This window comes from Vanellus vanellus, assembly GCF_965231255.1.
Source record: "Vanellus vanellus genome assembly, chromosome: Z".
Taxonomy (NCBI): domain Eukaryota; kingdom Metazoa; phylum Chordata; class Aves; order Charadriiformes; family Charadriidae; genus Vanellus; species Vanellus vanellus.
Genome location: NC_138908.1, coordinates 63245940 through 63346950, shown reverse-complemented (window position 1 = coordinate 63346950; position 101011 = coordinate 63245940). Strand labels below are relative to the sequence as shown.

Sequence of the window (101011 nt, the reverse complement as noted above, 5' to 3'; positions counted from 1 at the left end):
ACATAATCAGCGCCCTGACATTTTACTTTGTGTTTTCAATTTTGTAAACAGTAGTTTGAACTGAGTGTTTAACATGACTGTACAAGGGAACACCAGGGGTCAAGCACTTAGAAAGCTTTGGCTTTCTGTACTAGTAACAGGATACGTAGCTTGGGAACTGGTATGTCTCTGCATTGTCAACATCCTGACAGCAGAATGCCTGAGTGCCCCAGGATGGGGATGCAGACACACAGCCCAGGGTTTGAAGTAGAAACTTTGGGAGACTGTCATGACGGCTGCTTTTCAACCTTTTTAATGCCCAAAGAAACTCAGTAGGTTTCAAGTGGGTCTTAAATCCAGTTTTGTTTCAGTTTGTTTTGGTTTTTTTTTTTCTCAAACCTGGTTTTGACTCATTCCACACCTGTTCAATAATGATATTTTTTTTTAAAGTTGGAATTTGTTTCAGATATAAGCCACGTTGGCTTCCCCCTGATTACCAGTGTCTGGTAGAGCTCCCAGGGCCGTAGTGTACAGCCGTTTGCACAAACTTCTTCAGAGCCACAGTCATCAGCTTTGAAACTGCTCCAGCAGCTTAAAGCTTCCAGGGCTTTTGCTCGCCAGAGCTGCGGGGTGCAGCACTGCAGCCGTGCTTTTGCCAAAGAAGCCTCAGTGTGAAGCCAAGAAGAATTTTGGAAATCTATGGGGATATAATGTCTTGTTACTCATACTGTAGCTCTTTTTTTCCTCTTACTGATAGATGTCCAGGTGCTTAGGTGTCGTTGGGCATCCATGCAAACTTAAAGAGGGGAGAATTAACTTTCAGAGAAAATTGTTCAACTTGTCATATACAAGCTGAGAAAATAAATACAGGTTCACTGTCAGCTTTTTGTTTACCACCCATGAGTGGTGTTCAGTCTTGTATATGCCATGTTTGAAAACTGGATGCGAAGTAGTTAATATGTAAACACTTTTTCTTAATGGTGAGGGGTTTTTAATTAGTCTTTTCCAAGGTTCTTAATATCTCAAGGGAACTTTTCGGTGTGTATGTGTGGTTTTATTTTATTAAGCTGTAGCCCGGTGAAGTGGGGGTTTGCTAGTTTATTTAACTTTTTTTTTTGCGAGTGTTGTGATCTGTAGTAACTGTAACACTTTGACTTTTAAGGATTGGTAAAGATTTCAGAATTGTAAATCTTAATTATAAAATAGGTAACAGCTTTGCCTTTTTTAAAGCATGTTAATGGTTTTTATGGACACTTCCTTTTGTATACTGAGTGAATGTATTGTTATAGATTTAATGTTTAATGGACCAATAAAGTTTTTCTTACCTTTAAAATGAATTGTTGTGATATGTAAAAGTTGAAAGTCAGCTCATTCTAGAAGAAAGTTTAAAAATGTATGAGCTAAGCTGTTACTGAGCCAGTAAATTGGTTGATCTTTTTTGTTCACTACATTTGGATGTTGTTTCACAAAAAAAAATGTTGGCCTATGGAAGATTACATGGCTTTGCTGTCCGTATTATTTTTGTACTCCTCCAGAACATGATCTCATAAGATGGCAGGTTCCACAGATTTGTTCATGGCGTCTGCTCTGTACAGTCCAGCTCCCTGAGATGTGTCAGATGCCTCTGACAGTGCAAACAAAGTATTTTCCAGGCCAAGTATAGCACTGCAGCCAGTGCAGTTGTTTGAGACAAGGATCTCCAACTTTATTTACTTTCCATCATTTTCCCAGATGATGGAGTAGGCAGCTGCTGAACTTGACACCTCGATCAGCACCAGGGAAAGTGCTGTGTCTCCTTGGGTCCTGGTCCCTTGCTTCTCACCATCCACGTTTGGGCTGTTGTGGAGTCCTGTTTCAGCCTCTGCCTGCTGCAGCCTGCCTGCCGGTGCTGGTTGCACCCGTGCCATAGCACTGACCAGACCCACAGCAGGACACGGGTTCCTTGTGGTTACAAGAAACTGCTGACTGAGTTTCAAAGGGTTGGATGGTGGCTGCTATTCTCCATTGCAGCTCTGGTTGCACATAGCTGGGAGGCTTTGCCTTTTGACTGAAGTGCCAGGCAGAGAGCAGTTCCCGAGTGGTGCTGAGGGTCTGCAAGAGCTGACTGCCTTCGCTCAGCAGCCTCCCACCAGTCTGCCTGCCCCTGCCTTCACCCCACCCTGCAGCATCCTGGTGGGATGTTCTCTTCTGGTGTGTCAAACCAGGAGATGAGTGGGTTCACAATGAGCTGCGTGAAGAACCAGCTGGATGGCAGTGCTCAAAGTGTTGTAGTGAAGAGGGCTGCATCTTGCTCTTGACCGATCACCATCAGTGCTGAGGAGCTGAGGAAGGCTCAATTTTAGGGCCAGTTCTGTTCAATACATTTATCAACCATCTGGATGCAGTTGAATGCACCGTTAGCAAGTTTGCTGATGATATCAAACTGGGAGGTGCTGTTGACTCCCTCGAGGGACGAAAGGCCTTGCAGAGGGATCTAGGTAGATTGGAGCACTGGGCAGTGATTAATGGGATGAAATTTAACAAGTCCAGTGTGTCCAGAGGAGGTCAAGAAAGCTGGTGAAAGGGCTGGAAGGCATGTCCTATGAGGAGTGGCTGAGGACTTTGAGCTTGTCTAGTTTGGAGAAAAGGAAGCTGAGGGATGACCTTGTTGCTCTCTACAGCTTCCTGAGGAGGGGAAGCGGAGAAGGAGGTGCTGAGTTCTTCACCTGGGATGCAGTGATAGGATGCATGGGAATGGTTCAAAGCTGCGTGAGGGGAGGTTTAGGCTGGACATGAGGAAGCATTTCTTTACCGAGAGGGCAGTCAAACACTGGAAGAGGCTTCCTAGAGAGGTGGTCAATGCCTCAAACCTGTTGCTGTTTCAGAGGCATTTGGGCAATGCCCTTAACAACATGCTTTAACTTTTGGTCAGCGCTGAAGGGGTCAGGCAGTTGGACTAGATGATCGTTGTAGGTCCCTTCCAACTGAAACACTCTGTTCTGTTCTACTTTAGGGAACGGAAGCATTTGAAGTGTGTTTGTTGTGGTGTTTTTAGCACACAGGAAAGAGTTAACCTTTGGTGAGACTTTAGACCACGGTGTGCAGGAGCCTTAGGACTCTAAATGCCAAAATAGTTGCAGCTGCTGCTCCAGCTGAGTGCAGCGCAGCTGCGCAGGAGGTGGGGGCAAGAGAGAACTACAGGCTCAGTTTTAAAGATGTGGGATTGCAGCGTCGTCATGTGCCAGAGGCCACACATGGAGCTACGTCTGCGTTGCACAATAGTCCAGAAAGAGGTGGTAGTGCAAGAGGAGCTTGCTTAAACACATATACAGGGACTGCACAAGCTCTGATGGAAACGTGAAGGGCAGGAGGTTTCCCAAGCCTGGACTATGCCCTTGCAGCTTGTCTTTGTCTGCAACAGCTGGACCCAAACTTGCAGGCCACCCGGCAGTTGGTGTGTCAGCACAACAGGCATAGTGAGCTCCAGCATCCCACTGTAAGGTCACAACAGCACACTCTGAAACAAAAGAAAAGTTCTGGCTGTCTGGGCTGTGACTGATTTCTGTGGCTACCAGTTGAGCAAGCTGGTGTGTTTTCTGTTGGGGGAGGTTAGAAGCCCAAAGCTTCATGCAGTTACCTTTGGCAGCACAAGAGCCAGAGCCTATCTCATCTTTCAGCCTCCAGTGACTAATGGCCTTGGTGTAGGCTGGAAGAGAGCCTGGAAATGGGCAAGCTCAAAGGTGGCAAACTGGTATGGCAAATGGCCAGGGTGCTCCCTCCCAGTTGCTGTAGCAGGAGGAGAGCCTCCAGCCACAGGCTGGGTGGGGGTTTGGAGGCTGGCAGGGGTTCAGAGGCTGTCTGTGGTCATGTTTTCTGATGGAGCTGAGGTGTGCTATCCTGCTCTGACCAGCACAGGACCTGCAGGCAGGTCAGGGTGGGCCAGGCTTGCTGCATCCACTGTGAGGGACACCTTGTGCAAAACGCATGTGTGGCAGGCCAGGTGTACCCTGGCTGTGGTGGACACTGGGAGCGTAGTACAAGGAACTGTCTTCTGCCCAGATTGCGCCCAAACCGTTCAGAGAGGATTTCTGCCTGGAGAAGGGGCTCCGTCCAGCAAAATGTAAGTCCACGGTAAGGAAGATGTAAATTTGCTTTATTGTCTGTGTTCTCATTCATAAATGAATGATACTGCATTTACAGCCTATATGTTCAGTTAGAAGGATGTTTTTTCCTCAGCTTTCAAGCATAATTTGACAATACCATCTGTGTTGCTCCAAAGTAACTAGCCTTTCAATCTTCTGTTGAAAACCTGGTGAGTGAGGTTGGGCTTGGTGAGGCCAAAGGAGGACCATTCATGATGAAGTGCAGTGCCAGAGGACCACTCCTGCGCCGTGGTCTTTGCTGTGGGACTCTGGGATCCCTTGTGGGACAGGTCCCAGGGCTGCACTACTCCCAGAACCGTTGGTAATGCTGGACAAGCCCAAGGTGAAACCTCTTTCTGTAGCCCAAGCCTCTGATATAGCACCGTAAAGTTTAAGGGTATTTTTATTGCACTGAGAACAGGAAACTTGGGGTTTTTTGTTCTGATGCTCTCACCTGAAAGTTTAACTCAGCATTTCTCCTGTATTCTTGTGCTGGGAAAGAGCCATGGCTGTTCATTTTCTCAGGGCTACTTCTGATTTTTAAAAACCTCACTGTATTCCCCCTCTGTGTATTTCCTCCCTCCTCCTTCCCCCAGGCTGAAGTACTGTTTCCCATTGTCCTTTTCAAAGTAATTATCTTACAGGCTGCAGTATCCTTATCTTCAGCTGTCCTTGGAGCTTGTCCTCCCTTCCTTTCCTGGCTCCACTTTCAAAAAGAATGCAGCAGAAATGTATATCGTATCCAACACCTTCCTATACTTTGAATTATAAAGTGCATTGTGATACAATATTTTTTGGCTTTTTGTTTTCCAGTTCTTTCCTAACGGTTACTAACGCTTAACTCAGTGTTTTGGGTTTTTAACTTGGTGACTGACTTTCATAAAATTGCAGAACCTGCTGAGAGAGCTCAGCTCTGAGTGAGGACAGCAGGTCAAAGCTTGGCTTTGTGTATGTGAAAGTTAGGATTATTTTCTTTTTGTAGGTGATTCTGCATTTATCTACATATGTCTTTTTTTGGTTTTGTCACATGCAAGTCATAAGATGTGGCTACAACGCCCCGCAGTCAGCCTTTTTGCTTTTACAGGATGTGATACTGTTACTCATAGTTTATTGGGAGTGGGAGGGCAGGGAGGTCTAACAGAGTTCTTAGAGGAGGTCTGCCAAAGGTAATGAAGTCTCCAAAGGAATTAGCTGCTCTGAAGGAGATGAAACCTTTTCCTTGCAGGACTGGGAAGGTATTAAGAAGGCCCTGGCAACTGCTTCACGCCCAGAGGCAACCTGTTGTTTCTGACACATTCCAGACGACAGACAAAATTGTGCTTTCTTCCCCACTCTGTTTAATACTGAATCCAGAATGGCAATGGATTCAAACTTTTCCTGAGAATGTGTTAAGCAAGTGCCACTCCATTACATGCTGCTCCCTAGATTTTAGGACAGATTTGAAAACCAGTGAAGCCCCAGTCTATTTTGTCTCCTTTTTATTTTCACTTTTATACAAAAAAAAAAAATCACATCAATGAGAACAAGCTGCGGTGTGCACTCTTAAAACAACAATCATATAAGGATTTAAAATATATTGTTTGCAATAGCAATGTTAGTTTGCATTTCCTTCTTAAATATCCCCAATATCTCCAACGCCAAATTGCTGAGCTTGAAATTCTTGGAAGTCCTCTGGGATGGTATCTGAAAACAGGAAAATATGCAAAAGTTTAGTCTCTTCTGACAAAATCAAGGAGCACTTAAATTAATGAATTACCCACCTACCTTTTTTTTTTTTTTTCAGCTAACATGCCTTGTCTTTTATTTACACTTTAAGAATGAACTGGGAATGTTTTCAGTTTTAGCTACACAGAACCAAAAAGCATAGAGAGGCTAACAAGACAGACCTACAACGCCAGCCCATGATGGGGTACTACCAATCTTCAAATTACGTTTCCAACCAAAAGCTTTGTGGCTTCCACTCTTATATTTTTATTTATAAATACTGACCAGAAAGGCAGAAAAAGTGGTTGTCTTCCTCTGCAGCCCAGACACGTTTGTAGCGTCAGTGTCTCTATTTCTCACATATCCTAATTCAACTTCCCTGTGATGGTTTCGTATGCCACAAGAAGGGACAGAAACATTAACCAACCGCAACTGGTAGAAAAACTTCAGAATTAGCAAAGGGAGCTGGAGATGGGTCAATGTCATAAGAGTAACTACAGTTCTGTTTGTCTGAAGCATTGAGTTTGCAGTGTGCCTTTGCCAGATCCCAGAACGTTTTATCTGGAGAGCCACAGAGCCAACCGCAGAGCTAAAGCTGCAGCCAGAGATGAAGCCACAGCAACAAAGCTCAACTGTGTGACCTCAACTTTGCTCTGATTATGTCCACCCTGATGCAGGACAGGTAACTCTAAACTCAAAAAAAGGAAGTAACTATATAAATACACACAGTATAGAGAAAAAAAAGGGTAAGTCCTTTGCTTTTTGTCAATCACTTCTTTTCTTGAGGCTTGAAAATTCTTTTTAAGCTTTTTCTGCAAATGTAGAAACTTGTCTGAAATTAAAACAGGGATAACTGGGGACTCCAGAGACTTCTTTGAGTGGGTTTCATTGACTTACTGCAGCACCTGCAGCAAAGCTACTGCCTGCTCACTGACAGAAAGTATCTGTGACTTCAGTGGCAGCTTTGAAACATGCTTTCTGGGAAACCACAAACTGTTTGAGACTCTTATAAAGTCATTTTTAATTGTGAGCACCACTGTCCAGAAGTTCCCCTGTTCAACCATGACCTGCAAGCATCAGCCTAGGTGTACCGTGTGCCCAAGAACCAGGGTCCGTCACCAGAGCAAGCCATAGAGCCAGGGTCTGGCTGTGCGGCAGCTGTGTCCACTGCGGACCTGGGCTGGGCTTCTTGGATCCACAGAAAGCAAACTAGGAAACTATTCCAACTCGGCTGCTAACTTAGTTTTCTAAGACTGCCTTGGTCAGGTAGGGGTTGATGCTGAGAGGAGGGGGAGCAGCCCCTACAACCGCACTTCAAGCTAGCTGACCTGTTGCCAGGGCAGAAATACCCCAACATGATGCTTCTGTGTGAGTGACCAAGGTTTGAGCTATTCTGTATAGTGAAAGATCAGGGCTAAGCTGCAAGGCTCTGGCCCCAAGAGGAGCGAGCCAGCATGCTCCCATAGAGTCTGAAGATTCCTCCGTGGGAGGAGTGGCATCTTACGATCTTGTCCTACCACAGACAGGAACAACCAGCAAGTATACAAGTGACGCTGACACCTGGTGACTGATCCCATTGGCTCTCCAGATTTATTTCACCTTGTATTCAGAGCTCGAGGCATCCTACATACATGATGGCCTCTGTATATTGTGCGTGTACAATTCTCACGGTCGGTTGGTTTTAAATAACGTTTCTAATTCTCTGATGACAGCTATACTACTTAGTTGGCACAGTCTCTGCAGCAGAGTGACTGCTCTGGGAGGAGCGGCTGTGAGGTGTTAGCTCCCGTCTGGCTGGGCTGCAGTGTGCTGCTGGTGTCAGGGGAGGCGTTTCACAGCTGTGAATAACTTGTAAATGAAAAGCAAAGGAAAGGATGCAAAATGGCTTAATCCAACAGCCGCACTACTGTTTCCTCGTGGTCACTTGCCAGTTGTTAGCTAAAATGACATTAGAGCAACATTACCATTGCAGCGATATTTCAGGTTGGACCAAATAATGTTTTCCTGAGAGAAGCAGAAAACTCCAAGCCGTCCTCCACGCATCGTGGTGTCTATAGTCACACCAGAGTCTGCCACTAGGTCAGAGCCTTCATAAAATCTTGCCCTTAATGAAAACAAACAGAAGCTCTGTTAGGTCTTTTCTGGGACTGCAACATTCATAAAATTTCATTATCCGTGGTGACTCTAGCTTTGGACATACCACGCTCCCATCTAGCCCAGGGGACAGAAAGATGTCTCCTCTGTGGGCTGGGAACTGGAGCAATGCTGCACACTGGACAGAGCTGGGCAGGGAGGCTGTTTTGGTGGTGGTTGGTTGTTTTCTTATGCATACTACAAAAGCCTTGGAATTTTATTCCCTGTAGTCAGTCAGGCTGAGAGCTTTAACCCTTGAAAAATTCCATAGTCGATAGTTACAGGAGAAAGGGAGAACCAGATTGGATCGGTTGAAGAAGGCCAGATGGATATTGTCTCACACAGTTTGAAGCTAAACTTTTTTTTTTTTTTTTTAAATAGGCAAAGTTTCAAATAAACCATTTGGAATCTTAAACTTGACTGTGAGATTTCTTTAAAAATGTGGATATGATTAATTCCAGGAACAGTTTTGATGACTTGGCATCTTCTTATTGTTAGAAAACCTATCAGCAAATTCCCAAATAGCTCTGGGAACAGCTGCACCCTGCCAGCTCCCCAGCATGTGCCTAGTACCGAGGGCTTGAGCAGGACCACACTGGAGCCAGCTGAGCTGTTGCAGCACTGTCTACATCAAGTCCTCAGCCTCTGGGGTACTGGGTAAACAACATAGAGGATGATGAGCCTGGAGGGCTCTGTTTTGGAAGAGGACGCTGCTGGTCTGACATGCAAAAAAATAGCGAGCTGTGAAGGGAAGGACAGTTCCCGTGTCTTTTCATAAAATAAGAAAAAAAAAAACAACAATTCCTGTTATGTTCCTGAGTTTATTTCCTGACTCACTGAGGTAGTTCAAAAGCATCTGTGCAATGAATAGAACTTGTTGTCTTTCAAATTTCCGTGGGAGAAGCTGGCTCAAGTGACTTTTTCCTAGGCTTCCCTGAAGCCTCAGAAAACCTCTGCTAGACACATTATGGTCGGTGGCATCTGGCTTAAACAGACCACAGCACGATGTGGACAGAGAGCTGGCAGAGGTTCCTTTTAGGCCTGGCTGCCTTTAGTTTTCGCAGGATTTTGTGCCACTGACTTTGCTACCTTTCCCAGTTGCAGGGGGCATTAATTAGGCTGGCTAGAGAGACTGCAACCACAGGCAGATGTTTGCTCACGAAGCAGCTTCAAGAACAGCTTGGTCTAAAGAAAAGTTGCCACCCAAGATCTCTTCACTACTGCCATGTGGCTGGGACACAATAATCGACAGTATAAATGTTCTTAATCCATTTTAGCATGAAGACAAACATGCTCGCTCCAATTACCGCTGAAGATGATACTCTGCAGCAGAAAAGTGGAATAATTATACCATCAAGTTATTGCACCTTAACTTCAGGGTGGTGATTTTTTGAAGAACAATTCACTTACCTGTATTTTCTGTTCTATTGTAAAGTTGCAAAACCTGAGCTGATGATGCCAGAGCAGTTTATTTTTTACATTTGAACATCAACCTTGATTTGCAAGTATAATTCCTGCTGATCTGGATGTTGCAGAGTGAAATGTTTCCTCCTGAATTGTGAATTTTGTTTTTTTTTTTTTTCCAAATAACAAACTAAGAATATATAACATGCATTACATAGCTTTGACAAACTTTCTGAATATATGCTATGTAATCTCATATCTGTCACATCAGGATAAGTACTGATCGAAGTTAGCATCACAACCTTTAAGTAGGCAAGTTCTATTAATTCTGTTATCCCAGAGTATATAAATGAACTGTCACAATTCCAACAAAAATATTCCAAAAGATCAAAATTAAGAAATTTTGAAATGCATTGGTTTTCAGATCAGTAGCCAGTAGTAGCTTGGAAAACAAGGTATTAAAAGCCAGAAAAGGGCTTATTAGGGTAGGGCACAGTTACAACGGCCAGATAGTAGAAGAGTTCAGTTACAAACAGGCTTAGCTGGAATTGTCTTTCCTAGGAAAAGAATTGCAGGCTGAATTTCAAAAGTCTAACCTGTTACAAGGCTGCATCAGTGCAAAGACCAGACATACAATAAATTCTCAGGTTGTCATCTGAATTAGGTCTTGTGAAACAACAGTTCAGGCAGACATTATCCATCCTTTCCTCTCTTACCTGATATAACCGATCTGGGGTCTGTGCTGCAAGAACCAACGGTAGGAGACTTTGTCTTTCCACCCTACATTTCGGGGGTCCTTCCACAGCAGCCTGACCTGATCATTGGTGTCCCCCGTGTGCCAGAGAGAGTTGCGGAGATGCTCGCCAGGGCCTGTCTTGGATTTCACAGCCTGCAGAAACACCGTTTTCCAATGCTGAGCACAGAGAAATGTCACTTTCAGGAGCTTTAAGTCTTTCTGTAGCAGGCAGCAGGTCTGCGGAAGCACCCCCCCCTCCTGCGCCCAAGCCCCTAACTTCTCTTGTATAACCACAGCCGCTGCTTGCAGGGAAAGAAAAGCAACCTGGACCAAGGAGAAGGAGGTAATTTGACCAATTAGTCAGTGCACAAAGAGAGCAGAGACTAAACACTCCAGCTGGTGAGCAGAGGCAGGACTGGAGATGAAGTTAATTAAAAAATGGTGCTATTAACAGGGCTGTGTGGCAACCACCTGGCTTAGCCATTTTGACACTGGGAGAGAACAGCAGTCGGGCAGCACAGCCGACATGCAGTACGATGGCTTGGCCAAAGCACAGCATGATGGCTTAGCCCACAGCAGTCAGATGGCTGGGCAGCATGGCCAACACGTGGCAGGCTGTGGGGACCACTGTGTCCTCAGCTAGGAGCCACAACCAGTACCTTTAGCTGAATGCCGGGCTCTGCAACAGCTCTGAAGGGAGTCGCTTGCCAGTATGTCTGTTCGGTCTGTTTCCACATTACCACGTAAAAGCTAGAGCTGTCTTGATAACCAAAAATAAAGCCAGCGTAGTCGTCATCTGTCACCGTGTTCACATGAAAAGTGCCCTCGAAGTCAACGCCGTTAAACGCTGTGTAACCTGAGGATACACGCAGGTTAAAAACAAGCCTACAGAAAATGTGTTCGCATGCTGTAAGTTTTGTGCTGTAAAACTTGAATCTCAGAAGAGAGTACATACCAACGGCAAGGCCGGGATCGCTGTTCATAGTCTGCACAATTTCCATGCCCTGTAAGAGTAAATTCAGGGTGGTCAGCGTGCGTGATGAGCTGGGTCAGCTAAGTCTGGCAGCCTCTTGAGCCCTCCCTCTAGCACCCCCTCCGTCCGTCTCCTCCGTGTGCTCACAATGTGTCTGTAACACTTGTAGCTCTGAATTAAAATGAGAACTATAATCAAATACTAATGTTTCATCTGCTTGTGTGCCCTGAGTCAGGAAGGGTCTTTCTTTTCCCATTGCAGAATTGGCCATACTGATACTCTGATAGTTTCTTTCCATACACCAGCCTTCCTGTGGAAATCACTGAACCTGGCCAGGATTGGAGATGGGATTGGCGGCGGGGGACAAGGCAGAAAAGAGGGCCAGGGAGGGAAAAGAGCTTTTCCTAGGCTTAGCTCATACAGTTTGATCATGGAGTTCAGGATTAAACTGACCCAAGACTGGGTTAAGGAAGGTGTATATATCTCAGCTGGCTTGGCAGAGATTTTGGCAGTCAGAATTAACTTCACATTCCTTGTGACTCAGAACACATTAGCCTCCTGAAGGCTAAAATTCATTAGTGTAAATAACAGCTATTTGACTCCATCTAGGTGTAAATGCTCTGCTATACAGCAGGTCAGACTTTCAAATTCTGGAAAGGATTAATGAAACTGTTTGCTACAGAAATATTTCAATAGGGTGACACAAAAGTCTTGTGTTTGCCTTCTTGGCAGCAGTGAAATCCACCCAGAACAAGCTGACCAGCCTGCAGTTATTTTAGATTATTAGGAGCATCAAGCTTCAAGCTATGATACGCTAAAAGAAAGTTCCTTCATTATAACTCCTGTAAAATAGTCAACCAACCAACAGCTTCCACTTTTCACTTGTTTGCCAGAGATCCGGCAATTGCAGAGACACTTTTACTGTGTTTTTTTAAATGGTCTTTCTCAGACAGGTAAGAAAGACCAGATGTATTTTTACCTGGTTCAGAACCACCCAGTTGGGATCGATCTGCGCATCCCCCTCTGGATCCAGCACCACTGTCTGATAGGCCCTGAAGTCTGTCAAGGTGATCTCTGCGTTCTCAGGGCACACATCGATCCGATCAATCACTGTATCCTGGTCAAAATCAGACTCGCAGATATCCCCAACTCCATCACCTGAATGCATCAGAGAAGTGAAAGCAGATTTATGGTGCAACAAATCTGTCCGAGCCACTGGATCAGGGTGTCCAAGAAGCAGGTGGAGTCTCAGCCCCTATGGCCGCAGTGCCAGGGGAGGGGACCTGAGGACCTCTGCCTTGGCCAGGGATCCCTCCTTGGAGGTAGTGTATGTGCCTGTGGTGACTGTCGGATCCTGAGCACATGTATAATGCTTGGGGAAGGATGCAGTGCCTAAGGACTGAAATGGTTCCTGAAGGCTCATCTTACCATTGTCATCTTCCTGCCCTGGGTTGGGGACCAGCCTGCAGTTGTCAGGGCCTGGGGGCAAGAGGTCAGGAATGCCATCGTTATCATCGTCCTCATCACACTCATCACCCAACCCGTCTTTATCCGTGTCCAGCTGGGAGCTGTTAATGACGGTGGGGCAATTGTCTGTGCTGTCCTGGTGCCCATCGCCATCACTGTGAGCACAGAGACAAAAAGAAATGGCACATCAGCATCAGCTCCTGCCCCTGCACAGGGGATGGCACAGGTACCTGAGTGGGAGAGTCACTGGAGGCACCCCTGGAGCTGGAAACAGACTGGAAGGGGCACCTACTGTCACTCAGGTGGATGAAGAGCAAGGAGACAAGGAACGAACAGAGACTGTATGATAACATGGCAGGAAGATGAAGACTAATCCTGGAGCTATAAAAATACTCGGATAAAGAAAAGAGAAGCCTTACATGGAGTGGGAAAAGATGCCAGAGCCCAAGATCCCAAACAACATCCACTCCTAAAGGATGTGTAAGGCACATCCAACAAATGCAGTGTCACAAATCAAAACGCACCCAGCTAGTGTCCCTTGTCACACGTGTTGTCCACAAGTGTCTTGGTGCTCATGAACATGCAGGCGTGAGCATGAATGAAAATTTATGGGAAACTCTGCATGCCCACTTGAAACCAGACGATTAAAAACAAGTGCCACTTTCACCCTCCTGAATAGCAAGTTTTGTTACATTATGGTCCCGCAGGGGAGCTGCACAGTAAGAAAGGGAAGAAAAAGTCTTTAGTTTCCAAACACCGCTCCTGCCCATGGCTGCGTCAGCTAGTTACAGTGAAGAGTCACCAGGAATGGGGACACAGACTATAGAAAAGGGTTTGGGAAGTTATGGTGTGGCTGCATTGTTTCTCCGTGCTAATAGTTAAATGTATTTGTGCAAAAAAAATGTCCTGGAGTCAGGTTTTTTTGTATACATGCTATAAACAAAATGGTTTCTGGTGATAAGCAGGCATGTTTCCCCTCAGTAGCTTTTTGCCTAGCACAGGCAGAGCAGAAGTGACATACAGCCAAATTAAGGCAGTGCTGCAGTTTACAGCTGTACATATTCCCACCTACCTCTCCCTGTTTAAGAAAGGTGCTCTAATTTTCGGTCAGAGCAGCTACTGTCTGCACATTCTTGAGATAAAATGCAATGAGGACCCTGCACACGTATCTATTGCAAGGTTAACCGCAGGCAGAGCTACAGCGTTTCTACCAGGAAATGCTTCATACACATTAGTTAGGTTTGAGGAAAAAAAGAAAACATGCTTTTTAAAAACAGGAAAAACCAAGGCCGTGTGTACTTAAAAGTAAAACAGCCGGGGGCCCAGCTGGGGGCCTTGGCAGCTTCTGGCCTAGACTGGGAATGTTCCCTACGGAGAGGGGGAAGTCGGCTCCCCATGCTTATCATCCCAGACAGCAGCACTCATCAATGGCACTGGGGTGAGACCTTGCAGCCATCTGTGGCTGGTGAAATGCTGTGCCAGCACAGGATTTATCACTTCCTTTTTCTCTTGCTTTAAGTGAGGAGCACAGGGGAGGACTAGACATCTCCAAAGCTGGTTATGCAGAAGCTGCTTCCAGGCAGGCGTTAGCAGTTTGTCATGGGACGTGCTCCCCTGAATGCTCAGGGCATGTAAAAGCCACAGAGGAGCCTTGCCACTCAAGGGGTTTATCTGCAAATGTTTTACACTTGATAATAAACTTCTGTTCCTGAAACATTAGGTTCTTGTGGAAAAACATACAGCCCTTAACTGTGAAATTTCTGCTGAAGAAAAAAAATAAAGAAAAGAGGAATGAAAAATAAAGAAAAGAAAAAAGATGTCACCTTCCTAAGAAGCTCTGAGCAGCGCTCTGGGTTTTACAGCCAGAGAACTGCTCTGAATGTCACTTCCACAGGAGCTCATCGGAAGCCTGAGTGAACATGGGGCTAAAGGTAAAGGGCTCTGTAACTGCACTGCTACAGGGAAGTCAACCAACAAGGCTCATAAATCATAACATTGTTTTTGAAGTAACAGCTCTTTGAGAAGGTACTGGAATTAAATCCAGGCTAGTCTGAGGGATTACAGCTCTCTAGGAATCAGTACCATGCTTCAGCTCAAGACTAGCCTTTCCCACTTCCCTGCTGCTGTTACAAGCCACAACACAGCATACCTGTCCTGATTGGTGTCGCAGGAATCTCCAACCAGGTCATTGTCAATATCCGACTGCAAAAGGAAACAGAGAGAGTTCCAGTATCAGCTGCTGAGAATGTTTATTAAAATGGCAGTATTAAACCAAAACACAACCAAATCAAATACATTTAAAATAAAAGCATGGAAAAACATTTGTTTTACAAAACATATTTTCTTGTTTGAATCATCCATCTAACCAAAAAGTCAGTTTTATTAAAGAAAAGACCAAACAGACAATGAATAAACAGGGTTAAAATTGATTAGAGCAGTTCAAGCAAGATGAGTAGTTCAAAAAAGATTCCTCTACTACTGGAAGTAAGTATCCCTTATTTCTAACCAAGGTGATTTTTAACCAACTTTAAAAATCTACCATGTTTCTCTAAAGATTCCAACATTTCTCTTAGTCACAAGGGGCTTAATCAGAATTCAAAACATATGAAAATACTCGCTGACTTCTCACCTAGGAGCAGTGAACGTTTTGCTAAAAAAAGACACCAAGATTTTGTCCTGATTAAAGAAATATCAAGTGTAACTAAATCACGCCATTGCATGAAGTCTGCTGTTGGATTCCATGAGACTGTAGCACGCCCACATTTCAGAGCATGACAGTAGAACATGCTGGCAGGGCAGAGGTGCTAACAACATCCCAAGTTATAAGAATACACCTGGTCGCTCCCGATTCCCATGTCAGGAGAGTTTGAAGCTTCATAAAACTTTCCTGAATACCTACTGTTAAAAGGTAAACACTGTAGCTGCACAGGCTGCCTCATTCTCTTGCATTTTTTTGGACCTCAGCAGTCCCTCTCCCTAAATGAGGATATCTTTTCCTTCTGCCTGCTAACCTGGTTTGGGTTGCTGATTGTAGGGCAGCTGTCACAGGCATCACCAACACCATCATTATCCTCATCCTCCTGGTCTTGGTTGGGGATCCTCTGACAATTATCCAAAAGGTTCTTAATACCTAGCAAAAAGTGGATTGGATGTTAGTTAAAAAAAAATCCTGTATATTTTATTGGACAACATAAACATCAAGAACAATAAAGACACTATTCCTTTTCAGCAACTACTTAATCTTGCAACGACGTTATAAGCCTGCACAGCCATTCATTTAACAGAAGTTGGAAATACCTTGCTAAAGAACAGCTTTCAACCCCATCACACACACTTAATTTATTACACACAATTTGTTCTATCCTGTTCCTGTATCACGGCTTACAGGATGGGATGTTTCATCTTTGTTGCTACATTTGAAGGGTTGTGATTTTTTCCACTTCTTTCAAGCCTGCTACAGCAATGAAAATAATACATTATGTAGCTCTTGGGGATCTGGGACAGGCAGCAGCTGTGTAGTCTGGGACATGTTTGCACCTTTAAGGAATTACTGAATGACCAACAACCTGAACTTGTACATGAAACATGGCTTGGTTCATCTGTTGCAGTGTTCAGTGCTTCCAATGGAGGCTAAAATATATACATCTTAATCTAAATAAAAAGGATTCCAAACATATGTTTCAGGAAGAAAGACAATGTGTTACATGACACTTAGCAGCTGGCGACAGGAAATCTCGTAACACACGGCATGTTGTGAGCAAGTTTCAAGAACGTCACAGAAGCTGTAAGTGAAGAATTACCAACCATCTCCATCCATGTCATCATCACAAGCATCTCCTTTTCCATCACCATCCGTGTCCCTCTGGTCATTATTAAGAACATTGCGGCAATTGTCACAAGCATCTCCAAAGATATCCTGGTCACCGTTTCTCTGGTTAACATTGGGAGCCAAGACACAGTTATCCTGCAAGAGACACAGATCCAAATCAGACATGAACCAGGCCCCAAATCTTTAATTTTTAGTTTAGTGGATTTATATAACTCTTGTATTTATTTTTTCCTTTCACAAAAAGTGATTACTGTGAGCAGTTTGACATTTTATGTGAATATTAGCTCTGGATCTGATTTCACTGGCTCCCTCAAAGCTCTGCTTTGAACCACGCCATGGGAACCCTAAACATAAACACCCAGTATCATAAAGCTTTATAACGCTGACTTGTGATTCTCATTTTGGATGAGTCCATGGCGAGTAACCTGTTTTGGTGCCCTGGTTTCCTGGCATGGTCCTTCTCAAAAGCTGCAGTCCAGACACCCCGGCAGGGTTTGTGGATGCTCTCCGTGAAAGGCGGTTGCCCCCTTTTGGTAGAGACTCAAACCAAAGCTGAAACACTTGGAAAAACAGGATTTTTTGATGCAAAAAGTACAAGTCGTATTTTTCTTGTCAGTCAAGCTACTATTGACTAAGACCACCAGGAGGCATATGGAGAAGATTTTATTTCAAAGTGTTGTAAACTTTCCTCTCTTGTCTGACACACCCATGACCTCTTGCACGCACAGAGGCAGAACACAGCTTAGCAACAATACAGAAGTTAGTTGGTTGAAAAGGTGCTGAACCTGCATATAGATTTATAGTTGAAGGAGAATTTAACATCTTTCCTTACAGAACATTAATAAAGCCAGTTGCTTCAAGCTACCAGACTTCAGGATTGGCTTCTGTGGCAAAACAGCCTGAGACAGACCTTCTGTGATTGCTAGTTTGCCCTAGGACTAGGGACTCGGTTCCATTCTGTACTCTGGACACAGCATTCTTGTTGTCTTCCTGGGAAGTGCATTAAGCAATACAACAGAAGGATCTTAATGTAGAGCAACAGTGGGCATGTGAGGATATGGAGTCAACGCAAAAGAGCTTTTACGGTCTGACTTTATTCTCTGATATATTCTGCAGTAGAGTACCCACATGGAAACCTCTTTTACTTTAAGAACATGATTCAAAGCTTTTTCAAGTTATTGGCAAAACACCCATTAATTTCTGTGGCTTTTGGATCTCTCATGGAATGTGATGTCAGGTCAACCTGCTCTTTAAAAAAGGAAGATATTAATGCAGGTAATGTTCCTGAAGGCCATACTATGGGGGAGCATGACAGAAGGACACAAGTTCTTTATACAAAAAGCTCTAGAATTAGATGCTAAAATGTAATAGTGGAACATATACTGGAGGCATATAAGGTTGGGTGAGACAGCCTGGGTTTTTTAGGTCTTATAACAGCGACCATTATAAAAAAGAAAAAGACAAGATTTATAGAGCTGCTGACAGTGATGGGTATGCGATAATCTCTGGCAAATAGTAGTGAGCCAGACTGCAAAAATCACTGCCTATCGCAGTAAAGTGAAATCCTTTTGTTTGCACAGACCCCTGCACCCTGATCTATGCACAGCACCTGCTCATTGGGAATGCCATCTCCATCCGCATCATCATCGCAAGCATCTCCAATCCCATCATCATCGGCATCTTCTTGTCCAGAGTTTGGGACAAATCTGCAATTGTCCTAGACAAAAAATGAAACAAGTCTTGTGTTCTATGGGTAAACTGGAAGCCTTCATAATTTTAATGACTTTTTCTGTTATTGTTTTAATTTATCAACTGATCAAATCAAATACAATTTATCCAGAGGAATTCAATAACTTGGAAAAAAGATTAATACATCTAGTCATGTTTTTTTCACTCTTCACCCCCTCATGCTCTGAGTTATTATATGATTAAGAAAGAATTTCTTACCTTTCTGCAGTTTTCAGCAGAGCATAAGAGTTCTTCGTTAGGGTAGCCATCAATGTCTACATCTTTTCCGCAAATATAACCATCACCAGCCCAGCCAATGCCACACTATCAATAAAACACCATGGTAGTACTACCAAAAGGTTACGGAGTAACTGTAGCATTATTCAAGAGGGAAACACCACATCCATCTTGAAAACACCAACATACAGAAGACACGGACAGACACTGAAGTAAAATGAGGTACACTTCATCATCTCTCAATGCCAAAAGAAAATCTTTGCTTCAAGCTGTCTATTTCTAAGCACAGCTAAGACTTGATGTTAAATCAAATGTATGCCTGCAACACCTAATGTTTTCAGTAGGAGCTATAGATTTCTTTTAGACACTGGTCAGGAATCAATTTTTATTCCTCACCTGTAGGTGGAGAAAAAGAAAAGAGGGGAACTAGGCACAATATGCACCTAGCATCTCAGCAAGGGGCCCATGGTTAGATGGGATGACTGTGTTTTGTTCAGTATTTCTAGAATACGTCTGCAACTAGAGCAAGTTTTAAGGGAAAACTGTGCTGACAGTTACTAAGTTTGCATCAGCCAAGCAAGTGCATCTGCCCACAAGTTTCCCCTAGCCAATTAAATCAGTACTGTTTCAAACAAATGCCTAATTTGTATTGTAACTGAAGGTACAGGTATAGAACTGCACACCAAAATCTGGCCCCCACTTAAAAGGAGGACTTGCCTAACACAAGTATCTAGGCATCTTCCCATTACAGCACAGGCTCAAAATACCCTAGATTCTTCTTCTTTGAAATAGATGTACTTAAAAATGAGAGCAAAGCAACTGCCAGCAGAAGCACGCACTGTATCCAAATTTGGGACAGGACACAGGATTAGGCTCTTGCTTTCCCCTCCAAGCTATTAAAACTAAGTAATATACTTCAGTTAGACTCTTACAAAAAATTTCATATGCCACTTGGTGCTCCTCTGCTCCCAGGGGCGGAAAGCACAGTACAGCCTACCTGTGCCTAGAATCTGTGGTCTCACTTGGAAAAATACCATTTCTATCAGCAGGCAAATACAGACACGTCGGGCATGCAGAGAGGATCTCCACTCACAGCTATGTAGCTGTGAGAGGGCCAGGAGAGGAATTTTCCCTTGTGATGTTTTCTGTAGAGTGACACTTGACAGCACTTTCTGAGGAGACTACAGAAAGTCTTTAAAAGCCATTCCCAAAAGATCTAATTACACAGACAGAGTAAATACCGTGCACAAGTACGGCTGCCTTACAGACAAGCCGCAAGAAGAAAACAATTGCAAGACAGACTCAGCCTGGTTATTTTTGTAGCTGGTCTCTGGGCCAGTGTGCCACAATCTGGTTAAGACACCCAACTGTACAAAATAACTGCAAAGACTTCTCAGTTCCAGCCTAAAAAAGGTTATTTTTCACTGTACAAATGGATGAATTTATGAACTCACAATACATGTCACCTCTCCTCGTCTCTCCTCAATACAACGGGCATGGACACTGCATGGATTGAGGGCTCGATTTCTGCAGCTCCTCTCAGCCTGGCACCCCCTGACTTGGTCTCCTGTATATCCTGGTTTGCACTGGCCGCAGTGGTAAGACCCCTGTAAAAACAAAGAGTTACTAGCCAGCCTTTTAACAGGACTAATTTTTCTTTTAAAGCAAGTGTGTGAGCAAGATTCATGTCATGCTGCTTATGCTATGCAAGTGTAGCTTTTCATCCATTGAGGCTTCTGGCACTGTGAACAAACTTCATTTTCTGCATGAAATTCAGGGTTGGCTCCCACAGCACATGCCGGAAAACATGGTCAACTCTCACCTGTTTAGACCAGACTTCTGTTAAGCCAGAGAAAAGTCATGTAGCAGCAAAAGCTTCTTCATGATGCCTTGTCCCTGCCAGCAACACTCTGAGCTGCTTCCAGGTAGCCCAAACTTTGTGTAAAATTCTAAGCAGCACCTGCTTAATCAAATTGGATGTTCTTATTTCAGTGTAAAGCAGACACTTTATCTAAACTCAACTGGACGCAACTTTTAATCAAAGAGAGACAAGAAAGTTCATCGTTTCATTGCCCTATTTTTTTTTTTTTAACTTAGATGTTTTTAAGCCAATTTGAGCTAAATCTTGTTCTTCAGAAAACAATTCAGGAGTTGAAGACACAGTCGTTTACACTGCAATAAGAACATCCATGCAACCTTTTGCAGTGGTTTACCTAGATGCATACACTTGATTTTATATTTGTGCCACTATCTTTTGTAAACAAACCCAGAGGAGCTAAGCCAAGGAATCTCAGTTTGTGCTGGGACAATCACTATATGAGATATAAGTGGGTAAGTGCAGATAAGAAGGGGTCTTCTTTAGGCATCTAATGTGACTTTTGTCTCTGTCTCACATACTTGTAGATTTGTAACTTACGACATAAGTATTAATTGAATTATTTTTTTTCCCCTATATAGAGAATAATTATTTTTGACATGTCAAGGAACAGAAACAAACTTGTGCATCCACCCCTTTGTGAAACTGAGGTGCTTCACATAACTTCACTCTTCCCATACAAAGCCCGTTGGAGGAACTGTCAGGATTGTTCCAGTCCACCATGATAGAGAGATACATTTACTGCCCAGATGGGCATTATTTTTGTCCTCCATTCCTAGCTTCATTCTAAACTCTATGCTGCCTGCATACTTTCATGCTTAAGACGAAGATATATACAGATGACTGAAAAGTAAAATAATCACCGAGCCATGCAAATGGTATGGCCTATATAAAACATACTGGCCTGTGCACTTTCTCCTAATGGATGACAGGGTAATATCTTCTGGAGTCTGCTGAATTTGCTCAGTATATTCTGTCCTATATCAAGCCCTGGCATGCATTAAAATAGCCTTTAAGGCAGCACTTCCAGACCAAAATGTTTCTAAAGGGAGACAGGAGTAAAAAAACCCACATTGCTCTGGTTTTGACAGATGGCAGGCCACTTGTTGCCCTCTGCAAACAGGGCCTGATGGCCTCCTGAAGAGGACTAGTCATGTCTAGTCATGCAGTAAGATACAACATGTGACAGAAATGTTCTAGATATAAAAAATAAATTAAAAAAGAGAGAAACGTATTGAACAGTGAAAGCAGTCCTAGAAAACAAGGTTATTCATAAGGAAAGCACACCACTTGTTACACTACTGGTAGTGCCAACAATAACCTAGCTGCAAAAAGGACCACCTTTACACCTGCGGGATACTTTTAACCCTTCTCTTGTTACGGAGAAAGCCTGCTCTGTGCTGGTAGTTATAGCAGAGCAGTATTTGACATGGGCATAAGTGGCACATACCATCACCATCAGGTGATGAAAGGCAGGTCCTGCTTGACCAACCTGATCTCCTTCTATGACAAGGTAACCTGCTTAATGGATGAGGGAAAGGCTGTGGATGTTGTTTAGATGGACTTCAGTAACTTTGACACTGTTTCCCACAGCATTCTCCTGGAGGAACCGGCTGCTCATGGCTTGGATGGGCATACACTTTGGGGGGTAAAAATCTGGCTGGATGGCTGGGCCCAAAGAGTTGTGGTGAATGGAGTTAAATCCAGTTGGCAGCTGGTCACAAGTGGTGTTCCCCAGGGCTCAGTATTAGGGCCAGTTCTGTTTAATACTTTTATCAGTGATCTGGACGAGGGGATCGAGTGCAACTTCAGTAAGTTTGCAGATGACACCAAGTTGGGCCCGAGTGTTGATTCCGAGAGGGATCTGGACAGGCTGGATCGATGGGCTGAGGCCAATGGTATGAGGTTCAACAAGGTCAAGTGCCAGGTCCTGCAGCTGGGTCACAACAGTGGCTGGAAAAATGCCCAGAGGGAAAGGACCTGGGGGTATTGGTAAACAGCCAGCTAAATATGAGCCAGCAGTGTGCCCAGGTGGCCAAGGAAGCCAACAACACCCTGGCTTGTATCAGAAATAGTGTGGCCAGCAAGACTAGGGAAATGATCATGCCCCTGTACTCGGCACTGGTGAGGCCATACTTCAAGTACTGTGTTCAGTTTTGGGCCCCTCACTACAAGGAAGACACTAAGATATTGCAGGCTGTCCAAAGAAGGGCAGCACAGCTGGTGAAGGGTCTAGAGAGCAAATCTTATGAGGAGCGGCTGAGGGAACTGGGATTGTTTAGCCTGAAGAAAAGGAGGCTGAGGGGAGACCTTATCACTCTACAACTACCTGAAAGGAGGTTGTAGCAAGGTGGGGGTCGGTCTCTTCTCCCAAGTAGCAAGTGACAGGGCACAAGGAAACAACCTCAAGTTGCGCCAGGTGGGGGTTAGATTGGATATTGGGAAGAATTTCTCCACTGAAAGGGCTGTCAAGCATTGGGACAGGTTGCCCAGGGAAGTGGTTGATTCACCATACCTGGAGGTATTTAAAAGATGTGTAGATGTGGCACTTAGGGACACGATTTAGTGGTGGACTTGGCATTGTTGGGTTTACGGTTAGACTCGATGATGTTAAGGGTCTTTACCAACCTAAATGATTCTATGATTCTGTGATTCCAACTGAAAGGTCCAACTTGCTTCATGGCATTAAAATGGTTGCATGCCGCTTCTAGTGGATCCTAACATCTTTCAAACCATTTCTACTTCAGCTGTGCTTGCTATCCTGGATTTAATATCTACAGGTATCAAAAGCATTTTACTAATTGCAACTCCCCTCTCTGTACTTGTTTAGAGGGATATCTGGTACTGCATAAATACCCTTATGAAGTGAAGACATTGCTCCTATAAAAAGGAGTACCCAGGGGAACAGCTTGCTGCAGCAGTTCTCAGGTGGGAAAAGATGAGGGAAAGCAAAGATTTCATCTTTCAAAGGAGGTTCTTTGCAATAACATACTCATAAACAAACATAATGGGATGGTATGGAGAGAAGAGTTCCTGCCATCCCTCAGGGAAAGTGATAAAGATACAGCTCAGATGAACATGCTAATCACAAATGAAGTATTGATTTTTTTTTATTATTAGTCAGGAAAAGAGGAAAGGATGCTTTGGTTTAGATGAAGCCAAGAAAAAAATTATCTTATTCAGCTCTTCAATCACAGCCACAAATCCAATACTTGCCTCATGGAATTTTAAAACAATCAATTTTTTAAAGTCACAAATGAAACGGTGCTTACCAAAGTGTTTATGCAATGGGAATTTGGAACGCAGAGTCCAAGTCCACCATTCTGGCATTCATCAATATCTAAGCAGACCTAGCAATAAAACAAATCAACATGTAATAAAAACAATGCCAATTAGAGACCCAAGTCTGAAGAAAAACCACCGAAGTTTTAGTCTAGAAGAGTCATAGCCTCTCCCGAAACTGTTCTCAGAATGGTGCAGATATACCCATAGGCTAATTTTCCAATAGACCTCGAGACACATATCAACCCTGAAGAGACACTGTGATACAGAAAATGTTAACCTGAGAATAGGCTTCTGGTTTGCCCACAAGAGTTTAGACAACAACTATCTTCCCCTTGTAGGGTCCTACAGGAACATGCAAAAAATGACAGTAAAATAGGCTTTTCTGTCATACTCTTCCTCGTTCAAAGCCAGTTTACAGAAATCAACAGAGCCCCCTTTAAAATTGATCAGAGATAACTTACGAAGACAATGTCATTTTTTCTTGTCTCCATATTGGTCCCAAGTATTAGACTGTTAATACTCCCATTAAAGCCAAGCAAACACAACTCAGATCTTCTAAGTGAAACACCCTGAGGTCTGCCTAACTGCACAAGGCAATTATGGAATGACTGATGTAGAAATAAAATGCAATACAGATGCACTGACCTAAACCAGCATCTTGCAAGGGCAGTTGCTGCAGGAATGCCGCCACTCACCTGTTTATTGGTCTTGGCGTAGCTGAGTCCTATCCCTTGCACGGTTTGTCCTGTATAGCCTGGGGGACAGGTCTCGCATCGGAAACCTGGAGCAGTGTTCACACATCGCACTCCAGGGAAACAAGGGTTGTAACGACACTGCAAAGAAAAAAATGAACCGAGCGCACGTTCGTGCTTCAGTAACATCCAGACTCTGCCTATGTGGACAGATCTCTCAGTCAAAGGCAGTGCTACGTGTAATGTCTGTATGTCTTCTGTTCAGAGCTGGCTTACAGAGGAAACAGTCTCTGCAGGTATTTCTGACCCAGTAGGTCTTCAGCTATCTCAGTAATTTAAGTAACATTTGCAATATTCCATTATAGCCTGTTGTTGATGCCCTAAGATCTGATCCCCAGTCCTTCCTTTTGCTGGCCAGGTTCAGCTCTCTCAGAGACTGAGAGCCCCCTGGAAGGGTCCAGACCACAATATCAGGAAAGGTGCATAACTCCAACCCACTGCACAGTCCTGCAGTTTTGTTTTGTAACACGGAAGTGGCAGCAGCATTTTCTCTCATTTATATATATTTGGGCAAACCTCATAGCCAGAAGTGACGCAAACACGAGCCAGATGAGCAGGGATGTGTCAGTAGCACTCACACTTTTCTAGACCAGAGGCCCACAGACAACCCTCAGCACTTCTCCCAAAATACCACATGCCCACAGCATCACCCTTGGCCTGAAGGCACCATTCGCTTCATTGCCTCATGTGGTTTTACAGAATGGCTGTAACTCATTTCACTGGCCTTGTGGGTGGCAGTTTGGGAACCACATCCCATATTACTGCCTCTCCAACATCAACACTAGCCATCATACTGTATATGACTCAAAGACAACAATAAATAAGAAACATGAGAAAGAAATATAGAAAAGTTTTAAAAATATGCCTTTTTTCCCCCCGCCATTGCTAACGTAAAAACATCTGCAAGATGGGGGCAAACAAGCCAGAAGATATCCACCTACAACAAACATGCAACTTGTAACCAAACACACACACAAGGGAGCAAGAAAAGGTATGTTTAATATCAAAGCGTTTTTGATGGAGAGATTTGTTAGAAGTAGGTCCACAACTAGCATAAGGAAAATGTAAAACCTAGGACAGACATTTTGTGCTCCTTATTTGCTGTGGATTTTTTATTGTAGGCAGCAGAGGGCACTCAAATTACACTGTACACAGAGCAGAGCTGCAGCTCCCAAGATATTGGGCATCAGCGTATGAAAGTAATGTCTTCAAGCTGGTAATGAATAAGGGAGCATATTGCAGAGATGCTAACAGCCTCAGAAAAGACGATGGCACCTCTTAGTGAGGAAGCTTCTAGATTGTCTTTATCAGAATTTGTATATGAACTTCTTTTTAAATGCCAGTTATTAGGAAGTACCGAAATAGTTTATTCAGTAGAAAGGTGCTCTCCCAGAAGAAATTCCTAAAGAGATTTTGGGAAAAAAAAAAAAAAAAAAATTACTTTTCTTCTTAGTCCCAGCTAGCTCAAGAAAACAAATAACATGACACCCACCCTCTTATTAGACAATGAAAAGCTACTGCCATTTATTATCTCCTTTTCCCCCCCTGTGTAACCATAAGTGAAAATCCAGCTGTTAAACAAGAAATATACTGGTGAACAAAACTGCACCAGACTATGTGGCATTTTAGTAGCAGTGTCCACATAAAGACCTCATACAAGCAAGCCTGTACCTCTACGACACCATTTTGACAAAATTTCCTTGCTGTTTCTAATGTGAGATCAAGTCTGCCATGTGGAGCAGTGACAGGAACATGAAGGCACATCCATCTCCAGTGGCAGAGCCTGACTGCTCACAGAAAACCACATTAATGTCAGGTCACTACAGACCAGTGTCGGTTTGTTTTCCCACCACTGTTGTGATGGGTAGAGTTGCTCTAACCCTGAAAACGGCAGGGAGGAGATTATTGCCATGCTCCGCCTCAGTCTGGGTATGGCTCAGGAGGTAGAACTCATCTGCACTGGTGGGCTCCACCTAGGCTGGCTTGAGTCTCTCACCATGGTTGTCTGTGGCAAGAAACTCGTACCACAGCTGTCTCAGCTTCACCTCTTTCATTCACTGTTTAGAGCTTCACCTCCATTTTTTGTGCCTTCTGTCGCAGCAGACACAGTCCATGTCATGTGAGGCAAAACAAAAGACATTGCCTACAACTCAGAAAACTGCCACACTCAACCTCCTTCCCTCAGTGTTCTTCACCGACAGATAGAAGTTGGGCACATTGCATCCTTTCTGCTGATGGCCTACAGGAAGGAGTAAACCAAAAGTGCAGTCAAAGCACATCTCCTGTTGGCTAGGAAGGAGAAAATAGGAATTGCTTTTGGTGTTTTACATCATTAGGTAGGTACATTGGTAGTACTGTGTTATCCACAGGCACAGTTAGAAACCTAATTCTCCTGGTTCCCTGGTCTACTACATCCAGATGCTTTTCCACAAAAATCACTAGAGAGTAATGGCAAAAGTCATCACACAGAAAAAAATGCAGTGAAGCTGTAAGTGGTTCTGTTGTTTGTGTTCTGAGTAAGTGCCACATTCCAATTAACACAGGTTTTATTTAATCACTTAAGATACTGTAAATTTATTAACTCAGTTCTCAATACAAGCAAGCTCTGAATTTCTAACATATAGCACAAAAAAAAAAATAGATTGAAGCCAACATTACCATCTTTCACCAAAACCATAAAGAAGCAAAGGGAACAATAACAATAAATGTTTATTTTCTTTCATAGACTTTAAAGGTAAGGTCGAAAACATTGCTCCAGTTTGGGTTGAAGAGAAGAGTTTGGTCTCCAAGGCTGGTTCAGGAGCGCTACAATTTAAAGAAACAAAACCCATATTGACAAGAAGTGCTTCCACAGTTCTGCCTGTAACAGAATCTGCTGCATCTTCCTGTGGAATAGAAACAACTACACAAAAAGCTTGTTTTGGCTGATTTGGGGTGTTTGGTTTTTTTTTTTTGTGTGTGTTTGTTTGTTGTTTTTTTTTTTTTTAAAATTACGTTCCTTTAAGTGACTTTTCAACTCACCAGGGTATTGCAAGTTTTCACACATATAATCTCCATAAAGTTGCAGCAACAGCAAAATAGGAAGGTAGAATCAAATCAGCATGAATTAAAATTCACTTTGCAAGCAGTCAGCAAATGCTGAAGACAGCAAGTATCAGCAACCCATTGATATGCATGAAACAGTTGCTTTTCAGCTCTTTTTTTTTTTTTTTCCCCTTTTATTTTTATTATTAATCCAGTGAAAGTCACTATTTTACCTCATCGATATCTGAGCAGGTAACTCCATTTCCCGTGAGCCCTTCAGGGCAGGGGCCGCACTGAAATCCTTCTGCTGTCTCCACACACCTGACTCCCCTGAAGCAGGAATTAACTTCGCATTTGGGTTTACTGCGCCTAGGAAGCTGGGTTGGAAAATTCACAGTTCCCAGACCTTTAATGCAGAAAGAACAACAGTTTCAGCGGGTGAAAGAAACATCCATCACAGCTTTCAGCTGGCAAGCGCTCTGAAGAGATCCCCCAAGACGCTGCGCAGTGGGGGCTTCGTGTTTCTGCACTGCGCCGCTACCAGCTGTGCTGTGGCTGAAGAGACTTCACACTGGGAATGGCCCAGCAGCTTGCTGTGTCCCCAGACAGGGGAAATTAAGGCTATTTTGTCAGGTCCACGTGCTTCTCTTGGCTACACACGGGATCCCTCCTGCTAGGTTAGCCCCAGGACAGGTCTGCTGCTGGTCAGGGGGAGAAGCTCTGAAAGCCAGTGACCTCAGATGGCCCAAGGCATTCAAGTGGGGTGGTACAACGCATTTCTCCGGCTAAAGCAGCAACGCTACCTCTTCATAAGAAAAACAGTGCCACGGTTTCACAAGAACATATCTGACAGTCTGCAAATAAGGGGAATAAAGAAGCAGCAACTGGCAGCCCACAAACATGCAGCTGGACATACGAGCACAATGACTTAGGTGCACAGAGACCTGCCCTGAGGAAAAGTGAGGTTTTCTGAGACTCTGGCAGGTGCTGAACCTTGGTACAGATGCATGCAGGATTTAAAGACTTTTTCTTTGGCGCTTACACAAAAAGATTAACCTGGCTGGAGCTCAACTTGAGTTTTGACCAGGCTGACAGACTGGGAGAAGAAATCAACTAAAAGACCTGATGTATTTAAGGCCTTTTGCCCACCCGCTGAGGGAGTACTTTGGTTTTTATACTGAGTGCACATGTTTCCCGACTGCCAGCTGTGTAGGAGGGCCATGCAGTGACATTTGCGAAAGCATTTATTTCTTCCATTTAGTGAACAGATGGAGACCACCTTTGGGGTCTTCTTGCTGTTAACCAGTGTCTGCCCACTCAGAATCAGACAACTTTCAGATGGACTGCATAGGATCCTCCTTAGACTAACAATACCAGCTAGAGCAGAACACAATTCCTCCCTCATCCTTCTACTAAGATTGTTCATGAGACGTCTGGCAGGCAATGTCTCCCTCCCCAGGAACACGTGGCACAGCGAGAGCTGATAGTACAGGGTGAGTGGTACTGCTTGGTTTAGTGGGATTTTATCCCCCAGTAGGTGATTGTCAGGTCTATGGAAACTGAAAGCTTTTTCCTAATGACAATCTATTTTAAATTTGTGTCCAATACATCTAGAACTTTGGACACAGTATTTTTAAAAAAAGTACTTCTTAGAAACTACATAAAGTTGATGCAATAAATACTAGTTTTAAAACAACCATACATGTCATCTAGTTGCCTTTTACAGGCAATAACAGGAATACTTACCACATGCTTGGCACTCAGCTATGGTATTTCTCAGAAAAGTTGTTTCTTTGACCTTGAGGTTACAGAAAATAAACATTATTCGGATACAGACAGCTCCAGTTTTCACCTGGCTGCCAGAAGAACCATTATCATTTTTCCCTAAGATGCCACTCAAACCATGCAACATAGGTACTCTATCTTGAAATGAGATGCTCTCTGTACTCCATAAAATTAAGGACAGTGATGCTGTTGTACTTCAGTTCAGCTTTCATCAACAGGACCTTTAAGAATGACATGCTTAACTAAAGGCATCTGCCACCAGCAATTCCACCAGCAGGTGGAATACATGCAATTTCAGTTCTGCGCAACAGAACTACCTGTATGACAGTGGGCTAGGATGGCTACTCTAGTTCCTCTCCACTTAAGACACTAGATTTTCTGGATCTGAATAAGCAAGTCCCCCTACACTCTCATGCTCAATGATCCTCCGTAGCGAGCACAGGTTAACAGGACCTATATGGTTATTTCTTCTACATGATGTCATGCCTCTGAGGCAATGAGCTCTACACAGGAATTTACTGCTTATGTGAATTCTGCCCCGACTCTCAAAAGTGGCAAGCTTGGGATACTTCACGTTGAAGTCTTTATCACAGTATCACAGTATGCTAGGGATTGTAAGGGACCTCAAAAGATCATCTAGTCCAATCCCCCTGTCGGAGCAGGAACACCTAGATGAGGTTGCACAGGAAGGCGTCCGGGCGAGTTTTGAATGTCTCCAGAGAAGGAGACTCCACAACCTCCCTGGGCAGCCTGTTCCAGTGCTCTGTCACCCTCACTGAGAAGAAGTTTCTTCTCAAATTTAAGTGGAACCTCTTGTGTTCCAGCTTGAATCCATTACCCCTTGTCCTATCACTGGTCGCTACTGAGAAGAGCCTGGCTCCATCCTCATGACATTCCCCCTTTATATATTTATAAACGCTAATAAGATCACCCCTCAGTTTATACAGTACCTGTTGTCTGAGCAGGTCTTTCACATCCCCGAGTATTTGGTTCATCTGCATCATCTGACCCATCAGCTGCCTATTAAAATCACCTGCAGGGAAACAACAATGAAAAAGACTGCACAATACACATAAGTCTCCTTCGTTTGCTGTGATAATTTTGGAGATACAAGATGGAAACACTGTGAAGAGCCGATGAGGACAGACATTACCGTTACGTAAGCCCTGCAGGAATTGTTAGAGCAAACACAGTATCTAGTTCCAATTTTTATAGACTGATTTGCATGAACTCAAGGCTTTTCTGGACTGAACTCCACTGTATACCACAGAAACAGGCAAAGCAGACACCTCTCCGCAGAGAGATAAGAAAGCAGTCTGTGATTTTTCTATCATTATTTCAGTGTCAAAGCTCTCTAGTAAGACCTAACAACACTGGCAACTAATGCCACCAGGGTTACTGGTTTCCCCCCATACTCATGACCAGCAACCCTAACCGAAACTTTAGGATTTTAAGACTGGATTTTTGTGATAAGCCATTTGGGACAGGAGGGCAAGGCAGGGACATGAAGTATCTGTGCATACAACAGGAAGTCACCATCCATAAATTTATTTCACGTCACCACAACTGATTCCTGCACACTTTTGAGAGTGAAGTTACCCAGCTTTCTGAGCAAGCCCACCATTCAGCTCCAACCATGCACCAAGAGTGCCTGCTCTGAACAAAACAGTGCTTTTAATATGCACAACAGTCATTTGGCTTTTCTTCCAAAAAGCAGCTTATCCCACTGCACAGAAGTTTCATGGCTGCGTTTGCTTCTGGGGGATGCAGAGTTTGGATGGACTCTCTAAACATCTACTCAACATGCTATGAACTCACAACTAAAGCCAGTTCTCAATACCAAGTAACAAATTAAAAGGCCTCTAAGACAAGACCAAAAGTTACGTCTGTGATGAGCCATAGGGAAGGACCAGAACCGACCCAAGATCCTCACATGAGACTCTTATCCATTAAATGAAACATAGTTTTGACCCAGCGACAGAGAAACAGAGACCATGTTTTGCACAGTAGTTTGCAGTAGTTTCTGTTTGTAGCTCACTTCTCAGTTTGCAGCTCTCTCCAGCAGCTATTTGTTTACTTCTTTAAGTCTGTATGTCAAAACAAATTTCACAAATACATGCTCTTTTACCTTCCAAGCAAGCAGGCTATTTTGATACTATGCCCAATGGCTTTAGGGAGGTTTATTCATGTGTTACTTTTGCAAGTATTAAGAGCTTATATGAAAAATGCTTTCCTTAATGTTTACCTCATTGTTTTGTACTTCAAAGCATGTCTAACTGTTTCCAAATATTCTAGTGGGAATCATCCAACTCCTCATATACTATGTTTTCTTCATTTCAGATTTTTCTCATCAAAACACTGAACAAGTTTAAAGATGTGGGAACCACCTGTTCCAGAACCTGCCTCTGTTCTAGTCCCAACCTTGTCTTATTTTAATTTGTGGGAAAGGTGACAGGACTTAGTATCACGGGTATTTCAGAATCCCATAGTGGAACTTGGCACGCAGGCTGTTGGGACAGATGCTGGTGTCTGTTCTTTTTTTGCCTTTTTTTTTTTTTTTTAAACAAAGAATGGTTTAGGCATTATTGATTGAGATCTGCAAAAAATTCTTAAGATTTCAGATGCTGTTTGTTGGCTGGCATCTAAATCAAAACCAGATCTACTCTATACAGTTAAATTTTACAGACTGTGAAACTTTAAGGTGGAATAAACAGTTTAAACTGCCATGAACTACATGTCCTGTTTGCAAATTTAGACAGCAGAGCATAAACAGATGATTTCCCATAGTTGCTTCTCTTTTTTTTTCTCTTCCATTTAAAGCCAAGTCCGACGGTAGGCCTTACCTGCAGCGGAATCACTGGAGACCCCTGGTAAGAACGCAGAGAGGCCTTTCAGGTAGCTGTTGGTCGACAGTATATTGTGGGGTGGCTTTTCCCAGGAGTAAGCAGGGTAAGCAAAAGGTACAGCCTGAAGCTATACAGTTATCTGGTCCTACCACGTAGTCTGTCTCATCTATACACCACCTACTGAGGCAACTCCCCGGTTCAGCTAGTGCCTAGCCCTACACTCTGAATCAGTAACAACCTGAGTAACAGAATGTATTTCACAGCAATAATTAAATTCAGAGACAGATCTGAAGAATTACTGTCCCACAGGGAAGTAAAGTCTCTCGACATGCTTATTCTCTGTAAGCCTGAGGTCATGTCAGGGAGCTACCATGTCTTTCTCTTCCCAGGACCTTGCAGTATAGAATAGCATGATTTGGGTTGGAAGAGACCTTTCAAGATCATCTAGTCCAAGCCCCTTGTCCCGTGGCAGGGATATCTTTCACAAGGACAGGTTGCTCAAAGCCCCATCCAACTTGACTTTTAATACTTCCAATGATGGGGCATCCACAACTTCTCTGGGCAACATGTTCCAGTACAGGGCCTTAGATTTAGAGCAGGCAACCAGCTTTGTGGCACAGCTTATTGGCCCAGGCAGGGCTACGCAAAAACACTAGCTTGTGTAACTGCAGGCCACCATGAAATGCCTCATAGATAATTCTTCTAGCTCTCTTGGGAGCAATACTGGCTTAAGCACCCCACTTGTCCCCATCCAGCAAAGTCAGAGTCCTGAAGTGTCATTCAAAGAGATTGTGGTTACTTGGGCAGAGATCCAACCATGATTAAAGTATGGGTGAGGGTTGACAAGAGAAGAGTTTCCTATCAGCCTATAATCCTCCACCAAGAAAGCTTCATATACAAGTAGCACATGGAATTATGAAGAAGCAGATTCAAAGTAAACAGAAGGAAATATCTCCTCAGATATATGATGGATTCCTTGCCAGGAGACATTCTTGATCACACATTCAAAACAGCCTGGACAGATTCATGGAAGGAAACATATATTGAGTACAAAACATGAAAACTCTGCCTCTGAGTCAAGAGCTCTGTATACCATGAACTGCTCTATAACAGGAAAGCATTCAGGGAAACCCACACCATAACTCCATTCTCTTACACTCTTGCCCTTGGGTCTATATTGGCATACTGTCTATAACAGTAGCTAGGCTAAAAAAACCTTTGATCTGGTGCAACATAGGTTTTTGTTTTTGTTTTTGTTTTTTTTACTCTATGTCAGGTTCAGGTACCCTACATGAACCAGATGACCTCCAAAGATCCCTTCTGACCTGAATGATTATGTGGTGACGATTACATGCAGCAGACTAATCCCATGTACCAAACCCAGTGCATCTTGCACTGTATTTTCCTACCCATACAGGAAGATCGAAATACACATGTTCAACCTGCGTCTGCTCATCATATTCTCATCTACACTGTTTAGGTGTCTCAGCCTCACAGACTGAATACAGAGGCAATGCTGCTGTCACAGCAGTGAACAATGACCAGGCACACAGTCAAAGCCATGTGCAGTTATTTAGGCCCAAAGCTCTCCCAAGGATTTTCCAATCTGTAATATGTAAGCACATGCTTTTACCAAGATATATTGGTCTCACACCCCTACACAGCAAAGCATTTGCATTCCAGCTTTTTCTGGCTAAACACAAAATTGTGGTTATCTGATATATTGCTCCTTTAAAAGGCCATCGTGAAGCATATATAAAGTGCAAGGCAGCTGAGTTAATATTGCTGTTGGAACATTTGCACCTTTTCCTTTGGTGGATTTGACTATGTAGACTTTGGATATGTTCATGTGAGTTGTTTTTAATTATTAATATGATACTAATTCCACCTGAAGGTTATAAGCAACTGAATTTGGGAGGCTTAGCCAGGCAGAGGCAGCCAGGGAGAGAAAATACCTCTCTGTATTACTACCATTTATATTATTGATTAATGAGCAAAATGTTACAAATCAGAAAGATGCAAGTCTGCAATCTGGAAACCTCGCTCACAGAGCTGTTTTTCCAGGAGGAAACACTGAATTACCCCTCTCTTGTATATATAAATGCCTGTGGAATTAGGGAAAAAGAAATACCTTTGACAATACAACTGTGTATTATTTTTGCAGAAAGGCAGACAGAGAGACTAAGAAGGGGTACAGATGGGGCAGTCTAGCCCAGGTTTGCTGTGTCGATAGGTTAGAGAGCACGCTCACCCACCACAGGGGATTGCACCCAGCCCCTGGGGACCTGCAGGAATCCCAGTAGCCCCAGCTCCTTCCTTTCCTCCCTGTTCTCAGCTCAGACTCCACAATGCTCAGCAGAGGCAGGAAAGGAATTGGTTTTGGAGCAGATTTCTAGTCCAGCAGGTGACAAAAGCCTTGGCTAACTTGCAGCAGGACTAGTAGCTGCCTTGCAATGGCTTTTCCCATGCAGACCCACAGCCTTTATAGCCATAGCACCAACACGCTCTGCAGCCTCCTGTGTCCTTCTTTGTGCCTTGTCCCTCCCCACTCTGGGACACTCCAGTGATCAACAAAAGATGAATACCGGCCGTGTGGATAAGTACAATGATAGGTCTTGGTACTGTGCCCGTTTACCTATGTTCATAAAGCTGGTAGCAGTGTATCACATCTTTGAATATTTCCTGTCTGCAATTTGATTACTTAAGATATTATTAAGCTGACACAAACAGATCATGATCATAAAAGCTTGTCTTCCAAATCAGGCTAAAAAGCCTGATCACAGATTCCTCCTTCTCTAGGACAACTCACTGCTTTATCACCAGCAGGAGCAACTGTTTTCCCTCCAAACTGAGCTATTTCTAAAATATTTACAGGAAATTACCATGGCTGTAATTCAGTCAAACAATTGTTATTACTTGTCTACAGAACTTCTCCACATTTTTAATATTCATCACATTAGCTTCTTTGCACTGGTATTCTAAGGAACAATTTTAACTCCTGGCTGCAGGCCTTACCAGTGTACTGAGGAACAGGTTCAATTTGTTGAAGAAAACAATCCTGCAGGTTCCCCACTTGGGCAAGTGTTCCTCCAGTTACCAGCTTCAGCTCATCTAGCGTATCCTGGACTCGCAAGAAAAAAAAAAAAAAAAAAAGCTCTCAGTTCAGGTACAACAATGCTAAAAATGTGAAATATCAGACAAAGTAAATTAATTTTTTAGAGAGGTTGTCCATTTCCTAAGTATGCAGGGCTCCTACACCATGTCCTTCAGGACCACCCATGACCATCTGAACTGTAATAAAATCCCTAATCTTTGCCTTGCAGATTTTCACATAGCTGTGGTTTTATTTTGAACATTTTTTTTACTATTCAAATTCATATGATCTCACAGACCAGGAAGTTCACATATTTTTATATCTGTGGCATACAAGTGATTTTTTTGTTGTTGAAATGAATCCAAAGCAGCCTTTCCCCTCCACCATATAGGTTTAAGTTCATGTCAGGAATGTGGGCACCTTAGTGATTCTCAATATTAACAGGCTCATTTTCCAGCCTGCAATGAAACAAAGCAAGGGAGGCAACCTTGGGGGAAGAAGGCCTTTGTTCCTTCTAATGCATATTTTGTATTAATGATGGTGGAAGATACTTTTTGCCTTGGACTGCTGGTCTGTCAACCCCTAGGTGGCGGAGGAAGAAAAGCTACTGTAGTCAAACAGATGGAGGTTTGACTCTCGCACCACGAGTCCCTCCTTCTTTTGTCTTTTTAGTCCATGTGGCTTATCATGAAGAGGAAAGCCACATACAAAGCCAAGGGTTGCTCATACCAGAGAGCTGTAAGAAGCTGAGGAAGAGCTGCCCTTACTGCATCAGCTAAGTCCTTGCAAAAAGTCCAGTCCCCAAGAAACAACTAGACTGAAGTGAGGCAGTAATTAATTAATATTTTTTTACTAAGATAAAAACTGTGTTTAGAACAAATAGCATAACTATTACTGGGTGCAATGAAGCGAAGATTTCACCTGTTCCATAGGGAACTTATATTTACATTTATTATTATTGAGCCACCAATGTGCAACCACAGCCCAGAAGGCCAACCGTATCCTGGGCTGCATCAAAAGAAATGTGGCCAGCAGGTCAAAGGGGGCGATTCTGTCCCTCTACTCCACTCTTGTGAGACCCCACCTGGAGTACTGCATCCAGCTCTGGAGTCCCCAACATAAGAAGGACATGGACTTGCTGGACCAGGTCCAGAGGAGGGCCACAAGGATGATCTGAGGGCTCGAGCACCTCTCATATGAGGAGAGGCTGAGAGAGTTGGGGCTGTTCAGCCTGGAGAAGAGAAGGCTCCAGGGAGATCTTATTGCGGCCTTCCAGTACCTAAAGGGGGCCTACAGGAGAGCTGGGGAAGGACTTTTTACTGGGGCATGTAGTGATAGGATGAGGGGGAATGGCTTCAAACTGGAAGAGGGCAGGTTTAGATTAAACATTAGGAAGAAGTTTTCACTTTGAGGGTGGCGAGGGACTGGAACAGGCTGCCCAGAGCGGTTGTTGAGGCCCCATCCCTGGAGGTGTTCAAGGCCAGGCTGGACCTTGGGCAACCTGGTCTAGTGGGAGGTGTCCCTGCCTATGGCAGGGGGGTTGGAACTCGATGATCTTCAAGGTCCTTTCCAACTCCAAAGCATTCTATGATTATTTCACAAGTTAATACTCAAGTATTAGCAAAGCACCATTGTACAGAGCTTGTCTGCTGTGAGGGTTGAGGTCTGAATTCAGTCAGAGATCCAGGAGATCCCTGGCGATCCCTCTAAGTGCTCAGCCTGCTCCCAGTTTTCCTGCTTACCTGTGGCTTCTCCTGGAAAGTGCGTAACTCCACAGCCGCCGACCTCTGAGACACTGCTGAAAATACTTTGGGCAGGTCCTGAATGGCCCCTACTTGCAGGCAGTCCATATACAGCTCTATTGTGCTCGACCCCTGCTGCAGCCCACTCAGCCACAAGATGACAGCGTGGGGTTTCCCATCAGCCAGCTGGATGTTGCTAAAGATCACTGAATTCAACCTCCCATCGCTCTTCAGATAGCGCAGCACCACTAGTACAAAGTAGACAGAAGGACTATCAGAGGGTAGCAGATAACCCAAGGCTGATCGAGGAAGATCCTGTGGAAGTCTGCAATTGCTGTGGTATTTTTCCACATGTCAGCTTTTGTAAATGCATCCCATATGCAGAGATATATATGGTAATAATAAATGGGACATTGACTCTCAGAGCAGGATTACCAGGACTCTTGAATGACTCCTGATCTGTAAAGCATTGCTGCCTGCAGAGTGCACTGCTTTGTTCAGGCCTCTTTAACATCACCTTAACAGAGCATAATATGCTAAAATACAAGTGGTGAAGGTAAAGGGTGAGGCTGACAACCTGCAGCCAGCACTTTGGCAAGTAGGTATCTGACAGCCCTAGAAATACTCTGTAGCAGAAACGTACAAATAAGAAAAAAAAAAAAAAAAAATCAGTTTCAGTGATGCATATTGCATTGAGTGAAGCCATCTGACAGCGTATCCAAATGCATTATTAAAGAAACCAAAGGAAGCATGATTCCAAGCCAATAACCTGCATTTCTCTGTAACAAATAGTAAGTAAAACCAAAATATAATGCAGAAAAGACATATTCCACCTCTAAGATGACCAAGCCCCCTCTTAACTCTTTTTTAAGGCATTAGTGAATGACCTACTTGATAAAATGAGAATTTCTTGTGCAAATTATGAAGTAAAATACACCATCAAAAAAAAACAGAACAGCAGACAAACAAAACCCTTACATGCTGCGTAATATTGAAAAAATGTCTCTTTCTTAAGGAAATTGGATCTGTAAGCTAGGATCTGCAAGCTAAATCTCTTAGATCAGCTAGCTAGTTGTCCCCACAAAATCTCTCCCTGGCTCTCTGAATTAATATCTGCAGGAGCAATGAGCTGAGTGCATCTAGACAGCATATAACTACTCTACAACGTTAGATAGATCTTGTTTCAAAGATCCTGCTGATCACCAGCCTGCATGTCCCTTATTTCCTCATGATAACAGTTATGTGCACTGAAGAGTCAAGCTGCACAGATGCTGGGCACCTAAACAGTTAAGTGTTAGCTCCTGTGCACATCTGCTTGAAGTTCACTGAAGAAACACCTACATTAGCATGAGGTCAACTAAAGATCGTGTATATAGTGGAGGGGAGAAATAACACCTAGTGGACTCATCCCATTTCTATTAATTTAACAAATTATCTTCCCGTCTCCCCACTACTAGTGTACCCTCTTTGATGCTGCGATACCTGTTTGTCATTGACCTTCTCAGGTACTGGGTACAAGTTCCCTACTATTTTTCTATTTGCTCGGTCTCATGATTAAAAGAATCCAGACTTGCAGCAGCATGAACAGGGCAGGGTATGTCTCCATCTTTAAAGTCTACACGAGCGCTAAAGTCTCAGCAGCTGTGATCAATATCAGGAATGTTTTCACTGCTGTCTATGTCAAAACACTGCCAGAGCTGAGATTTCCGCAAAGGTGCATGAGGTCACCAGCAACTTGCTAAAAGGTAGCATTTGTTGGCAAACTCAGAGATCTGGCAAGACAGAGTATGTTGCAGACATTTTACTTATGTGAATATTATGCACGCCTGGTTATATGAAAGCAAGCTCCTTGGATCTGGGCCCTGCATTCAGAGTGACCAAATACAGCAGTAAGCTAGAGAAAGAGGAGATGGTGGCAGGGCCCAGAATGGACCCTGCCAGAATAGTTTTAGGACAAGGAGCAGTCTGGCTTGGAAGCAGGATCAAGTATTCCTTCCTCAGCCAAAGCCAAGTATCCATCTGGTAAACTAGAGTAGGCTTTTGAAGGAAGACTTTGCTGGACCACAGCCTTTGCCTCCATAAGATTTAACTCATCCAAGCCCCTGCATTACGTGCTTGCTGCTAGGATATTCTGCACTGACATTCATGAGAGTAAGCTGCTCACCTGTACTGTTGAAGAAACAGATTTTCAATGAAACTACTAATTCTGCCAGTAAACAGGAACTGCTTCACAGAATTATTAAGTTACATCACTTCTATGCACTTACTGCTGTTTGTTCCATAAAGGAATAGTTCAAAAAGGGTAAGAAACCCATGGATGCTATTTGCCTCTGAAAAGTACATTGGTCTAACCAGAACAAGTTAAGCAGGTGCCCAGTAATTCAGATCTGTGCTTTAAAAAATATTCAGGCATTATGAACTTTTTACTACCAGGAATACCACAACAGAACCAGAACATGAGCAAATCATTTGGAACACAGCTCTCAAAGGTGGCACTTTAAAGGATAACTAAGGCCTGCTGTGGGCTACTTCGATCAGATTTGGGTGCACAAGTGGAAATACCATGCAGAGGAAGCACTATGCACATATGCACCCATCCAAAATTTTTGCTAAGGTGCCAATGTTGGCTCACCACTTAAGTGATGATCTCCAGTCTTGAGAGGATCACAGACAGCCCCCACACTCCATACTTTCAGCTCACGTGACGATCTCCTGGATGCAGTTTAACTTACTGTATGAAGTAGCCATATGGGACACTTGACACTTCCAGGGAAATCACACGTGAAAACACTGCCTACTACTCGCACACTGCCATATGCCTTCAACGCACTTGAACAAGGACGCAAAGAGATCTCCCTGGAACAGCCGTGCTGCAAAAAGCCTCCCTCTGTTTGATCAGTCCTTTACAACAGGTAGATTAGAGACATCCCCACCTACTCAACACTGGTCACTGACAGGACAAGTTTCTTCATGCTGCCTATCTATATGCCTCCGTCCTGTCACAGATACTTCTCAAATACAACGCTAACATACCGAGGACAAAACCAAAAGAAGCCATGTAACCTTCCACCAGAAAGCCTCTTAAGCCTGTTAGTTGAAGTGTATCAGGAACTATCAGGCATGCAGGTATTCTTGAAAATCAAGAGGAGAGTTTGATGCGTTCAAAACTATATGTATATAGACATATTTGTGTGTATACATACGCATTCCTATATATATATATATAACATTTACGGACATAACTGTGCGCATGTGAGAGGGAGAGATGGAGTATGTGTGATCTATCTTTCATTTAGCAATTAGGTAAGTCAGTGTTAGGAACTGTACGACGCTTACTGATAAGGCTGTGTGACCACATCTTACCCACCCCCAACACACACACAGCACAAAAATTCTTATTCCCCAACCTCAGAAGGATTTTGGCAGACCTGATAAAACTACCAATGTTTTATCTAACTCATTCCCCTACATTTCCCAAGCAAAAGGTGTGCTTTTATTCAGCATATAGAATAATTTTCCTATGCGTAAACTGATATTTCTCAGTAGAGTTTGTCAGTATATTGGACTCAGCTGCTCAATTACATCATTTGCAGCAGCAAATTATCATAGCAGTGGTGAAGTCAATGGAGTAACAATCATTTACATAATTCAATAATTTTTTGCTGAACCTTAAAACTGCAATACATCCTAGATTTGGTCTAGAGATAGATGAAAGCTCTCAATTTCTAAAAGTCTGCTGAAGTTCCTACTGTGACTCCTAATTAACTAATTTCAATAAACTGAGGACAAACACTTCAATTGACCCAAAAGATCCTGTAAGTGCCAGGAATGTTTGTCTTGCATAGTCACATCTAACCTCCGGGGTCAGCAGAACAAGAACCTGCCTTTCATATGCATGAGGCAGCATGTGCGTGTGTCCCTCACATTCCTGAGTAATAAGAACCAGTGATTGTCCCAAGGGGAAAAGGAAAAAAAAAAGAAAAAAAAAAAAGAGAAAAACAAATTGACTCCTTTCTCCATGCTCTATTTTTTTTTCCCTCCTTTTTCAGCATTGCTCAGAGTGGAGATACCAGCTGATTGTCAGGCCACTTTCTCCTGGCCAGGAGACAACAGCATCCAGTGAGAGGAAGGAAAGAGAAGTGGAATGAGAGGGGATGTTACCAACATTTTTGTCTTGTGAGGGGGGGTCCTAAGTGGTGATTGCAGGCAACAGAAATGACTCAAGCACAAAGGTTAATCACACAGTTTCAAATGTCCATCTGTGACAAACCAATAACTATGAATCCAACACTAGTTTTCCCCTACGTACTCCAAACAACTCACCTTTATTCATCCGTCCCATTACCGTAAATTCAAAATACTTGCTGTTGTCAGCTGACAAATACAGGCCAAATATGGTGGCTGTGCTCTTCGGCTGCAGTTTGAATGTTGAGAGCAAGTACACATCATTCAGCGTAGGATCACCAAGTGCTTGTTGCAAGAAGTTTGTTACCACTCTCTTGTTGGAATAGGGAAGAAGATCAAAAACTGAAAAATAAGTGAGTTTCAACAGCAATTTAAATACAGTAATGAGCAAAGAAGAATGTATTTTGAAGCCACCCACTGGAGATTGTAGAGTCCTTGCTATTTCCATATGGATAGTTTAAAATGAACCTAAGTTGTCCTACCTAAAATAAATAATATGAAAAGAAAAATTAACAATATGAAGATCATCTTTAAAGATCATCTAGTCCAACCCCCCTGGCACTGGCAGGGACATCTTAAGCAACCTTATCTAGTGAAAGGTGTCCCTGCCCATGGCAGGGGAGTTGGACTAGATGATCTTCAAAGGTCCCTTCCAACCAAAACTATTCTATGATTCTAACAAAATATATAGATTTTGTTGCAATTGTTTATCTTTTAGCAACTTTTTCCTAAAAGGAATTATTGATAAGATACCGACAGAAAATACCTAGTCTTCAAATTGAGGTACTCAAATATTTTTAGGTAGGTCTCCAAAACTCTTCTTTTCTGAGGATGCACCTCAACAGAGAGCTTTTTAACCTATTTCTGCTTTCATAAATGCAGATTCTTGTGTTCACATTTCAGTTAGACTGAGGATCCAGCATCAAAATTTTCAGAGAGATTTCCAGTGTACTTATCCTAAGAACCATTTTGATGGCATTTGCAGGGCACCAATTAATAAGCTAAAAAGCCAGGTAAGCAATATGATATTCATAACTTCCTTCTCACTTCACTGGTTTCTCAGAAGACACATTATATAAATAAGACTCATCTTTCCCTTCTGGCACATAGAACGACAGGCCTGACAAAAAAAAAAATAACCCTGAAGGCATAGTGAATGCTGATGCATTGTGCAAAACAGCTAAGAACCTAATGTTACACTTGTACAGATGTCAGCTACCTGCCTTATGGCACTGAAACAACAAACTGGGGGTTTCTTCAACGTTCCTAAGTCCATGATGTCTCCAAACGCAGTAAACTATTCCACTGGGTTTCTTGATAATCTCCTATTTCAACCCACTGCTATTAAAGCAGTATATATATTATACCCTTCCAACAAAGTCTGACGAATGACTATGCACAAGTGTTATTTAAACATAAGGGCATATTTAGCCATTGTATACCACTGCCACTCCACAGGCCTGTGATAGCTGGGGCATACTTTCCTCTCACACCAGCACAATACTGTAGACCTGCCACCGGAGAAGAGCCTGAACACCAGGCAGACAGCAAAGGCACATGACAGGACATTGCACCGTACCTCGATTCCAGCTCACAGTTGTACCACTAAGTTTAGCTTCCCAGGCCAAAAAACAGTGGACCTTTGCAGATGAGTCTTTTCTACCCAGCACAACCTCAAAGTTGTCATCGTTGACTACTGGATCCTACCGATCCAGTGTTTCCATACGCTACAAGCAGGAGGAGACTGAAGACTGCTCAGTGGACAACCATGCAGGCACACAGACCTACCCACAGCCACGTGGAAAACCCTGCTCCCTTGTATCAGGGCCTGGGTTTGTGCTGCTTCTGTTGCTCATTCTGGAGCATCTGTTCATGAAGACACTAAACTCATTCCCAAAAATGAAAAATTAAAAGATTTTCCCTTCATCTCATGAAACCATTGAAATACAGATCATCACTTAAGTCTACACTTGTATTAGGTCCAAGGATCCAACAACTGTGCTGAGAGCTTTCAGGACACGATACAAAAAGAATCAGGCCTTTGATCTGCAAGTACTTGTAATACTGTTGCAAACAACTAAGAAACACATATCTGAGATGGACCTGGTCAAAAGACTTTTCTTTCATTCGGTTCAGATTTACAGCATCACAGGACAACCACTGCTCTCACCAGTGACCCAGACAGCAGAGGCAAAAGGCTAGATGTTTTATCATGTTTAATACACAGAGAGCAAAGCCATTGCCAAAGCAAGAGACTGAAATGCAACTCACTACTCTGTACAATGGCATTTTACAGGTAACAATAATTCATAAAACACAGCTGTGTCTTCTCATCCAGGGCATTGCACAACAGTACTTAAGTTTCTTACAGCACAAGATATAGCCATACATTTTGTCCAGCTCTTCTAGGTCTATTGGCTGATTTTATATCCATTCCCGTGAGACTAATGAATCTCTGCTAGAGTCAAACATTTGAAAATACGGAGAAATAGTATAAAAGTAATGACTAAGTACTGGCAAATGTGCGTCTAACCTTACAGAAAACATTTCTTGAAGATTTTGAAATTTGCATATTTAAATGAATACTCAAATTGATTTGGCAGTTGCATTCCATAAAGCACGTTGCCTCAACCATATCCTTCAGTAACCATGTTATTTAACCTTCTCTTGGGATACCTTCACTGACCAGCATGTACACACAGTACGTGACCATATCTTTCCTTTAGTGTAAATTACACACATGCTAGCAAAAGCAGTTGGCAGAAGAGCAACGGGGTTATGAAAACTCATTTCACCCTCTTAGTAGAGTTGGTTGAGAGAGACAGCTCTTAGACCTTACATAGACAATTACTTGTTTGGAAGGAACAAGAAAAAAAGACCCACAAGGTTTTCAGATTTCATTTTTAGAAGAATCTCATCTCTTTATTCCTCTCCCTGGAAAGGCAGACTTGAAAACCACGGATAAAAAAGGACTGCCAAAGCTGAAAGGCACAAGCAGCTGGTTTCAATCTGTGCAGTGATAGTGAGGACTCAGGCATGCCTCCGAGCACCAGCCTGTGTGTGTGTACCCACCAGGCTAAACCAAGCCCACTCATGAGAGAGACCAGGAATTCCCTCCCCCGCCTCCTTTCCGTGGTTTTGATAAGGGAGCTGCTCACCCTCCTATGAAAATGCTAACAAGGGATCAGCTGCACCTTGAGGCAGTGGCAGAGATCTGCCCGAAAACATCAAGTCTGGCTCTTTAGATGGGAGCTAGAAGACGTGATGGAAAGCCCTAACAGGAGGAGCCATGGAGGAATGAAATTAGTGGCACAGCAGAGGATGGAGCTTAAAATAAAAAAAAGCATTTCTTTCCCTTAATTCTGCTGCCATGTCACACCAGCTTTTTGAGACTCTCCAACGTTGTTCTCCAGTCACAGTTAACCATAATAACCATAAATGTAAACACTGCTCCACTGCTGTTCAGCGTTTTTTGAGATAATTAATGATGGCTTAGACACCTGGAGTGAAACCTTACCCCCTCTGCAATGATTTCTGAGTGACTGTAAGAAGGCGAAAATTCCACATCTTGAGAGTGGGGTCTTTCACTGGCCACTGCCCCTAACAAGCTAGAAGTCTGCCTCTGTTTTTCAAAATATGGCAATATCCTCTACTTCTCAAAATGAGAATTTTCTGAATGTTTTTACATCAAGAAGGACTTTATTAAAGCCTTCTGGAAATGCAGCTAAATTAATCTCATTGGCTGCCTTTTAGATCCGCTTCACTTAACTAAGGAATAACCAATTAAAGTGTCAAACATCATTTGGTAAGACAATGGCAGGGGTTAAAAATGCAGAGAAAACCAGGAGCAGCTTTAAGACTCCTGGAGTGGCACCAAGTTACGCCAACTGCTGCACTCAGTGGCTGAGCTGGTTCCAGTCACAAGCTGCTGCTGGAGAGCGATACCATTCACTTTATGCATGCTCTAAAAGAAAGCAGCTCCTGACTTACTACGTGCATAATATTGCCAAAGTAATGCTGGATTTAGAAGATACCCGTTTCCCTGTGCACTTTATGAAGTAGGGTTTTCCTAAAGAGTGTTCATAGCTTAGCAATTCGCTTCTCAATTATGAGAACTTGCAACTCAAAAAAGTGCTCCTCAGATGCTCATCACACCTACTGGCACCCCTATAAAACCAGGCCACCTTTCGCTGATTTCGGGGGGAGGGAGCTGACGGAGCGGCTACGCCGCGACCTCCTCCGGTTCCCAAAGCGGGTCCGGCGGGACAAAACCCAGGTGGGGGTTCACGCGGGGCCAGGGCAGCCCGGTGGCGGGGTGACTCCCCCCCCCCCCCCATCACCCCCGACGGCTGCGGGTCCCCCCGCACCTGCGGAGTTGGCGACTCCCCAGCCCCGCTCCCCTGCCAGCCCGGGGCTGCCGGCGGAGGGGACGGGGCGCTGCAAACCCGAAGCCGTCGTGAATGAAAGAAGGGAAAGAAAAGTTTGCGAGACCAAGGGATGCTGGGGGTGGGGGAAGACGGGGGGACACCCTTACCTCGGGGGGCGGGCGGAGCGGCGCGGCCCGGGCACAGCTGCAGGGCGAGCGGCAGGAGCAGCAGCGCGGCGCCGCGCTCGCACCCCATGGCGGCCGCGGGCCGGGCAGGGCGGCGGAGGACGGCGCGCCTCTCCACTCCGCGCCCCGCCGTTTAACGGGGGCGGCCCCGGTGCGGGGAGGGACGGCGGCAGGCGACAGGCTATTGGCCGGGGCTGCCCCGGCCCCGGGGGCGGGCGGGGGCCGCGGTGGGGCATGGTCTGGGGGTGGGCGAGAAGGGAGCGAACCGTCGGGGGCCCGAGCCGGGAAGGACCGGCGTCGGTGGGGGGTGTCTGAGCCCGGGCAGAGCCGGAGATGTCGCCGAGCTCCAGCGAAACCTGCACCTGTCGGGATCCCGGCTGGAGCCTGCCCCGTGTGAGGGGCCCTGGAAACTGAAATGTGTTTAGTGGCGTTGAATTAAAAGCGGATGGAGATGCTCTGGTGTGTGGGCTTGGGCTTGGCAGGAATTTAACTCATCCACTTTCCCTAACTGAGGATTGTCGCCAAAAGGGCTTGTGCAGTGTGCAGATTGCAGACTGGGGCAAATTGGGTTTCTAGAAGACCCTGACTGGTGAAGCAAGGATCATATCATCTGCTCCTCCATTTCATTTAGAGAGGTCGATAGCATTGGAAGGGCTCAAACTGACCAGATTAAGGCTACTGAAAAAGGTTGCTTGCCTTAACAAACCCCCAAACCTGATGCTTAACCGAAGTCAGTTTTAAACAAAAATTCTGCTTTCAGCTACAACAATTTTCAGTGTTCTGTGTGTTCCCAGCATGTCATTATCCCATTGTTTCTCCTCTACCCCAGAAAATTCCAGCCTCTGTGTTAAGAAAGAATGGGAGAAAGGGAGCAAGCAAGCAAGCCCCTTTGGGGCTGAGCAGCTGTGTCACCAGTTTCCTCTGTGCCCACATGAAACCATCCACCAGGCGGCCCACCTGCCCTGTGCTTGCTGCTCACAAAGGAAAGGTTTGCCTAAGGAGCTGACAGCACATGGTGGGCTTCCCAAGCTGCTGCATGGCCCTCTTTGTCCTGTGCCTCTCAGAAGAAACCCAGGAAGCCCTGGCTGGCCCCCTCGCAGCTTGCTACCCAGCACACAGTTGGAATAGCTGGAGCTGTCTGATATTATTTACATCATAAAAAGAATGGCAACAATAGGAGGGAAATTTTATGTTAGGTGAGCAAAGCAGTGTTGATTAATGTTCAGTCATATCAGCCTTGGTGTATTCAGCTAACAAGCACGGCAGAGAACAGCCCTTGGGGGGCTCATTGTGTGCAAGGCAAGACACAGCACGCTGCAGGGCTGGGGTGGCGGAGCGTGCTGTGAAGGGTCTGCCCGAGCAGCTCCACCACGGCATGATGCACAGCAGTGGGCTCCTCTCCAACGCAGGCCCGATGGGATTTTCAAGTACCTTCAGCTGGCCTATATTCATATGCCTATTAGTTGCCCTCCCCACATGGTATATACCTTATAAAACACCCTTAGTTTATTTGTGTAGCAGTGTTGACCCCCTCCTTTAGTTGCTCATTTCTTCCACTGCCCATCACCAGACTGGAGGGTGCTCCCCCATATCCCGTGTGTCCCTGCAGAGTGCTATTCCTCCTCCTCACCCTGCTGCTCTTCCATATATGTCTCCGCACAACAAGAAACGCCTTGGCTTCACTCCCACCATCCTTGCCCCTGCAGTGGAAGTGGCAGGATGACGCGGTGGTGTCAGCGGGCTGGCAGAGAGCTGTATGGTGGAGTGAGAAAAACAGAGCAGCAGGTGCAGAGTGCTATGGAGCAGGGAGAAAGAGGGAGGCTGAAAGGGGGTAGAGCAGGAGGCAAGGATGTGGAACAAAAAATGGAAGGAGGAAGGAATTATGGTGCCACAAGCTCCCTAGAAAGAAGTCTCAGTCCAGATTTATCCCCAGCGTAAAGGACAGAGACAGCACAGATGCTTGCAGAGGCTAATACGCGGACCTAGAGCAGCACTGATGTTGCTCTACTATCTATTAAGAAGCCCTTCACCACCAAAGAGCATTATTTGAAAGCATAGACTTAAATGCCTGACACAAAACATTATGAAGGTCTACAAAATCATCACAGTGCCATATTAAAGTATTCAGTTACTATAGCAGACAAAAAAAAGGGGGGGGATAAAAGGATAGTAAAGTTCTGCTTTCACCTGTCTAAGGGAACACCTTCAATTATTTGCAACCATTTATTATGTAATTTATTTGAATTTATCAAAACATACAAATTGTTTAACTTGAAAAACTCTCTTATCTGTCAAAAATATTTATTAAATCATTTAAACTTATAATTTTTATTTTCTGATTTAATGACAGAGTCTCTTGAGCTGATGCTGATCGACCCTACAGGAGGAGGATCTTATTTGTAGCATCATATACTCATTAGTGTTAGATTTGTGATGGCCACATTCAGTTCTTCTCTACATCTGCTCATTCTGCATGCTTATTCACCAAGAATGCATGTGGAAGCAATATTTGGCAAACAGAGCATGCTGCACAATACAGTGTAACAGAAGGGAACCTATTCACAATGTATATAAACAGAAGCTGAAGTCCGTGTTTAGATTAACTTAGCCAGTACACATAAAGGTCACTGCAATTTTTCCAGTTTTCACTTCTATGCTGAATTTTATTATTGGAGTATGTTACAAACTGAAGAGGATTTTGTGCTCAAACACAACCTTCTTTGAGGGATTTTCACAAAGTATAATGTTTATCTGCTGTCTGGAAGGGGCTATTTGACCTTCTAATCATCATTTTCAATTAAAAAAATGGAATACTAGTTATTGCTTTTTTACTCTTGTGTATTCTCCAAAGTACAAACTCTGGCTTAACTTACTGGAGGTTAATATCTTGGATAAGAATCAAAACATGATTATTGGACATTGTGTTTTCAAGAAATTTTCATAACAGTAACACTTTGTAAGGAAGTTTCTTGCAGAAATATATGACTGTAACTTTTTATATGGGGTCTGCAAGTAAACTTTGACTATTAAAATATTTGTCCTGCTTGCTTTACATAAATCAATAAAATTCTAAGCATGCAGAATACAGAGAAGCTGTCAACATTATAGATTTTGCTTTACAGAAGTGTCCATGACTTGTTTGAATTCCAAGTAAAGGGGTAGGGGAAGTAGAAAGGAATCCCTGCTGCTTAATTCAGCTTTCATATTTTGCTCCTCATATGCATCAGGAGACTCATTGTTTTTATGGAATTATATGGATGATTAAAAATTGGGATTCATGGGCAATTAAGATATGTCTTACGCAAGTGACATATCAGCTCTAAACCGCATTTTTCCATATTTATGTCAATGCTTCTAGGTTTGATCCTGCCACACGTTCACAAAAAATTTGTAGAACACAAAGGTTTCAAACACTGGTTTCAGAAGAGGTTTTACTTTTTCAGAAGCATAAATTGAAGCTCCACTTTTTCCAGTCAAGGCGTATATCCATTCTCAATGAACCTATTTACTTTTCATTTAAACTAATAGGAATTCCACTCAGGCAACCAAGAGGAAAAAGTTTCTGAAGAGCTTTTGGATGGGGGAGGGAAGATGCAGATTGCCTTTTTTTCCATCTTTTCTCTGTGCTCCACAACAGCACAGAAATGAATTGAGCCCTAAGGCAATGCAAAGAAAGTTTACTCTCTTATTTACCTCCTAAGCCTTCTCACAGCCTTCCTTAAGAAGAGCCATAAACTGGCTCATCCTCCTTATAGAAACAAATGTTTGGGATGACAGCTGTTGCCTCCAGAGCTTGTATGTCTCAGCGCAGCAATCCCACGGTGAACTTAGCTGGTCCCTGTAGGGAGGGAAGAAGAAGAAATGTGTCCTTAGAATACGTACCTCTTTACAGGTAGAAATGTAATGCAGCCATTAAAAATAATATTAACTTTTTTTTGCTACTGTTAACATTACCAGTGGTGTGTTTTTCTGAGGAAAAAAAATGGATACATGTTTCTTCCCCCATGTTCCTCATAAACTGGAGCAGAAAGATCTCAGATCGGTGTCGTAGATTTTTATCATGGCACTTTCTGCCACAAATTTCATGCAGATCTGAAACCACGGATCTGGGGAGGGGAGGGAGGGGAGAGAGGGAGAGGGCAGGTGAAGCTTTGCCCTTGCTCGCCTCATCTCTTTATGCATTGAAGACCTGAATAAGGGTGGTCAGTGCAGGGTTGGGTTTTTTTTCTTTTTTTTTTAAGTCAGTGTATGGTATTTTTTCTTTGTGTGGAAAACATTTTACTTGACTTAGTATTTAGATGTGTGGTGGCATGCCTGCACAAGTGCTGAAATCAAACAGCTGACAACTTGATGCCTTTAAAGGTCCACCGTAAAAAAAACCCAAAACACCACCACCAAAAAAACCCACAACAACCAAAAACCACACCGAAGGGGTTATCATTATAACCTGGTCAAAATCGGTACCATATGATCAGAGTCCTCATTTTTAAAGCCAAACTGCTGACGACCGCTCCCCGCCTTTGACGGAGAGCCGCATTTTTGGCCCCCGTGGGAAGTCGCGACCTCGCGTGTCACAGCAGGGCCGGAGCGTGTAAAACGGCGGCGCCTCGGGGCCGGCGGCCTTTCCTCACCGGGGCAACGGCTTCGGGCCCCTTTCCCCTCATCGACACCCCCCCCCCCCCCCCAGCGGCCTCGCTCCCGGGCAGCCTCGGCGGGGATCAGCGGCAGGGCAGGGCACCCTCCGGCAAGGCCCACCCTCCGCCTCCCGTCCACACGGGCCCGGGGGGACGGCATCGGCGGCCCCTCAGGGGCACTACGCCTCCCGCCCGCCTCCTCCCTTCCCCCGGGGCGGCCGGAGGGGGGCGCTCGGGCGCCGCCATGCGAGGGCAGCAGCGCCGCGCTTCGCTGGGCCGGCGGACAAGATGGCGGCTCCCATGGAGCTGAGCTGCTGGGGAGGCGATTGGGGGCTGCCCTCCCTGCACCCGGAGTCTCTAACCGTCATGGTAACGGACGGCGGCCGCCACCCGCCCCGCGAGGGAGGGAGGGAAGGAGGGAGGGCGCCGCAGGGTTTGCCCGCCGCCGGCACGGCTGTTCGCGGGGCTCTTCCCCGCGGCAGAGGCGGCGCCGGCGGCGAGGGGCGCGCCCGCCCTTTGTGGCCCTAAGGCCGGGCCCGTGCCGGGCGAGGGCCCCGCCGCTGCCGCCCGTGCTCGGGCGGGGATGGGAGGTGGCGGCGGCGGTTGGGCCCGCGGCGGGGCCTGGCGGGGCGGCGCGGCGCGCCCCCCGGCTCGTACCTCACAGGCAGCCGCCTCCCTCTGCCGCGGAGCGGCGGGCAGGGCTGCTGCCCTTGCGGAGGGCGCCGTGCCTTTCCCTGGGCTGCCCGGCCTCGGCCTGGGCGGGCGGCGTGTCCTCGAAACGCATTAGAGCACTGAAGAACGACTAAAAGCATTTGCTTTTAGTCGGTCTTCAGTGCCCGAAGCTGTCGAAAACAACTCTTAAAATCTTACACTTTTCTTGCACATAGTGACTGAATTCCTCCTCCCTCCCCCCCCCCCCCCCCCCAATCTTTATTGCAGGCTTACGCCAAGTTTTCTGGTGCTCCCCTGACAGTGAATACTCTAAGTAGTTCTTGGAGAGCTCCGAAAGGTACCATCTTCGCGGTTTTTTTAGTTCTTTTAATCGTAGCCATGTTACGAACTGTTTCTGCGCTATTGCCGAGTTTTCTTTGGTTCTGTGTTTGTGAGCGTAACCCACCCCAGCAAAGGCTGCCTGCTTGATGAACGACTTTACGGGATCACGTGTGGTGAATCTGTGGGAATAAAGTAGTGGAAGACATGAATAAAGTGCGCTTTATTAAAACGTGTATGGGTGAAGCAGCGGGCACTCAACAAAGCTGTGGTGCAAGCGTGTACCTGTTTGTGTCAGGCAGCCTAAACTGAGGGTGTAGCGAAAGCAAATCTATAAGCTTTTTGCGCTTTGCATATTTGTAATGATTGTAACTAGACTTGTGTATGGAAATAGTGTTCTTTAATTGTATGTAATTCAACGGGCTGGTACAGTTTGAAGTGGAACATGAGCCTCAAAGAGTATAACTTGTACCAGCTGAGATGTTTAATACTGTGCTGAGTTAAAGAGGTTGGCTAACAACCTAGTTGCCAGAGAGGTTGAAGATAAGGTATCAGAGAGGACTTTTTCGTGTTGGATACTTCTATTCCTTGCTTATCTGTTTGCTCAGTATTTAAGTTACTGTTTTTGTGTATTCCAGAGAGGTAGAATCCCTGCAGTGTTAAAATACTCTGTGGTTTATGCTTAACACATGGTTAGTTTGGGCATTACTGTATCCATGCAGAAGTTGCACCTTTGACTCTTGCTTTTCAGTGTATTGTTTTCTATTAGCAGAAAATACCAAGAACTATCTGGGTGTACTCGCTCAAAGTTCAGTGTCTTTCTTCATAGCCAAAATATATAAAATCCATAAAAACAAAATTCCAAATAATAAGTGTTGCTGATAATTGATACTTTAATAGTATTTAGCAGCACAGTCATGCTAGGCTTATTGTGGCAATTGTGTTGCAAATGTGCCATAAGATAGCCACTGTTACAGAGATTCTACACTCTACAGTCTTTGATCGAGCAATCTGATCAGTAAAGGCTGACTGGTAAGCTTCTGGCAGAAGGGGAATACTTTGTCCTGGAATAGCTCATGGTTGCACAGTGGTAGCTTGGGCAGTAGTTGTAGCAAGGCTAGAGAAAACAGGTGGCTAAAATGGATTTGAAGGGGAAGGGCAGGGAAAAAATGGGGTAGAAGGAAGGAGAGGCCCAGAGGTGAATGAGTTGAGAGGGCAGTTGGACTGGGTTAGAATTTTTGTCTTAAGGTGAATGAACATCTGAAATCCAGACAAGTAGCCTTGTTCTCAAAATATCAGTAATCTAGCAGAAGACATTGGTTTCTGGTTTGATGTGGGCCCTTTTTTATGTATTGTTATTAGAGAAGGCCACAATGCATTAAATGCATTCGTGACCTCGGTGGAACTCTCGTGTTATGTAAAGCCTAGTTTATACGTACATGTTCAGAAGATCAGAGCATCCTATGGAGAAAAGGAAATTAGATGAAGTGACTGATTACTTTCCAGTTATGTTAGAACTCATCCATATAAATTGTTGACTATAGTATTTATGCCTTCCAGGAGATGTACCAGTCCTGATATCAGAAGACATTGTTATTTCTCAGCCAGCAAAAATACTAAACTTCTTAAGAAAGCAGGTAGGTCTCTTTCAAAAGATTTGTTTTCTCTGCTTTGTAGTGACTCTACATGTGCCCTGTGTACACAGATAGAGGCTTCCAAAAACCTGGAACTCAGTTCAGACCTGGTACTTTCCTGTTTTTCATACATGCATGAGAATTGTGAAATGCTGGATAGTAGATTGCTGTGAGGACGTTTGATTGTTAGTTATGTGAAAGATTTAAAAATAGGCATGACAAAACTGTTCATTAAATAGGGCAACAAACTGGCCTTAATTGAGCAGTTTCTCACTGAGCACCCTGCTCTTAATTATAATACTTTTAATGTCATTATGGCTTTGCAGACCTTGGATGTTATGGCTTGGGACGTGTGGTTTTACCTGCTTAAGTGGGTATTCATCTCCCAGTGCTCTTTCTTTTGAAGGATAATACATACAGCATTGTTGTTGGTCAATGTAGTTTTTCTATAGCTTGTAGCATAAAAATGTCTGCAAGCATTTCTTGATGCACATCGTGTTATTGCGTAGTCAACTCTTGCTTGCCTTTTACGGATCTCAATGCTTTATTCACAAAGAATAAAGCTATGTGATTTCTTCTTTTCACAAGGTATAAAGATGTCTAATAAAGCATGGCATCATCTTTTTACTTCTGAAATGGTCCTCTAGCCCAGTATTCTGCCTTTACATTAGAAATTCAGTTCCTGCCTAGTGAAGAAGATTATCTGATGAATGCCATGTTAGTGAAACTTTAAATCTGGGGGGGGAGAAAAACAGAACCTGAAAACAGTGCATTTGAGATGGCATTTTAGGCAGTTCTTTTCAAATTCAGAAGTTTCATAGCCATTTGAATACCAAAGATTCCTTAATGTTGGAAAAAAACCCTCTTTGAGTCAAAACATAACAATAATATGCTTGCTTTTCAGATATCTAAGGGTCAGCACTGACCCTTTGTTTCTAAATTAATGAAGCAAGTTTTTTTGGGGGGAGAGGAGATTTATCAACCCTTTTAATGTACCTTAAAAGGATCCAGTGTCAGAATTAGGAGCTCAGTCAGCTGTAACTGCATTAATTTAGCTGTGCATTCAGTTTCTTATATTGTTAGCATCCAATTTCTAAACTTGTAGAATGGTAATTAAAAGCAAAACATGGGAATGCTTGCCTTTTTTTATGCTTACACCAGCTTAAGTGCCAGATGCTTCCTCAGAAATAAAGATGGGGACTTGCCAGAGGTGTGCTACATCCCTGAGTGCTGAAAAATTGCCTCTGTATCACTGCACAGTTGTTTGGAAAGCAATGGGAAGGAGAAACTAGGGTTATTTTGGGAATGGGGGGGGGCAAAAATCTAAGAGGGGAAAAGGGAGATGTGAGGAGGTTTGACATAGTTGGCCTGAAGAAGTAAAGAAATTCTACTGACTGTGTGCTTTCTGTCCCCAAAAATGTTGTTATATTTACGGACTTCATAGCTGTTAAGTTCGAAGCAACTTTGGGTTGCATTGATCATCTTTTTGGAAAGTTCTGTGTTACACTATTTGTAGTATGTATTTTTTTTTAAATTTGTAGAAGTATAATGCTGATTACGAATTGTCTGCAAAACAAGGAGCTGATACACTGGCATATATTGCACTGCTTGAAGAGAAACTGCTTCCTGCTCTGGTAAGTATTGAGACATGTTCATAATGGTCAGAATTTTTGCAATTGAATGCTACAAGAGGTGCCGAATGAGAGAGACTTTAAAGTCTCATAGCCATAGTCCTGGCTTGAATGTATTTGCATTGCCAATTTTGGAAATACTGCCTGGCAACTTTTGAAAAGAAAAGAAGTGTGTGTTCGTGGGGCATGAAGGAATAATAATGAATTTATGAAAGATATTTTAAAAGGGCATCTGTGAATGTTTTTTCTTTTAGATACTTTTTGGGAAACAGTGTCCTGAAAACAGTTTATTGTAGTTGTTTTTTGTTTCATTTGATTCTTTTGAAAAAGCTTTGAGTAAGATGCGGTATGTCTGATATGGGGTGCACAACTCTAGAAGCCTTTTGAACTGTTCAGTTAGAACTTTTGAGAAATTAAAATACCCATCAGTATTTTAATTTTTCAGTTCTAAATAACATGTAGCTACATGCCCTCACCAATTTACTGTAAGTACATTAGAGCTATAAAAATCCCCAGACATTGCATCTCTTGAATGTCTTTGGCTTCAGTTTGTACAGGAAAAAATATTCTGACCAGATGATGTCATAGGCTGTTGTCTTTAGCTGACCCATAAGGTTTTGCATTCATTGTTTCACAATGTATTTTATTTTCAGATGCATGTAAAATTTCAAAAACATTCTAGGAAGTTCAAACCTGATCCTGTACATCTGCAACTTTTTTTTTGTAACATATTTTCTATGTTCAGTGTGTGTGTATGTGTGTATATATATATACATACATAAATGTAGGTGTGTATGTAATTTTATGCACATGTATATAGGTCTGTGTAATATCTTTGTTGTTTTTCTTTAGGTGGGAGGTAACTGTTGCCTTAATTATATATTTCTACTCTCAAAGGATTAGTATAATCCTTTCTGGAGCCTGATTGCCTTAAATTACAATAATTCCTGCTGCTTCTATTTCTATGACAGAGGTCTTAAACATCAAACTTTTAAGAGAAGTCTACTATTCTTGCTCAAAATCTAGTCTTATTTTTCCTTGTGTTGATACAGCTGCATACTTTCTGGGTTGAGGCTGAAAATTACTGCAGTGTGACAAAGCCATGGTTTTCCTCAAGGATTTCCTTCCCACTAAGTTTGTATCTGCCTGGAAAGATGTCCAGGGAAGCACTGAACAGGATCTTGCTGACCAGGGGAGGGCCTCCACTCTACAGTCTCACTGAAGTGGAAGCACAGGTATGTGTTAAGTAGTAAAGAATTTGTAAGTTGCTGCTGTCAAAGACAAGAACTGAAAAAGCCTAGCACAGTGTCAAATGATGAATGATGCTGTGCATACTAGCCTTGCTACACCTAGGGCTCTTAGACAGTTTTGTGTCTCATCAGATATACAGGGATGCCAAGGAGTGCCTAAATCTCCTGTCGAAGAGATTGGGGACATCTCAGTTTTTCTTTGGAGATACGTGAGTGTGTGGTTTTTTGTTTTTTTTTTTTTTTTTTTAAGTTACTAGTGAAACGGGTACCGCATGACTCTGTGAACACTTAAACATTTTTTTTTAACCTGCCAGAATGTAAAAAGTGCTGCACAGTAGTTTAATGTCTCAGACACTGCTTTTCAGATAAACCTGAATGAGCAACCAGGGCACAAACAAGATCTTTGGACTAAGGCAATGTGGTGTCTCCCTTATTGTGCATTTTTCCACAGAGAGGCAAACGCTGTCCACAGCTGCTAAGAAAATGTGGGGTGCTTGATGAGTTAGTGTAGCACTAGAGAATGCTTTTCTAGCCACTGAATATCACCTCCTGTGCTTGTATGTAGAAAAAAAAGCTCTTAGCCTGAGGTGTTACCACTGCCTTCGTGGGAGGAGGGGGTAGGTCCGGGAACACTCCTCTTCCTGTTGTATGTGCACAGAGCAGGAAGCAGATATTGCCGACAACATAGCACCAACGGGTCCTAAAAAGGATGATTTGTTTCTCAGCCACTGAAGTGGGACCACTTCATAAGAGAAAATCCTGGTCCCCTGGCATACAGCTTGGCTTTTGTGGTGCTAGAAATGTGTTTTAGAGTGGCTTGTTTATCAGCGTATGTGACAGCATGACTGGATTTTAACGCTGAAGTTACTGTTTCAGCTTGCCAGCATGTGTCTAGAGGTACTGGAATCAGTAGATAGTCTGTACAAAGCATTTACCATATTGATATGAAAAGATGGAATGGAAGGACTGTTCTGTCCTGAGTTGTGTTTGACATACACAGAAGATGGTTATGTTGTAGAGGTCTTAATGTCTTACCTCAGTCACTTTGTTTCTTTTGTTTTGTTCTGTCACTCTTTTCAGGCCTACCACCTTGGATGCCTTTGTGTTTGGTTTCCTTGCACCGATCTATAAAGTGTGCTTCCCCAGAGTACAACTACAAGAGCACTTGAAACAGCTTCCCAATCTGTGTCGATTCTGTGATGATATTTTAACTTGCTACTTCAGGTTAACTGTCTCAGGTAAGCTGTATTTCTTTTCCCCTTTTTGTTGTGTATAGTCTTGTTTAGATTAGAACTCCAGGATTCCATCCGTGAACCAAGGCAGAATTAGATTTTATGTAGTTTATGCTAGAGATTCTGCGGGGAAATGAAGTAGAGACACTTCCAAAGTTGTGAAGAAAGGACTGAAAATTAAAGGCCAGGGTAAATACTCGGTTTTAGACTCTGTAAAGCATTGGCAAAATGCACCTGTATCTATGATATGGCTTGTGCTTAGCACTTCTGTTTTTCTCACATGGAATGGCTTTTCCACTTAAATTCTTCTAAGGATAAAAATACTGCATGAACTTTCTCTCCAGTGTGGGTTTATTTTTTAAGGATTTAAAAGCTTTTGTAAATACCTTTTCACTCTTCATCTTTCTACCTTCACTCTCCAGGCCATTCTCCGGCTGGACAGGATACAGCAGATGCTAATCTGCAGAAACTCACACAGCTTGTAAATAAGGAGTCCAACTTGATTGAAAAGGTTACTTTTGCTTCAGTCTCTAATTTTCCTGCTTCATTGTGGTTACTTGTTCACAACTACTCTTGCATGGCAACTGCAACTGTACAATGGACGTTTTATTTTAATTGCTTCTTTTCTAGTGAATTACTTTGTGTAGAGAGGCATGAAGAATATTATGTTATTTGAAAGGAATAATTAATGAAGCCTTGTACTTAAAAAGTATTTTTGTTACAATCAAAAGAACATTGTCTTGCAAGTGTGCATACCAACAAAAGAAGGGTGTCTTTCCACAAGCGTACGTTCCAGCAAAGGAAGAGACAAATGTATTGATCAAAACTCAGAAACGGTCCTGCAAGTTAAGACTGATTACCAGCTCTCCACGCTCCTGGCTGAATGCTGTAGTCACTAACCTACTCCTGCTTGTTCTACATCCACCTTTTATTTCTTTATATTCTTTGTTTCTAAGGCTGTCACTCAGCACCTATCAAAAGCTATACAACTTATGTGAAAAATACCTGTGAAGAATTAGTCTTCTGATGCAGACAGAACACTTTAACTAGAAGGATAGAAGGCATTTCTTCCTGAAAAAGATCAGTGTATGAAATAGATCATTAATGCTACAGAAGCTGATCACAGTTAGGTATTGATTGTATCTCATCTTGCTGGTATTGAAATGTGGCTGTGGAAGTTTTAAAGAATGGGTTACACAGACATTTGTCAGGCATGATTTAGGCAAAGCTGATCCTACCTTGAGGGAATGGGGTGGACTAGACAACCCCTGGAGAACTCCCCTGTGCTGTCCTCTGTGATCCTGTCTATTCTGTAGTAGCTAGACTCTTTTTGATACCACATTACGCACAGGGCATTAGATTGATTTCCTATGAAAATGTAAAATCTTTGTATCTCAGAGATTGGTTCTAACATGTCTTTGAAAAGGTCTTACCACAAGTTCTTTGTTAAATAGTTTTTGAAATCTATAACTAATCTAAATTCACCTAGCGCCTCCAGGACATTTCTAATTTGAAAAAGATTTGTTCTTGCAAGGTGCTGAACATACAAAAGTATCCACTGATGTCAGCAGTTTGACTTTTGATCTGCTTTCTAGCAGTGTTTGGCTGTTGCAAAAAATTGAAACTTTGACCTCTTAGAAGAAGGTAGCAATTTTGCTTTCTTCAGTAATCTTGATGAAATGATTTGAGCAACAGCACACCTATTTGCCCTGGGTTTGATGCATCGTATGCTAATAGAATGAATAGCAGCTTTTACCCAAGCGTATATTTGGGAGTGGAAAGGAATCAAGGCATCAGTTTTGGCTGAGCCTGAAATAACAGGGTAAAATATACGCCAAACCAGCATTAATAATGGCAGCTCTTACGAATAGACTAATCGTATAATTTATATTCTACTGTTTGCCAGATCCGGCTCTCATTATTTCTCTGCAGATGGACGACAACCTTCGTAAGAGTCCTCAGCATCCCCCTCGAAAGCTAACAACCCTCAAGCTTGCTGCAGGTGGAGAAGAAAGCAGTCCATTGAATCGTTTGTCACCTTGACAGCTTTTGTTGCCCATACACATGTGTTTGCCTTCAACTCTTCTGAGCGCCACAGTAAATTTTTTCACATGAATGTTGTTTTGCAAGGGGAGAATCTGCTAATGGGTACAAGTAGGGAAGAAATATAGCTTTACACTCTCATATCTACCTGTTCTTTTAAGAAATTGCTTAGTTCAGGCTGACCACACACTAAGCTGAGGCTAAAGTAAACAAGAGGCTTATTCCTGCAGATGTTAAAGTGATTTTGTACAGCATATTTTTACCTTTAGCCTAGCAGAAATGTTGACCAAAAGTTAAAATTCCACTTATGGAATGTTCACCATTATTTTATTTTGTGGCTTTTGGTTTTACTGTAATCATGTTACTATATGTGAGTGGGTATACTCTTGTATCTGTCTGAAAATTAAAAGGTCCAGTTGCAAAATCAGTGAAAAGACTGGGAAAAAAATGGAATGTTGCCCTTCATGGCAGCTGAGAGGTGAAAAGCAATGAGGGCAAGTTAAATATTTTTTATTCTACTTTCATGAACACTCTTGGGTCTTGTGTTTTAAGATTGTTTGTACTTTTGAGAACTTGTCATGTTGTACTTTCAAGGGGATTGTTGCAAAGTGCGTGTGCTGTGGGGATTACAATGTTGCACAATAATAGCATTTCACAGGTACCTGGAATTAGTCCTGTGTGAAAGAAGCTTAACCTGCGCACAGGGTAATAGCACACGCTGCAAAACTTTTAAATCAAAATCATAGAGGACTGGTAGCAAGATGGAGAGGCTTGACTGGCTCCTGTCAGACAGGAGACTTGACTAGCAAACATACTGCGGCTATGGATTGAAAGGAACCGGTTAGGGCTTTGTAAGAAAGCTGATGTAGGCATTTAAATTTGTCACAGATGCCTTTGAATTAGTTCTGTCTTCTTTCTTTTTTTATAAGCACTACACTTAATTCGAAAACTAAAATAAAAACCGTCCGGATTTTTATTGTTTGACAGTGTAGTTCAGAGTTCCTTGATCTCTGTAAACTGTAACACATTGCAGCGCCCATTTCTTGTGTTTAATTAAGGGACTAATGTCTCATTACGTTTTCCCCTAGCAGCAGCCTTGCCAGTTCTAGAGACCCAAGCAATTCCGTTAGAAGAGAGGTGCTGTAATTCTCTACTGGCAACGTACCTGCAGGTGCTTCATGAGTGAGTGTAAAGAGAATTAGTCAAAGAGATTGTCCAAAATGGCAGGGCTTGGGATACAGAATTCCAGTAGCTGTATGTATGGGATGACTATTCTGTTTTTCTTTCCTTTTTCTGGCCAAAATGAAATAGTCTTTCAGCTTCCCTTCAGCTAGTAGTCATGTATGAATAAATTATTTCCTATTTATAAAAACAAGACTGTAGATTGTGTACATACTGTACTTTCAGACTTGATACGTAAGGAATGTAATATCTTTAACATTTCTTAATTACAATTGAAATGTTGGGTTTCTAATGAGCACTTTAAAATAATGTTTAAGCTTCATGCTCTTACTAGAATATTTGTTTCAATGATTTGAAATTAATCTAGCTCATACTCATGATAATTGTATAAACCGATAGTCCACTACATGTAAAAGTAAGTCAAACATTTAAAATTTTTACTATCTGTATCTTGACAAGGTTTAAATGAGATCAAGTAATGTGGCTTTTTAAAATGTTTAACTTACAAACATGGCTATGGAGAATATGCCTTATTTTGTTGCTTTTGTGAATATGTACACTCAGTCTTTAAAATCTCTTTGTAAAAACGTCATTGTTCCAAGATTAAAATTCTGGATTTTTAGTGGAGTTTTGGTCATGGTTTTTATGGAAATTATGTCAGGTTTTTTGAAATTCTTTCCTTTTCCTTGTGAAAAGGTTTATCTTGTCCATTAAAGAAAAAAAACAAAACAAAACAAAAACAAAAAAAACCACCCTGTTGACTGCAAGACCAAGAAATGGGAACAATTTAGCGTATCCATGAGGTCAGATTTTAAATTTTAATCACAGCTCTTTGGTACCAATCCTTTCTTTCAACACAAGTGCTTTTAGAAAGGGGGGAATGGGGAAGCACGGGTTTTCTAATCTTACTAAATGTGGGCCTTGGGCTGTGTGACAGCAAAACTTCGACCAGCCAATGCCCCAGTAACTTCATTCACCGGATGGCAGAGGACGAGAAGGCTGGAGATCACAGCAGACATTGCCTGCAGTAGTGCACACCATCCCAGACAAACGGTGAGGTTGCACAGCCGTGCACTTCCTTTTTTTACTTTTTATCCAGGTGAATTCAAAACCGAAGGCCTTTATGTGGAAAAGTGTCATCTGGTCTGACAACTCAGACTTGCCCATTAGTTTACTGGCATATTTTGTGTGCCTAAGTTTTGAAGCTGGGTGGTTAACGATGTCCAGCGTGGGATCAGTTTCAGTAACTGTAGCTATCTGCATCTGTAGTTAAAGCTCCTCGAAGTAGTGGAGAAAGATGGGATCTAGGTGCGATTCATCTCCTTAAAGTGGATACCTAAAATAGCAAAGTGAATTGAGTCCTGAAAATGTGGCTGCCTGTTGAATGTAAAGGAAGCGGTAGCTCCTGACCTCAGCTATAGAGTGACAACCTGCTGTGGTGGTTGGCTTCTCCTCCAGCGCCTGAGATTGCAGGTGGTCTGCAAACACAAGGGGTCAGCCCTTCTGGCCAAGCAACAGTGGTGGGGCCATGACATGGTTGTATGCTACCTGCTTCCCGTGCAGAGCAGCTGGCTGTTGTATGTGCTGCAGCTCTACAGTCTCGAAATACCGGGCTTTTTGTGCCTGTGCCTACAACGTGCAAGTGTAGGATATACCCCTGGGCTTCCATTGTCTTGCTGTGGGCCTTCTCCTCCCTGCCCTCCCCTTGGAAGGTGGTGGCTGGGAACAGATTATTACCTCTGGAGCAACTCACCCAGCCTGCCACTGTTTCCCTTGTGGAGGAGGATGCCAATTGTCAGCTGCGTGACCCACTCCAGCAGGTTGCAAATTTAACACCCCTGCTCCCAGGTAATCTTGTGGTGAAAGTGTGTGTGTAGATACCTTTAGGGCTATTCTGTGTCTTTCTGTCAGCTGGTTGTACGAACATGTATATTTCAGAAGACATAAGATGAAAAATATTATGAACAAATTGCTACGAATACGGTCTGTTTAACATTTCAAAGACAGCTTTAAAAAAGTCTTTTCACTCTCTGAAAATTCTGTGACATTAGGCTTTTATATACACTTACACAGTGGTGAAGTCCCATCACTTGCTAATGTAGTTTATCACTCCATTAAGAAAAACATCCAATTGTATTTGATTCCTGGTTAAAATGGTTTCCAGACTCACTTGAGTATTGCTTGGTATCATTCTTGGCACTGCAGTAGGAACCATTCGTCGTACTTTTTTTTTCCCTTCATCCAGAAAGGCAGACCAGCTTTTTACGTTAGCCTGACAAACTACACTGCAGCTCAAATCTGGCTGGTCTGTGCTGTTGGCAACACGTTGTCCAGTCTCTAGCATACTTAAAGATCCTGTTGACAAGACACTGCATAAAAAGAAAAAGTATTGTTTCACGGTACAAATGTCCAGTTTCTCAGATGATTTTAGCCACCGTGGATGCTCTGGCCCGTGTTGTTGGGAGCTGCTGGGTGCATGCCTGCTGAGCAACAGCTTTAAGCAGCTTCAGCTCTTGAAGCATTTTGCCCCTGAAGCAGGTGAGGGAGCACCCATGGGGTGGCTTTGCCTGCAGAGCTGGGGAGTGCTGGTCCCTGCTGAGGAAGGTGAGAAGTGGCTGGCCACGGGCAGCTTTCTGGGTGAGAAGCTATTCCTCTGGCTCAGCCACTTGCTGGGCATATGTCCATGTGGTGTCTGGCACGCAGTCCCCTGGGCAGTACTGCCGTTCTGCAACTATGCCACAGCCATGCAGCGATGATGATGATGTGGGGGCTTAGTGGTCTGGTAGTTCCTTGTGTCCTGGTCTGGGCAGCAGGGCAGAAGCCAAGCCCGCTATACTGGTCTCCTCCTTGCACTGGGAGACCTGCCCAGCAGCAGTGAGGGCCAGGGGGCAGCCCATTCTGGAGCAGAGCTCTATATCAGAAGTAGCTGCCAGGAAGGCATGTGAGTTTTTGCACCATCTCAAGGATGTGTCAAAGCAAAGAAAGGAAGAAGGAGGTCCAGTGTTCCCTGTACCACAGTGGTTTGTGGTTTCCACCTGGAGCAAAGCTGCCAGGAACAGATCCCACGTTCCAGGTGAAATCAGATCAGGTTGGACTGAGAAGCTGGAAAGGAGAAGGAAACAAAAGGTTAGCAAGGGAATGGCATCAGGGTCATCTGCTTTCGCCCTCACTGACCTGTTGTCTGTGAGATTTATCAGTGTCATGGTACTTGGGACTGTGAAAGACTGCTTCACCAGCTGCGATATAGTGCTCTTGTGGGCAAAAGGTGGGGGAAACCCAGTGACTCGCTGCAGGTTTTGAAAAATAAAGAAATTACTTGTAATGTGCTAGGCTAGTCTGCCCCAGTGCAAGACCGAGTGAGCAGGGTTTTGTGGGTTTCATTAAAAGTTAAGGTGACACCAGGAGTCAATGGTGGGACAGCTTTTGTTCCACAGCAAGTAAGATCTTGCAGTAAACCAGCCCGTGGCACAAGGCTGTTCCTCAGCACCATTCAGCTCCTTTATGCTCATTCCCTCATTAAAACTGCATGGGATTTTTTTCATCATGAACGTCAATGTTCCAAATTTTTACAATGTTGAAGTGTTGCATGTGGGGTGTGATGGTGATTTACTGTTATCAAAATACAGAATGTTCCTGGCCCTTCGGTTAAACTGAGAGTGCAGAGAAATTGCATGCCTTGGGTATCAAGCGGGCTCATTAAGTAGAAGCAGTCCCCGTGTAAGCATCCGGTGCTTAGCTCAAATTTGCCAAGCCATTTTGATGAGGGTGGCCAGGCAGCCTGCCAGTTCACACAAACACCTCACGGCTTTTGTTTCCACAAGCGTAGAGGTGAGAGAGGGAGAACGCACATGAGGAAGTGCAAGTCTCTGCAAGGCTATGACTTACCCAAAGCAACCTTCCAGTGATGGAGGTGGGAGTCCAGCTTCGCTTGTATTGTCATCTGCTGTGGTCTATGATCATTTATCAGTTGCTGCCAGCTGATTTACTGTTGGCACAGCAGCGGTTGTGCAAGTGGTAATAAATGGTCATGTTGGGAGCTGTCCTTCGCTATTTGAGGAACAGGCTGTTGTCCTCACTGTGCTGCAGTGTCCTCATGTCTGCCCTCTTACCCTTGGTGCACCACTCTCTGTTGACTTCCGCATAGCTGTTATCACCTAACCGTGTTCTCATGGGGTTTTGGCACTTACAATTATTGCTTATTTAGGTAATTATTTCAAACAAATGTTGCTGATTTACTTTTCTCTATGCATTTTAGTTGTTTCTATTTTGAATCTTAGGTCTTCTTCTCCAATGCTTTCCCATTCCTGCAATCAGTTATTTCAACTTATATTTAACTTACACTTGAATGCCATAGCACTAAAGAGTCAGATGCTGAAGGGGAAGTCCTTATGTTTTCATGTGGTGTCCAGCTATATGGTGTCTTTGTGTTCTGAGAATTATTATAAGCACACACACAAAAAAAAAAAAAGAAAAAGAAAAAGGAGAAAGCTTTTCTTCTCAATTTTAAAAGGCAAAACTGATATTTGGTTAAACTGAGCTGCATATGTTCAGGTCAGGTTTTCCCAGCAAGTTTTCCTCTTAGTTGTGACCACAGTGAAAGGCATGTCTAGAAATTCCTCCAGGAGCATGTTCCACTGCTCAGCAGCAGCCATGGGAAAGAAGAGGAAGGGCTACAGCATCTCTACAGCCACTGACACATGTTCTGCTGAAACTGTTGCTGTTGGAAAATGCAAATTTTTGAAACCCGTGTATTCTCAAAAAATGTATACTATTTTGGACAGGAAAGATTGCTCATGCCCAGATAGGAATTTGGAGAGAGGGGAAGGGAACTGATGGATAAGGAACAGGCACAAATTCCCTTGGAATAGCTGATACTCTGCGATTACGTGGGAGAGGGATTTCAGCTCTCTGCTCTGAATTAAGGAAAGTGAGAACTCATTTTGGCTGTTCCACAGCTCTAGGCAAGTCTCTGAAGCAGTGGATTAGTAGCTTTTCTGCAGCGGGCAGAGATAACTCATTTTTGTCAAAAATCCTTGAAAGGTCCTGTTTCCTCAGTGCAGGATATGAAAAACTCAGAAATCCCCCTGACTTCCATGGGGTGAGAGAGCAGCTTCCCGTCTGTTTCTGTTCTATCTGCTCCCTTAGCAGCTCACCAGGATTATTCTGTTTATCTGGTCTCCTTATTTTAGCTGAGCCAGGTAGCTGTTTTCACAGAGGGAAGACTAAGTGTTGAAATGGTGTTGGCAATTGGCGACACCCAGTGTGGATAACATAGCAACGGAGTGACGTGCTCAGAAGGACTCAAGCAGGCAGGATGCTTACTTTTTTTTTTTTTTTTTTTTTTTTTTTCACAAAGAACATTTTGTGGGAGGCACAGTACCTGCTAGATACCGCCTCCAGCAATGGGCACATCTTGAAAGCAAACTCCAAGGGCCTTGTGCTGTTTGCAGCCCTGTCCGGTAGACATCAGATGCCACCAAAGAGTCCAGGGAGAAGAAGGTCAGCTGGGATTACAGTGCCCCAGTGAAAGACACTGGGAAGAGTAGGGCATTACCCACATTTCTCCTCATATTACCAGCTCAGCTTTCTCTCAGGTCAGTCTTGGGTCACACTTAGGTACGCTTAGGTCCATTTGGAGTAGAAGTCCCCTGGACAGGCTAGAGACTTGGGCAGAGAGAAACCTTATGAAATTCAACAAGGGCAAGTGTAGGGTACTGCACCTGGGGAGGAAAAACCCCATGCATCAGTACAGGTTGGGGGCTGACCTCCTTGAGTGCAGCTCTGTGGAAAGGGACCTGCGACTCCTGGTGGGCAACAGGATGACCAGGAGCCAGCAATATGCCCTGGTGGCCAAGAAGGCCAATGGTATCCTGGGGGGCATCAAGAAGAGTGTGGCCAGCAGGTTGAGGGAGGTCATCCTCCCCCTCTACTCTGCCCTGGTGAGGCCGCATCTGCAGTATTGTGTCCAGTTCTGGGCTCCCCAGTTCAGGAGAGACAGGGATCTGCTGGAGAGGGTCCAGCAAAGGGCTACAAAGATGATTAGGGGATTACAACATCTCTTCTATGAGGAAAGGCTGAGGGACTTGGGTCTTTTTAGTCTAGAGAAAAGAAGACTGAGGGGGGATCTTGTCAATGCATACGAATACTTAAAGAGAGAGTGCCAGGGGGATGGGAACAATCTTTTTTCAGTGGTGCCCAGTGATAGGACAAGAGGTAATGGGCACAAACTTGAACATAGGAAGTTCCATCTTAACATGAGGAGGACCTTCTGTGCGGGCGGCAGAGCACTGGCACAGGCTGCCCAGAGACGTTGTAGAGTCTCCCACTCTGGAGATATTCAAAACCCGCCTGGACGCTGCCCTGTGCAACCTGCTGTAGGTGACCCCGCTCTGGCAGAGGGGTTGGACTAGATGATCTCCAGACGTCCCTTCCAACCCTGACCATTCTGCGATCCTGTGTTTCTGTGACATGTTGGCATGTCTTGACACTGGCATCGTGCCTGTTTGCTCTCCTGTGGTCTCACCAGCCTGAGGACGAGTGAACCTAAAGCTGCCAACTCTCCACATAGTTGCTTATCAGGTTTGGTTTGGGAATTTCCAACACGTGTTAGGATGCTCCCGTCACTGCTTTTACGGCTTTTGCCCTGGGATTTAATGACTGGTTGGAAGTAGGGCAGGAGACAAATATGGATGCTCTTTCTTTGGTTTTGGGCATCAGAAATTCACCCATAGCCATGACAAGCACTGACTCTGAACCAAGCCTGACGCACAGCTTAAGTGAGAGAAGCTGGGATATCAGAAACGGAAAAGGGGGGGGCAGAAGTCTCTTGCACTAACCTTTACAGCTCATAATGGAAAATAATGGAAGAGGAGTCTATGGCAATTTTAGGGCCTTTTGTTTAATGGTCAGTGTAGACTTTGTTAAGAGTATTTGCCTACTGTATTTTCCCTTTTATCAAGATGGTGTCAGTCCTCTGCACTGACTGTTGCCAGTGCTCCTTTGCTGGGTTTCTGAGTGGGCCAGATTCCTGGAAGGAGGCTCCTTGATGCTGGTTGACTCATCTTGTTGCAGGAGAGGTGGGCGTTCCTGAGAAATACGAGGGGCTGGTTTCCAGAGCTGGGTAAAAGCATATGCCAAGTATCTAAAGTGATTTGTAGTCTGGAAAACCCTTGCAGAGTATGAATTTGCTGTTTTATCTGGCTGAGTAAAGAAAGATTTCTTTACCTCCTTCACAGTAAGGGTACACGTTTGTAGAAAAGTCCTGCCCACATCTGCGTAAGACTGCATTTTCCACTCTCAGGTTTCTAACTCACAGTTCTGGCACCCAAAACTCTTGCATGTCTGTTGGTTTCTTGTGCCTGGCAAAGTCTGACATAAAAGAAAAATCAGTTTGGGGAGGTGCTTCTTCTCCACTGAAGTAAGAAAATTGTCCACTAGCATAGAGTGTCCCATTTCCTGTATCGTAAGATGTACACCTGGAAAAAGAAGCAGTAAGTGCCAGAATGACACCTGCTCTCTGAATTGTCAGGCTATATGAAGGGTTTTTAACAACCTTAGAGCCTGCTATTGTTTCACTGTATCGGCTGCTGTTAAAGCATTATTGGAACTGTGCATTGCCACAGGGGGAAGGGTACAGAACGAAACAAGACCATGTTTCTTCCAAAGACCATTTGAATGACATAAAATAGGCTACAGTCCCGGAAGTTACCCACAGGATGCAAAACATCTGATTTTCATTCAGCTATTAGCTGCTAGTTCTTAAAAGTAATGGTATCCTTTTAGTCAGTTCAGTGTGGTCTGAGGTTTTAATTACATTCTAGTGTGTTTTCAGCTTTAGTAACACTTCTTTCAGTTGTACTTTTACCAGATGTCTCCCTGGGGCTTGGTTTGAGAAAAATTCCTACAAAAATTTAGGTAATTTAACATATGAAGATGACACACCCTGGAAAGAATTGATCTGGAGTAATTTTAAATTTATATTGATGCATTTAATTTGCCTGCTTGTTTCTTCTGACTACACCTGATGGCAGATATATTAACTTGATGCTACTTTCTTCCCTTCCGTGTTTTTACAAAGCTAATGTTTTCCTTGTACGCTTTTGCAGAAGCCTCTGATGCTGTCACAGGTCAAACATCAACACTGAATGGACAGGGTAGCTTGACCTGGCATAAGCAGTTGCACTGCTTGTGCTCCTCTGCTCTTCACCCTTTTTCAGGACCTTCCCAATTACTTGGTAGCTGAATTCTGCAAGAAGTTACTGGTAACTTCAGGCATATCACAGGAAGGTACCCCACAGTGCCTGGTGGGGCGTTGCCTTTTGGAAGGAGAATAGGGTATTCTTCTAAGCTCTCCTTTACCACACAGATAGGGATATAGTGAACTAGGTGTTTTTGCAAAGCAATGGATGCACTTCTCTTGTTTAGCTCTCAGAACAAAATGACATGAGTTCTGGCATCACTGGTTGGGCACAAATCTTGAGGAAATTTTTTTCAAAGGGGCAATATTATTTCTTGGACCTGCAGCTTATTATATTATCGTTACAAAACCATATGCTCTTAGGACTTACCTACATTGTTTCTAATTGTGTTTTAGTGTCTCCTCACTAATGCACCTGTACACAGAAGCAAGACAAAGAAGAATCTTTGGTGCTTAGCGCTCTATATGAGCCACAGAGATGTAGGCTGAGCAATGTGAAAAGATTTTCCAAAGGCTGACCTCTGTACCTCCCAATCCGATGTACAGCTGTGTCACCTCTGAAGACTGACCCCCAAGGTGCCCTTGGAGGCCCCAGCTGCTGATGGGATCACTTTGTCTGTCCATCAATGGTGAAAGGAAAGAACTTGTTTTACAGCTTACAGTGTTACTCCACAGAAGTTACAAAACAAGAGCTGAATACTACCGTACTGGGAGCTTGGCGTCAAAGAAAGACTTGGAGCAGCAAGCAGCATGTCCACAAATACAAAGAAAGAAACCTGCATAAGAACTTGATAGCACGTTCATCACTGAGAGTCAGAGCAGTCTGTAATCCCACCCCTGACTTTTCCAAGGTGTGCTACAGCACTTCATGCTAAAAGCGTATTCTTTTTCAAATACTTCGGCACAAGACAAAGCTATCCAGAGTACCAGAGAGTTGAAATTTTGGTTGATTCCTCAAAAGAGCAATCAGGTACATATCCTAAACCACGTGCTCTCTGTTTGTTGAACTAACTGTAATTTCTTTACCCCAGAGCATTTAATGGTAAGAATTACCTGGGGCTTTTGACAAAATGATACAGACAGAGAAACAAAAGGATTATTTATTGATAGAAGCATGTATCTTGTTACTTCATAATGATTTAATACTCACCCTTTGAATTTCTTTGAATAAGACTAGTTGTGTTAGAGCATGAGTGAATTTTGTTTTCCTTCCTTTCCTAACCTCTTCCTCCATCAAAAACTGAACATAGTTGTGACTGTCTTCCTGAGGAGTCAAGCAGATGAGGCAGAGCTCTGTTTTTTTCCAGAAGGTATTTTAAAGTATTTAAGGCTTTGGAAAGAAGAGCAGAACTTCAGCTGCTGTGGAAGTGCCAAACCTGATGATGCTTTGTCACAACAACTAGTCTTGGTTCTTGGCAAGCCTTGAGCAGAGCGACTGCAGATTTGCCCAGGAAACAAAATGCTGGCTGTCACAATACAAGCAGTAAATGCACTTTGATTCTGTTCAGATTCCTGACGGCAAGTTCTCAGTCATATTAAAATTCAATACTTATTAAACAAAGATCTAGGGCCAGCTGATCAGGCCCCAGGTTTTGTGTCCTACAACTAAACCAGAGCGTCACGTTGTTTCAGTCCTGACTCAGGAAAAAAGACTTTTTTTCTCCTGAATCACTAACCCTATAAATAACCAGTATGCCATCCACAGGACATTTTACAGCTACTGACACCTGTGGCTTCATTTAAAAAAGCAGTGCAAAGATTGTGTGACAAAGCCTGTTTGCAACTTAGAGCCCTTTACACCACTTCTCTCCAAATTCCAAATTTAAAACTCCATTTGTAGCATGGATAGTCTTCGCTAGCAGCATTTATTTAACATAAAATCTTTTCCTCCAAATCAATATTCCTACAGCCTAATGAAATAGAACCTTCACCTCATATTTCATCAGCCGTAGTGATTTCTGAGCAGATCTCTTCGGGCTTTTAAATGAGTCATTATGCTGATTTTAACAGCATAATGAAGCTCTTTCACATTTTCAGGTATTGAGAGGAAGCTATGACAATATTTCACCTGCAAGGGAGAGCGTGCTACTCATTAGACCTGTCACTTTGGACAACCAAGAAAGAACTACTGACTGTTGATCTCTGCTGATGTACAGCTGTTGCTGAACTTGAAAAATACACCTAGAAATCAATTATACATAGAAATCATAGAACAGAGACAGACCTTCTTACTGGCTTGCACTTCAGATGTAGTTAAAGAAGATGGGGACCTAGGTTTACTTATCAATTTGAGCTTTTTAAATCTTGACCAGTATCTCTCTCACACTGTCTTGCTCAAAGAAAGAAAGAGGAGATGTATAAAGCTTAGCTGTTGTTAGCCCAAACCAAGAACATCAGAGATACCTTTTCAGTTGCCCCAAAGAACAACTGTGCAAATAAAACCTTCCCATGACTTCTCCTTCTGTGCTAATAGATCAGTGTTAAAAAAAAGCACTCTAGATAGAGTACCACTCACCAACAACTATTGTAAGAGCCTTTCCCATCTGCAGGGTGTAATGAAACTAAAGATTTATTTTGCTAGTCACTCATATTGGTAAATAGTCTAACATGAAAATTAAAGTCTCTGCTCTAGACATGGGACTCTTTCATCTATGTCAGCTCTTTAGCTGTGATCTTAAATACTGTGTAGAATAATGCAATATGTTCATAAAACTGTATTTCCTTAGGCTTTTTCCGCATGCTCACCACTAACTAAATTAATGCAGTTGGCAGGGACTAGTGGGAGCTGATTATGCTTAACCTCTATAAACATTTGCAGCACGCAGGGTGCCTACTCCTGTTTGAACCACTTGTAAAACTTGGATAGTAAACCATCTGTTCCTAGTGTTTTCCCAGGGTGCAAATGGGATCCAGGAAAAACAGAATGTTTTGCTAACTGTAAAGCAGATACCACAATGGTGATCAGACTCCACTTTCCTTTAATGGCTTCAGAGTCTTTAAATTCGAATCACTTAAACACGTGATGCCAGTAACATGCATGCAAAAAGCATTAAAGTAAAAAAATGAGGATGGCTCATTAGAGTTGATGCTTCTGTTCATGAGTAACAGTTGGAGAGCACTACTTCACGTGGACTTATTATTGTGTTCCTCCATGAGAAGACATTACAAAAGTTTCTCTGAAAATAGGATGGTTTAGAGATCTCATCACTTAAAACACAAGACTTTGTCTGAGCAGGCACTGGATGTGCTGTGGCACCACTTGCAGCCCCCTGTACCATAGAGGCATCCTGGGTCTGCTCATTGTATTTGGAAGGCAGAAAAGGTGTCTGGTGCTCGCATGTGTGTCCAGCTTGGCGTGAGCAGTGCCATGACTGCTGCCTCAGTGCCCAGATGTGCCCACAGCTGGTGGGGAGCGTGCTTTGGAGGGGACCGGGCAGTCCCGCTCAGGCCTGGTTGCAGTGAAATGTCTGTAACAGGATGCCAAAGCCTCTGGGGAAAGGGAGAAAGGGACCTTTGGGAGGAGTGGCTGCCTGTTCTGTTGTCTCCAAGTGGGGACCATTCCCTGCAGGGTCATTTCAAGGGAACCCAAGGCCTGGGCGTGGGCTGCAGCCGTAGCAGAAGCACTGTGGTACCACCCTACCTGCTCTGGCCATTCTGGGTCGCTCTCTTCTATCCTTCCCCAAGGCTTGAGGTCATGGTCTGCAGCCTCCTAGATCAGGGTGGTCAGACTCTGGCACACAGCACTGCCACAGTGTTGGCTGGAAGGGGCTGCTGGAGGTTTCTCATCCCCAACCACTCAGAGCAGGACTGTTGCTAAGTCGGACTGGGATGTGTCCATCCAAGTCCCCAAAAAACCTCCAAGTAAGTGGCTCCACACCATCTCTGGTGAGCTGATCTAGTTCTGCAATGCCCCCTGGGAGAGGAGGCTCTCCTAGCAATCCATTTGAACCCCTACAGGAAGACCATTTTGGGTGTTAATTTCTTTCTGTTGAGTTTTCTGGGGAAGGCTGAAATTCACTGCTGCATTTTCTTTCCAATCCACTGCCCAAACTACATGCACACAAACCACATGAAAGCAAAAATCCCACCCAAAGAAGCACCTTAAGTGTTAAAGGACAGACGGACATATATAAGTAAAAGCAATTTCTTTCTTTAAAAGATCGTCAGAGTAGGCTTTTCTGAGAACCTTTTCAGGGTTTGATAAGCAAAGCAGTACACTGCAGAGAAGAGAGGGTGAGCTGAGGATTTTATCTCATTTGGTAACACCAGACTTGGAAGCTCTACACAACAAGGACAAAATACAGGGTTTAAGTGGCCCACAATCAGAGCCCTGATAAGCCTTCACAATGCTGAGACGACCTGGGAGATATACATATGGTACATTATTCAGCACAACAGCTTATTTGAGGGTGTAACATATGCCAAGCAAGATGACATCAGATCTCAAGAATCTATATTGCACATTGCTGAGCTGATAACCATGACAGTTCTGAAAAGTGGGAGGAAAAGGATAAATAGAATTTTGAGCAGAGGGTGGCAAATGAATTACAACAACTGGAATATAAGAGAAGAAAAAAGTTTACTTGGTGAAATGAAGGAAATCGAGTAGCTGAGGAGGAGTCTGTCCTCTTGGGGTGGCAGAAAATTGCAGTCATCCAGAACGGGGTTTGGCCAGTGCTGCAGAGACTAAGCTGTGTGTTTAACTGGCTTCTTTTCAGTGAAGAGAGATCTCATTTCTTATGGTTACCATAAGCACAAGTAACCTTTTCAATAACTAAACACTTACTATTAATAATGTGTTGGAGTTACTATAGATTTCTGTCATGAGCTGCTGGAATATTGAGTAGGACACTATAAGCCCTACGCTATGTTTTACAATGAAGAATTTTCCAGTTCTGCTGGCTTGCTCCCTTCAGCATGGATTTGCTCAGTGCTGCAACTCCAGTAGCGATGGTAATAGCTTTCACTGAAGTGGATCCAAGTATATGCTACGTAACATCCTTTCACCCACCACTGGGTGTGAAATAAAGGAATTGTTCAAGTGTGTGAAGTAACTATTTAAATCAGATTTGAACATGAAATGAAGAATCATTCTGTAGCCAACTGAAACAGCATGGAAAGTTTGCAGAGGTAGATGGTAACTGCCTGAATTGGAATCCAGCCAGGAAATCCAAGCTAAAATCCTGATGCAAAAGCTTTACTAGACAATCGCTCCTTCACAGAGAAAGGCACTCCTGAAATGGGAACAGCAATAAGCAGTGAGGACTTCTTTTTCATGCCCCATGTCAAACACAGCATCACCTGCAGCACACTCCCATTACGCTCTTTCAAAGTAAACTTTACTTAGTCAGCCAGTGCCACCAGAAGTTGCAGCATGCAAGTCATCCTTGGAGGGCTCTCATCCAAATGCTGTCCTGCTTCATTTGCAAGAGATAATAAGTGATTGGTCATTACTATTGAAATAAGTAAATATTACTACCTTGCACAGATGCAGTCCAGCTGAAATAGTTTGAAATTCTAGCAGCTCCCAGTCTGGAGAGAGGCTAGGTGGAGGCACTGCCTTGGGGGCAGCAGTGACCGAGGAAGTCTGTATGTGGCCAAAAGAGCTCAGGCAGCCATGCTCTGAAGCCTATGAAACACTGAGCTTGTCCTTTTACTGGAGCAGCTCCGGCAGGTGAGAGTGAACCCATTGCAGAACCATTTCAAAGTGTGGCTCTCAACCAAATGTTAAGCAGGGCAGACCAGCAGGCAACCTTGGACATCCTTTGATGTAGGGGTCAACACATTACTCCCTGGAAATCACAAAGACCAAGGTCAACCTGGATTTTCCTTGGACTGAAATGCTGAACACACGTATGATCATGCAGGTTCGCATTCTGCCTTCGTGATAACAGCGGGACTCGCACATGGTGAAATTTCTGGGCCAGCACGTCTATGCGCAGTTTGCTAAGCATGTGGGGTGGTGCTGAGCACAGAGCTAAGACGCTTGCTAATGTGGGGTTTTAGACACTGTTGCCTCTTAGATATTATCTTAGCTTAATTTCATCTCTGTTCTAATTTTCATCTCCCATTGTCAGTGGAGACATCTAGATGACACCCATGGTGGTACACACAGCCAGTGCTGATGGCCCTGGAAACTCCGTATCAACATCTCAGTGTGGCTGAGAGCCACAAGACACCCACCACATACAGCGGAGAGCTGAGGTATAGCTAAGTGACTGTCAGAGAGAGGATGACCAAAGCTCACTGCTTAATTATAGGCTGGGGCTGTGCACACAGCTGCGTCCCAGGCTGTGACATACTGGAGTCCTTCCTGCCACAGATCCAGGCCACCCAGACACTGCACACCAGTGCACCTCCATGAGACTAAGCATCCTGTTTGCATGGCTGTTCCTCTAGAGGTATGGCCAGCCCTCCCTGCCTCACAGCATTTCAAAACCAGCATGACAAGCTCCCACAAACTGGCAGCTAAAATTCACTGGTTTCACACAGTTCCGCACAGTAGAATTTTTCCTGGGAGATAAAATCAGCGGCTCTAACCCTTGTCACTTTTCTGCTTCATTGGCTTCCCAGTTTGCCTCCCGGCTTCTAGTAATGTTCACTTCAGGAAAAGAGAGATATCACCTCCTAGATACCACAGGGGATTATAAAAAGAAAACAAAGGCAAGGTTCATGCTCCACTTCAGAGCACTGCCTTTCCCAGGTGAGGTCCCCACGGCCTCTGAGAGTGCACAGAGAGCGCTGCAACATGTCACATCTTCTCCTTGGGGAGAGCGTGTCTTACTTACTGAATCAGATTAAAAATTAATCTTTTTCTGAGCTGTTTCCCAAAAAGCTCCCGTTCACCCAAGCACTGACCTAGCTGCCTACTGAACTTTGCTGGTCTGTGCCCAGAATGTACACTGTTCACTGAAGGGCTCTGCTACACGGTCTGGACAGCGCTGTGGTATCAGAAAGGTTTGGGTAGCACTGCAACTTAAAGGAAGATGCATTTCATGGCTTGTCAGGTCGGGAGTTTCGGCATGTTTCAATTCGCTTGACTCTCTTCAGCAATTGCTGTTCTGACCGACTGAACAGGGATCTCCACCCTCCCCAGATTAAACCTCTGCTGGGAGATCATACAGGACCCCAGTCACACTTTTCCATGCAGACTGAGAAATCTGGCCTGATGGCAAATAAGCATTTAACATTGGTATGTGGGCCTAGTGATGCTTTTTACCGTGACTTTTGGTCCACAGCATTAGCAAGTGGTTCACACTCTTGGCACATGCTTGCAGAACCCTGGGCTTAAACTCACTTAAGGCTAACTGTGCTCTGGTGGGAAGTAATAAAGACCACTGGTGTCATTTAGAAGTATCTCAGCCTATAGACTCAAAAAAGAGAGGAAAAAAAATCAATGAAGAAACTGTTAAGGAAAAAAATAGAGGAAGAATTTATCATCAGGTGGAAAGACAACTTCTTGAGTAATACAGAAACTATATTCCCACTGCAATCCTTTGGAAACCAGAGATATTTCAGAGCAATATGAAGTTATGCTTGCTATTTAAATGGCAGTAGTGCTTTTCTTATGCTCAGTCAGCCAGTCAAGAAAAAAGAACAACTGACACCACACTTGAAGCTGACAGTGGCCAGCTTTTCAGGGGCTCTGGGCAAATATATTGAATTCCTCGTTGTCTACTCAGTCTCTTCCTCATGCTGCTGTGCTGCTGGGGAAATGTCCACAGACAGGTTCTGGAGGCTCTTCCGTTCCCAGTGTGCTGCCCCATTCTGTGGACAGGAGTGGGGCTCATGCTATGGGATGAGTTGATTATGTCAGGCAGCTTTTTCCCTCCAGGTGGAGACAGTGACCAGCTTTGGTTTTATTTTTTATTTTTCAAGTGGTTCTGGGGACAAAATATTGCTGCTATGACTGCATTTCTGCCAGTCTCTGAAAAAGCAGATGTGCCATCTGAGCAGGGCTGATTGTTGTATAAACACTCAGCATTTTCTGACAAAAATACCCTTTGCCTTCTCCTAAACAAAACTACTCAGCTGTGTCCCTGCCTCAGGCAAGAACATCAAACTTCTCGAACATCAGCAGTTTTCAAAATTTTGGAAAGTTAACACTAACTGAAAAGGCAATCAAAGTGTTTTCATAAGGTGATCTTAAGTATATGCCTTTGCATTATAAGACCTTATCATTTCTCTGATAGAAATATAGGCCAGTATTCATTAGGACAAGTCTGTCTTTCCAGTCTAGTTAACTTGATGGAACACTGAACTAAGGAAAGGAAAATACTGTGGGTTTTTTTTTCCAGGTCAGGATTGCTTTGGATACCATTGCAGAGAGTTTATAAACTGTGGAGCTAGTGAGTCCTCCAGCAGCAAAGGAAGATGGGGTGGCAGATCTCCTGGTGGTGTCCTGCCCTTCCTGGCTGTGACTGCAGTGCCTCACAGCAGTCCTCTCCCAGCACATTCCTCCATCTCCAGCCCAGAGCTCCCCATCCCCTCCTACAGCAGAGATGCTTTGTCTCCATTGCGAGAAAATGCTCTGGAAGTGGCAGGGTTTGTCCTGCTGTTCATCACCCTGCAGGGCACAGTGGGGTCCAAGGATCAGCATTACGGCAATTTCGCTGCCTCCTCTTGCAAACCTTCTCCCTAGATGAGGCTTTAGATGAGTTGTACTGTACGTAGCAAAGAGTAAAACCTATTACAAATTCAGTGTGCTGGGCTTGACCAACTGTGGATTTAAAATATGAGCAGATGGAGAAAACCTTCATATTTACTTCTAATTACTTCTCAAGTTGTTAAAACCGTCCATAGAAAGCTAAATTAGAAGAGATGGTGAGAAACATGAGATTTTAGATTTTACAAGGCACAAAGAGCTTTCCTAATGAACATGGCTATATGACAATCTTTTCTATCTACCTCAACATTTAAGGATTATCACCTCTTGAGCTAACCAGCTGCTCCATGACCCCTCAGTTTGGAAATTACCTCAATAAAAAGACACATGTACCTGTGTACAATGTTGTCTACATTGGGCTGTGTGCTACTCTGTTATACTTGGATTTCTACCAGCTCTGTGTGCTGTACTTCATCTGACAGTACTGTATATACTCAAAATGCCTTGAAGAAGGGAGTTCATGCCTTGAAAAGGGGAGTTCATGCCTTTTCGGCTCAAATTTCCTCTTGGCATTGCTTCTTGATTAGGTGAAGACACAAATAAGCCACTTGGGCAAAGTCAACAGCCGTTCCACATTTTCTCCCACCTCACCAAAATACTTAGCTGCCTTTTTATTTCATCTGCTGTCAGGTGCAGGTTTTACAACACCTGCAGCAGCTCTAAGCTTCTTCCTGGTGGTGGTACAAGGCTTAAAGCCGACATTGTAAACTAAGAGACGCCTTTCAAGACCCTCCCTATACCAATTCTACCCTGATAGAATAAAACCAGATCTGAGCAATTGTCTAGGATCCCAGCACTTCACAAAGAATAAGCTGGTGATGAGCCACTGTTGTAGCAGTATTAAAGCACCATTGAAACAGCAGTTAATATTGATAACTGCTGACTGTGATCCCACCCTCCTCGAACCCAGACAGCCCTTCTGCTCTAACATGTGTAATGCACAGAAGAAGATCAAACCTGCCAGCTGTAGGTAGTTAGGTCTCATAGCTTGGTCTTCACAGTCATGCACCCCAGGCTTGGGTCTTCAAAACCGATAGCCCTTCTCTCTGTCTGGCCTCAGAAATACACCTCTCCTAGAGGAGAGATGATTGTGCTTCACAGGGTGAGCTGATAGCCCTTTTGCTTTGCAAGATCCAGACCTATCTCCTGACTCCGCACAGGGGTGGACATAGCAGGATTATACTGATGCTACAGTGTGCAGTAGGAGTGATTTCCAGACCACCAAGTACCCTCTGATGTGGCATCTGCTGACAGCTTAAATCCAGACCAAGGCACTTTCAGCCATCTCACTCAGCCAGGACTCGGGGCGCAAAACACCTGTCCCTTTTGTAAAGCACAGCCAGATGATAACACAGGCAATTTAATAAGAACCTTCCTTGCTCCTACCCAGTTCCTCAGGGGTTCAACAGTCCAGTAGCCATGGAATATATTTATTTTTCTTAGACTTAATCCAGCTGTGAGCTGGATTAACTGACACAAGGGCCTCTGATCACCACCAGATGTTTGCAAAGCACCCAAATAGCAATGTGCGTCTGCTTTTAAATTTGGTTTGCATTCATGAGAAAAAGAAAAGGAGGGAATAATTTGACCGGTGTTGGATTTGTGTGGTTAAGATGATGGACAATGAATTTTTTTTGTGCATCCCCAAACCCAGAAACCTGGCCCGTTAAGACCCATGGCTTCTTAGGGTTTTTTGGTTTTTACAGTCAATGCAGAAGTACTGGTAATGGTTTAAACTCATCTTCAGATATCTACTGCTTCTTGTCCTGCCCCTTAGCTGGTTATTTTACCTTAGCAAGGCCTCTGATCGCATTATTTCTCATCACAGGTTTTGCCTGCCTTACTGAGATCAAGTCTCAGGCAAGGCACTACTACCTGAGAGCTGTACTACAAAGGACATATGAGGGTTGATATGGGAAGATATGTTACAGTTCCTGCTGACTCCAGAGATGAAGTTCCTCTTGGGTGCAGTAGGAGTGTGCCATCAGTCCCAGGGACTATAATTTGTTACAACTTTGTGTAATGCCGAATGAGAAAGCACCCCAGCATAGCAGATGCTCAAGGCACTATTGCCATGAATAAAATTGCAGCAGCCGGAGTTTCTGATTAAATGAGACGCATCCCAAAATAGGTAAGAACTTGTAGCAGTGTCAGAGTCACTACATGGCAATGCGTATCGCTCCGACAGCTGGTGCCAAGCAGCCCAGCCTGTCTTGGGATACCTCTTTCAACACCCCCTCTCCCGTGCCACCCAGCTAGGGGGAGGGGAAGGCCTACACCAATTTCAGCAGTTACTCTCAGCATTGGGGGCAACGGGATTTTCTTTGCATCAGCCTCCCTTCATCCAGTGCTTGTAACCAGTTTGCTCTGGATTTACAGGATAACCTGGCAAATCTGCACCAGAACTGTATGTTCTGAAATAGAAAAGGTTGTCCATTTTGGGTTACTGAGATCATCTTTGAAAAAAATGTCCCACTACCTTGCTTTGGAAAAACCTCACTTTCGTTCTACACCCGTTAACTCCTGTCAACATATACAGTGTAAAAGCCTTGAGGTTTAACACAGCTATTTTAATATTGATTCAACATATGTCAGCTGGGACTGGATCTCTACCCAGTTCATCTATTTTCCTGTCTTATCCATCTGTCTATAAATCTAATTTGTTACGCAGACATTTCATTCCAATCTGGTCTTAATATATACTATGGGAACAGCCTTTGCTGATCCACGCTCCAAGCAGAAAACAGCACTTGTGTTTTCAAAAGGGGTTGCAGCCAACAGAGCAAATTGTAGATAACAATAGAAGATCACAGATGAACTAATATCTAAACACAACAAAAATTAGAGAACAGTTTTCTTAAATCTCAGCAGAAATGTGGCTGTGCAGCCTTCTGGGCTTGGCTGTTAAAATAGCCTTGCCTGTATTTCCATTCAAACTATTGCAGTCTTTAATATGTTATGAAGGTAGTGACAACAATAAAAAGTGAGACTAGGGCATACAGTGACACCTTCCAGGCTAGATTTCTCCATCATTTCATTTTATGTTTATTAATAGGCCATTACACAGAATAAAGAATGAGCTTCAAAGCCATAGATTCAGTTGGCCAATCACTGTAGTTTTAAAAGGCAGAGATATAATAAATGTCTGGCCAGCAAGGGTGGTCCTTAGTTGCTGGCTGGGGTTAAACCACAAAAGTCCCAGAGATTTTAATAAAAAAACTATGTCAAGTGCTGGCCAAAAAATATTTGAAAGAGTTAATAAACCAAATTATAACATTAACTTATTCCATATTAACTGTTTTCTAAGACTGAAACTATTTTAAAAGATGAGAATGAAATATATTCCTCCTTCTCCATTCCTGGAATTAAAATTATTAGGTTATTACTGAAACATGAAAACAAAAAACAACACTTAAAATCAGTTTTGCCATAAACAGTACCAGCTTAGATCTATTCCTTTTATTACAAGTAAAGTTGTCATAGTATATCCCAAAGATCTACCACACATCTTTGCACATATAGCCTTTCCAGCATTTGTTGCTAGAAAAAGGAGCAAAATCTGCCCATTAGTTTATAGGCTTTAATTAGCTCAGATGAGCAGCCCATCCAAAGGATCACTTTAAGCACAGAGGAATAATAGGTTTCTGAAAGAAGCAAACCAAGGATGACATTTGGATGAATTCTGATGAGAACTCTCTGGGAGCTGAACAGGCTTGAGAAAGTCCAGGTAGCTCATTCTGGTTTCCACAGTTCTTACGCTTGTGCTGATACTAATTAATTCCTTTGGCAGTCGAAAGGCAAATGAGAAAAGACATTGTGGTATATTTTACAGACTCTAATTCTGCAAGGTGGTTAGTACCTTAAAAATAAACCAGTACTGAATCCAGAAAGGCCTTTGAGTGTACAACACACAACTGAAGCTATGCCAGTTGCAGAGATGGGCTTGGATGTTGTTAACATAGCAGCTGCAGCAACCTAGGGCTTACCGAGGAGCCTGGGTGAGAGAAGCAGTGGTGAGCACACACGGTTAGCTGCTGTGGCTAACTGGTTAGCTAGCTAAAATGTGTTCCCATGCACCTGCAGAGGAAGCTCGAATACTTCGGCTGTGCAAGGTGGCCATCCCTGTCCATGCACTGCTTCCCATGGTCCTGCGTGGGGGCGAGTGCCGAGGAGAAGCTCTGAAGCAGATCCTGTGCACTTGTGTCCACATTCACTGTAAACCAAAGCATCCTCTTTTCCATCTGTGTTACTGTGCACTGTCCTCTTTTGTAACAGTCCTTATGTTTGGCCAAAATGTCAGCAGCTACAAGAGAGAGGGGGAAAAAAAAGGAAGGAAGGAGCTGAAGAGTAGTCACCCTCCCTTCTGTTCCTGGACTGCATAACTAATACTCTTTTTATATCCTATCACACTGCCTGTTAGCAGCACAGATGGTAAAAAATAACCCCAAATGCAAAGGAGTGCAAAATAAAGATATAACCATGTGGAACCTAGACAGGCTGACTGTGTGGGGTAAGCAAACAAAGTGCCTTTAAATACAGCTAAATGGCAAATCATCCATTGAAGACTGCACAGCATAGAGTGGGGAACTCATCCCAGAAGTTTGCAGAAGGATGGGGGTCATGGCAGACACTTAGCTAGTCACAAGCTCCCTGTGTGACATGGGGACCAAGAGGGCTCAAGGAGGACATGAAATTGGGCCTGCATCCAGCTGCAAAGAGGTTGCCACATGTCTGTCTGTGACATCGGTGCAAATCCTGGAGTGCTCAGCTGTCTCCTGATGCAGAAGGATGCTGGTGAATTAAAGGCTGTCAGACCAGAGCTTTGAATGATTAACAGATCCAAAAATGCCTTCTAGTAAAGACTGCAGGAGTTCAAATCTGTGCAGCTTAGCAAAAAAAGAGGGGATTGGTTGTTCTTTGTAAGGGCATAGTAATAGGATGTTATGTTTTATTATTCTGGCAGAGTAATGGTACAGGCAGATTTAATGGCACCAGAAATATGGTAGTGTATTCTTAATAGGGAGAATATTTAGGTTTTGGGACCTCTTTGCAAAGTTGTGGTGGTTCCACCTCCATAGAAACTGTAAAATGGAGAAGGCTTGTTTTCCAACTGCTCTGCTCCAATGCAAGCTGAAACAAATTCAGGATGTTTCTCTGGCCTGAGTTTTAGAAAAGCTTGGACTAGTTGGCCACATCTCTTCTGGATTTTCAGCACTGGGACACTTGCACCTTCCCTGGCCCAGCTTTCATGAAACTACAGTTCATCTGCATGCGCTAGGCCTACATTGCAGCCATACAATTGAGACTTGGTCCTGGAAGTAGATAGCTCAAGGGATCTGGCCTACAAATAAGAGAGAAACCAAAAGGTTTCAGTGCCTGAAATCAGATATTGCTATTGTCTGTAGGAGCATGCAACTTGTTTGCTAATGAGCTCATTAATCCTTCACTCTCTGAAGATCTTGCCTTTGAGGTTAGATAAAAGCTTTTCTCCGAGGAGACTTCCTCTTCCTTGGCTGCTTTTCTTCCCCAGGAGCAAAGATGAAGCCCTTGCAGAAGGGTGTGTTTCGAGTCAGGATTCTGGCAATTGTTGAATGGGGCAGCTAGGGCATTCCCTCAACATCCCAAGTGGCGGTAACGTTGGACTGTTTCTGATCTTAGCCCCTGAAAGATTTACTTTGCTTAGAGGGGGTGGTTGCTGAAACTGTTCAGCAGCTGGAGGGGAGCTGAATCACATTTGTGAAGCTGGGGTCATGTTCCTGCCTCCTAACTCTGAAACTTGGACGGATCACAGTAGTGTTTTATAGGGCCCTGGGAACAGGCAACGCAGGACTAAAGCCATGTGCATTACAGACACCACTATTTCTCTCTGCTGCATCAAGCCTTTAAGAGGAATCTACGTTATTACCTTTATTAGCTGTAAAAACAAAATGAGAATGGGCTTTTACGTGTGGCCTGTTCATGCTGCTGTGTTTTCATTGCCTCCTTTTTGAGGCGTTCAAGACGCCAGATGAAGGCGTATTAGTTGGAGTCCAGTAACAGGAGTGAGATCACAGTCTATGCAGGCCCAGGGACTCCACAGGGACAGGGCAGACCTGCTGAAGATCTGCAGGCCAGGAGTTAAACCCCTTACCTATTTTTCTGTGGGCGAACCTGACGCAATGGCTTTGCTACTCCCCAACAACATACTTGTGTTTCCCTGAAGGGGAGGTTTCTGGCTCTAGGTTTGGGGTGTGGGAAGGAAAACAGTTGCAATGCTTTGATGGGGAAGAACTCATCAGTGAAGACCTGATCTTTACTTTGGGGTGGAGGTGGGACTGGGAGGCAGTGAGGGGGGAGAAAACCTCAACTATTTTGATATGTTAAAGGTGGCAGGTGCCTATTTTCTGACACTGTTACACAATCTTTTTATATATCCCTTTTTTCCTGGCCCTCAACATATGGGAAGAACATTATGTCTTCCCTTTTTTTAAAACAGATGGAAGCTGCTGGTCGCCACAGCTCTGTTGAGAGACAGTTCACTATTTGGAACGTATGTGAACTTGGTAAAATACATTCCTCTTATGAACTGGCTAATCTTTGAAATTTAAGTTTCCTGAGTTTCCTGTACCATCTTCAAAGAAATGCAGCTGATGCTTTTTCCCCCCCTCTTAACAATCATGATCTAGAAGTCAAATAACTCAGAAAACAGGAAATTAAATGAATCACTGCAAAATCCTGCAGATGATTCTAATTTTGTTTTTACAGCTAATAAAGGTAATGTTTTTATACAAAACCATAGAATAACTGTACTGCTAGAATTTCATCTAATTTGTTTACTTACACTATACTTAGTGTCAGAGTCCTTTTTCTGTAACCTTTATTCATAATAAAGGAAAATGGGTATCTTTCACATAAGGTCTTTGGACTGTATGTTTCACAAGGATTTCATCATGACTCTGTCTGGAAGCTCAGCAGCTTACCAATGAGATCTTTTGAGCTCAGTGTTCAAGAAACATGCTTCTACACACATACCAGCAGAAACAGGAGCAGTTTTTAAATAAAGACAGGCCTAGTGATGATTCCCAAAAGATTAAGGCAAAGACCAAAAGGACAGATATTCTTAAAGAATGAAGAAAGCTTTGCTAACAGATTGAAAATATTACTACTCACTGTACCACTCCAACATTACTGTTTGCTGAAAATGATTGGCATGCCTCTGCTGGGCTGGAGAGACCAGATGGCACAGTGTGCCTGTCCCTCAAGGGACCGTTGGGTTATGCATGTGGAATGAGTTTTGTTGGTCTCAACCCAGGCAGGTCTCATGTCAAAGGCAGTCATGAGCGCTTCAGATCCTGGGTGAAGCTCCAGGAAATCCAGTTCTGTGTGTACACAGCAAATGAACCAACCTTCCTACTGGCACTCTCCTCCAAAATAATTTTCAGTTGTTTTTCTTGGAAGAGATGATCCTCCTCCAAGCCTAGCACCTTCCACAAGTATCAGAAATGTATGGCTTCCTAAAGAATACAAAATGCTACTCAGTATTTTGTGAAAACAAGTACCAGTGAGATACCCAGAGCGGGGTTGTATTGACATTAGTGTGTGACATGGGACTACATTTAGTGAGAAAACCTGCCATATGGTATCCTTTGAAAATCTCCACCCCAAGCTATCCTGATACCTATTGCCAGGTGCAGAGATTTGTAACAGAAATATTACAATTCTAAGATAAAGTGGAAATATGAGTGTGAAAGCATAAGAAAAAACAACCAAGCGAGGGTTACAAGAATGGCTTGTGCTCATAGCCAAGGACATGACTGTAAACAATAAAGCTTTTGTTCAGCCTGGAGAAGAGAAGACTCCAGGGAGACCTTGTAGCAGCCTTCCAGTATCTGAGGCGACCTGGAAGAAGTCTGGAGAGGAACTTTTTACAAGGGCATGTAGTGATAGGACGAGGGGTAATGGCTTCAAACTGGAAGAGGGTAGATTTAGATCAGGTATTAGGAAAAAAAATTCACTCTGAGGGTGGTGAGGCACTGGAACAAATTGCCCAGGGAAGTTGTGGGGGCCCCATCCCTGGAAGTGTTCAAGGCCAGGCTGGATGAGGCTTTGAGCAACTTGGTCTAGTGGAAGGTGTCCCCCCCCATGGCAGTGGGGTTGGAATTAGATGATCTTCAAGGTCCCTTCCAACCTAAACATTCTATGATTCTAAGCTGGTAAACACAGAGGAATATCTTGTTTACACCAAAACCAGAGGGCCTGTGCTCTGGTAAAGCCATTCTCTGGTGCCAGGAGGATGTCAACAGAAGTAGAGCCTGGTGCACATGTCATTCTTCTTCCAGCTCTCCCAAAGGGACAACAGACCACAGCTTCACAGATACCCAAAAGTGGGAAAGAAAACAGTCAGAAAACTTGTCTATATGTTTTGCTGCTTTGGAATATGTGCGTGTGAGAGTCTCAGCGGATAGAAGCAACTTAGACAAAGATTTGTAAAATAAAATCCCACTCCCCTTTCACAGGCTCTTGTACTTCATCTTTTTATACTAATTTCCTATTCAGACAGTAAATAACACTTTAATTTACCACTGGAAACTTGACCTAAAGGAGCCCACCCCTGAAGGTTTGTTTAGAGGTACTTGCCTTCCTCAACACTAGATCTTAAAAAATAATAATTGATAACCTATTATACCCAGAGGCCACGGGAGCTAGCTCCCAGCTGCAAGACATTTTTTTGATTGTCTGTTGCTTGAGAAGGATGACAGAAGGTGGGTTAAAAAAAAAAAGAATATTTGCAGTTTCAAAATGTCATTAGTCAAATGGCTGTCTAGACCTGTAACTCCAAACATTTAAATCAATGCCCATTTGGGAGCTCAGAGCACACACTTCTCTTTTCACCTTGTAGGAAATTATCAGAAGCAGTCAGAAGGAAAACTCCCTGCTGTTCCTGACCTGGAAAGAATGCTGGGGCTTAAATGCTATTGCCTGAGGTGCCAACACAAACAGCTAGGGGGAAAAGTCAACCCCACAGCGTGAAGGAGTGGGAGAGGGGACAGGATGGGATGGGTTACTGCAATAGCAGAGAAAAGATTCAACACCACAGAGTTCTGTTCCAATAGTTAATGGAAATGCTTCTGAATGAAGTGAGAATAAATAAAATGCCAGAAATCAAGCTTTATGCTTGATATGTCTCATTACTAGCTGGAAGGTACGAAAGCACAGAGAAAGTGCTTATACAGAAATGGGAAAAGTGCCCATAGTTCAGAAAAATAAGCAGAAATGTCTTTGCTAACCGTGAGGCAAGCAGTCTGAAGTATGCAAGTAGCAGTAATGAGGGGAGCTTACTCTGGGATCTGACTCTCTTAACACTGCGATGTACGGAGAACAAGTGCTCTGAATCTGGGAACAGGATAGAGGCAGCTATGGCAAAGATCCTGCAAAAGGTGAGGTCTGCCAGGTCACCAGAAAAACAGGAGTAACCTCACTGGTAGATGGAGTAGATCAAAGCAGAGGAAATAGATCCCAAGCAAAGGTGATCAGCAGGCCATTCCTGAGATGACTGCTGAATTGCACAGCTCCTCAAGAGAGGTGGCATCTACAGCTCAGCATCTGCAATACTCCTTTTATATTCAAAGCAAAGCTTGTGACAGCTGGATTATAACAGGAAATCCATAAACTTTCCCATAGATGAACCTCAGCCCATGATTGGAATAGCTCAGGTCACTTTCCTTGGTAGCTGGAAGGGCAGATAGTTCACCTAAGATGATTCAGAACCCTTGGCAATCTGCAAAGGGCAGACACGTGCTAGGTCTGTACAAAGTCTGTACAGATTTACCTGGGACTAGTGAAACAGAATAGAGGTTTTGTGTTGCCCATTTGGCATGAATCTCACTTATGTACAGTATCACTCTGTCACAGGGGCTTCAGAAACTCTTCAAAGGAGTGCAATTCTCTAACACCACGAAGGGACTGGAGTTCTGTACGTATGACATTTAGATAAAGGAAACCATCACATCTCCAAGACACAGGTAGAAGACAAGTGAGGACACTGGACTAGCATTATGTGAAATAAATGCACATCATCCAGAAAAGCCAGCCGCTATTCTTAGGGCTTATGACTGATATCTGAAGACAAGAGCACATCCAAAGTGGATCAAACCTGAAATGTCACTGCTAAAAGTATGTCAGGACTGGTGCAGTCCCCCATGCAATACGCTTCCAGGGGTATATCATAACTAACTTGATCTTATACAGTTTCTTGAAAGAAGACCCAGAAACACCTGTGAGGATTTCTCCTGACCCCATCCTACAAGCTGTAATTGATGTAATTTCCAAGCCCACAGCCACTGCAGCAGATGTCAGCAGTTTTGGTGTTGCTGGCTGCAATACAAGTTACACAGAGATGAGTGGAAGCCTGGAGTGAATTGTTCAGCTGGTGTCGTGGTTTAGGCAAAAATCCGCTACTGGGGACCTGGTGGACCCCAGATGGGACCGACAGATGCTCCCCTCTATCCCTCTTCAAAAAGAGAGGCAGAGGAGGAAAAAGAGACTTATGAGTTTAGAAGGTACTGAACTACTTCAATGAAATATTAATAATAAAATAAAAAGAAATAATGAAAAATATATACAAAACCGCATCAAGCTCCTGAGATCACAATCACATCACCGGCTGGCACTGGGGCAGTCCCAGGCTGGACTCAGTGACGGATGGGAACTGGATTCCGGATCTGGATTCCGGATCGGGATCACAGGCAGACAAACAGAGTCCTCCTCAGATGTCGGCCATTGAAGGAAGAGCGCTGACCCTTTGATCCCTCAGCTTTTATACTGAGCATGAGGCAGATGGGATGGAATACCCTGCTGGTCAGTTTTGCCTGTCCTGTCTGCTCCTCCTGCAGGTGGTACCCCACGACTCTTTTTCGCTTCCAACCCTCCAACGGGGCACATAACAAAGCTGGTTGGCCTTGGCTGTGATAGCAATAAGTATAAGCAGGAGCCTCTCTGCATCCCATGCCTGAGCATCAGCTATGAACATTGGTCTTATCACTCTGAGAGAGTGAACACTGTCTGCAAAATATGCAGTTAATTTCAGTAGTTAGAGAGGCCCAGCTAAGAAGTGAAGTTACTGAACAAAATTGGTTCTGTTTTACCTCAAACCAGGACAGCTGGTTATCAGGCACCAAAGCTTAGTTAAAGAATGTTTAGGGAACATACAGCTTCCTGTAAGACACTTGCTAAGCAAATGTAGATACTCAGTATCTTCACCGTTACAACAGGTCACAAGCATTTTGTAGCCTGAATCGACAGCTGAACAGACTAAGAAGCTGTGTTTCTCTCTATTTTCTTCTAACCTACAAGTAAATGAGCTGCCTGAGAGAGCAATGCATGTCCATGTTAAAAGAAAAAAATCAACAATTCAGAGACTCCGTCTTGCGTAGCAGAGCAATGCCTTTATATCAGACAGCATTACAGGAACAGCTCAGGAGCTGTGGGTTGAAAAGATCAGGACAGTGCACTTCACAGTCTCAGGGGTAAATCCCATCCTACCATAAGCAGCTCTGCTTAAAACACGTGGGCCTGAGAGACACCAAATCTACAAAGATTTAGGCAAGGCCATGTTTAGCTTTCAGATGGCAGCGTGACCTACCCAGACTTAAACAAATTATGATGAAAACCTGGAGCACCAAAAAGTACTAGGCCGCACCGGTTAAGATCTGTCCCCAGGGAACATGGCTAGGTAGAACACAGCTCAGCATGCAATATGAAAGCTGAGGAGGAATTTTATAAAGAAATACTTTCTCTCAAAACCAGCCCACTTCAGGGTAGGCAAGAGCTTGATGGTCTGAGTTTTTACATAGGAATTGCAAGATAAGAATTCAGCTGCCTGTTCTTAACAACAGTAGCATCATCGAATAGTGCCAACCGGAAAGGACATCTGGAGTTCATCCGGTCTAATGCCTTGCTCTGCTGAGAGCTCTGATGACTCCAACAGTTCTCTTCTCAGGACCTACTAATCATCTTTTCTTAATGCTGTTTGGATTTCTGTGGGTAAGTAAGTATCAGAGTCCCAGGTTAAAATTGGGATTAAAATTGGGATTGGGGTTAAAATTGCTTGGGTTAAAATTGTTTAAAGGCAATAATATTTATGTGCTAAGACAGGAACTGAATTTCTAGTGATAGTTTTTAAAAATAGCAGATATTCTACCATCCACAACTTAAAGACTGATGACAACTGGAAAAGAAAAGAGCAGAATTAACTGCACCCATGATTTGCAACAAAATCCCATTGTGGATATCAGACATCTGCAGTCATTATCAAGAAGTAGGACATACTGTGGCTAAACTCCTCAGCAAATGCCAGACCACAGTCTCGGTGATATCCCAGTTTTTCCACTAGGTGCCTATCAATAAAGCCTAGGGATTTGAGAGGATATGCAGATTTAAAATTGCAATTTCTATTGATTTAAGCCTGAAAGGTGATACGTATTTTTCTAGCATCTGTAGTATCTGGAATACCCACTGGTGATTTTTCTGGCACAGCCTTTTGTGGGACATGTTTTATTTGCTGCCAGACTGCCACAGTGAAATTTCAGCTATATGAATGTGATGAAAGCTAGCTTTTCCATGCATCCATTACCAGCAAGAAGGCAGAACCTGTCCTCCTGAGGAATTCCTGCATCTTCTTGTTATAGACTCTCTTTAGCACTCTGGCTCTTTCTCAAGTCTAGCACAAAAGCTCTTTAAAGAATACATTCAGTGCAAAAAAAGTTCCTTCTCTCTTATTTTCCTGGTACCCTCTGGTCTAAAAAATCTGAATTGCTGAAAATATCCTGTTTCTCAGTCCTTCCACTTCTTAAAAATCAGTTCAAACTACTTCAATGAAAATTGAGATCAGTTGCTATTGAAGACAAAACCCATTTTTCTTCTAGGCCCAGAGTAACTGTCTCTGTTTGCCTGGGTGTATCTTTTTCCGGTACTTTGTCATCTTGTCTCTGATGGCTTATAAACCCAGGTCATGGATTTCTCCTGAGTTTATACCTTCTCTGTGGTATAAAGAAAACTATCACACATTACACGTTAAAGGTGTATGACCAGATGGGATTCAATATGGTAAGAAGCAAAGGGCAAAGGCAGGAAATCCAACCAGCAACCGGTTGGTGGATGAGGGAAGGGAACGTTCCTGCAGGGAGAAAACTAAGAGATGGCACAGACCCTGAGTTTGCTGTAGCATTCCTAAAGAGAAAGGCTTGGTCAAAATGCCCTCAAAAAGTGGAATAAAAAATGTTGAACTCTAGACACCAAATACATTTATGCCTGTCCTAAATGGACAACAAATACAAGATGCTGATCTTAACACTTCCAGGCTTGCTAAACTCTAGTACAAATTCCAGATAATGTGAGTCTGGGCTGGTGCCCTTTGCATGGTACAAAAGTTTGCGGGAACTTTTAGTGTTCAGACTCAAGTTTTCCCTGCTCGTGCTCAGGAAACAGCCTCCCAGCAGACCAGACTACCTGCTGGCCGTGACACAGAGAACAAGATCAGGTGAAGAGCAAGTTATCATTTTGAACATTTTGGCAGCATTAGGCTGGTGTCAGAAGCAGTAGGTGATCCAGATAGATGCTTACTGCTGGTTGTTTGAAAAGGGGAACTGAAATTCTCCTTTCCTCTTAATCGCAAATTATAGCCAGAATATTTTCCTATCATGGATGGTGAAATGCAGTTTAAAAGCCCACAACAACTCCTGAGATCAAGCAGATGGGTAACAGCTGACTTGGCAAATAAAGTCTGCATGATCCCATTCCTCTGTTCCTGCTTTTGCTTGGCTTTGATGGATGTGACAGAGTAAGGGCAAACCACAGCAGGATCCAAGGCAAAAGGGGGTTTGCAGCAGGAGAACATCTTTCTTGGCACAAATCAGAGCCAAGAAAGAAAGCAAAAGATAAGAGCTCACAAAGGAGATGCATTTTTGCAGAGGCAGAAAAGAGAAGTGAGGAAGGTCCCCTTGCTCCATGCGTGCAAGGAGAGGCTCATACTCAGAGGAGCCCTGTAGCTTGCAAAGTTTTGTCAGACCACAGGGGCAAAAGGATGAGCAATTCTAGGTTTCAGCAAGAACCCCGGGGCAGTCTTATCCAAGCTAGTCAGATTAACACTTCGGGCTGAGCATGCTTGCTATGACACCCTCTGACTTCCTCACTAACCCTTCATCAGGCAGGTTCTCCTTGTTCTGAGCCTCCAGTGGCTGTTACCGAGTGTCGTCTTGGATGACCACACTGAGAGCTAATGGTATTCAAGCATATTTGCTCCTCCATCCTTGCTGCTGTTCTGCTCTCACTGCTTGGTATGTGGTACAGAAGCATCAATACCTTCAAACTGCTTTCCAAAAGCAAGGGCTATCCACACATTGCGCTGCCATGCACATGCAAACAATTGTCAGGTCATATCAATTATAGTTTAGCCATCCAGGTTATTTATGTCTAGACTTCAAAGACTGCTCTACTGGGCAGGGGATATTCAGTGGTCTCCATAACTAGTTATTTAAGTGTTTTTGTTTGAATGCTCTCATTTGGCTACTACAAACACACGAACTATAATGAGACAGCTGTTTGAGGCTGCTACACCCCCATGCTTGCTAGAGGATCCACCTTTACTTCCCAGCATGAATTCCTAGCTCACAGCAACCTATACTATATATTATAAAAGTCAGTCATTTGGCAACACATGCAAAGCTACACTTTGTAGCTTTCTGCAAGCGCAGGAGTATTACCAGACTATGAATGTCAGATTTCTGCACTAATGTACAGGCCTCCAGACTGATGGCTCATGGGGAGACTCAGGTGTTACTTGGCCAAGTACTGGCTTCCAAGAAAAAAATCAGAGCTCTTTTCTGCAATGGCTCAGTAATGAAGAGCACAACAAAATATTTGGTAAACACATTGCTCATGTGGAGGAAACAGCTCTTTTGTAGTTCTGGGAAAAGAAATTATTTAGTCTAATTTTGATGTTGGAGTCTGCAGACAATCACTCTAACATAGTTCCCTTTATCGCCATAATAATATGTTTTCCTTTCCTAGTGCTTATTTTTCTTCCCAGTAGATATGATGTATTATGCTCTTGGGTTTCTTTAAGAGCTCTTTTTTCCTCTCACAGTGTTGGTTTCTAAAATCATTCATTTTTATCCTGTCCTCACTTTACTGCTTAAGCATTTGTAATGTTTTAGCATTCCATCTATTTTAATTGAAAGCTCAGCCAATCCAATAAAGGCTGTTTTCTCCCTGTTTAGACTGATGATGTGGCAGGATTAGAACGTGATCCAAGATGCGATGGGGTAGATGCTTTATCTTGGTGGGTGAGCTGGAACTCAGTGTTAAATCACTGCAAGAAGAAACTGTTCCAAAGCCACGCAGATTCCTCACAGTGCTTCCTACTCCACACATCCTCACTCCCACTGGAAAGAAAAACAGCACAGAAAGGTGGCAGTGCTCGCAAGCTGTGTGACTACAGCAGGATCTTCTCAGAGGAACAGCCTCTGAGCAGTCTCTGGCTCCACCAACTTGGTATATGACGCCCTTAATAAAAGTGAAGCTATGAGTGGGCCCTGGCTGATATGGGACAAGGACTTTCCCCCTTGATCGTATGTAACTAGTATAAAATCTCCAGTTTAGTGGCTCAGCACTCATAGCTGTGCTGAATGCAAAAGAGAGGAGCCTTTCTGCCTGTCTTGGGGTTGAGGCAAGCTGGAAAGCTGGCATCTGAGGAAGGGAGAGCAGGAGCCCCCAGGAACCTGCAGCACCATCAGGAATGAGAGACAAACAAATGCCACAAGCAGCTGGTGTTCCCATTTAGTACTGCCCCATTGAGCTGGATTCTTTACTAGAAATAGCACCAACCTCAAGCATCTGCTCTTGGAAGGTATTCCAGTTAGAAACTTTTCCCAGGTACGTGACGAAAGCAGTGTGTTAAAAAGTGCCCAGTCTAGGCAACACCAAATAAATAAGTATGTACAACAGAGAGCATTCACTTTTTTTTTTTTTTTAACTTTTTATCCAGAATAGCAGATTTGTGAAAGACACCTTTTTGTAAAGGGCCTGTTGTATATTGCACCACTTCAAAAGGAGGAGCAGTTTGCTCCTTCACTGTGTTGCCACTTGAGTCAGTGTCCCATGTGAAGATGTGTACATCAGCAATTTAATTGATGTGCTGTGATTCATTAAGCACAGCAGTTTGGAGAGGGCTCAGCATTTGGAAAAGGTTGGTTATTCAAATGCTGATGCACTCTAGCTCCAGATGCAATTCCTGTCTGAGGGTTTTATCTGAAGGTATCCAGACAGAGGAGTTGTACTGAGGTTTTTCAAATGCCATGATGCACGAGTCAGGATCTGATCCTTAGAGCACCCACTGTTCTCACTTGGAGGCTTATCTCAGCTCTCTGTTATTGTTTATTCTGCTCTTCTGTCTTGCCCAATATCCTAAGACTTTAACCCAGTGAATAAACTGAAGGAAAATATTTCTCCTTCAAGTATTCCCATAAGTCTAGCTGACTTCTTAACTCCAATGTGGCATTGGGTAACAAAAGTACCTAGCTTCAGGTGTCCAGCGTACTGATGTAGGACTATCTGTCTCTTTTCTCCAGTTGAATTTCCAGATGATCAAACATCCTGCACATAGTGGATTCAAATTCCTTGAAGCCAATCTTTTGTTTTCCAGAGGGATACGAAACATTACTTTAGGTCATAAGACACACTCCCTGCATAAGGAATTTCATCCTGCCGAACAGAGTTAAAACATATCCTGAGGCAGATACTCGTAGACAACAGGTTTGAGCTTGCCCTCTTCCAGATGAAGGCTGCTGATAGTCAAAGGGTTATCTCAATACATTACTTTGTTAACTTGACTGTGCCTTAGTTTCCTATGTCACTCTTTCCTTTTTCTTTTTTCCCTGAGGAGTGCTTTTTTTCCCTTCAGTCTTTTGGGGATCTCCACTTGTCTTCATGTTAAAAAGCAAGCTTCTTAATTTACTTACAGTACCTGCATGCCCCCAACCCTTGAGACCTTGAGATGTCCCATTTTGAACAGAAAATTAATGCTTTCAGCAAACAAAATCTTTTTGCCTTCTGGGCAGAATATAAAAAAGAATCTGCTTGTTGTTATTCCTTCTTAATATTTTTTCAGAAGAAAACCCCAGTAAGATTCCAGGTCCACATCTGTCAAGCATATACACAGACCAGAACCATGCCACTGAACAGTGGCTGAAAAAAACGTGCTTTCAAAATTTTCTTAATGCGTTAAGGCATTAGCTGATATAAAAAACTTTCCACCTAACCTGGACACAATTAATTACACCATCAGTAAAATCAAACATCATTTTTTCAGTCAAACATAATGAGTTAAGGCAAGTCAACTCATTTCTGCTTAATATGGATCCCAAATTGTTTTGCAAGTATACCATTTTTGTCTTAAATCCTATCAGTGCAAATAGGCAGAAACCAATTAGAAGTTTATTAGTCTGTTAAGGTGTTGGTAATTCTTATTATATAATAAATCAATGTTTATGCATTAGCCTTCAAACACTGATTAAGCAACACGCTTAAACACAGACAACTCCAATTATCGGAACAGTCCTCTGAAGTTAAGCATGTGTTCAAGCGTGTAAATTATAAAATGCATGTCATGTTCAGCCTAAGAGCTATAAAACCAAAGGCACTCCAAAGCAAGGAGAAATTCAAGCTGACATGTCTCCTACTGTTGTAGCTTTTCAAAAGGTACAGATACTTCCATTTGTGTTCCTGTCCCCCACTAGTGTGTTGTTAGTTAATGGTAAATCAATTCAGAATAGCCTTGCGGGGAGAACAGCAAAGAAAATTGCTTCAGGTCCTAGAACAGGGTGTTAGGTAGCACACAACGTAACGGTGGGAGAAGAGACGTGCCCAGGCCTCACGTCTGCTTGGAGGCCCTTGCACTACCATTGTGGCTCTGAGCCATCCATGTATCAGAGTAAGCAGAGCAAGGGGTGCCCAAAGCCTGTAGCATGGTAAGGCACAAAGAGGGTACTCTACAAAGACCTCTGTCTGAATTTGCAGACAAGCAGTATATACTTCTCACTGAGGTTTCAGGCCTCCAGCACATGAAAATAAACAGATCTGAGCAGCACCTACGGAGCAGTCATGGCTCTGGTCAACGTCAGGCTGGGCCAGGTGCTTTCAAGCTGACCCAGCAGAGTTCACCACCACCAATGGCCAGGTCTGCAGTTTGGTCAGTCCTGACACAGGCAGCACGATTGCCTATAGGGTTTCTGTACTACCACACTAGCAGCCTGCCCATATCCATCCACCTCAAGGGGGGATGCAGGCAACAATTCAGAGAGTGGAGAAAAACAGTACCACCTTGCGTAGGTCTTTTAATTGTACAAAATGATGGAAGCGGGCAAGTGTTAACTTTTTTTTTTATGAAAAAGAAGAGCCAAAAGATTTCATCTTCTCTGTGAAATGATTCATTCTGACAAGTTTCATCCTAAATGCAATAGCAGACATTTAAAGATAGGTAACATTTGCTGTATCAAAGAGTTCTATTGCATGCCTTTATTGCACTGCCATTTCTTGGGGCTGTCCTTTATTGTATCCACCAGTGACCTACTAAATGGTACCAGATTTAAAAAGTACAGTAAATTCACCACTTTAAAAGCCCTGAACTTGACAGAAATCCTCATGTGAGTAGAATAACGCATTTTGAACCAAATAACTCAGTTTAAATATGCTTTTCTTATGTCAGTGAAAGGTAGTACCTATTAGAGGAAAAAAAAAAAGTATATCTCTCATCCAGTACTTTCTCTTTGTGATGTCTGTGTCAGCTCTATTTCCTCACTTTGATATTTTTGTGGTGGGAGAATTTGACTCCACTACTGTATCTACTGGAGAATTCATGACCTAGCTGATGTTCTTCCCAAGAGGTAGAAATGGGATGACTAAGATGAAAAATTATTTCCTCTGTGTTACTGCTGAAGGCACTCCTTGTCGCCTCACTCATTTTCAGAAGAGGGAGGAGAAAAAGAAAGCTTCCTTGGCCCCTTAAATATGTGGACAGAGTTTTATTCAGTTAACCAGCAAAACATGATATAGAGGACCATTGAGTTCATCATGTGTTACCCCGTCAATGGGCTGTGGAGCCCCTGAAGGCACTCAAGCACAATGCTACTCCCCATGGAGACTGTGTGGTTGAAGCATGCAGATGGCTGTGCCCCTCAGACACTTCGAGTCTCACCCCTTGCCTGTGCTTCTGATGTTTTTATGTCTCTTCCACCATGAGTCCCAATCCTGCTGAAATGAGAGGCGTACACTCACTGCCTCCATCATTTGGGTTACCAGTCTGTCTATTAGTAACCCACAGGCAGATAAGCTTCATGGTGGCACACTGCATCTCTGGCATCTTCCACCCCAGAAAAGTCCTTCCAAGCCCAAAGTGGCGGGAGGTGGTGTTGTATGGGGGAAGCTCTTCACACAGTTCTTGGGAGCCTGCACCAAGTAGGAGCAGTGGAACTGCTTGCTGATGGTCACTCTGTGCCTGGCAAACTGCCACTTCAGTCACTTTGCACTCATGTTTGCTCTCCAGAAATGCTACTGACAATGGCAACGTTTCAGTGGAAATGAATCTCATCTCAGCCGCATCAGTTTGGATTTTATTCCTCTGTCACCAGCACCCTCTGCAGGACAACCGAAACCAAAAATTCATGTCAAATGCCCTTTTATTTTTTTACTGTCCCATGATATGAGTACTCGAGCTGTAATCACACAGATCTCCTCACCAGATCCATGATTCTTTCTTCCTGCTACTAGCTGCCTGGTGCTGAGCAGCATGATGCAGAAACACAGGTGTACGAGAGGGCAGGTGCAGTGCCCACTGCCTGTATTGGTGGCACAGGAAAACTTGCCACTTTCCTTTCTCATTACTAGACCAGAGTTATCATAGGTATTTTGTATGTATCTTTTTCCCCAGATATTATTTTTTCATGGGCTCAAATCAATTACTGCTTTGACAATAAAATAAAAAATCAGTAAGATGCTTATTAAATCTGCAGCTGGTAAGAAGCACTGCAAGGCTGATAGGCATTGCCATTTTGGGTCTCCTGCCACATAGTCATTTACTCTGTAGCTGTAGCCACCTCATGATAATCTTTCCCAGTCAGCAGTCAGAATATGCTCTCTGAAGGCCAGTTCTGTGTCTCAGAGGTATAAATAACTACCTTAATTTCACGAGATATGACTTTCACAGGAGCTGCTCTGAGACCCTGGAAGTTGCTCTTCAGCCATGCCAGGATCTAGGGAGCATCTCAAAATTCAGTGGTCTTTACTCAAAGTGTGAAGGGTGTTTCTTTAGAGTTCGCCTTCTCTGATGTGAATACAGATCAAAACCAAAGCAAAACAACCTCCTCTAAACAAGCCTCAAGAGCTCACCAGACCATAAACCACAATCATACAAGTGTCTCCGTTTGGCAGAGAGGGTGACATTATGAACAATATACCAAAACTGTTAATTTTATTTTTCATCATTTCTGGAAAGTGTTTCGGTGTCAGAGCAGTACACAGCAGGCTCAGATGCAATGCTAAGTCTATCTCAGCTCCCTAGAGGAATGAGGTGGGATTAATTTTAATGCAAACATTCACATCACAGTTACTTGCTACTTGTTTTCACATATAAGTAGTCAATAAACTCTTGGAGGAATTTGCACAGCCTCACTTGAACATCTATCTTAGTGCCTAAATTGGGGCTATAGACTTGGGCTCGTTCCCTCCTATCTTTCATCACCTGGCTGAGATGATAATGTTGGGAATACAAGTGTTCTTTGACTCACTAAAGGGACTGGGAGGAACCTGCAGAGGACATGCTGGCCCAACTGAAAGCTGAATCTTCTCAGCTGTCACCTCTCTCCACTTACCCCACACATATCTCTGGGCAAACACACTTCTAACTTAGGCATCTTGGTCAAGTGGGCCTTGCATCATCCACATAGCTGTGTACAGCAGTAGTGATGGATCCAGGGACATGCCTTCCAGTGTTTGACCTCAAGCTTTGGGATCAATACCACTAATTGCTAACAATCTCCTTCTGTCTTGTTGTTGACAAGCCGGGAGGTGTTCAAGGCCAGGCTGGATGGGGCTTTGAGTAACTTGGTCTAGTGGGAGGTGTCCCTGCCCATGGCAGAGGGGTTGGAACTAGATGATCTTCAAGGTCCCTTCCAACCTAAACCATTCTATGTTTCTGTGATTCCCTGTGGCATCCCTAAATTAGCACAGGTTAAATATATACAAACTATTTTAAAATAAGAAGCTTTAAGAAGAAGAAAATGGGAGTCTATATTACTATGGCAGAGTGTATATTCAGCAGTGCTGAATGAAAGCAGAGAGCTCATTACTGTGGGAGGTGCAGCACTGTAGTAGCCTCTTGCCTTTCCTGTGAAATAGATGCCAGGAGGGAAGGCTCCTGCACAAGACATGAGACAAGACACTCTCTGGTGTGCCAGATCTCTGTCCTGAGCCTGAGTATGCCCAGAGGATGCAGCACTGAACTTGAGATTTAAGAGAACTGCAGTATGAGGACAGAGGAGGCACTTTTTTGAAGTGGTAGAGCAACCAAAGATTGTGGAAATGTCCCAGAGGTTGAACCAGAGCATCCAGGTCAGGAGCTTCACCCTCTTCACTGAATTGACAGGAAATTCAAAAGGAGAATCTTGGCTTTATCCTGGGTGAATGTGCTGTCCAAAGTTTGCATAACACTGGAGTGCCCATTCCTCATACGAATCTTATTTTTTTTTCAGTCTCATGTTCTTTGATCGGTAGAGGATGGAAAGTCCTTGACTGTAAGGCCCCACTTCAGCTGTTTCTTCCCCATGGTATGACACTGATAGATGCAAGCTTTTATGTGCATGCTTACGTGGGTGGGAGTCAGTGGCTAGGCTGAGAAACACCTGGAAGTATGTCCTTACTCTGAGCCCATTTTCTGCCTACACCCCTTTTCCTTTTTGGCTCTCCCCTGATGATTTCACTCTGATACTATTTTTGATTTTTAGTGTTTTTTTCTCCTCTTCCATCCAGTCCTTTCCTTTCATTCACCTCTGTTTCTTCTCTAAGCTCCCTGAACACCTTTGTTTCCCACACAGAGGTGGCAGCATAGGGGTTGCTTGTCTATTTTTATTTCCCTTTTGATCCCCCCTCCCCCCCTCCAGTATGTGTTTTTCTTCTTTTAGTTCCCCCTTCTGAATCACTTTTCTGTTTTGGTCTTTGCAGAACCATTATCCTCTGAATCGACTTTGCTCTTGACTATTCAACACCCTCTGGGCTGACTCAGCCCAGGCTGTGTGGGAACTGATTGGGAGTGAATCAGCAGCTCAGTGCTCAGAAGGGAATTAACAATCTATTTACTCTCAGATGATTCCTGTCTCTCCACCTCCACCTCCAGTGACCATTTTCCAAATAAAACTATTTATAAACCTCAGATATACGAACAGGCAGAGTGCTAGAGAGGGGCTGGAAAAGTTGTGTTAAGGCAGTAGGTGGGTGAAACCATTAAAAGTTTCAAGTGGCAATAGCTAAAATTAGTCCAAGTGGAGAGAAGATTATTAGCTAGGAGACTTAAGGGTCCTACGCAGCAGGTGGTCTGTTTCCAGAAATCAAAATGTTCCAAAACCCAGCAAATATCTTTCACATTCAAGTGTTATTTTTATTCAACTCTAATTACAAAAATGGTCTTTCCTCTTGCAGAAGTATCACAAAGCAGTAACAGCAGCAAGTACGTATACAGGGTGGGAACTTTTATAGTATACTGAAACTTTTTGTGGTAACGTTTTGAAGTACAGTTTCTGAATATTTCATTTCCAGCACAAAGGCCCTTTTCAGACATGTACTTGGAGCAGCCAAAGGGTGAAAACCACAGAACATGCAGAAGCTATTCTTCAGCAAAGCCAGATTCCTCTACCTCTGCCTCTGGGGAAATGCTCTTGTTAATAGGATGCTTCCTAATTCTTTTTCATAGTTTAATATTATTGTACTGCCTACTGTTCCCGCTATGTTGGGCGCGTGAACATGCCAGAATGTATTGCCTACTGTTGACAAGGGGATAAACCAGGACCTAGTCTATAAAGTCAAGGTCTTACAATGGCATAAAGGGGATATAAGGGATCAGAGAACTGGTCCTGCAGAGGAGAGGGAACAGCTTCTGAATGGCTATTTCTGTAATGGCTGCAGTCTGAATTTGACAGATGCCCCTCTAGATGAAACTAAGAGGTCTTTCCCTGGTTTGTAATGTGATTGGAATGAACTTGTTCTGTTTTGTTCACCTTTAAAATGACTGTGATCAGTGGCTCAGAAGCAATTAGAAAAAGCAGAGCCTTGTAATTTCCCTGAGTTTTTAGGCTTAGAGAACAGGATGATCCATGAAAAATGCGGCTTGAAAATTCAGCAAGACTCTTGTGCTTCACTCTCTGTGCTTTGCCCCATCTGAACACATGTCCATGGGCTGTAATTACAGTACTGCCAAATAAAACAAATTGAAGGGAGAGAATAAAACATAATACCAAAGCTGGAATAGAAAGCATTTACGGTGAGGAAGCATCTTTTGGTTTGCGAGATGGAGGGTCCAAACCCTTATTTAGGAGGAAATGCCTCAACATATTCTCCCTTTGGCATTTGGTAAACATTAAGTTTTTAACCAGTCCAATCTGAAATGGGCTTTGAATGTTAGTCCTAGAAGCAACCCTCCTTGTAAATACACTGTCACAGGCCTACCACAGAAGAATGGTGAGAGACCAAGCCAGCACAAATTGCTAATAACACAATTACTTGAAATAAAAATATACCACAAGAGAACCACTTGCTCGTCTTCCACTTTCAAAATAATTCCCAGGTGGTTAGAAAGCACCTTAAGAGAGCTGTGAATACAGAAGACAAATAAGACAACATGGTTTGGGGTTTTGACAAATTTTGTAGCGCCCACTAAGTCAGGTAATACACTGACTTTGGGAAAAGTTTTGAAGAGAGTTGAAGGAATTACTGGGAGAAAAGAGAAATATTCATTTTTTGAAGCAGAGAAATAATTTCTTACAGGTCAAACCCGTTTCAATGGGGTTTACATTTTGGAGGCT

General features: G+C 43.5%; 2 protein-coding genes across 2 annotated transcripts; one reads left to right on the top strand and one right to left on the bottom strand.

Annotated features, from left to right (window-relative positions):
• Positions 1–5712: 5712 nt before the first annotated feature.
• Positions 5713–45522, bottom strand: THBS4 (thrombospondin 4; the record flags this gene model as incomplete). The annotated part of the gene is made up of 22 exons (XM_082498000.1): positions 5713–5783; positions 7769–7908; positions 10058–10230; positions 10737–10933; positions 11033–11081; positions 12030–12208; positions 12479–12672; positions 14667–14719; positions 15529–15647; positions 16322–16481; positions 17956–18063; positions 18294–18398; positions 19766–19918; positions 23460–23537; positions 24168–24305; positions 27482–27654; positions 28995–29046; positions 29984–30066; positions 34895–35000; positions 36716–36963; positions 41039–41242; positions 45435–45522. The coding sequence occupies 22 exons, from the start codon at positions 45520–45522 to the stop codon at positions 5713–5715; spliced, it is 2871 nt and encodes a 956-aa protein (XP_082354126.1).
• Positions 45523–50369: 4847 nt separating this feature from the next.
• Positions 50370–60669, top strand: MTX3 (metaxin 3). The gene is made up of 9 exons (XM_082497165.1): positions 50370–50455; positions 51026–51095; positions 52637–52713; positions 54252–54344; positions 55394–55576; positions 55724–55800; positions 56672–56829; positions 57246–57334; positions 58756–60669. The coding sequence occupies exons 1-9, from the start codon at positions 50375–50377 to the stop codon at positions 58864–58866; spliced, it is 939 nt and encodes a 312-aa protein (XP_082353291.1). The 5' UTR covers positions 50370–50374; the 3' UTR covers positions 58867–60669.
• The last annotated feature ends 40342 nt before the right edge of the window (positions 60670–101011 follow it).

Coding starts and splice junctions, on each gene's coding strand:
- MTX3 (XM_082497165.1), top strand. CDS start 50,375: ATGGCGGCTCCCATGGAGCTGAGCTGCTGGGGAGGCGATTGGGGGCTG. Junction 51,096..52,636: donor TTCTTGGAGAGCTCCGAAAG/GTACCATCTTCG, acceptor TATGCCTTCCAG/GAGATGTACCAGTCCTGATA. Junction 56,830..57,245: donor CTTCAGGTTAACTGTCTCAG/GTAAGCTGTATT, acceptor TTCACTCTCCAG/GCCATTCTCCGGCTGGACAG.